The sequence below is a fragment of the Dromiciops gliroides genome, chromosome 2 (genome assembly GCF_019393635.1).
Source record: "Dromiciops gliroides isolate mDroGli1 chromosome 2, mDroGli1.pri, whole genome shotgun sequence".
NCBI classification, from domain to species: Eukaryota; Metazoa; Chordata; class Mammalia; order Microbiotheria; family Microbiotheriidae; genus Dromiciops; species Dromiciops gliroides.
The window spans coordinates 210,783,549-210,927,727 of record NC_057862.1 but is presented as its reverse complement, the minus strand read 5'-3'; the positions used below and the strand labels follow the sequence as shown (position 1 = coordinate 210,927,727).

General features: G+C 37.1%; 3 protein-coding genes across 6 annotated transcripts; 2 read left to right on the top strand and 1 right to left on the bottom strand.

The window, feature by feature from the left end:
* Positions 1–50,338: 50,338 nt before the first annotated feature.
* On the bottom strand, positions 50,339–81,347 carry CPSF2 (cleavage and polyadenylation specific factor 2). Its single transcript, XM_043983095.1, has 15 exons — positions 81,147–81,347; positions 75,867–76,049; positions 74,010–74,169; positions 73,817–73,922; positions 69,195–69,324; positions 68,383–68,498; positions 66,654–66,841; positions 65,394–65,684; positions 62,704–62,804; positions 60,529–60,729; positions 57,302–57,454; positions 56,749–56,974; positions 55,000–55,299; positions 52,437–52,571; positions 50,339–52,042 (listed from the first exon to the last, which is right to left on the bottom strand). The coding sequence occupies exons 2-15, from the start codon at positions 76,013–76,015 to the stop codon at positions 51,950–51,952; spliced, it is 2,349 nt and encodes a 782-aa protein (XP_043839030.1). The 5' UTR covers positions 76,016–76,049; positions 81,147–81,347; the 3' UTR covers positions 50,339–51,949.
* A 150-nt stretch (positions 81,348–81,497) lies between these two features.
* Positions 81,498–92,689, top strand: NDUFB1 (NADH:ubiquinone oxidoreductase subunit B1). The gene is made up of 3 exons (XM_043983096.1): positions 81,498–81,656; positions 90,811–90,955; positions 92,600–92,689. Exons 2-3 carry the CDS (start codon positions 90,816–90,818, stop codon positions 92,634–92,636), a joined length of 177 nt encoding a protein of 58 aa, XP_043839031.1. The 5' UTR covers positions 81,498–81,656; positions 90,811–90,815; the 3' UTR covers positions 92,637–92,689.
* A 3,262-nt stretch (positions 92,690–95,951) lies between these two features.
* Positions 95,952–133,641, top strand: ATXN3 (ataxin 3). 4 transcript variants are annotated; one of them, XM_043982231.1, is made up of 11 exons: positions 95,952–96,026; positions 107,870–108,034; positions 108,307–108,351; positions 109,814–109,899; positions 110,383–110,449; positions 115,421–115,508; positions 116,235–116,367; positions 117,806–117,981; positions 119,429–119,540; positions 128,912–128,988; positions 130,581–133,641. In XM_043982231.1, exons 1-11 carry the CDS (start codon positions 96,003–96,005, stop codon positions 130,673–130,675), a joined length of 1,068 nt encoding a protein of 355 aa, XP_043838166.1. In that variant the 5' UTR covers positions 95,952–96,002; the 3' UTR covers positions 130,676–133,641. The 4 variants fall into 4 exon arrangements, with proteins under 4 accessions (XP_043838166.1, XP_043838167.1, XP_043838169.1 ...); XM_043982232.1 differs by lacking the exon at positions 119,429–119,540; XM_043982233.1 differs by lacking the exons at positions 95,952–96,026; positions 107,870–108,034 and adding an exon at positions 108,992–109,048 and having other exon boundaries at positions 108,316–108,351.
* Positions 133,642–144,179: the final 10,538 nt, after the last annotated feature.

Sequence of the window (144,179 nt, the reverse complement as noted above, 5' to 3'; positions counted from 1 at the left end):
GCATGAATTACCCAGAAAGTCTTGACACCAACGAAGTGAGATGGAGAAGCCTCCAGGAATGATATCATATGGACAAGACATGTCTGGATAGAATCTGGTCCAAACAACCACGGAATTTTTCAAGGAGATAAAACCTATAACAGACTATGGCAACAGAAACTAGTAATGCATCACCAATCCCTCCATCTCCCTCCAGATTCATCGATCCTACCAATACATAAAGCCTGATGGCATTCATGAATTTATTTCAGTAATGACAAGAAAAAAAATCAGGGAATAAGAACAGCAAAGGAGCAACAAAATTATCACTTTTAGAGATATGATCATTTCTTTAGAGAATCCTAGAGAGCCATCTAAAAATTAATAGAAACAACAACTTCAATAAAGTAGCAAGATATAAAATCAACTCATGAATGCCATCAGCCTTTATGTATATTGCCAACAAAATCCATCAGGAAGTTAAAGAAAAATAAATTACATTCAGAGTAACTACAGATTTTTATAAGATATCTGAATATGCATTGACTAAGACATACATAAGATTAGAAGGAAAGCAGAAAAGCAAGGGGAATTTTCATAGAACAACCTCTCAGAAAAAGGGGTCTCATCTCTCAAATATAAGGAGAACTTTGTCAAAGTTATAAGAATACAGTAATACCCCATTTGATGAATTGTCAAAGGATATGAACAGGCAGTTTTTCAATAAAGAAATTCAATACCAATAATTATATGAAAAATGTTCTAACTTATTGATTAGTAGAGAAATAAAGTTAAAATTGAGATATCATTTTACACCTATCAGATTGGCTAAAAAAGAAAATGCTCTTTAATTGGGGGGGGAATGGCCAAATAGCTGTGGTATGATTGTGATTGGATACTGCGTGATATAAAAATGATAAGCTGTTGATTTAGAAAAACAAGGAAAGACTTGGACCTGTGAAGGAAGATGCTACCACCACCAGGAAAGAACTGACAAAAATATGCATAGTATGGTGTTTATATGTGTGTGTGTATGTTTACGGATACATTATGGATACATATATATATTCACATTTAATGGTAGCTTTCCTGGCAGGGAGGGAGAGAAAGGGGGAAAGGTGGTAGGGATGGAGAAAAAAAACAAGCAGAGAACAAAATAAAACCTGAAGGAAGCTCAGGAAAACCAGTTTGCTTTGAAAACAACATGTAGGATTTATTACATAGGTTTTTCCTGAAATGGAAGTTTCTTGTTTTATATAGAACCCTCTCATGTTCTGTTCTGTATGTGGAAAAGTTCTTTTTTTTTCTTTTTTCATTTCGTATTTAAGTTTAAAATGAATAAAAAATGAAAACAAAAATAAAGATGAGGAAACAGAGGTTCAGAAAGGTTAATCAACTTGCCCAGGGGTCTTATAAGTGACAGAGGTAGGACTTGAAACCCATTTTTTTCTGTTTCAAATCTAACATTCTTTCCATTGTACCACGTGTTCTTTTTAAAATCTAAGTTCTCGAAGTCTCTAGATGCTTCCCCCATTTCTTCCTCTGTAGGATCTATCACACCAGAATTTTGCTTTTGAAAGCATCCCATCTCTCTGGAGATGATTTCCCATATAGAATCTCAAGAATGGGGATCCTACTTTAGTTTACTTTGAGATCGTTCCCATAAAGACTAGGATAAATGTTAGGCAAGAACTGGTATTTCCTTATTTATCACTCACTAACTCTAAGACGGCATGACCACTGGCCTCCAAAGATTGCTGTCATCCACCAACTCGTTTACTCTTTATTGACCACGATTAAGCCCAGAATTAATTGACTACATGTCACTTATCCCCACCTTCTGAGAGGCAGCAGAAGAAAGAAAATAAAGAAAAAGGTGAGTGATGTTATTTTTTTTTCCTGACGAGGCTCTTCTAAGATAACTAGTAATTGAAGCTATTGTGAATCTTGTAATTGAGTGTTGGCAGAAAATCTTCTAATCAGTGATTATTCACACCTGGGAAAACTAGATTAGGAGAGGAAATTTAAGAGATAGGGGACTTTGGCAGCCTAAAAAATCTGAGGCTTCTAAGCCCGGCCTGACACAGCTGTAATATAGAAAAAACAAATCCAACAAACAGGGAAGTATTTATTGTCAGTAGTAGCAAGGATTGCTAGAGGAGCCCAAAATGACAAAAAGGTCTCAATTCCAGCAGATGTGGGAAGGGAAAGAGAAAATGTTCAAGTGACCTACGGAAATGATGCTGTGTTTATCTTTGCCATAGGCAAACAATAAATATAAGTGTACTATGAGAATTGGGCTCTGTCCTAGAAGGGAAGATAAAAGGATAATGGACTGTCCTCTCTGCTTTACAGCTTATTAGTGAAAGATAAAGGGTTCCCTCAGTAACATGGACATAAAAGACTCCAAAAGAAGAAAAAAATTAAGAAAAGAAGAGGGGAATCCAAAATAGGGATGTGAGGATCAAGAGGTGAAAGGGTAGAAGAGGGGGCACAGTGGATAAAGCACCAGCCCTGGATTCAGGAGAACCTGAGTTCAAATCTGGCCTCAGACACTTGACACTAGCTGTGTGACCCTGGGCAAATCACTTAACGCTCATTGCCCTGGGGAGGGGGGGAGAAGAAAGTGATGCAAAGAAAGAATGTGAGATGTATACCTGAGAACTTGGAGTTCCCAAATGAGCAAGAGGTTCTTTACATTTTAACAGAGGTTTGAGAACTACCTGGCATCCCAGGATTCATAGCTCAAGGGGACAAAGTATTCCCTCACTATTTTAAGGACAATTTAGTGTCTCACCCTCTTTGAGCCAGAAGAAAGACGAGTCATTCCTAGAAGTTTTAAAAGGAAATAGAGCCTTTAAAGAGAGCAGACTAATTAAAAAAAATGGAAACTGCAAGAGCTATGGGGAGTCTCAATTATGACTTAAGGAGCTATGCTGAAAGAATCAGTGGAACAGGGGGCAGCAGATGAAAAGAGAAACTGAAAAGGAAGAACTGAGAAACAACAAAGGGAGGAATCCAGAGGCATCATGGAACAGAAGACTTGGACTAAAGTAACGAGTTGTACTAACCTCTTCAAAGTCTGAAGGAAATTTGTCCTCCCCCCAAAAAAGTCTATTCTTTTCCCCAACTCTTTCTCCCCATGCCTATCAAATAACAGACACTGTAGTATATTCTGCTCATTTCGTCTTACCTAAATTTTTCCTGTGGTGTGAAAATTGTCTAAACTTTAGAGAAGTCGTCAGTCAATACACACACACACACACACACACACACACACACACACACACACACACACGTTTTAATTAGGGCCAAGAACAACCTTCTGCCTAAATTTTCCTAACTGGGGCTCTGAGCAATTGCGATTATATAATGAATTTCTTTCTGATGTAAACTCCATAAAACAACAGAGAAAGGGACCACAGAGATCTGAAGGCTGTTATATTGTCCTAGGCTGATTGTTGCAATAGAATATGGCTGATTAAATCCTCATGTGAGAAAATAAAATAGTTAGGGTAAAGACAGGTGAGGTTTGGGTGAAGTTGAAATTCAGCTCTACTTTCTTCTAGAAAGGAAGTTGGAGCTGATAGATCAAATGCCATCTACAATGCCACCCACTGATGTTATGTCGAAAGGATGGGTCAGGGCCTTCTGAGGAGAAAGGCGTTTTCTCATGCTCCATAGAAGTTGATTCCGTCAGGAACAAAGGGATCTGTTTACTGGATTCAGAAAGAAAAAACATGTCGTGATAGTAGGGATTCCTGTGCTAATGAGCATGAAGATGGTGGCATATCACTGATATGAACAGTTAAGACATTCACAAAGGATGTGACAGAGAGCCTCCAGAGACGCATTAAGTCATTAAGACTATTACTTACTGGGGGCAGCTAGGTGGGCGCAGTGGATAAAACACCAGTCTTGGATTCAGGAGAACCTGAGTTCAAATCTGGCCTCAGACACTTGACGCTTACTAGCTGTGTGACCCTGTGCAAGTCACTTAACCCTTATTGCCCCGCAAAAAAAAAATAATAATAATAATAGCTCCTGAGTCCATACAAATGTAAGAAAGACTGCCCTCCCCCTTCCCAGGTACACAAAGAGGATGCTGTCCCCTCAGGTTACTATATCACCAATAGGGAAAAGTCCATGTATGTAGAATATGGCATGATCAGAGAAAACTCATGTAGAACACATGCATAGTGGACACATATGGTCAAGGAAACAGGTCAAGAACCCATGTGGCCAAGACACATACATGGAGGGGCATGTATATCATTTACTCTGGGAGGGGTATACACATGTGTGCCCAGGGTACACCTATGACTAGGGTAAATTTGTTTTTCTGACATCCTCTGATGGTTGCTTCTTGTTGTTCTCTGCTGCTCGCTGATAGGCATCATCACACTGTCTAAGCTGGACATCTCTGCTTGTCTCTTGGATGCCAAACCATTTTCTGCCACTAGTTTGCTGGACTTCAGCCCTTTAAAACCTTCTGCTGAGATCTCTGCTCCCATCATCTGACATGCAATGACTAGAAAGTCTTTCCTTGACTGAGGCAAGCATTCTTTTAGGTGAATAGCCTTGCCTATGAGTTATAAAGCATCGCACCCAACCCCCGCCCCCCCAGAATAATCCTGTGTTTTTAAAATTATTTGTGCTAACTGTATTTTCTAAAATTATTGTTATTTATATATTAACGGCTATTGCACCCGTTTTGGCAGTAAGCATTTATTATTAATTAATATCACATATACCAGTAAAGAATTGACCCTGTGTCTCCCTAACTTCCCTACTAGGTGTCAGGTCCTTCAGGCCTACATACACACATAGCCCTAAGATGGAGAACGCACATCAAGAAACAGCATTCCGAGCCAAGGGAGCAGGTCCAGGAAACTAAGAGAGAGGCCAATAGCCAAGAGAGGGGCAAAAAGCATGACCCCTGCATGGTCAAGGGGTTTTTATCTCTTTTTTTTCTCTTTTTTTTCTTTTTTAAAGCAATTGGAGTCAAGTGACTTGCCCAGGGTCACACAGCTATTAAGTGTCAAGTGTCTGAGGTCAGATTTGAACTCAGGTCCTCCTGATTCCAGTGCCAGTGCACTATCCAGCACACCACCTAGCTGCCCCTGGTTTTATCCTCTTTTGATAGATGTGGGTCATTATACATAGACACAAGCTAATTGGTTAGCATCATTCAATTCCACTGGTTGACATGACTTGGGGGTGGTCCAAATTAAAATGAACTCTACCGGATGACAAAAATGGAAGACATTCTCCTTGAGGGCAAAGGAAGTTAGGGTACCTAGATGTGATTTAATCCTATCAGATCAATTTAGCTAAACAAAAAGAATCAATCTCCATTCCTTTTGTTCCCTTGGGCTTGCCCCCAAAAAGATTAGAACTTCCTCAAGAATTGGACTTTTAGGGCAGCTAGGTGGCCCAGTGGATAAAGCACCAACCCTGGATTCAGGAGAGCCTGAGTTCAAATCCAGCCTCAGACACTTGACACTTACTAGCTGTGTGACCTTGGGGCAAGTCACTTAACTCTCATTGCCCTGCAAAAAAAAAAAAAGGAATAAAAAGTGGTTTAAAAATAGGATTTTCTGGAGTGGGGAAAGAGGGAAGAGAACAGGATTAAAACTGAGTTCCCCCAAGAAACTCATTAATAATTATTTTCTCACAATCCCCAGGCAAATATTAAATCTTTTTAGCTTGTGGTCTGATGAAGCATATTCAAAAGACTCTAAATTCATAGTAATTCTGCCTTTAGAAGTGTAGTCATGAAACATACAAATGGCTCATGCTGATTCCCCAAGTTGAGAAAGGCCACTCTCCCTGTGTATTTATCAGAGGCTGTCCCATAGCATCCCCCATGCCAGGAACAAAGGAGTATAAGGAAATGTGAAAAATAAAGTTAACCACAGGTATGACACTGAAAAATAATATTATATCCATCAGATTCAGTCTGTAACATACTAAAAAATACACCTAGAGGGGGCAGCTAGGTGGCGCAGTGGATAAAGCACTGGCCTTGGATTCAGGAGGACCTGAGTTCAAATCCAGCCTGACACTTGACACTTAACTAGCTGTGTGACCCTGGGCAAATCACTTAACCCTCATTGCCCTGCAAAAACAAAAACAAAACAAAAACAAAACAAACAAACAAAAATACACCTAGAAAGGGATGCATGCCTAAGGTGAGGGAAGGCAATAAGAATGCCCAGTTCCTGCATACCTGTTTTGTTTTGTTTTTGATTTCAGCACTCTAGTCTCTTAAGCAAACACCCAGAAATTTTATTTAAGATACTTTCTTAGGCAGCTAGGTGGTGCAGTGGATAAAGCACCGGCTCTGGATTCGGAGGACCTGAGTTCAAATCCAGCCTCAGACATTTGACACTTACTAGCTGTGTGACCCTGGGTAAGACACTTAACCCTCATTGCCCTGCAATAACATAAAATAAAATACCTTCTCATTGTAGCTTTTGCCTTTCCAGTTTCCTAGAGTAGGTGTGGGAAATGTGGCCCAGGGCTGCTCCCTGGGTCAGAGAAACCAAGCCACCACCCTCCTTTCACAACTAAGCAATTAAAAAATACTTAAAGCATGAAACAATAATCCATCACCTTTATTAATACAGATATATGGTCCTCTAGATCATAGCTAGATGGTGCAGTGGATAGAGTGCCTGGTCTGGAGTCAGGAGAACTCATCATCTTGAATACAGATCTGTGCCGCCAGGACACTTACTAGCTGTGTGACCTTGACTGTCACTTCACCATGTTTGCCTCAGTTTACCTGACATGTAAAATGACTGGAAAAGGAAATGGCAAACCACTCCAGTATCTTTGCCAGGAAAACCCAAATGAGGGTCACAAAAAGTCAGACAACTAAAACAACTAACAATGTGGTCCTCTGATCCTTAAAAGATTATTGAATAGATGTTCATATTCACCCTGAAACTATACTACCCAAGAAACTCACAATATCCTGATCTTCTATCCAGCCAGTTGTGACATGGGTTTCATTGTCCTTTTAGCTGTAACATTCTCCTACAAGTGGTTATCCTTTTCCACAAACAGTGCAATTACAGGAAGCACCTACCATAGGGCAATTTAGGGACTCCAGACCTCTCCAAACTTATAAGGTAGCTACTAGAAATGCCCACATCTTCAGCATGTCTGTTCAATGACCTATGTTCAGGTACAGAAACCACACATCAGAAACAGTAGCCTAGGATGTGAGCTCCTACCTCAGGCTCACCTCAGGTGAGCTTGTTCAGCAAGCATATTTTTAGCATCATTGTCAGATACGCACTTCAGGCTAGCATGGCTATACTGAAAAAGTGAGAGAAGAGATGGTTTTGGATTGTCACAAGAGAGTACCCGGCTTACCAATGAGAGAATAAGCTTTTCCACAATTCTTATACAATTCTGCTGGGGCAGTTTATCCTAGCACAGTCTCCAATCATCTCTGACACAAGCACCCAAACCTGGGGACCTACAAGAACCGAACAAGGGTCAACCATTATCCCATATGCCTGTTAACAAAGGCCCAAAGCAAATTTCCATTCCCATGGACCCACAACAGATGCTCTATGGGCATATCCCCTGTACCATTTAGTTAGTCATCTTCCCATCAACAGGCATCAACCTTTGTTTCTAGTCTTTTGTTATTACAAAAAGTGCCGCTATGCATATTTTTGTTATTATTTGGGGACTTTAAAAAAAAAAAAAAAACTTGTGACATCCTGAGGACAAATACATTCTTACATTCAGAGCCCTGGTTTAGGTGCACCTTATCCCTGGCCAGAGCCAGGGATTTCCTATATATCTGGCTGTGGGTCCAGGAATTCAAATCTCTTTCTCAGAAACCATTGTTAACAGTTTTCCCTTCCCATATCTGCTTTTCTCTTTTGCATCATAGGGCAGCATTCATTTCAAAATTACCTGTGCCAGGGCAAGCTTCAATTGCTTGTTTAAGACTTTGTAATCTTTGACAATGCAGTCTTTCATTAGTGCTCAAGTGAGTCACCACAAATGAGCAGTATTCATCTTTCCTGACAAGTCCTTGGGTTTCTCTTTCTCATGACTTGGATATGAAAAGGGAATCGGCTTTTTGATGACTTCGACTTATTTTTAGTTTGATTGGAGGATTAGGCTCCCTTCTTTAGCAAGAGCTAACCCAAAACTAAGCCAGACTACAAAGATAGTCTCTTAAAGTCTAGTTTACTTATAGATTAGTGAATAGATAGATTGAGAAGACTTTATCATTTAGTAGCAGATAATTTAGAAGAATAAAATAACCGATTAGAAGATTTTTCAAAAGGCTAAGTCCTCCCTTTCTAGCAAAAAACGGGGTTGACCAGAAGCCAATTTCCCCTTTTCAGCAGCTGGAGAAAGGTTAGTCAGAGGTTAAGCCCCTATTTCTTTTTCTTTAGCTGAGTCCAAGTGAGTAATGGACTCTGTTAAGGAAGATGGGGGGGGTGACGCTAACCACTGACCACAAGGTTCCCTCTTTCCTGATAATACTTCCTGTTTAAAAAGGTACCACCTGGAGGAAAGGATGTCTGCCTTAGGATTAAGAAGGTCTGGGAGTAAGCTAACTAGTCGGATGACCTGCTTTGTCCAATTGAATTATGTTCAAAACAAGTTTCTGTCATTTTTGTATTCTTCTTTATTGTTACAAAAATCATCTCTGTAAATCACTCCTTGTTTCTGACCTCTGAGGAGTTAGGTGACCTGGTTAATATGCAAAAGCTAGTTCTGCAAATGAAATCATAGATGGCTCGGTAAACTTTTCCTCAGTCACCCCTTTTAGTTCAGCTAATCAATTTTAGTAAGATCCATTCTCCAGGAAGACAATGGCCCTTTTCCATCATTGCTTTCAGGTCAATAAATAGCTGTCTCAGCATCCTTCTGCAGGAAATCATCAACTACCTCTATTCCTTTTTCTTCCTCTGAAACTGAATGGATGATTTCTCACTTGACAACAGATGTGGATCATCTTTGAGTACTAGCAACTACTTCTTCCTCAAAGCATCTATTGCTCTTCTCTGTGGGAAGGTCCTCAAATTTGCTTCTTAGCCCTAAATGTTCATTTGTCCTTCATCTTTTCCTTCTCCACATGGCATTTTTTCACTCCCCGACCTCCTGAAAGGTCGGGATTCCTGTCTGCCTCTTCAGACCCTTTTCATTCTTTCTTTTCTGGCTTTTAAAAAGAATATCTCAGGCAGCTAGATAGCACAGTGGATAGAGCACTGGCCCTGGATTCAGGAGTACCTGAGTTCAAATCTGGCCTCGGACACTTGACACTTACTAGCTGTGTGACCTTGGGCAAGTCACTTAACCCTCATTGCCCCGCAAAAAAAAAAAAAAAAAGAAAGAAAAGAATATCTCAGGGCAGCTAGGTAGCTCAGTGGATAAAGAATTGGCCCTGGATTCAGGAGTACCTGAGTTCAAATTCAGCAGCTCAGACACTTGACACGTACTAGCTGTGGACCCTGGGCAAGTCACTTTAACCCCAATTGCCTCACTATATATATATATGTGTGTGTGTGTGTGTGTGTGTGTATTGCATTGGGGCAGCTAGGTAGCACAGTGGATAAAGCACCAGCCCTGGATTCAGAAGGACCTGAGTTTAAACCGGCCTTATTCACCTGACACTTACTAGCTGTGTGAACCTGGGCAAGTCCTCTTAACCCTCATTGCCCAGAAAAATAAAAAATATATATATGTGTGTGTGTGTATGTATGCATTATATGTATGTTTGTATATCATACATTTACATATACACATACACATATACAATAACACATACACACACATATTCTATATATCTATATATCACCAGTTTGATGGCAATTGACTAACCTGGTCTTTCCAGTTACACTGTGGCAAAATTCGCCCCTCTCCAAAATTACTGAAAGTGAGATGCCGCCTCTCCCCCTACAGGCCAACTAAGACCTTTTGAAAGTGCCCAAGTTCTAACTAGAAAAGTTAATCATAAAAGGCTTCTCTTAACACATGGTCAGCAGACGCAAAACAGTTTATAAAATGTCTACTTTACTCCAACAATCTCTCTGAAGAACTTCATTAAATATCATCACAACTTGCTCAGAAGCAGGATCCGCAGCCTCACTGCTTAACAGAGGCACTTTGGATGTGTGCCAGTCCCTGTAACATTTGCAATAAACCTCACTTCAAACTACATCCATAAGTGAGTGTCTCAATTGTACTATGTAGCACAGTGGGATGGAACACTGGACCTGGATGTCAGTTCAAATCCCACCTCAGACACTTACTAGCTGGGTGACCATGAACAAGTCACTTAAACCTCTGCCTGCCTTGGTTTCCTTATCTGTAATAATACCACCTACTCAAAGGGTTGTTTATGAGGATTAAAATGAGATAATATTTGTAAAAGCACTTTGCAAACCTTAAGTGCAATGTAATGATAGCTATTATGCATTCATCTCTAGACTAGATATAATCCTTCACTGGATGAGACAGTACAGTCCTCAAGTGACAGAATGTCTTCTATGTCTTTAATTTCTGCCAAAAATGTATATAAGTCAAATTTTCAAAGTGATGATTTTCAGGGTTAATATATGAGGTAGTGCAACAGCTTCTTTCTGTACTACTTCATAGCATGGATCTTGGACTAAGAGCACTAAACTTTTTCTGTGCCTTCAATTTCCTCATCAGTAAAAAGAAGCCTAAGGGTATCAACCTCACAACCTAAAGGGTTGTGAGAAACAAATTTAGATAGTGGATGAGAAAGTCCTTTTGTAACCTTATAAATAAATGTCTACTAATGTTATGATATTAACATGTTCAAAGTTTCTCTAGAGCTCCTCCTGGGCAAGGCATGATATATTCATTCATTATAACATCTCCATTTCTATATTTTCTGATCACAAAACAGATTGTTCCAGCTTGAATGGAAGTAATTCCATAAGTTTAATATGTTGAATCTGGTTTAGGGCTATTTGACTGAATAAAAATCGTTTAGTTCCTTTTAGGTGGGGTGGTGTTTTTTTTTCCTTTGGTGGTTGTTGTTGTTTTTAAAAAAATCTTCCCAAATGGAGTCATCTCTTAGCCTAGCTGCCTTGCCAATACAAAACCTCCCCTGACTTTTAAATTTTACTTTCTCTAGTTATATGTAACTATTTCAGTCTCCTAAAATTATAGTTCTGCTCCTTTTACTTATATCTTCTTCCCTGGGCTGAAAATACTGAGCAAGATATCTGTGGCATTAAAGATTTATCACTTCAAGCCCTTTTTATAAGACTACTCATTTCTAAATAGTATCTCATTTGCTGAGGTTATTATGCTGCAAAAAAAAAAAAAAAAAGTTTAAACAAGAATTAATGTTTCCTGGAGCTCTGCATGAGTTTTCAAAAATCTGTAGGAGGTGAGTTTTTAATAAATCCTACTAATTACCTTTTTAAAGATTAGATGTCAGGAGTGAATCCTTTAAATTTGCTGCTTATTTAAAACTAGCAATAAACCCAATTTGTTAAGAACTAAATGTAGTTTTGAATATGAAAATACCATCAGGATAGCAATTTCACAACAAGAAAGATTTTTCTCCCAGTTAAAGTGTATGGGGAGGATATATCAGTCCAACAAAGGTATATCAGTGGGGAGCAATGAATGAACACAAGCAATTTTTCCTCTTGGCTGGAACAATAGGATAAATTCATTAATATATAATCTAAATTGCGGTGCTACTATGTAACAGGAGAAAACAAGGAATAAAACCCTTACCTTCTGCTGGCATTTAGGGAATATATTCACTTGTCAGGTGTTTTCTTCCAAAACCATTTTTCCTCCAATATTTGGGCTCTGAAAAAATGATCATCAAAAGCCTTACAATTACATCTTGCTTTTCTATAAGTACTGCAAAACGTTTGACACTAAAAATTCTAGTCATCCTTTAAGATTTAGCACAAATACTGCATTTTCCATGAAGCCTTCTATCATTATCCCATCTCTTTCTACTACATGCCTCCCAACTCCATCATTTACTGTGATAATTGCCAAACCACTTAGCCTCTGGGCCACAGTGTACTTATCTACTGATCTATCTCATAGATTGAAAAGGTCCAATATATGAAGTATTGAACTAAAGTCCTGATCAAGTATAAATATATTATAAGACAATAATATTAACATTTAATAATATGGTATCATAATAAAATAATTATTTCTATATTATATTAATATGTATACACACAGAGGAACATATTCTCTACTTGCAACTCTATATGCTTTTGGCTCGGGAGAGTTCAAAGTGAGTCAGAAATTCAGGCTATGCACAAAATTTATTGGCATCTTTCCTCTTTTTTTTTTTTTTTGCTACTTCTGAGCCTTTCATTTTTATGAAGCACCTTATTCTACCCCTCAATGAGCTATCATTACATATATAGTGGCCATCTACGTAGAGTAGCGAGCCCCAGGTCTCAGGAAAAATGTTTGGTAGATTCCAGCCATGCTTTGAGAGTATGCCCCACCATAATTCAATGAACAATATATCTGCAAATTCAATCACAGGATAGGTCATATCATCTCTCTCTTTTCGGTCTCCCTGCTTCTTTATTTCTGTGATCAATTATCACGCTCAATAGATCCCAAAGCATCAGACTGGAAGCAGAGATAATATATAACACCAAATCCCATAAAAGGCACTATCCTAGAAACCTTTGGAAGTGAGAAAAATTTATGAAACATCATTGATAATCAGAAGAGGTAAGACTTTCCCCAAATGTTGGAAGAAAACTGAAAGATAATTTTTGTGCTGCTACCTCCCACAAATTGACCTGGTCAATAACTCCTGAAATAAAATGTAGGCTTCAAAGAAGCACCTGCAGTTTCCCACCCTCCCCAATCGCTGCGCATTTCTCCTGTCCTTGAGGTTTTCAGATAGCTATTTTTAAAAAATCTTTCAATTAATTTTGATAGATAAATGTGTTTCGTTCATGGACTGTTCTTCATTTCTTTTTATATGATGACCTTGCTTACGTCAAAAAAATCACAGAATTTAGAGAGCACTTACTGCTTAAATGGTAGATGACTGTGATGATAGGATTTTATAAATTTTAAAGGACAAGAGGCAGTTAGGTCGTGTAGTGGATAAGCACCAGCCCTGGATTCAGGAGGACCTGAGTTCAAATCCGACCTCAGATACTTGACGCTACATTGCTATGTGATCTTGAGCAAGTCACTTAACCCTCATTGCACCCCCCCCCCAAAAAAGCAGATTTAAAGGGCAATAAAAATGTGCTTGTTTGGGAGAAACCAGAGGGTTTAATATTAAGAGTCTTAGAGTAAGATGTCCTGATTTTGAGTCTACTCTATGACATTTTGTGTCTATGAAATTCTGCAGGGGCTGGTCTCTGAGCTATTAATTTTCTCATCTGTAAAGTGAAGAGAATAATGCATCACATGGGATTGTCATGAGGGAAGCTTTTCATAAAACATAAAGCATCAAAATTTTAAAAATACGAATGCTAAAAAGAAATAAATAATGAGGTTGTATTAAAATTAAACTTTAAACATTATAGAAATGTAAGTTATTATTTTATCTTATTCCTAACTCTAATATTCCTTTATATTTTATTTAAGTGATAGGTGTTTTCATGCATGTCTTTTATCTTTTACTAGATAATCACCTAAAATCGAATGGTTTGAAATTAGGGACAATTACGGACAATATCACATAAAATCTAACACTTTGAAATCAGGAAGTTTTTAACTTCCCAATGTCAGTGCATAAAGTAGACACTTAATAAATGTTTGGTTGAATAAATGTCAGATTATGAAGGAATTTTAAAGATTATCTAATCTAACACCTTCATTTTACACATTTATGTAAAAGAAAGCTGAATAGAGGAATTAGATGATTTGCCAAAGTCATACCTCACATTTTGTGTGGTACTGAGAAATCATAGAATCTTAAAGTTAGAAAAAATCTCAGAAGTCATAAAATCAGTGAGGTATTGGTAACTAGTTTAACAGCCAGCTCTTTGGTGGGGAGAAAATATATGTAGGACACACCTTTAGGATTAATCTGTATTAGAGCACTGGCCCTGGAGGGACCTGAGTTCAAATCCAGTCTCAGACATTTACTAGCTGTATGACCCTAGGCAAATCACTTAAACCCCGCCATTGTTTCCCCCACCAACACCAAAAAAGATTAATCTGCATTATTGACATTTTCCCCATTACTTTGTTAAGTCTAGACAATCAACAAAACAGTAAATCAAGCCCTGATTTATATCTTTTGCCAATTTCTGAGACGTAAATGCTCACACTGACAGTTAGTTTAACAATGATTCCCAAGAGCCAGTTGGAGCTGGCTTCAGGATACCCATACTTAATCAAAAACTACCTCTATTAATATTCCTCAAGAAGTCATCAGCCAGCTGTCACTTGAAGACCTCAGGCCTGTTGAGGTCCAACAACAGGCTTCAGTGTTGAGAAGCCAAAACTAAAATAGATAGGGAAGCAGCATGGTACAGTGGGAGAGTGCTAAATCTGGAGTCAGAGGAGACCTAAGTTCAAATCCTCTCTCTTCCATTCACTGACCATGTAACCTTGGGAAATTAATTTATCCTCTCTGGCCTCAGTTTCCTTGTGTGTAAAATAAAGGGTTTGGACTTATGACCTCTAAATCCTCTTTTATTTCTAAAACTATGATGCTAAATGCTTCATAATAACCTTTCCTATCCAGGGAATGCTATTTGGAAAATCTTCTCTAAAACTCTTATGACATCAGACTTTAAACCCTCTAGTTTTGAACTCATTACCCAAATATTCAAGTGAATATGAAATTTCATTGATCTGGATCTCCAATGATACAGCTTGCCCTTCATCCATCCTGCCCAGCTTTTGGTCTCCTTGTTGTAAATATTGATTTGCTTAGATTAAACTTCTATATGAAATTATTCTAATCAGTGTTAATATAGTCTCCAGAGCCCAATACCCACTTGTCATTATCAGTAACTTGTTTAAAAGGGCAGCTAGGTAGCACAGTAGATAGAACACTGGGCCTAGAGTCAGGAAGACTCATCTTCACGAGTTCAAATCTGGCCTCAGACACTAGCTGTGTGACCCTGGGCAAATCATTTAACCTGTTTGTCTCAGTTTCCTTATCTGTAAAGTGAGCTAGAGAAGGAAATGGCAAACCACTCCACTATCTTTGCCAAGAAAACCCCAATGGGATCATGAAAAGTCAGACACAACTGAAAATGACAGAACAAACTTGTTTAAAGAGATCAGAGCCAAGTTGTTACAGTTGAATGCCAAATATTTTTCCCTATTATTCTTTCTCCCATATTTATACTAGACTCTATACTTGACTAAACAGGTAGAGAACACAACATCCCCTTTGTCCTTTCTTTGATCTTTGCCCTAATGAATCAGTGATCTGATAATACACAGACAGCTTATTCGAGTATGATGTCCTATAAGAATGGCAGAGTAAAATTTTAGTCCAAGTTTTGAGAATCATTCAATTAGGAAAAAGCCCAAAATATAGTGCCAAATGGCTTTTGTCTTAATTACTCTTAGGTTTTCCCAGTAGGAAGAGAATGACCAAAGAACTAGGTTATGCATCTCCCGCCTTTTAATCATTATGTCAAGTATATCTCCTACTTGCTAGGTAGACAGATCTTACTTACTTGTTGAATTTATATTCAACTCTTTTACTTTCCCTGTCTTATTTGAAAGGCTGGGCCTCACTGAGTTGAGCTCAGTCTAGAGTGGCTATGTTAGCAGCATGAAAATAATGTACAAGATTGCAGGTGAAGTAGCATCATTATTTCTCCACTGCCAGAAATGTGGAAAGGGGAAATGTCATGCAGTCTGTGATTAAGCCCCAGTTAGAATAAATTGACTGTTGTATATAGTTTGAAGGGTTTGTGGGAGTCTGCATTCTTTATCAGAACTAATCCATGTTAGTTGCTTAGGGTCATTTTCTCCATTCTGCTCCAACAGGAACCAGTAGCCTTGTGGCATCTCCTCTGAGTACAGAGATATGTGTCCCAGGAATTGTGGTGCAAAGTAAAGAGGGCTAGATTTTGAACTCAGAGTTTGAATCCTGACTCTACTTACTACTTATGTAATTTTGTGCAAACCACCTAATGAAACTCCCTACAGCATCTCTTCCATCCAGTGACACTGGTTTCCTGGCTATTCCATGAACAACACCCTCCATCTCTGGGTACCAGGCATTCTCTCTGACTATTCCCCATTCCTGGGATGCTCTCCCTCCTCTGCTTTGACGATTGACCTCTCTGGCTTCCTTTCGGTCCCAACTAAAATCCTGCCTTCCTCAGGAAGCCTTCCCCAACCCTTCTCAATTCCAGTATCTTCCCTATCTTACCTATCTCCTTTTTATCCTGTATATAGCTTGTTTGTACATGTTTGTTTACATCTTGTCTCTCCCTTTAGATTGTAAACTCCTTGAAGGCAGGGACTGTCTTTTGCCTCTTTTTGTATCCCCAGAATTTAGCACAGTGCCTACCAATAGTAGGTGCTTAATAAATGTTTATTGATAGATTGGAAGATCCTCTTGCCCTTGTGGCCTTCTTCCTCCTCACTCTAGTACTCTATCAACTGTGCCACCTAGATGCCCCCATATATGAGAGAGGTAAATAACAAAGGTGGAAATGACAGGATTTGGCAACTGGTTGGACATGGGGGCCAGGTAAGGAATGAGGAGTTGAACCCAGGCTGCAAGCCTGAATGAATAGGATGATTTGTGATCTACATTAGGAATACCCACACTGGAGAAATCACAGATCCTTAAAATATTAAAGTAAAATGCAGTTTATTTAATTGTTTTTTTAAAAGATAGGTGTTTTTCCCCATTAGTGTTAAACTGTCATAAAAGTAAATTCAGAGACAAATTAAATGATTCTTTCTTCAATTATAGACTGATTGCAAAATTCAGCGCCATATTTTAGAAATTCTAGTGAAACACTTTGCAGACTTGACAATGTCCTATTGAATATTTGGAGAGCTGTCACAAAAAAATTCAGGTAGGGCAACCTGAATTCATAACAAAGTTGGAATGATGTACAAATATCACCTATTCATGTTTTCTCACAATTTCCTTCTAAGCTTTCTAGCCATTACCTCAAGGATGTGTGGCTACCTAAGCACTCCTTCAGCCAACACATTACAGAATCATACCTTCATGAATTCCCAGTATCATGCATGTGGCTACCCCCTCCTGAAGTGCTAATTGTAATCTATACATGCCTCTTATCCTGTATAATTCTCATTCTTGTTTTGTTTAAAAAAAACAACACTACATAATGGGGGAAAGCTAGATGGCACAGTGGATAAAATACCGGCCCTGGATTCAGGAGGACCTGAGTTCAAATTCAGCTTCAGACACTTTACACTTACTAGCTGTGTGACCTTGGGTAAGTCACTTAACCCTCATTGCCCTGTTTTTAAAAAAAACCTACATAATGTATGTCCACCATTACTCTGGTTTTGAAAATATTTCATGAACACTAATGCATCAATCAAGCTGTCCATCCCCAGTTCTTGTGATGGTTCCTCCAAAGGCATAGTTTTCAGATGACCTCATTATCCTGGTCCATTCTCCTTCACATACTTTCTAAGTTATCAACATCCATCCAAGTACAGTGCCCAGAACTGAACATAATATATTAGATGTCTATCTTTGAGTGCACTTGATATGGGCAGTCTACTTCTCTTGATAAGAGTCTAAGATCTCATTAACTAATATCAGCAGCTGAATTACATTACTGGTGCATATTGAGCCTATAGGTCAACAAAAACACTCACTTAAATTGCTCTAAGTACAATGTTCTTTTTACTATATCATGTTGCCTGCCAAGATAATGTATATGAAAGTGTTTTGTAATTATAAAGTGCTACATAATTTTGTGCTGTTATCATTTGAAATAATATGCTATTATTAATATTTTTAATATTGTTCTATAATTGTAACATCCAATATATTACGTTCAGTTCTGGGCACCATCTACATGAATATGCTTGTAGGCAGTGGTGAAGCAGCCAGTTGATAGAAATTGATTGAAAATAAGTGAGAGGGTGGAGATGACAGAGGGGACCTTTGCAATGACTGTCTCCTGTTCCTAAAATACTCCACCTCTTCACTTTTTTCAAATCCTTGGATTCCTTCAGAACTCAGCCCATGTGCTACCACCTACATGAATTCCTTATGACCTCAGTTACTAGTATCCTCCCTCTAAAAAATACCCTATATTCATTTTATATATATTCTGCCTGTGTGTGCGCACACACACAGAGAGACAGAGCCTCCCATGTTAGAATATGGCTGTCCCCTATTCCTGGAGCACTCTCCCTCCTCTATTCCAACCATTGACCTTCTTTTAAGTCCCAACTAAAATCCCACCTTCTACAAAAAGTCTTCCCCAACCCCTCTTAATTCCATTGTCTTCCCTCTGTTAACTGTTTCCTATTTATCCTGTATATAGATTGCTTTGTATATATTTATTTGTTTGTTGCCTCCCCCATTAGACTGTAAGTTCCTTGAAGGCAGGGACTGTCTTTTGCCTCTTTTTGTACCCCTAGTGCTTAGCACAGTGCCTGGAATATAACAAGTGCTTAATAAATGTTTATTGATTGGTTGATTGATAAGCTTCTGGGGCAGCTAAGTGGCACAGTGGATAAAGCACCGGTCCTGGATTCAGGAGGACCTGAATTTAAATCCAGCCTCAGATACTTGACACTTACTAGCTGTGTGACCCTGGGCAAGTCACTTAACGCTCATTGCCCTGCTCCCCCCCCCCCAGTGGTAGAGATTAATAAATTCCTTATGTGTAGGCACTTTTTCACTTCCTGGTATCCCCAGTTCTTAACACAGTGCCTATATAGTATAGTATAGTATAGTATAGTATAGTATAGTATAGTATAGTATAGTATAGTATAGTATAGTATAGTATAGTATAGTATAGTATAGTATAGTATAGTATAGTATAGTAGGCACTTAATAAAAGCTGATTAATTCTTGTTAGGTACAAATCCAGATTAGAACAAAACCTGGCAGTTTTTAACTCAGTGAATTTTGGATCCTTTATGCCCAAATCCTTCCTTTCTGATATTAGCAGCAGCAGCAGCAAGAGCATTGTTATTGATAGTTTGATGAGATTTTTTTGGACATCGTTTCCCAAGGAAAAATGTTGCCATAACTTGCTTTTTCTTATTTGGATAAAAACCACCCTTTATGTTGTTTAGTAATTTTCAATTGTATCCAACATGTCATGACCACTTCTGTGGTTCTCTTGGCAAAGATGCTAGAGTGGTTTGCCATTTCCTTCTCCCTCATTTTACAGATTGGGAAACTGAGACAACCAGAGTTAAGTGACTTGACTCAGATCACACAACTAGTGTCTGAATATGGATTTGAACTCAGGTCTTCCTGACTCCAGACCTGGCACTCTATCCACTGTGCCACCTAGCTGCTCAAAAACCTATCCAGCATTTACATATGTTTTAAAATTCAAAGGGAACCTCCAATTTCCCTCAATTTCTCAGGCTAATAGGAGGAATCTGTACCTAATAACCACCACAACGAATGTTCACAATTCCAATTTTGGCTGTCTGGCAAAGGGACACAAGATGGAGTAGGATACAGGCCAGAAGTTCTATTTTAAATTGTGCTGCTCTACATGCCCCTTAAAAATTATGCTACATAAGATGCCAGACTTGATACTATAAAAACCACACTTCACCATTGGATTGATCTTAAGAACTTGCCAGGTATACTCAGAGATGAGATATCCATTTATAAAGTGCCTTCGTCCTACCCTAAATTGTACTACATAGAAATCTGTGTCAAACTAGAGCTTTTAATCTTAGTGTAGAGTTTGATCTGGAACACTGTTAAAGTTTTGGATTATTTCTCAGTAACAAATGAAAAAAGTAAACCTTTTATTTTTTTTAGAAAAAGCAAGGTTTTTTTTAATGTTCTGGGACTATTCCCAATGGTAATTTTTAAAAAAACATTTTATTTGTTTTAATCATCAGCCAAGATCTGCTTTCTCACCCTCCCACCCCAATCTTCTCCTTCAATTGAGAACACAAGAAAAACAAAACCAATTAAAAACCATATAGTCAAAGAAAACAAATGTCCACATTGTCCATGTCCAAAAAAAATTTGTCTTATTTTGCATTCTGAGGCCTTCCCCTCTCTATCAGGACATGGGTAACATGTTTCTTCAATAGGCTTCTGGAATTCTGGTTGATCATTATGCTGATAAGCCTTCAGGACAATAGTCTACTATCACATTTATATACTATAACTTGTTAATCTATTCCTATTTTATGGGCACCCCTCCCCCTCCCTGAGGTGTTAAGTAATCAGATATAAGTTACACATGTGCAACTATGTAAAACATTTCCATATTAGTCATTTTATACTCGAATAAAAGGGAAAAAATGAAAGAAAGTGAAAAATAGCGTGCTTCAGTCTCTATTCAATCAATATCAGTTTTTTCTCTGGAGGTGAATAATATGCTTCATCATTAGTCCTTTGGGATTGGCTTGGATCATCGTATTGCTGAGAATGGCTAAATCATAAACAGTTCTCCATCAGACAATATTGCTGTTAGTGTACAATGTTCTACTGGTTCTGTTCACTTTATGATATATCAGTTCATGTAAATCTTTCCAGGCTTTTCTAAAATCATCTGACTTGTCATTTCTTATAACACAATGATAATCCATTATAATCATGCACCACAACTTGTTTAGCCATTCCCCAATTGATAGGCATCCCTTTGATTTCCAATAAAGAGCTATATTTTTGTGCAACCTTAAGAGTTTGTTTTGCTTAGCATGACTTCTTTCCTTCCTTCCTTAATCTCTCCTCCTTCTGACTCCCCCTCCTTCTCCCCTTTTCCTATTTTTTCCTGTTGAGAAAAACGAATTTCTGTACCCAACTCTGTGTGTGTATATATGTATTCTTCCTTCTTTTGACCAACTCAGAGGGGAATGAGGTTCAAGTATTAGCTACTTCCCCCACCCCTTCCTCATTTTGTATAGAGTTGTCTATTTGTGATTATGTGAGAAAAATTTCCTTAACTTTCCTTTCCCTCCCCTCTTCCCCCCAATGTATTCCTCTTTCCCTTTCTTTCCATTCTTTTCTTAAGATCATTAAGACATGACAGAATCATTCCCAGGCTTTGTCTAACTAGACTCCCTCTGTGAAAAATGATGATGTTAAGGTTCAGAGGGGGCACAGGTCTCATCTCCCATATTGAATGTAAAGAGTTTATCTTTGTTTAGTCTTTTATCATTGTCCATTTATGCTTACGTTTTTATATTTCTCTTCTGTTTTTGAACTTCAACATTTCTCTGTAGCTTTTATCAGGGATGCTTGGAAGTCCTCTATGTCATTAAAAATCAGTTTTTCCCCTGGAACTTTAAGCTAAGTTTCTCTGGGCAAGTTGTTTTTAGTTGTAAGCCCATATTCTTTGCCTTCTGGAATATTTGATTCTAAATTCTCCACTTCTTTATAGTGGTGGCTACTAAATTGTGTGTGAGCCCCAGAGTTCCACCCTTCTCTTCAATACTATTTCTTTCAGTGATCTCATGAGCTCCGATTGATTTAATTACCATCTCTATGCTGATGATTCTCAGATCTTCCTATCCTGCTACAAGTTCTCAGCTCACCTTCAATCTTGTGTCTCCTTTCAAATATCTTGTACTCAATGTCCAGGAGATATTTTAAATTATCTTTCCCCCTAAACCTTCTATTTAACCCCCTCCGTGGTACTTTAGAAGGCAACACCATCCTTTGAATACCTTAAGCTCAGAAACTAGGTGCCATCCTCAACTCTTCACTATCTCTTACCATCCATATCCAATCTGTTGTCAAGGCCTATTGATTTTACCTTTGCAACATCTCTCAACATCACTCTGACATTGCCACCATTCTGGTGTAGGTGCTTGTCACCTCATGCCTGGACTATTTTTTTTTTTTTGCAGGGCAATGAGGGTTAAGTGACTTGCCCAGGGTCACACAACTAGTAAGTGTCAAGTGTCTGAAGTCAGATTTGAACTCAAGTCCTCCTGAATCCAAGGCCAGTGCTTTATCCACTGCACTATCTAGCTGCCCCCTACCTGGACTATTGTAATAGCCTCCTGGTAAGTCTGCCTGCCTCAAGTCTCTCCCCACTTCAATTCATTCTCTATTCATCCAACAGAGTGATTTCCCTAAAGCACTGGCTCAATCACATCATTCCCTCACCCCCTTTACTCAATAAACACCAGCAGCTCTCTATCACCTCCAGGATTAAATACAAAACATTCTGTTTTGTATTCAAAGCCCCTCATAGCCTAGCCCTGCCTAACTTTCATGTCTTTTTTTTTGGGGGGGGGTGAGGCAATTGGGGTTAAGTGACTTGCCCAGGGTCACACAGCTAGTAAGTGTTAAGTGTCTGAGGCTGGATTTGAACTCAGGTCCTCCTGAATCCAGGGCTGGTGCTCTATCCACTGCGCCACCTAGCTGCCCCTCATGTCTTTTTACACCCGACTTTTTTGTTGTTCAGAGGTGTCCAACTCTTCGTGACCCCATGGACCATAGCAAGCCAGGCCCTTGTATTCTCCACCATCATTCAAAGTCTGTACAAGTTCATGTTTGTTGTTACCATGACACTATCTATCCATCTTATCTGATGCCATCCCCCTTTCCTCTGATCTTCAATCAATTTTCCAACATCAGGGACTTTACCAATGACTTCTGTCTTCTCATTACGTGGCCAAAGTGTTTAAGTTTCAGCCTCAGGATTTGACCTTCCAGTGAATAGTCTGAACTAATTTCTTTAAAAAAAATTTTTTTCCATAAAAGTATTTTATTATTTTCTAGTTACATGTAGAGATAGTTTGCAACATTTGTTCTTATAAGATTTCTAGTTTCAATTTTTTCTCCCTCTCTCTCCTCCCTCCCCCCTCCCCAAGACAGCAAGCAATCCAATATAGGTTATATATGTACAATCACATTAAACATATTTTTGCATTAGTCATGCTGTGCAAGAAGAATCAGAGCAGGGGGCAACTAGGTGGCGCAGTGGATAAAACATGTGGATTCAGGAGGAACTGAGTTCAAATCTGACCTCAAATGCTTGACACTTACTATAGCTGTATGACCCTGGACAAGTCATTTAACCCCCATTCCCCCCCCCTCCCAAAAAGAATCAGAGCAAAAAGTAAAAACCTCAAAAAAGAAAAACAAAAAAAAATAGAGATAATATTTTTCAATCTGCATCTAGATTCCATAGTTCTTTTTTTTCTAGATTTGGAGAGCATTTTCCATCAAGAGTTCTTTGGAACTATCTTGGATCATTGTATTACTGAGAAGAGTCAAGTCTATCACAGTTGATCAACACATAATGTTATTGATACTGTGTACAATTGAACTAATTTCTTTAAGTATTTAATAATTTGATCTCCTTGCTGTCCAAGGGACTCTTGATAGTCTTCTCCAGCACTACAATTCAAAAGGATCAATTCTGCTGTGCTCAGCTTTGCTTATACTCATGCTCTCCCAGCTATACATTGCTACTGGAAAAAAAAAAAACCATAGCTTTGACTATATAGACCTTTGTCAACAAGGTAATGTCTCTGCCTTTTAGTATGTTGTTCAGATTTTCCATAGATTTCTTTCCTTTTTTTTTTTTTTTGGTGAGGCAATTGGGGTTAAGTGACTTGCCCAGGGTCACACAGCTTGTAAGTGTTAAGTGTCTGAGGCCGGATTTGAACTCAGGTCCTCCTGACTCCAGGGCCAGTGCTCTATCCACTATATTGGGGGGGGGGGTGTTTGTTTGTTTGTTTTTTGCAAGGCAATGAGGGTTAATTGACTTGCCCAGGGTCACACAGCTAGTAAGTGTCAAGTGTCTGAGGCTGGATTTGAACTCAGGTCCTCCTGTATCCAGGGCCAGGTGCTTTATCCACTGGGCCACCTAGCTGCCCCATAGATTTCTTTTCAAGGAACAAGTGTCTTTTAATTTCATGGCTGTAGTTGCCATCTGCAGTGATATTTGAGCCCAAGAATATAAAAATATGATGCTACTTCCATTTCTTCTCCCTCTATTTGCCAGAAAGTGATGGGACTTGTTGCCAAGAAATTAGGCTTTTTTGATGTTAATCTTCAATACAGTTTTTGTACTCTCTTCTTTTCCCCTCATCAAAAGACTTCTTAATTCCTCTTTACTTTCTTCCATCAGAGTGGTACCATCTGCATCTCTGAGATTGTTGATATTTCTCCCACAAATCTTAAAACCAGCTTTTGATTCATCCAGGATAGCATTTTGCATGATGTAGTCTGCATATAAGTTAAATAAATAAGGCAATAATATATATATATATAACCTTGTTGTACTCCTTTTCTAATCTCAAATCAATCGGTTGTTCCATGCTCAATTCTAACTGTTGCTTTTTGGCTAACATACTGGTTTCTCAGGAGAGAACTGGTACTCTCTTTGAGGACTTGCCACATTTTGTTGTGATCCACATAGTCAAAGGTTTTAGTGTAGTCAATGAAGCAAAAGTAAATATTTTTCTGGAACTTCCTTGTTTTCTCCATAATCCAGTGAATGTTAGCAATTTGGTCTCTAGTTTGTTTGCCTCTTAAAAAACCAACCTGCTTTTCTGGTAATTCTTGGTTCACATATTGCTGAAGCCTAGCATGTTAAGCATAATGTTGAAATAAATAATGGGAAATAAGCACAATTGTTGAGTAATTTGAACATTCCATGACATTGCCCTTCATTAGGATTAGGATATAAACTGATTTTTTCCAATCCAGTGGCCACTTTGAGTTTTCCAAATGTGTTGGCATATTGAGTACAGCACTTTAACAACACCATCTTTTAGGATTTAAAAAAAAATTGGGGGGTGGGGCAATGAGAGTTAAGTGACTTGCCCGAGGTCACACAGCTAGTAAGTATCAAATGTCTGAGGCCAGATCTGAACTCAGGTCCTCCTGACTCCAGGGCTGGTGCTCCATCCACTGTGCCACCTAGCTGTACCCCAACTTTTAGGATTTTAAATAGCTCAGCTGGAATTCCATCGGCTCCATTAGTCTTATTGTTAGCAATTCTTCCTAAGGCCCACTTGACTTCATTCTCTAGGATGTCTGGCTCTAGTAAGCTTACCTTACTTACCATTTGGTACTATTTGATCCAGTGACTGTAATCTCCTTGCTCTCCCAGGAATAATACACTCCATCTCTTGACTTTGGACATGTTCTCTGGTTATTCCCATGTCTAGAAGGCTCTCCCTCCTCACCTCTGCCTACTGCATCCCTGACTTCTTTTAAACTCCCCCCTAAAAAACTTCTCAAGTCTTAACTCTGGTGCCTTCCTACTCAATTATTTCCTATTTATCTTGTATATAGTTTATTCACATATGTGTGTGTGTGTGTGTGTGTGTGTGTGTGTGTGTATATATATATACATATACATACACATACACACACACACACACACACACATATTTGTTTGCTTGTTGTCTCTCCTATTAGGTTGTGAGCTCCCTGAGGGCAGAGATTTCCTTTTGCTTCTTTTTGTATCCCTAGCACTTAGCACAGTGCCTAGCACATGGTAGGTGCTTTAAAAATGTTTATTGATTTTATGACTGCTTGACTGCTACTCTTTCTTTCACCTGAAAGCTGTAGGTTCTGATGTTCCTGGGAGTTTTCATTTTAGGGTTTCTTTTAGGAGATGACTGGTGGATTCTTTCTATGTCCACTTTGTCCTCTCATTTTAAGAGATCTGGGCAGATTTCTTTTATAATTTTCCAAACTATAATATCTAGGCTTTTGGCAGGGGGGACAGCCATGATGTTCATATAGTCCAATGATTTTAATTTTTTTTCCTTCTTAAATTTTGTTCCAGGTCAGTTGTTTTTGCTTTGAGATACTTTACTTTTTTTCTATTTTTCCAGCCTTTTGACTTTGTCTTAATATTTCATCTTACCTCATGGAGTCATTGGCTTCTATTTGTCCAATTCTAATTTTCATCGTTTGTTGCTTTGGCAAGGTTTTATACCTGTGGCGTCAACCTGTTAATTCCCTTTCCAATTTTGTCCTCCATCATTCTCTTTTCCTACTTTTTCTCTTGAGAGTGCTTATTTCATTTATAAAAACATTATACAATTAAAAACAAACAAACCTTGTACTTCACTTCTTCTGAAAATTCTATTTAAGTTTGTGTCCAAGCTATGTTTTTCTTTGAGGTTGTTAAGGGCTAAAATTCTAGCTATTCTGTCTAAAATCTCTAATGAGTGGTCGCCAATAAATTATAAGCTTTAGCAAGAGTTAGACTTTTAAGCATTTATTAAGGAGAATAAGAATTTGGTAAAGAGAGAGAGAAAGGCCTACATTCATCTATCTATTAAAGGGAGAGTGCATTTCTAGCTCCCTTCTCCACTGGAGTCCTCAGGAAAGAGAGCGAGACAGAGCACCAGTCTCTTCCTTCTTCCTCCCACTAGCCAACGTCACTTCCTGATGCCAAAGAAAAGACTCCTGGTCTTGCCCTCAAAGACCTTCGCTTCATGGGCGGAACTCTTCTACAGTAAGTCTCCAGCAGGTGGCATCATTCCAGTCGTTACAAGGTTCTGCTTGTAAATTTCTTAGAGTCATTTTCTTTGTATTTGTATTTGTATTTGTGTATTGAGTGGCCCTAACACCATAATAGTGTCTTTTGTTTGTTTGCTGTGAAGACTTGGTTATTTTCAGCAATGCAATGATCCAAGACAACTCTGAAAGTCTTATGAAAAATGCAATCCATCTACAGAGAGAGAACTGATGGTGTCTGAATACAGATTGAAGCATAATTTTTTCTTGTTAGTTCCTTTATCTGAAGTTTTGTTTTTGTCTGTTTTCTTTCACAACTTGGCTAACGTGGAAATGTTTTGCATGACTGCTCATGTATAGCTTATATTGAATTGCTTGAGTTCTTGGGGAAGGGGAGGGAGGGAGGAAGAGAATTTGGAACACAAAGTTTTTTTAAAAAATGATGTCAAAATTTTTATTTACATGTAATTTGGGAAAAATAAAATTCTAAATAAATTTTTAAAAAAAGAATCAACTTCTTCTGGATTCAGTTCCCATGAGCCAAATGGAAAACTTGTTGGCTCAGAGTGGCAGAATTGTAGGCTCCCCTTTGATCGGGGATTCCTGCCTTGATTAAAAATAATCTGAGGACCTGGCAAGATGTTAAGTGTGACCCTACTCTGAGTCTGGGGTCTGAGTCAAATTATTGCTGAGATTGACTTCTGGACTTCTTCCTTTCTCAGTGCATCATCCAAGGCCTACCACTCCCCTCACTGGTCCCTTTCTCAGGCTGTCTTAGGTCTGTGACCCTGAACTGGGTGTTGGGTGACACAGCTAGTGGCACTTGTCCCCATCACAGTGCCTGATATGGGTCTGCAGGTGGCTCTGTCTGTGCCTGAGCCTCCTCTTGCCCTGATGCATAGCTTTTCCCTGGGTGCCAAAGTGTTCTGCCCAGGGTACTACTGTCTCTAATGCCAAGTTGGGCTATACAAATGTGTCACTGTAACTTCTTCTAGATTTTTTTATCAGGATTTGGTTTGGTCCATTTTCTAGATCCATTTGGAAAAGTTTGTGAAACAGCTCACTGAACTGCTTACTATCTTGGCTGCACCCTTTGTCATATATTATTTTAAACATGAGCAGTAAGGCTCCTGGATTTTAATTGGTCCTTCTTCAATTTTTTCAAAATGCCTCGATTATATTGGCTGCTAGTATTTTAAGGATTTTAAGATACAGTGCTGGAAGAGGCCTTTAAAGGCCATGTAGTTCAACACTCCTCATTTTACAACTGAAGAAACTGAGGTCCACAGAGATTAAATGATTTATTGAATGTTGCACAGGTGAGTGGCAGAGCCAGGATTTGAACCCAGGTCTTTAGAGCCCAAGGACCAAATCAATCTATTATTTTCTGGTCATAAAAGTTGGGACCTAAAATGACATTATGACTAACTTATTCAGTGTACTTGACTCCAGATGATTTTTGATATTTTCTAAATAAAATCTAGCTTGAAGAGATAAAAGTTTGCAAATCCAATTTTCTGAACTTGGTAGCACATTTTCTAACATAAATCCATTTTTATTACTAGACAGAAATAAGATAATTGAATATCAGAACATTCCATAGAAGTGATTTTGAGCAACAGCTTCCAATATATGAACAAAAATCTCCAACATGTAAATTATCAGGGATATAGTAGGCTATTTTCTCACTGGAAGGGATCCACGCTAACAATAATTGCACCAAAATAATCCATATTTGTTACATAATGGGGCACTAGTCTCTGATTATCTAGGAACCATTTATCAACAGGCACAGTATTTGTCCTCCCACCTGAGACTATTCATAAGGAATTGAGGAATAACTGACTGCTTAGTAAAAGAAAGTCCCAGTGTTCATTTTAATGAGCTTGGGTCTGATGCTCTAAAAACTTGAAGAGGTTACTCATACAAGTGATCTTTTAGAGGGGGTGGAAGATCCAACTGATACAAAATGACAGCCAAAGTTAAGTCTTTGTTTTTCAGTGACAGCTATAAAATAGCATTAACACGGAACTGAAGATATTAAACTGCTAATGTGTTTTCATTTCAAGATGAGAGGCAGCTGTTTTGCAAAGTCAGAAGACTAGAACTAGGATCAGAAGAACATGGAACTTATTACCTATCAGATTTATGGATAGGAGAAGAATTTATGAACACACAAGAGATAGGAAGCATTGTGAGATGTAAAATGGATAATTTTGATTACATTAAATGAAAAAGGGTTTGTATAAATAAAACCAATGTAGCCAAGACTAAAAAGAAAGCATAAAATTGGTGGGGGGGATTTGGAGACAGTTTCTCGGATAAAGGTCTCATATCTCAAATATATTGACAACTTTGTTAAATTTATAAGGATATGTCATTCCCCAATTGATAAATGGTCAAAGGATATGAATAGGCAGTTTTTGAAAGATTAAACCAAAGCTACACATATAGTCATATTAAAATAATGCTCTAAATCATTATTGATTAGAGAAATGCAAATTGAAACAACTTTGAGATACCATCTCACACCTATGAAATTGGCTAAAATGATAGAAGGGAAAATGAAAAAATGTTGGGAAAATTGGAACACTAATACACTATTGGTGGAACTGTGAACTGATCCAACAATTTCGGAGAGTACTCTGGAATTATTCCCAAAAAGTTATAAAACTATGTATATCCTTTGACTCAGTTATATCTCTATTAAGTTTATTTCTCAATGTGATCAGAGAAAAAGGAAAAGAACCTATATGTTCTAAAATATTTATAGCAGCTTTCTTTGTGGTGGCAAAGAACTGGAAATTGAGGGGATGCCCATCAATTGGGAAATGGCTAAACAAGTTGTGGTATATTGTTGTGATGGAATACAACTATGCTGTGTAATGAGCAAGTTGATTTTAGAAAAACATGGATAGAGTTTCATGAAATAAGGAAGAGTGAAATGAGAAGCAAGAGAATGTTGTATGCAATAAGAACAATATTATTTGAAGAATAACTGTGAATGACTAAATTATTCTGAGCAATATGAATATTCAAATAAACTACAAAAGACCTATTAAGGAAAATGCCCACCTGCAGAGAAAGAACTAATATATGCAACTATGTATTGTATAGTTTCATATATATATATATATATATATATATATATATATATATATATATATATATATATATATATATATATCTGTGTCAAATGTTGGCCTTCCATAGTGCTGGATTGGGAGGGAGGGAGAAAGACAGCTTGGAACTAAAAATGTAACAAATAAACAGATAGATAGATAGATAGATAGATAGATAGATAGATAGATAGATAGATAGATAGATAGATGGATGGATGGATAGATAAATGAATGAATGGATAAATAAATTAACAAATAGATGAATGGATAAATGAATGAATGAATAAAAAGCCAGAATGCAAAAGCAGCAAACTATAATGGGGAAAAAAAGAAAATTCCCTAACCATTTTCTTAAATCATTGTTGTGCTCATCTTGATTTTTGTGTCTGGAACATGCTCCCTCCTCACTCTTTACTAAAGACTTACTAAAAACTCACTTCCTTCAAGTCATTCCTGAACAGACCTTTTCCACATTGTTTATTCTCTTGATATGAAGGGTGAGCCAAAAATAGTCTGCCTTTAAAAAACACACACCTCATAAATTGTACATCTAAACTAATGCTGTATCACAAAGCAGTCACTTTGGGAGGCTACATGCTTCTTCTATTTATATTGCTACTATTCATAATATTCTTAACAAATCCTCTTCTGGAATTGTTTTTAGAGCCCATGGCCCATTGTTTCAAAGCTTCTCCCAGAGGCAAACCTTTATCTTTTCTGGCACATTTTCTTTGGAAATGATCAAAAGTCAGTGTTGGGGCGGCTAGGTGGCCCAGTGGATAGAGCACCGGCCCTGGATTCAGGAGTTCCTGAGTTCAAATCTGGCCTCAGACACTTGACACTTACAAGCTGTGTAACCTTGGGCAAGTCACTTAACCCCCATTGCCCCACAAACAAACAAACAAACAAACAAACAAAAACATAGGGGCAGCTAGATGGTGCAGTGGATAGAGCACTGGCCCTGGAGTCAGGAGTACCTGAGTTCAAATCCGGCCTCAGACACTTAATACTTACTAGCTGTGTAACCCTGGGCAAGTCACTTAACCCCAATTGCCTCACTAAAAAAAAAAAAAAAGTCAGTGTCAAGTGAAATAAATAAACCTGTTATAATGACCATTTTGAGTCCCAAGATGATCATAATCAAGGACCATTGATTGAGTCAGTCAATAAGCATTTATTAATCACTTACTATGTTCCAGGCACTGTACTAAGCACTAGAGATTTTAAAAAAGGGCAAAACCAAGATCTTGTCTTCAAGGAACTCATATTCTAATGGGACAAACAACATGCGAACAACTATGTACATATACAACAGATAGATATTGTTCCTCCATACTTGATGAGGAATAAAAAGACATCACAATGTTGGGGTCAATGGACAGTATGTTCAACTGTGGCTGATCAGACTAATATGACCTTGGAAAACTCTACCACACATTGGACATAAATAGTTTACTTTGACAGATGTCTCTAAATCTTTGAGTCTCATGTTTTTTTTGAGATACTGCAATTCTGAGCAAAGGCTCATTGAGCGTACCACCTTCTTTGATGTGGGCCACCATGCTGGGCAGTCCTGTGGCAGTGCCTTCTATGTCTCACAATCAATTCCAACGTTCTTCATAAGGACCTTGAGAGTAGTCTTGTATCACTTCTTCTGCCCTCCATGACAGTGCTTGCTTTATGTGGTTTCTCTGTAAAACAGTCTTTTAGGTAAGCATACATTTGACAATCACACAAAGTGGCCAGCCCATTGGAATTGCGTTCTCTGCAGTAGTTTGAATACTTGACAGTTCAACTCAAAAGAGGACCTCAGTGTCCAGTACTTTATCTTGCCAATTAATATTTAGAATCCTCCTAAGACAATTCAAATGGAAGTGGTTCAACTTTCTGGCATGGCACTGGTAGACACACAACAATAACGTCAGTGCAATGACTGTAGACCTTTGTTCAGTTTGATAGGCGGCCTAATTCTTCTACTGTCCCACACACTTTTCCAGAGCCTCCCAAATTCTGGGTTAGCTCTGGCAATGCATGTGTCAACTTCAACATCTATGTGGACATCCTTGAAAAGTGTATTGCCGGGGCAGCTAGGTGGCGCAGTGGATCGAGCACCGGCTCTGGAGTCAGGAGTACCTGAGTTCAAATCCAGCCTCAGACACTTAACACTTACTAGCTGTGTGACCCTGGGCAAGTCACTTAACCCCAATTGCCTCACTAAAAAAAAAAAAAAGTATATTGCCAAGGTTAGTAAACTTATCCACAGCATTCAAAATTTCTCCTTTGGCTGTAACCAGTGTTTTCATGTATGGATGGTGGAGATCCTCTGTTTTCTTGGTATTAATTGTCAGGCCAAAATTAACACAGGAGGCAGAAAATCGATCCATACTTTGTTGCATTTCAGCCTCAGAGGCTGCACCGAATGCACAATCATCTATGAACCAAAAGTCAAGCACCAACTCTCCCTCCAGGTTAGCCTTTTCAGGTTAAATAATTTACCATCAGTGCAGTAGCTGACCTTGATGCGATTTTTTTGTCCTCACGGAAGGCCATCTGACATTGCAGAAAACATCATGTGAAAAAACATGGGAGCAAGCACACAACCATCTAGAAGCATGTCATCATGAAAACAGCACACCATACTGATGAACTTCTCTGTGCAACCACATTTTACCATATCTTCCACAATCCCTCATGCCTGACAGTATCAAAGACTGGTCAGGTCAACAACCATTGTATATAGACCTATTCTGCTCTTAACATTTCTCTTGGCAGCAAACACCATGATCATCATTCCTCAGGCCTTTCTGAAGCTACCCTAGGTCTCAGGTTTGTGTCCATCTGCCAGGTGAAGGATCAGTCAATTAAGGAGGACTCTGGCAAGAACTTTGCCTGCAACAACTAAGAGACCCTCTTGTGATTGTCTCAGGACAGCCTGTTTTCTTTGCTTTTATAGAGATGGACAGTGGAGGCATCCTTGATCTCCTGGGGGATATCTTTCTCATGCCATATAATCCAGATTTCAGTTAGTTTCTGTATGAGCAATGGATCCCCTGCCTTGTATATTTCTGCTGGGATGGAATCAGTACCAGGCACTTTGCCACATGAGAGGAGCCTAATGGCACTCAATACCTCTTCTTCAATTGAAAATTCAGCTGGAGAGGGATTGACTTCAACCTGAGGTATATAGTCAATGGCTTCAGCATTAGTTGATAAGTCTGTTGAGAACATGATTGAATTATTCATCCAAGGATACTCGATTGTCCTTATCACTGATCATTGTGGCTTCCTCAGTACTGAGTAGATGAGATGCACCAGAAATCTTTGGCCTATAAACAGCCTTTGGGGAATCATAGAAGTACTTTCAATTTTTGCTATCTACTTAAAACTAAATCTCATCTGCCTTCTTACTGAGCCAAGAATCTCACATCTCTCTAAGCTTCATTTGCACCTTACTTTTGATGGAGTTAAACACTACCTTTTTAGAGAAAGATGTACTATCTTGTTGGTAAAACCTATAGAATTCTCATTTTTCATTTAGTAGCTTCTGAATTTCCCCACCATTTTCATCAAACCAACCCTAATGTTTGCAAGTGTTCTGGCCCAAATGAGTAAATGCAGTGCTGTACACTAAATCTTCGAAAGCTGCCCACTCCTTTTCTGCTCCACTCCTGATATGTGTTGACTCAGCTTTCACTCCTGGTCAGCAATAAACTGTTTACATGTAGAGAAGTGCTCTAATATGTTGAGTCTCCTTAATAGTTGTTTTGCCTTAAGGCTGCCGCTTTTGTTGAAGGAAAATGTTTAGCTTGGAAAGGCTGTCTATGATGGGACCAGCACTCTGTGTCACACATCACTTTTGACATTCTTACATCCTGTCCATCTCTTCTGATATTGATGTAATCTTTTAAATACCAGTGTTTGCTGCAAAGCTGCATCCATGACATTTTGTAGCATTTAGGTAAACAGAAGGCAGTGTTGATGATGAGAAGATCATGAGATGTATGTATGTCTTCAGTAGTAAGTGGTCATTGCTATTGCTGTTTCCAATGTTATTACCTTCCAAGGAGTCCTTGTTTTTTCTGTTAGTCTGTGCCTACTCTGGCATTAAAGTCACCTAGAATTACAAGCTTGTCCTCTTTTGGCACATCGATAATAAGGATCTCTAGGTCTTTATAAAATTTTTCTTTGACTTCATCAGGGTTCATCATGGTGGGAGAATATAGTGGCATGGTGCTTTCCTGCAAGTGGCAGTCACATTGTCATGACCCTGTCATTCACTCCTTTGGGGAAGGCATATGAGCTTGCTGACCAGGTTAGATTTCATTGTGAAACCTACATTAGCTTCACTGCATTCCTCATCGCAGTGGCCACTCCAGAAAAACATGTATCCAGCTATGAGTTAGGTAAGTTGGCCTTCATTTGCCAGCCTTGCTTCACTCAGGACTGCTATTTGAATGTGGTACAGATTGAGTTCTCTCACAACAAAAGCTGTTCATCTTTCAGATCTATTGGATTTCATGCTGTCCATGAGTGCATGCACATTTCCTGTACCAATGGTGAATGGAATCATTTCCACAAAAAAGTTTGCACACTTTCTTTTTATTTTGTCCACAGGGTGGGATCCTTACCTGCTGTAGTAAGCAGGCCAGAGTTGGATAAAGCAGACAATTTTGGGGGCATCTTTTCTAGCTCCTTCCTCATGCCAGGAGGTGAACAATGTGGTCCTTTAAAAAAGCTGCTCTAGGGCAGCTAGGTAGTGTAGTGGATAAAGCACCGGCCCTGGATTCAGGAGGACCTGAGTTCAAATCCAGCCTTAAACACTTGACACTTCCTAGCTGTGTGACCCTGGGCAAATCACTTAACCCTCATTGCCGCCCCCACCCACCCAAAAAAAGCTGCTCTGATACCCAGGCAGCTGCCAAATCCCACTGCTGCTTCAGTCTAGTGAAAAGATGACCCTGTGGCCCAGGACACATGTGGGGGGGAGGGTTATGACCAAAGCTCCCAATGTATCTGTACCCACTCCTTGCCTTTCAAGGTAGGCAAAATAGTAAAATTATAGCATAGTAAAATAATAAAATAGTAAAATAGTATGAGTGATTTCTTAACTCACATTAAGTTGAATTTAAATGAGGCAGAGTTGTGTAAAGTTGTCAGCCTCACTCTCTTTTCCAGAGTCACTGAAGTCCAGTGGCAAGACAAAAGTCAAGATGACTGGTAATTACGGCCTGGAATGCAGTGGATGACCTTGGCATTTCAATGTCTGACCAAGCTCTAAGCACTCCACTGTGCCTATTTACTGCTCTCATCCATCCATTCTGAAGGGAGAAGTCTTCACACGCTTGGGGTAGACAACCCCCTAAAAATAGGTTTGAGGCCCATCAGTTACCTTCATCTGCCAAGATGGTTTTACTGGGGTATAGCTACTGCATATGGTATAGCTTCTTGAAGCCGTGGGTGAGAATTGGGTGGGAGGGGGACCCCAAAAGTGGATGAGCAGCCCTGAAAAAGGTCTCAGCAACCTTTGCACTAGAGGTGCTAGTCCTCCCTGAAAAGCCCATAAAACCCGCTGTGTGAAGTTTTTCAGAGTCAAGTGAAATGAATAAACCAGTCACAATAACCATTTGGGGTCCTAAAATGACCATAAAACAGATTCAGTCAGTCAATAAGCATTTATTAATCACTTACTGTGTGCCAGGCACTGTCCCAAGCAATGAAACTGTGAATCCATTAATCATCCTTAATGTGATGTCAGTTGACCAAATACTCAAGGCATATACATATATTATATACATGAAATCTCCCTTTTACACTATCTCTGTATCTAGCTAGCTAGAAAACCCTCTCATTTACATTATATGTAATTACCACTCATTTATATTATATATATAACCTCCTATTTATACCATATACACATAGATCATGTTATCTACTATTTATACCATATACATATATGTATGCATATATACATACACAAATCTGTCTATCCATGCATCTATCCATCATCCATCTATCATTTATCTATCTATCTATCTATCTATCTCAGAGAAAAGGTACTGGGTGAGGGAGAGCGGATGGAAAAGACCAGGAAATTCCTCTTGTAGAAAGTGGGATTTGAACTAATTCTTGAAGGAAGCCAAGTGGCAGAGGTGATGGGGGGAAGGGTTCTAAGTAGGGGAGGGGCTCGAAGTTAAAAGAGAGAGTTTCAAGTGCTGGGAATAGCAAGAAGTCATGTTGCTGGGCTAGGCTATAGAATACATAATAGGGAGTAGAATGTGAGAAGGCTGGAAAGGTAGGAAAGGGCTTTTGATTATTTGTGGCTTTGTAAACCTGATCTGAACACATCCAAAAGGAGATTTATTGTAGGTGTGCCAAAAAAAAAAAAACACACCAAAAAAACAGGTTAACAATGTTTAAAAGAAAAGGCTTTTGTTCTGGCATAAACATGCTTATTGACACTACATTTGACACTTTGTTTTGTCATTGTTTCCTTGATAGGTTATGAATCCCTATTGCCTTGAGTATTTGGTCCACTGACATCACATTAAGGATGATTAATGAATGGATTCAGTTTCAGTGCACCTAGGCACTGAAATACCCCTTTAAAAAGGGAAATTGCCATAAAATTGAAAAGGTTTTGCACAAACAAAATAAATGTAGTAAGAATTAGAAAGGAAATAGTCAAATGGGGGAAATTGTTGCAGCAGATTTCTCTGAAAAAGATCTGATACTCAGGATATATAGACTGCGTAATGTATAGCACACTGAGCCTGCAATCAGAGAGACCTGAGTTCAAATCCTGTCTTAGATACCTACTAGCCATGTGACCCTGGGCAAGTCACAATCTCCCTCTCGGCCTTGGTTTCCTCACCCCAAAAAAAGGGGGTAATAATAACACATCAAAAAATTGTTTTGAGATTTAAACAAGAGTATATATAGATAGATCTGGATATATTGATATGTGTACACACATATGTATGTGGATATATTTTTGTATGTGTACATATGTATGTGTGTTTGTGTGTATATATGGAAACCTTAAAATGGTATATAGAGAAGTGATACAAATATATGAGTCATTTTGCAATAGACAAATGGTCAAAGAATATGGATAGGCAGTTGTCAAAAGAAGGCAAAGCAATGAATTGCCATATGTAAAAACAAAACAAAACACACACACTTCCAGATGACTAATAAGAAGAGAATTACTCATTAAAACAACTCTGGGGGGCGGCTAGGTGGCGCAGTGGATAAAGCACCGGCCCTGGATTCAGGAGTTCCTGAGTTCAAATCCGGCCTCAGACACTTGACACTTACTAGCTGTGTGACCTTGGGCAAGTCACTTAACCCCCACTGCCCCGCAAAAACAAACAAACAAACAAAAAAAAAAACAACTCTGAGGGGGGCAGCTAGGTGGCACAGTGGATAAAGCACCGGCCCTGGATTCAGGAGTACCTGAGTTCAAATCCGGCCTCAGACACTTGACACTTACTAGCTGTGTGACCCTGGGCAAGTCACTTAACCCCAATTGCCTCACTAAAAAAAAAAAAACAACAACTCTGAGGTCCTATCTCACACCTATCAGATTGGCAAAGATACCCCTCCCCAAAGGAAAATGACAATTATTGGAGGTGTTGTTAGAGGACTGGCACACTAATGAATATTGATGGAGTTGTGAATTAGTTTAATCATTCTGGAAGGCAATTTGAATCTATAGCCTCAAATGGGAACAGTTAAACAAATTATAATATGTAAATGGAATGGAATATTATTGTGCCATAAAAATGATGAAAGGGACAGATTCATAGTAATCTGAGAGGATCTGAGTGAAATTAAATAGATCAAAGTGAATAAAAACAGGCAAAAAAATTTATATGGGGCTTATGATATTATAAAGGAAAACTGTAAACAAACTGTAATCAATGCATTGACCAATCATGACTCAAGCAGACCTTTTGGCAGGGAGGTGCTGAATGAGATTAATTATGGGATGTGGTCAATGTGTGACTGAATTTTGCTTGACTGTTACAAGGAAGGACTTTATTTGGGTGGAAGGGGATGGAAAAGTCATGGCAGGCAAGAGGAAGGGATGACAATAAAAATGGAGGAGGAGGAGAGTAGATGGAGGAAATGAGTAGATAGAGGAGGTAGAGAAAAAAAGTGTCAATAAAACATTTTTTTAAGTAAACAGAAAAGCACAAGGAAATTCAGGTGAACCACAAGCACTGTAGAGTTGAAATCATATTAAATTCAGCACACACACACACACACACATACACATACATATACACGTATATATACATATACATATACATACATGTAGGTATATATGAGAAAGAGTGAGAGAGAAAGAAAGAAAGAGACAGTATGACAAAGAGAACCAGAGATGAGAAACAGAGATAGGTAAAGGGCTTCACACAGAATCAGATTCAGTTTCCTGTACAAAAATAGTGTATCTATGGAGTCCCTCAGTGGGAACCTGGGAAATCAGCTCCACAGAGAGGGAGTTGGAGCCAGGAGCTAGAGCCAAAAGGAATCAGAAAGGCATTGTGTCATGGTGAAAAGAATATTGGACTTGCAATGAGCAGACACTAGTTGGCATTCTGTCACCTTGGTGACCTTGGGTTAGTCACTTAAATTTTATGGGCCTTGGTTTCTTCACTTCTGAATGGAGAGGGATAGACTTGATAACATCTGAGGTTCATTCCACTTCTCCAGCTATGATCCTACAAATACAGTCCCCAAGCTCCTTCAGACCTCATATTGTACAGAGAGGATGCTAAGAGAGACCCAGACATCTAGTGCAGTGGTTAGAGTGCTGGGCCTGAAAGACCTGTGTTCAAATTTGAATTCAGACACTTATTAGCTGTGGGACCCTGGGAAAGTCACTTAATCTATCTGCCTCAGTTTCCTCAACTCTAAGTTAGGAATAATAACAGTATCTACCTTTTAGGGTTGCTGTGAGGATCAAATGAAATATAAAGCACCTGGTATATAATAGGTGCTATATAAATGTTTATTCTCCTCCTTACTTTCTCCATTCACACTCAGAGGAATAGATCCCTGACCCTGAAGTAAGTTTTTCTGATGGGGAGGTTTCCTCCCTTCTGCCATCTTGGGAGATTACAAAGATTGCATGTTAAAAGGGAAAATAGGCTTGTGGTAAAAAGTTTTAACAGTCGGTTAGATAATGGAGAGACGCCAGTTTTTTTTTAGGACCACCCTTTTGGGGAGGAGACCAACAGCATGAGCTACACACACCAGTCCGCCTGTGACGCATGCCAGATTGCCTGCTGAGCACTCGACTTCCAGGGTGCGAGCTTAAAAGGCAAGGAGAGAACGGAAGTGGGGCCTTTTTTCCTGCTCTGCTGGTCTCCTGGCTGCGCTGCACAGACAGACGCTGACTGGAGTTTGACTTGGCCCGGCTCTCAGTTAACAGCACTCACTTGACTCAGTCTCTCTCCCCAAAGGTGGCCTTGGGTTTTGGTGAGTTTTATACGGAATATAGACTAAGCCTAGACTTAAGACGATTTGTATTGTATTTCTACTTTCCTATCCTTCTAATCAACATCACCTTGTGACTACCATACAATAAATGCTCTAACTAGAAAACCAGAAGCTTCTTCCATTTACTAGTCTGGGATATAAATTAAGGGAAAGGTTAAGTAGGGGAGATTTATGATCTAATATCCAATTTTAATCTCACAGGCTGAAGATTTAATTCCCCCATATTATTAACATTGTGTTTATGTCTTCATTACCTATTTTGCTATTAGGTTTGCAGATCTTCCACAGTTGACAAAGAATATTGCATTAGTGGGGCATGAGGCGAAAAGATTTGTATAAGAAACTTCCAGATTGAAATTGGTCCATATAAATCCAGTTTCAATTCTTCACCATGGAGTTCTGCCATGAGTCTGGGGACTTTATTCTACAGTCTCTGCAGACCAAACACACCAAGTGTCTGTTCTGCAGCACTAGGATCTCCTGGTCAGTAAATCACACCCCATCACTGCAGGCAGCTCCAGTTCAGTTCTGTTCACAGAAGCTCAGAAGTATCCTTTGACCACCTTTTCCAGCTGCACCCCACCAATGAGTAGAAAACTAGAGCTACATGTAGCAGATGACAGTGAGTGGTTGGAGGACACAGCTAAATATAAAGATAGGTTTCCAGTGTCCATAGGCTTTCCAGGGATAGGTCATGAATATGGATAGAGTCAAAAGCAGGAGGGGCAGCTAGGTGGTGCAGTGGATAGAGTGCCAGGCCTAAAGTCAGAAAGACTCATCTTTCTGAGTTCAAGTCTGGCCTCAAACATTTACCAGCTATATGACCCTGGTCAAGTTACTTTGTTCTGTTTGCCTCAGTTTCCTCATCTGTAAAATGAGCTGGAGAAGGAAATAACTACTCCAGTATCTCTGCCAAGAAAACCCCAAATAGGGTCACAGAGAATCAGACATGACTGAAAAAACAACTGAACAACAGAAGTAGGAATAGAACATAGTAGAAGGTATAATGAAAAGGGCCTTGGAAGACCCTGCTTAGGGGAGGTAGTTACACTCTCATGAGTCCAGGCCACAAAACAAAAATGCCAGTCTAGAGTTCTAGGTACTGCCCCATGAATAGCAGAACAAGATTATGGCTTAAGCAGACCTAAATGGGGAATTTTTGCTTGTTTAAATCCAGGGAGGCAAGAGGTAAGGACACTTCTTTGCCAGATGTCACCAATGCATGTGGTTAGATTCTGCAAACTCAGAGCAGAATGTCTTAAAAACCTATAAAAGGATTAAGAAAGAAGAATTTAGGATATGAGCAACTGATAAAGATTTGGGTTCCTGGAATACAAGTGGAATTGTAGAAAAAATCCAGAATGCCAGTACATCAAATGGCCTGAGTGAACTGATTGGCCAAAAATGATGAAATGTTAAATGATGTTACATAATTGGGATCTATACTGTGGTTCCCTTAGTAATCATTAATCCATAGGCATAGTATTCATCCTTCCACAATAGACTGTTAGGTACTGAGGGATATTTTATTGGTTAATAAAAAATAAGACTTTAGGTTTGATGTTTCTTTCAAAAGGGGGACGGAGTTAGTCAGCCAGGAAGGGAAATACAGACAGACAGACAGACAGACAGACAGACAGACAGACAGACAGACAGACAGACAGATAGATAGATAGATAGATAGATAGATAGATAGATAGATAGATAGATGATAAATGGATGAATAAATGAATGAATAAATAAATGGGCGAATGAATAAACAGAGACAGATTCTTAGATAAACAAAATTATAAGAGCTATTTTCCTATAGTTGTCAAGAAGGACATCTGTAACTTTTGTTGTTGTTGTTGTTCAACAAACATTTATTTTATTTTCCATTTACATGTAAGGGTAGTTTTCAACATTCATTTTCATAAGATTTAGAGTTCCAAATTTTTCTCCCTCCCTCCCTCCCTTTCCTCCCCCCCCCCACAAGATCGCAATCAGGTTATATATGTACAATCCACAAGTGTTCTTTTTATCAGTTCTTTCTATAGGGGTACCTAGTAAGCTTCCTCATTAGTTCCTTGGGATTGTCTTGGATCATTGCACTGCTGAGAGTAGTTAAGTCATTCACAATTACTCATTGAACAATACTGCTGTCACTACTCACAATGTCCTCCCAGCTCTGCTCACTTCACTATACATGGATGTTCATTAGTCTTTCCAGGTTTTTCTGGGATCATCCTGTTTGTCATTTCCTATAGCACAAGACCATTCCACTACAATCATATAACACAGCTTTTTCCATCATTCCTCAATTGATGGACATTCCCTTGATTCTCAATTCTTAGCCTCCACCAAGAGTTGCTATAAATATTTTTTGTACAATTTTTCCCCCTTTTCTCTTTTTCATGATTACTATTGTTAACTGTTTCCTTTCAATCCTATTCCCTTCCCCATGATATTTATTCTATTATCCATCTTCTTTCATCCTATCACTCTTCAATAGGGATTTGCTTCTGTCTATCCCCTCCCCCACTCTGCCCTTCCTTCTTTTGCCCCTCTCTCTTTATCCCCTTCCCCTCCTATTTTCCTGCAGGGTTAGAGAGATTACTCCACCCAATTGAATGTGTACATTATTCCCTCCTTGAGCCAATTCTAATGAGATTGAGGTCTTTGAGCCAATTCTGATGGGTGTTAGGCTCATTTACTACCCAGATTAAATAGATTACTCCACCCAGTTGGGTGTGTCTATTAGTCCCTCCTTGAGGCAACTCTGATGAGTTTAAGATCTTTGAGCCTTTTCTGATGAGTGTAAAATTAATTTACTGCTCTGCTCCTCTCCCATCTTTCCCCCCACTCCATAAGCCTTTTCCTGTTACTTTCATGTGGGATTTCACTTCTGCCCTTCCCCCTCTCCCAATGAATTCCCTTCACTCCTCAATTTAACCCTAAAGATGTTATCATCTAGCTAAGTGACACAGTGGACCCCTAGACCCAGGGGGATCCCAGTCAAAACCCGGCCTCAGACACAAGACAGTCGCCCACTGTACAACCCCAGGTATGTCCCCCAGCTCCATTTTTTTTTTTATGGTTCTCTAGGGTCTTGTATTTGAAAGTCAAATTTGCCATTCAGTTCAGGTCTTTTCATCACAAATATCTGAAAGCCTTCTTTTTCATTAAAGTCCCATTTTTTCTGCCGAAAGATAATGCTGAGTTTTGCTGGGTAGGTGATTCTTGGTTGTAATCCCATTTCCTTTGCCCTTTGGAATATCATATTCCATGCCCTCCGGTCCTTTAATATAGAAGCTGCTAGATCTTGTGCTATCCTGACTGGGGCTCCACAGTACTTGAATTCTTTCTTTTTGGCAGCTTGTAATCTTTTCTCCTTGACCTGAGAGCTCTGGAATTTGACTATAATATTCCTGGGAGTTTTCTTTTGGGGATCTCTTTCTGGAGGTGATCAATGGATTCTTTCAATTTCTATTTTAGCTTCTGCGTCTAGAATATCAGGGCAATTTTCCCTGAGAATATCTTGGAAGATGGTGTCTAAGCTCTTTCCTTGATCATGGTTTTCAGGTAGACCAATAATTTTCAAGTTATCTCTCCTGGACCTATTTTCCAGGTCAGCAGTTTTTCCCCGAAGATATTTCACATTGCCCTCTATTTTTTTTATTCATTTGGATTTGCTTTATTGTGTCTTGGTTTCTCATAAAGTCACTGGCTTCCATTTGTTGAATCCTCATTCTCAGGCAATTATTTTCATCAGAGAGCTTTTGTACCTCTTTTTCCATTTGACTTTTCAAGCTGTTGACTTTTTTCTCATGTCTTTCCTGCCTCCCCCTCATTTCTCTTTCCATTTTTTCCTCTCCCTCTCTAATTTTATCTTCAAAGTCCTTTTTGAGCACCTCTATGGCCTGAGACCAATTCATATTTTTCTTGGAAGCTTTAGATATAGGGGCCCTGATGTTGACATCTTCCTCTGAGGGTGCCCCTTGGTCTTCCTTGTTACTGAAGAAACTTTCTATGGTCCTCACCTTTCTCTGTCAGCTCATCTTGCCTTTCTTTTACTAGACTTTTAGCTCCTTAAAGTGGGGCACTGTTTTGAGGCTGCAGTATCCCAAGCTTAAGAAGTCCCAGGTGGGGGGCGGCTAGGTGGCACAGTGGATAAAGCACCAGCCCTGGATTCAGGAGTACCTGAGTTCAAATCCAGCCTCAGACACTTTACACTTACTAGCTGTGTGACCCATGGCAAGTCACTTAACCCCCATTGCCCCGCAAAAAAAAAAAAGAAGTTCCAGGTGGTATGATTTAAGGAGAATCAGGTTCTTCCCTCTCCCGGCCTGTTTCCTGGTCCTAGATGACCCCAGACCAACTTGCCAATCAACCACCTTTGTGTATTGTGGTTGTTAGCTCTGATGAGCCTGTGCTCCTCCCCCACCTGGGCCACTTCTACTCGAGCCTACCACCTGGTTCTCAGTAGGGGTGTAAAATCCAAGTTCTGCCTTAGCACCAGCATAGACCCCTGTAGTCTCTCCCCTGCCCAGGGCTCAGCCCACTCACCAGACTGTGAGCTTAGTTCCAGATGACACTGGTGCTTCAGCTGATTCAGAGGCTCTGGGGGGTCTCCTTCTCTGGTGAGGACTTCCTGAGACTGGATCTGTGTTAGGGTGACTGTGGGGTTGGGCCTGACTCCTGTATCAGCACAGCAGCTCCCTCCTTCTGACCTTCCAAGCCGTTCTTGGTTAGATGATTTCAGCACATTCTTCTGTGAGTTTTGCTGTTCCGGGCATTTTCCTATGACCTTATTTGTATGTTTTTTTGGAACAATCGTGTCATGAGTTCAGGAGCTCACTGCCTTTCCCATCTGTAACTTTTAAACTATCTTTCCCTATTATATGAAAGTAATTTTTAAAAAGCTGCTTTAAGGAAGGATTACCTATTTTCTTTTTTTCTGAAGAAATGAGGGTTAAATGACTTGCCCAGGGTCACACAGATAGTATCTGAAGCCAGATTTGAACTTAGATCCTTCTGACTCCAGGGCCCGTGCTCTATCCACAGCACCACCTATGATTATTTATTGTCAGGGAGCAGTCAAGAGAGAAGGGAAGAGGCCTCCTAATCTTAGAGGAAAAATGAAAGGAGTGAAAAAGCCTTGTGTGAAAATGAGTGAAAGCCTTGAATCAAGCCTTGGAGCTTGTTGGCAGGAATATTCTGTGAGCTCCCCATGGACCCCTTCCTCTCTGACCCTAGGCCCAGGGAACTCGTATATTTGACAATATCAGATGAAACTCATTAATAGAATAGCTTTAAATCACTGGAATAGAATCAGTAAGGTTTTTTGAATCAAAACAGTATTCCTTGGGGGCAGCTAGGTGGCGCAGTGGATAGAGCACCAGCCCTGGAGTCAGGAGTACCCCAGTTCAAATCCGGCCTCAGACACATAAACACTTACTAGCTGTGTGACCCTGGGCAAGTCACTTAACCCCAATTGCCTCACTAAAAAAAAAAAACAACAACAACCAGTATTCCTTTCATGTCCCAGCTCCGTCTGACACATAGTTGTGTGACCCTCGGCAAATATTCAGTGCTTTTGCTAATTCTTAAGATTGTGAGGTACAGAGAAGGTGCCAACCTTCATTTGTTAAAGGGAGTTTCTTCACTCTATAACAATAAAACCACAAGTCCAATTTGTATCCCTCTTTCCTAATAAAAAATTATATTTGATAATATCAAAAATTGATTTGATAATGCACTATCCTGAACCTAGAGTAAATGCATCTCCTCAATAAATAGTGTGAGATACAGTAACAACCTGTTAAAGTAGTGGACTCTTAAACAAAAAAAAGGGCAGCTAGGTGGCGCAGTGGATAGAGTACTGGCCCTGGATTCAGGAGGACCTAAATTAAAATACGGCCTCAGACACTTGACACTTACTAGCTGTGTGACTCTGAGCAAGTCACTTAACCCCAATTGCCTCACCAAAAAAAAGAAAAAGTAGTGGACTCTTCTCAGTTAGAGAATAACATGCCCATATAAGAAACAGCAAGGCAATATTATCTAGTAAACTAAGTCAACTCAAGAATTTGAGAAAAGTTTTTCTGCATTAGAGGGAGAACTGATAAAACCCAGTTTTAGCTGACTCTCACTGGTGTTCTAGTAAAAATAGGTAAAAGTTCAGCCCTAGTCACTACTGCGCCTGCTTAAGACTTATGAATATTAATCTCTCCTCCCATGCCTAAAATCTCCACCGCATTTTCGATCATGGGTTGCATGAAGGTGTATGTGGATGGGAGGGGTAACATATCAAGAATTTAGTTAGAGCTCTTCTGGGAAGTTCGTGAACCTGAGCCTAGCAACCTATAGTGATTCAGAGATGATTTACTAAGTCAGGGGTTAGGATAAATAGGGGCTGCATAGTCTTAGCACAGGCACTCAATGATTGTTTTTACGGTGGGTGCCCATTCTCATGAGAATGCAGTAAAGGCTTTTGTTATACTAAAGTGGCCTCTGAAAGAACTCATTTTGAGAAGATGGTCTGCACCTGTTTCTCACATTAAGCACCTAATATGGGCCAGGCATTGTGCTCACTTACATGCTTCTTCCAGTACTAAGAAAAACCCATGGCAGCCCATTTTCGTGAAACGTGTATCTTGTCCTTATGTGTTCATAATGGATAATGGGTTTCTCCAGTGTTGTGCCAGACTTTGGATATCATTACTAAAAATCACATTCTCAGTCTGCAAAAATTAGTACAAAGAGGCAGCCCTTTATTTACAGAATTAGAAAATGAACAAGACTCTGACACTAAATTCCTGAGTATTTTATTTTTTAAACCCTTTGGGGAGGGGGCAGTTTTGATAGGCTTTTTCCAGAAGAGGGGTGGTTAAAATAGGAGAGAAGTGAGAACTGAAGGGTAATTTCTGCTTGCTGGTAGAAAACAAAATGGAAAGTAGTTCAAGCCAGTACCTGGACAGAAGTCTGCAAAAGTTTTTCAATACAGGTTTTTTCACTGCAACCAGATCAATCAATTTGTTGGGCTTAGAACTGGAAGAGACTTAAGGGAGCACCTAGTCCAACCCCTTCATTTTATAGATGAGGAAAATGAGGCCAAACAATTTTAAGCGACTTCTCCAAGGTCACACAAGTAGTAAGTAGCACAGCTGGGACATCTGCCCTGGTCATGTGACTACAAACTGCGGGCTCCTCCTACCAAATGCTGGAAAGAGGAAACATTTGATCTGGCATTCGGTTCTATCCTAGCGATGATAATTTGGGTTGATCCATTCATTTCATTAAGAACTTTCCAAAGACTTAAGAATTTAAATCACTAAAATTATAAAACAGTTAATCTACAGGTCAATAATTAAGTGATAAAACTATTAAATCACAGAACCCCAAAACAGAAAACTAAGCCATTCCTCATACACACATTGTAGGTATTTATTTAATAAATGTGTACTTGTTGGGAAGTGAGCAGAACCAAGAGAACACTGTACACAGAGACAGCAATATTGTTTGAAGAACTGTGAATAACTTGATTATTTTCAACAATAATCCAAGACAATCCCAAAAGAATATTGATGAAACATACTATCCACTTCCAAAAATAAAAAAAGAACTGATATTGATGGAACAGACTGAAGCATGCTATTTTTCTTATTCTTTCATTAAGTGACAACTATGCTTTGCATGATCATATATGTATAATCCATATTGGATTGTTTGCTGCCTCAGGAAGGGGCGAGGGGAGGGGGAGGGAAGGGGATTGGAACAGAAAAATATAAATAAAAATGTTTAACCTGAAAAAAATGTGTACTTGAACTTTTTTTTGAGGGTCAACCTACTCCTTTTCCTCCATTCTCTCTTCTGCCTTCTGCATATTTATAAGGCTTAATATTGAATTTAAAGTATTTCTTAGAATTTAATTTGTTGCATAGTTTTGTTCCCTGCATTTAATTAAAAAAAAGATATTTTCCTCTAGGCAAAATGCTGACTTAAGCAGAATAGCCATGAAATTCAGATAGTGAAGGAACTATGGGTCAAGAAGTCCAGGTACTAGTCCTGCCTATCTTATCACTAAATGGAATCATAGTTATTGTGGAATAGTCAGGCAAGAGACCCAGGAAAGGTGTTACAAAAACCCAGAGAAGATAGACATAAACAGGTGATCAATAGTTTCAAATGCAAATAGGCCAAAAAGGACAAAGACTGAGAAAAGTCCATTAGATTTGGCCATTAAGAAATCGTCGGCAGGGTAGCTAGGTGGCGCAGTGGAAAGAGCACTGGCCCTGGAGTTAGCAAGACCTGAGCTCAAATTTTGACCTCACATAGTGGCTGGCTATGTGACCCTGGGCAAACTACAACCCTGACTACCTAAAAAAAAAAATTAAACTGCGTCATTGTCATATTCTTCATCATTTTATTAAGTCTAAACAATGGTAACTTGGGAGAGGGGGGTGGGAATTTCAGTCAGGTGATTAAGTTGGAAACCAGATTAGAAAGGGTTCTCATTTAATTCAACTGAGGAAAGCTACCGTACCTTAACATGGTGTATTGAAATCCTGAGGATTTAGTTTCTACTCTGCTGCTAAAATGCTGTATAGACAAATTATTTTGGATTTTAGGACCCGTTTACTTAAAAAAATTAATGGGCTGGATTAGAGTCACTAGATGATCTCTAAGAGACCAGCGTTAGGTTCCCCCCACTTCTTTGGTAGCTCCTTTACAACTAAATCTATTTCCTTTTCTGAGATTGAGTTAATGTTTATCTGTTCTCTTGATAATTTGGGTACTTTATATTTTTCAAAGTATTTATTTCTTTTGTGTTTAGTTTTGTTAACACATAACTGCATAATATATTGATTATTCATTTCTTTTGGTTTTGTTGTGATTTCACTTTGCTCATTTGCTATTTTGTTTTTTCTTCCCTTTTAAACCCGATTAGTTATCAATTTTATTAATCTCTTCAAAGAACTGGCTTCTACTTTTGTCCTATTTTTGTTTCCAATTTACCTCTCCTCTAATTTTAATAAATTTTATTGTGCATAATTCAGCTTTATTTGTTGATTTTCTAATTTTAAAAAATGCATGTTCAGTTCATTATTCCTTTTTTTCTATTTGTTAATGGGTGTTAGTAGGAGTACTGTTTTTCCTGACAACTGCTTTAGCTGCATCCAGAATTTTTATGTTGCTTCAGCATCATTTTCTTTCACATAATTATTGTTCCTATGATTTGTCCTTTGATCCTCCTCCAAACCAGCTATCAAAAGGACCTTTAAAGCACAAGTCTGACAACATCACTGCTGCCATTCAGTAGACTTCAGTGGCTTCCCCTTTCCTCTAGGAATAAATAGAAAACTGTTTGGCTTTTAAAGCTCTTCCTATCTTCCTACCTTTCCACTCTTCTTAAATCTTTTCTTTACCACATACTTACTATCGAGTGTCACTTGTCTGCATGCTGTTCACACATATTGAGTGTCACTTGTCTCTATGCTGTTCACACATATCTTCTCTTAATGATGTATTTTCAAATTCTATCCCCCATGCCCGGAATCCTCTTTCTACATGTTGTATCCCCATTAGATTGTGTGCTCTCTCTGAGGGAAGGGGCTATCTTTTGACTTTGTTTGTATCCCTAGTATTTGACAAAGTACTTTAGTACAGAGTAGGTGCTTAATAAAATGCTTGTTGATTTGACACTGCTACCAAAGTGATTTTACTTAAGTGTAGATCTGATCATGTGATTCTCTATTGCTTCTAGAATAAAAGATACACTGCTTCACTTTTAAAGACATTTCAACCAGACCCTAAACTATCTTTCTGACCTCCCTGGGCATTATTTCCCCTCCAGCACTGTGATCCAGCCAAACTTACCTTCTGTTCCATCTCCCATTTCTATGCCTGACTGCCCCACAAGCCTAGAATGCACTCCTGCCTTACATCTACCTTACAATTTTCTGAATGAAAGCCTTTCCTGACCCACCCAATTGCTAGTATTCTCACTCCCAAACAACTTTATATATGGGGAGTATGTGTTTGCCTGTGAGCACATGCACATATATATATGTGCTCACAGGCAAATACACACTCCCCATTAGAAAACAAGCTCTTTGATTATAGGGACAGTTGGCTTCTTTGTATTTGTATTCCATGTCTAGCACATAATAGGCATTTGATAAATTCTTGATTGATTGGCAAGTCAATAAATTTTCTTAGCTTCAGTATCTTCAGTCTCTAAAATGAGAGAATTAGGCTAGATTATTTCTAAAATCCTTTCTCATTGTAAAGTTCGATGACTTAAGTTGCTTTTTTTTTACATAACCTGCTGATTGTTTTCTCTGTGAAGTAGCTGCAAGGAAAAATAAAGATTGGCTTTGGAATCAGAGGATCTGGGTTCATATCCTGACTGCTACTTATTGCCTGAGCAAATCAATTGCCTTTTCTGAGCCTCTGGTTCCTCATTTCTAAAATGAGAGGGTTGTATTAGTATATCTGTAAAATGAGAAAGTTGAATTAGATGATCCCTAAGGTCATGCTCTAGAAACCTGGTTATTACAGGCTATCCACTAAAACATGGAAATAACTTTATTATACAGAAATTTTCTTTATAATGTATTCAATCTAATAAAAGTGAAACCCCCTTTACAACAAATATCATAATCACCACCTCTGTGCAACAAAATAAAACCAGTCTTGGCCCACTTCTTTCAAAAGTACAATGAATATAACCAAGAATTGTATATATAGCACAATAATTTAAACAGTTCTCTGAGTTTACTAAGTACAATTTGAGCTGCCTCAAAATATTTATATTTTTTTTTAATTTAAAAAAATATTTATATTTTTGGTTTTAGAGACAACATACCATAGTGGGTAGACTTGATTGTAGCATTAGGAAAACCTGAGTTTGATTTCAGCCTCTGAGACATACTGTGTGACTGCAGGCAAGTAACCTCTGGGTGTCCCAGCCAACATCAAAGACCACAACTGGTAGAATTTAGTGGAGAAAGTTTTCACACAGGGAGTTCTCTACATCAAATGAAATTACAGGTCTAGACCATATATATAAGTCTAGATATGTGTATGTTTTACAGCCACAATTTATTTGAGTAACAATTAAGAATAAAGTTCCATGGAAATGCGAATAAAACCTTTTTAGAAATTTTATTAACCTTGCCAGCCAAAAAGAGGTAAAAAATACTAATCTTGCACTGATATTTGTTTGCACAACAGCTTCTAGCAGCATTTTAAATGAAATTTGTACTCACGGAATGTGTCAGATAAAAAAAAAATTAGGCAAGAAACAAAGAAACAATAAGTTTTCATTATTACAATGAAAGATGAAATTATCAGCTGCTTTAACCAAGACAAATAGTCCGAATATTACTCTGTACTGTAATAAAATCTCAGAAAATTTTTGTTTAAAGTACTAATAGTGTTCATTTATGTGCTTATCCACATTAACACTAATAATACAATAAATATCACAGTTGCCTTTATGTTAGCAGAATCTTCAGAGTGGCTCTATAAATACTTGAAAATGAAATTGATCAGTTTTGTTTAAAGAAAAACCCTTCAATCTAAAGTGCTAAGTATAAGGGATAGGATCTGGATCTTGAACTTATGAAATAAATGCCAGTCTGTCACAATTATGTCACTTCCTATGAAAACTCCCTAGATTATGTGGTTTTTCTTTAATGAGATGATTTGAATTCAATGTAAACTATGTACAGTGCATTTCCTTTTGGCTATCTTGTGGTTAACACAAGGTAGTTATAAAACACAAAAAAAAATCAAGATTTTGGGAGGAGTTACTCAGCCTCCTATTTAGCATTTTAGTGCTGACACATGTAGTCTACATGCTGCTTAGGGGTCTTAGAAGCATGCAGACCCAAGAGATAAAAACACTTATTTTTTTTTTAACTGTAATATTACTTTGTAAAAAAAATGGCATTCAATGTTTGTTTCTTTCATATAACATTAAAATCAGAACTTCTACACACCACACACCAAATAACTCTTTTGAGCTATTTGTATTCAAATGACAAAACTGTATTTTAGACTTTAAAAAAAAAGGACTGACAACAGGAAAAGATAAAAACTGATTTCTGTGTCAATAAAAATAATTATCACTTCGAAACAGAGGCATTGAGCAAGTATGATGTGAAAATGACTGCAGAGGAAAAGTTCTAGTGTATGTACAAGTATATTTGTTGCTGCTGTTTATTCAAACAATCTATAAAAGGCCATTTTATCAAAACAGTTGCTTTTGCACCTTGAGTAGCAGTTCTTTCTTAATTTCAAAATCCTCCATTTTTTTTCCCATTCCTAAAAATTAAAAAAACAACAAACAACTGATTTTGCACAAACTTGGTAAAAAAGAGTTTTTATGAACATACCCTCAGAGGCCAAGAACTTGTTTGCCTAGTTTTACTGTTCAAATCAAATAATCCCAGCTTAGAAAAGAGGGCTTGTCTACAAAGAAAACCAACAACATCAATTACTGGGCCTGTATTGCCACAGTTATGGTATTTATCAATTTTGAAGTCAAAAAGGTGGAATGTTCAAGATTTACTAAGCAAAATGCTCTGCATTATTCACTTCTTTAGTATAATTTCTTGGGCTTAAAATATTATCTTCCTGACTAGTTCTCTCTGTATAAATTATAGAACAACAAAGGAAAACAACAAAATAAGGTAAATGCCCTTCCTTTTTTTTTCCTTAGAAAGGGGTAACAATCATCTAGACAACAGATCCTTTATACAATAGCATACTGTTCATATAAAAGGTCTCTTATCCTATAAAAATCCTGACAAAGGCAGCCTTCAAGTCCAATGCGTCCGGTTTCAGTCTAAGAAAGAGGGGAAAAAGGAGTTAGTTTTATAAGACATAAAAAAACAACACCACACCACCCTCAACTTAACTTACATCAAGGTTATTTTTGAATCTCACATTTCCTGATAATGCTTCTGAAATCTATGATAGGGCCAAACACATAGCAGGCACTTGTTTAACATTTGCTGTACTGAAATATTTCTACAGCATCTCTATAAACATCAAGTATCAATTAACTTGACATGTTTGGAAGACAGTTATGAAGAATTCCAATTTGCAAAGATTGAGTAACAGCATATAGCCTTTGTTCAATTTATACCCTTCTAAATTTTCAAATCTTAAAGACATACTCACTTTATTTATTCAATGTATACCCTCCTAAATTTTCAAATCTTAAAAGAAATACTCACTCTACGGACAGCTACTAGATTGTTGCAAACAAGTACACCTCCTACAAACTCAGCCTGGATTCCCTCTCGCAACAGAACTTGTTTAAAATCAGACAGTCTTGGCTCATTCATAAACACTGACTGGTGTCCAGGAACCTTTAAAAAGATGAGATGGGGGAAAAGAGTAAATCAAAATCAAAATACCAGGTGTACAATTCCAGATTATTTTCTATTAATCCCTCAAGTCATTTAAGAGATGATTTCAAAAAAGTAATTCATGTTCTCTATGGTATTCTGAATTTTACTTCATTTTTAACATTACAAACGACTTCACATTTTTAATGGCTTTACAATAAGTTTTATTAGTCATGTTTGATTACTAATACACCTATCAGGGTTCTATTATGCTCAACTTCACTCACTTCCCTACGGTCAATGAGAGTATCAGTATTAGAGCTGGAGTCAGAACTCAAAGCCTCTCAAGTTCCCTGTACTTTCATTAGTTCAAAGGATATTTGCTGTTGCTTTCTCCAAACTCCTGTCCCATTTCCACAATGAAGCTAACAGTACTTTTGCACTTTTCAAAGGACTATACCCTAGATGATCAGTGTATGGATGCCCTGGTTATCAGAAAGAATCAGGATGCTCCAAACCTGTGGCTACTCCTCTATGACTGCTGCTGAGGGAGTTGGGAAGGGGGAGGAGGAATTAACCTGAAAGTGGTAAAAAGGGGAAAGAGATTCTCCAATTTCTCCTCCCAATCCCAAAGGAAAAGTACCTGAGATCCATACAGGAACAAAGGCTATTGTCTAATCATGATGCTAGCTAAAAATGTCCCATGATTAAGTCATCCAGAGTGTTCACATAAAACAAACAACAGTTTTACAAGACAGTAAGTGGAAGATAAGAACAGTAGAGCCAACTCATTCTTTAATACCCAACTCAAATGCCTGGGAAGCCTTCTCTGATCCTGCTAGTCTGGGAATTCTTAACGTGTGTGTGTGTGTGTGTGTGTGTGTGTGTGTGTGTGTGTGTGTGTGTGTGTGTAAGTGAGAGAGAGAGAGAGAGAGAGAGAGAGAGAGAGAGAGAGAGACTCCACAGCATGATATTTTGAATCCATAAAATATATCGAATTACCAAGGAAACAAAGTTTATTGAAATAGTTATCAAAATGTATATTTTAAAGTTTATGTCCCAAGTTAAGAATCCCTGCTCTAGTCGATAATGACCTTCCCTTTTAGATTTTCCATAGCATTGTTTCACAATGACCTAAAGTACCTATAATATCATATATAATTATAATCTATGTATCTTATCTCCATTCTAGACTGCCTCACAAAGGCATGGATAATGTCCTATGTAAACTTTACATGTCTTTTAACATCTGGGACCATGCTTAGGATGTAGGATACTTATAAAGGTCTCTTGAATGATTAAAAAACTAACATTTAGAAGTTTGCAGAGCATTTTAAATGCATTCTCATTTTATCCCCATATCAGCAAAGCAAATATTAAAGACATTATTCCCGTTTTGCAACTGAGGTAACAACTAAAGAGGCTCAGAGAGGTCAATCAATAATTTGTCCATGGACTCCCAAATAATTTGTGTTAGAGGGAGGATAAGAATCAGGTCTCTTGACTCTAAGTTCAATGTTCTTTATTATTATGGAGATGTCTCTTTACTCAATGGAAACAAATAAATATGTGCTAATCTTTCTTAGTGATGCATTTCGGGCCATGTAAAATTCAAGGGTAACATACCGTAAGGGATGTTAGCAAGTTCAGATGGTAAATTAAAGTTTGCAAATGACCAAAAGCTTCCCTATTAACTTATATATTTTGGCAATTCTCCATTTTAAACAAACTCTAAGCAAACCAGTACTGTAAAACTTCAACTTAAAAACAAATTAGATTGGGCAGCTAGGTGGTGCAGTGGATAAAGCACTGGCCCTAGATTCGGGAGGACCTGAGTTCAAATCCAGCCTTAGACATTTGACACTTACTAGCTGTGTGACCCTGGGCAGGTCACTTAACCTTCATTGCCCCGCAAAAACAAACAAAAAAACAAAATTAGATGATTAGCTGCATTATAAAAAAGTGTTTACCACAGAGTTTCTTTAAATATTGATAATTTAGCTTCAAAAGCAATGATTTTAACAGGATGGATTCTCCCTCTATCTCTTAATAGTGTTATGAGTTGCCCCACCAAAAACATTCATCAGCTAATATCTAAACTGAGCAAGGAGCTTCTCTGAACTTCGTGAGGCTGAACTTCACATGACTGAAGGCTTTCTAGAACTCTGGGTATCTATCTGTGCCGTGGTGAGATTTGCAGTGGATAAATGAAGAGCAGAGCTGTCCCAGTACATTTAAAATGATCAGATTTTTTAAATGACTCAACTTACAAACAAAACTTAACAGGAATATGTCTTGAGCATTTTTTAAAACTCCCCACATATTTACTAGTTTATACATTTGACACAAAATTTTACAAACATTATCATTAGAATTGTCCCTACAATGGAAATAAAGTTGAAAAACTGAAAGGATTTTTAAGAAGAGAGACAATACAAACTTTTCTTACCTCATGAGGTGGCAAGGGTTCCAAAGTGGGAATAATTTCACTCTCTTCACCTGTTTCTTTGTCATCATCTCCAAACAGACTCTTCATGGCTTTTTGTTGTGCTATGACACTAGCATCTGAAGGAGTATCCACTTGCATCTCTGAGTCTTCTCCATCATCTTTCAGTTCTCCTTCTTCTAAAATAACGCCTGTATCTACTTTGGAAACTCGCATGTCTAGGACACCATCTATCCAAGCTAGTTCAGCATCTTTTGCTTTACAGAACTGAAGAGAGCTGACAAGTGAATCTTTTAATCTCACCTAAGTATGGATCATACATAGGACAATTTGAAAAAATTAATGTTGGAAAAGAGAGAAACAATGAACATGTTAATATTAGCAAATCAAACATAGCATTCTATAAGATATTCAATGTTTATAAACATTATACTTGTGAAAAAATATATTAAAAATTTATGTGAAAATTTTATCAATGAAGAAATATATAAATATACCCCTAGACCTCAAGATGGTAAGATTAAATACAGGAATTTACTAAGTAGAAGTCTGAGTGGTGACTATAAGGGCCTATGGTAAACTGATAACTTTGTTACCCTTAAGAAGTGGACCTACTAGCCTTGTTAGACATGAAGTAACAATAATGGTTCAGTACAATTAGATCATTTCTTTTTATCTAGAAAAGGGATATGCAGCTCCTGATCCCCTCAAGTCTACAAACCCCTTGTTTAGCTAAGCTGCTCATGGTTGGTGTCAGCGGGCAGGGTTCTGCTTCCTCTGGCCTGGAGGATCCAGCTCCCTTTGTGTACCTCAGTATAAAACCTCACAGCCCCAAGTAACTTCAGCTAGTAGTCAGTCCATGTGCCTGGATAGGTATGATTTCCATGGGGCAGTTATTTGTACTGCTCTGCTTCCTTAGGCCAAAGATAGGGTCCCAGCAGATGATAGTGAAGCAGATGTGATTCTTTTGTACTTTGTATATTACTCAATAAACCTGCAGTTTAATCAACTGAGTACTAAATTTTATTTTCTTTGAAATTCTGAACCTAGCAAGTAATATGTCCATTTGTGTCTTTGTTCATTTTGACACGTAATGTATGCTAAACACTAGCATTTTCTTCTCATTTGGGGGACAATATAGAGAAGAAATGAAGAGACATATATACCTTAAAATATGAAAGAAAAAAGTTAAAGGATTTTGTTAAAAGTAGATAGGTAAGAGAATTAAGAGAAGCAATTTTAAATATACTGTTATACAATGAGTTACATAATTATTATAAATATGTTCCAAAATCTAAACCTAAAAAATAAAAAAATTTCACATACATGCCAATTATACAAACACAAAAATTCAAAGGCTAAACTATTTAAAAATCTGGAGATTTTTATCAAGGAGAACTGTGTTGTATAGAATATAGAACATCAAATACAATGACACTCAGGAGATATGTTGGTTAATTCTTCTGAACTACTTGTCTTCCCAACCCTTCCTCTTTTTTTATTCTTTGTTATAAAATATGGCTCTTTGGCTAGGGGAGGAGAAAGAGTATAGATATAGCCAGAAATGAAACTAAAGCAAAAACAAAAGATATCAGTAATCTTTTAAAAATCTGGCTTGATATACAGATATTACTGTCAAACTCTCCTTTGATGAGAATCTATATTATTTCATTCAGATCAAGATAGTGGTCCTTTTTCTCCCTATCAAAAAAGCATTACTTCTACATAGCTCAAACTCTAGTATATTATTACCTGATAAATATGAGTTTCACTGGTGGCATCTACTGTTTCATGTAGCTTTGGCATATACACTTTAATATCTTTTCCACCAAAAGCTCGGCAACATTCTGCTAGATCTTGACTGGCCTCTGGTGGTCCATGGACGATAATCAACTGCCGTGGTTTCATCTGATTAATTATTTTTTTAATGGAGTCACCATCTGAACGTCCTTCATAGTCTATATAAGTAACTCTGGCTCTGTAAGAAAGTACATGGTAATAAATGCTAATTTTCCTCAAGTTAATTTTTACTTGATTTAGTACAGATTCATGGTATTTCTTCAAAATGTCCACTTACAAACAGAACAAAGCATTCATTCCAATTTAGAAAACAAAAGCATCTATTCTTGTATTATAGAAAAAAAGAGAACGCAAGACAAATAAGTTAAGTAATAAAACTTAATAATAGAATACAATTCTTTTAATGTTAATGTATATTTTACACTTAATTTCTTAAATTTTCTTGCTTTCTCTTTCATAACTTTTTCCCCACCCCAACTTCCTTAAAGACAACTGAGGCACTTACTTGATTTCAATTGATTCTGTTGCAGAAATGCACTTGGTAGGAACATCTGATAAATCCTGGTCCATGGGTTCATCTCCATTTGTCAAGCCAGATTCTAGTTTGCTTTTTTCTTCTTCAGTGGCTTGAAGCTCAGGCACTAAGAAATCTTCTGGTCTAAGTAATAAATTCTCACTATTAATAGTTCAATAAAATATAAGATAACATTACATTACTATCTAGTGGCACCATTAGTAACATCTGTTCAAGTATCTTAATCTATATCTTAATCTAATGCAAAATGGAACTGAAAAAAGTTGCATCTTTTACTATTAAGATTTCTGAGTTATAAGATACTTATAATGACAAATCACAAGATACTCATGTACATTTTCCTTAAACCTATCTAAACTCACCATGCCCAACATCACTTTTAAGTTCAAATTATATAAAGCATGCTAGTTTAATTAGGAGACCTAGATTCAAATGGCAGCTCTGCCAGTAACTACCTGTATGATCTTGGGCAAGTCATTTGCCCTCAACAATCCTGTTTTTTCACCTGCAAAATAAGGAGGTTGGACTAGAAACCTGTAAAATTCTTTCAAGCCCTGAATTTATCACCTCTTCCTCCTCCCCAACTCTGAGCACATGAGCTTTCCAACTTTCATTTTCCTTCATGTCACCTGTTATTACCTTTGTATTTGTCTCACCTTCTGTTAACCCCTTCTGCCTATGTCCTAGACTGCCATATCTTCCCACCTTTTCCAGGAACTTTATTCCCACAAAACAAAATTAAAACATAGGAAAAGACACATTAAAAAAACTTTTGTTTTATATCTTTGCTGTAATCCCTTTCTTTTAACTGCCATCTAACTTCTCTCCTTATTTTTTGCTACTAAATCTCGAAAACATTTTCTACCTCACTGACTCTACTTACACTCACTTCTATTTAAGTGTCTATCTGCAAGACCTAAATTTCATCAAACTGACTTTTTCAGGCCTCATTCTCCTCTACTTCTCTATAGAATGACTCAATCTCCTGAAACTTCTCCCCTATTTTCCTTTCTTTGTCCCTATAACATGACCCTTCTTTTTCCTTTTCCTGCCCTTTTAGTCCTAAAACTACGTGTGTCCCCACAGGATGTTTCTCCCATCCTCAGTTTTTTCTCAACATCCATATCCTTGGAAAATGACTTTTTTGGGCTTCCTTCTCTAATTCTATATTGATGACTCACCAATCTAAAAAGCTGTCAGGAGCCCTGACCTCTCACCTTTCCTCTCATATATTCCAATCATTTTTGAGAGAGATTTACAGTATCCTGGGATAAATATTTTGAATCATTGACATTTACCTTTCCCTCAATCTCTATATCAAATCTGCCACCAAATTCTATCATTTCTTCCTTCCAAATGTCTTAGAATCATCTCCATTCCAACTGTTACTCCTTCATCCAAGTCTTAACTGTCTCAAACCTGAATTATTTATAACAGATTTCTGGCTAGTCTCATTGACTAGCTTCTCCACTCACCCCATATTGTTTACTGCCATTTCCATTATGTAACTCCTTTCACAATGATCAAAAGTTCTCTAATACATTAGTCTAAGTACTTATGCATGGCTTTCAAAGCCCTTTAAAATTTGACCCTATTCTATCTATTCAACCTGATTTTCATTTACTCCACAAAAACTTATCTCCAGTCAGACTAGTATTTTCTCACACACAATGTATATAGTCCCACTTCTGTGACTTTATCTGGGGGTGTTCTCATCATCATCCAGAAGACATTCTGCCTATCTAAATTCCATCTGGCCTTCAAATCCCATTTGAATTTCCACCTTCTCACAGGTATACTCTGAAGATGAGAAATGAGAAGCAGAAAAGGTACACCAGACCAAAAGTGAGGAGCCTCGGGTTCTAGTTCTAGCTCTGTCATTAGCAAACAGTATGACCTCTAGCAATTCACTGACCTCTCTGGATCCCATCTGTACATCTCTAAATAGCCTATAAAAGAGTTTTTTGGAATCCTATAATATTGAACCCTTAGAAGATTTAATGATGCATTATGCTCTATTTATAAAATGGCTGGGAAACCTTTCCAGCAACACCAGCCCTTATCAATCTCTTGCTTCTCTGAACTACTATTTAAAGTTAATACTTTAGGGGCAGCTTGGTGGTGCAGGGCATAGAGCACCGGCCCTGGAGTCAGGAGTACCTGAGTTCAAATACTGTCTCAGACACTTGACACTTACTAGCTGTGTGACCCTAGGAAAGTCACTTAACCCTCATTGTCCTGCCCTGCCCTCCAAAAAAAGAATAAAGTTAATACTCTGAACTTAGCACCATGGTCCAGACGCCTGACCGCCCCCTAAGTTGCTGTTTCTTCTATATAAAATCAGCTATGTGTTGGTCTTATCCTCCAAATCAGACAGTCTCTGTCCTAAAGGATTTCACAACATCTTGTATTTATTTTGAAGACTAATTATCAATTTTAAATATAAATCATAAGAAAGGAAAATTAGCATTGCATAGTCCTGGATGTGCAGTCATAAACCTTGGGTCTAAATCCTGGCTGTGTTACTTACTGCCTACACGCCTTTCAGCAAATCACTTAGTTTCTACATTCCTCACTTTACTTACCTGTAAAAGGAGGGTGGGGGAGGATGGAGCAGGGCAAAGGAATGAATGAAATGATCTCTAAGGTCCTTCCCAATTCTAAATCTATGATTCTCAGTCATCATTTCATGTTTAACAATCTTCCCTACAGGGAATGCTTCCTGAGCTAAGTTTATCTTCCCCTAATAATGATCATAATCATTCCCACGTCCTATCTTTAGTGTTTACGGAAACTGAATGTCATCTTTTAGATGAGACTTAACGCACCTGAAGCCTACAATATCACTTATCACTTTTTTCTAATATTTTTTTTATCTGTTCTATTTTCAGAGCTTTATTTATCTTCTTTGAATTCTTTCCCAAACTTCTATTTCAGAGGCATCCTGGTGTGACTGGAATCTGTGTAATGCTGGACAGATCATTTAACTTCTGGAATTAGTTCTCTCATCTGTCCAACAAGGAGGTTAGACCTAGGGGACCTTCTAGATCTAAATCTTATGATCTCAAAAATTAATACAGTACACAGAAAATAGGAAATTAAGTTCATTAAGTTCAGATAATTCTTTCAGACTTACAGTCCAGTATACTTAATACTTTCATAGCTAAGTAAAAGAAATGTTTGTTTCAATCACATACTTGATAATCTCTCCATACTCATCCCATTTAATTCTTTCTTCTGGAGCAGGAAACATAGGATAAGACTTTTTAGCCTGTTTGAAGAAACTTCCTTTTCGGCTACCTTCACCTTTCATCATCAAATCATGCTTGGTTTTGTGTGCTGATGGTTGGTCAATATCTTCTTCAACATCACTCTCATCACTAGAATCTATATCTGCCCTGAGATGATATTGAAAAATAGACTATAAGGTTTTAAAAATACAATCGCTTCCAAATTCTGGTTTTTTAATCAAAAATACTATATTTAACAAAACATGGAATTGGTTGTCAGTAATGAAATCATAGAAATACCATTGCTGGCTCAGCTATATAAGCTTCAACTGTGTGAAAGATAAATCTTCCTTCTAAGATACCAATAACAAAATCAAAAGAAAAATTTAAGCCTTAAATTAGTACTCCTCTGAAGTAAGATCTTTATCCAATGTGATCTAGGCTAGGACTGTTCTTTTAATAACCAGTATTGAAAGTGACATTTCATCTTGGTAAAAATATTCCATTCATATACTGAAAAAGTTATTCACAGTAATTAAGTTGGATTTATACTAACAGTGAAAAGATGCTTCAATGTTAGAAAATAACATAATTAATCATATTAAAAACAAAAACACCCAAAACCACATACCAAAAAATGCAGAAAAATCCTTTGCTAAAATACAATACTCATTCATGCTTAAAAACTCTGCAAAACATAGGTATAGAGAGATCTTTTATACTATGATGAAAGGTATCCTTCTAAAATAAGACTAAAAGTTAGAAATAAATCGAATGGGGGAAAACTAGTTTTCCCAATTAATGTGGAAGTAAATCAAGGATATCCCGTCTCTTCTGTTATTTGAAATGATCTTATCTCTGACCCATCTATCTATCTATCCATCTATCTATCTATCCATCTATCCATCTATCCATCCATCTATCTATCTATCTATCTATCTATCTATCTATCTATCTATCTATCTATCTATCTATCTATCTATCTCTTGATATTGGTTGTATAAATAAGCAAAACACTTAACCTCTTAGGGCCCCTGGCCACTCTCTAAAACCCTAAGTTGCAGAGATGGTATTGGCACTGAACTAGTACAGGGAGTTTCCTCCTCTGGGAGTTACTTAGACCAATGATATCACAGCTCCACTTCTAGCTGATATAGTTATAGAAATACCAGTAATAGTAATAAGACAAGAAAAGTAATTAAGGGTAAAGAGAAGATGAAACTACTCCTATTTCTTTATGGTATGACAGTTTATTTTAAAAATGCTAAGGAATCAGCAAAAAAAAAAGGAAGAAGAAAGTTAACAGCTTCAGTCAAGTTGCAGGTTGTAAAAGAAACACAAAAATAAAAAGCATTTTCTATAGAGCAAAACCAAAATTCAGAAGGGAATGATAGAAAAGGAAGTCAGTGCCACATAAAATATCTGCAAGGCAATTTATCAAAGCTTAATTCAATACCTTAGAATCATATTTTTAACAACCTTAAAGAAATAAAAAACTTAAAGAATTGGAGGAATATTCATTGCTCATGTGTGCCAGTACAATAAAAATGACCACCATTCACTCACAATCTCCTCACCTATCCCATTGGTTACTAAGTCTGGTTGTTTTTGCTTCTACAAACAACACCTCTCACATCTATTGCCCTCTTTCCACTCACAGAGCCACTACCTTATTTCAGGCCTAATTAATTCACCTAAACTAATGAAATAGTCTCCCAATTGATCTCTCTGCTCACATCTCTTCCTTCACCAATCTAGCCATTACATAATTGTCAAAGTGATTTTCCCCAACCACAAGACTGGCCATGCCACTACCCTAACTCAAATCCCAGTAATACCCTAGGAACTGAAGAATCAGTTAGTATTCTGTCATCTTATGCTTTTATAATTTCTATTTTTGTGTGAGTTTTATAGTATACATGTTTGTTAATACAGTGGTACATGTATGTAATTTATCTTAAAAAAGTAAATGTACACACATTAGGGTGCATGATCAAAAAAAGTTTAGAGTACACTATTATAGGGAACCATTCTTTAAATGGGGAACATATAGGGATGTGTGTGTATTTGAAAATGAAAGTGATTTATGAGCAAAAGATATTAATAACAATCTAAAAGTTTAAAAAATTTTAAGTAACTTACTCCTTTGATTGTTCTAGCTTTTTAGCAGCTTCCTTCTTCAGTTTCTCTTTCTCTAGATACTCTTCAAGTTCTTTTCCTTCAAGTTTCACACGTTTTCTCAACTAAAGCAGAATGGTTGAAGAAAGTATCAAAGGAACTATTATTGATTTTGAGGAAAAGAATGGGAGAGGAGTGATCTTTAAATTTAAATTTTTTTCTCCTGAAATTATTCAATGGTGCATTATCTGGTATTGTTTACATTAACAATAAAACGATTATGGCACCAAAGTGGATTTAACTAATTGAACTGCTTATCAATTTTCTTCTGCAATGAGCACACCTATTTGTTATTTAATATAACAGCTGAAATTTACATAATCTTTTAACATATATACATCTCTTATCAAACCTCCCTTAATCTGAATAATCATGTGTGGTAGGAATTGCAGGTATTGTGATCCCCATAATACAAATGAACAAAGTATTAACCAGAGAAGTTAAATGACTTGCCCATGATTACATAGCTCCTAAGTATTCTAAGGTGAGACTTGAACTCAGCTGCCTGATTCTAAATCCATCACTGTATCATGTTGCCTAACTTTTGTAATCTTAAAACTCACTTAAAATTTCTGATGTCTTGTTTTAACGACCACTGACAGATAAGAAATTTAATTATATTTTCTTAAAATAATTTTACAATTCAGATGATTTAATACTTAAACATGCTCAGATATTCATTGATAAGATTCAGAAGGTTGTAATGGGCCATAAAAATCATGAAGTCTACTAGCAGTTAGACAAATTAGGTAAATGACCCCAGAAAGATTAAGTGATTTGTCCAAGATGACAGGGGCAAAACCCCAAGACTCCCAATTTCTAAGACCAGTAATTTTTTTTAAAAATTATATCTTACTGCCTCTCCCTGAAAAGGCATTCCTTTCATTTTACTTTATTTTAAGCAACAAGTCTCTGTATTCTTTATTTTACTTTTAGCAATTTTCACAAAAGCCTCACCATAACAAGAACTTCACTAAAGTAGTTCCCCCAAAGGGTCTCTTTTTAAAATACTATATGAGGGGCAGCTAGGTGGCGCAGTGGATAGAGCATCGGCCCTGGATTCAGGAGGACCTAAGTTCAAATCTGGCCTCAGACACTTGATGCTTACTAGCTGTGTGACCCTGGGCAAGTCACTTAAAAAAAATACTATATGAATCTTATCTCAATCCAGTGCCTTGCACACAGCAAAAGCTCTGTAATGAAATAGTAAACATATTAAATTCCCTTATCTGATAAGATCAAGGACTGAGGCAGTCTAATTGATGATATATCCTAGTTACTATAAACAAGCATACCCTAATGTCACATTTCTAGAAAACTGGATGATACTAAATGAAACGTTATAAAGGGCAAGTTGCTCCATGAGAATTATCTTACAACCTAGAGATAGGTTCCTGGGGAGAGGTCCAAAATTTGACTATAAAAGTCTAAAATTAGCTTTTTCAAAAATTCAAGAAGACAACAGGGAATTGAAGCATTACATCTGAACTAAGCACTAAATGCACTGAAAAACCAGGGGCTAGGTTGAGCACTGGAGATAAATAGATGCCTACAAATTTGGGAACCGTTAAATTCTGGTGTGTAAATGTAATGGGATATTACTGTGCTTTAAGAAACAACAAACATGATGAATACAGAGAAATATGGAGACTTAAATGAACAGAGTGAAGTAAGCAGAGACAAGAAAACTATTCATAATGATTACAACAATGTAAAAGGAAAAAACAACAAAATAATTGAAAACGACACTGTAAAAAACAACAACAACAACCAATAATGGGCCCAAAGAAGAGATAAGAGAAGATACCTCCTGCCAGTCCTTTGAAGGTAGGGGAAAGGAGAGGGTTCAGAAGTATCAAAGACTGCATAAAATTTCTGACTTTTTAGTATACTTATCAGTTTTGCTGATTTTTTTTCTCCTTCCTTTAAAAAAAAATCTTTGATATAAGGGGTAGCCCTCTAAGGGAGAGGAAAGGAAGAATAGGAAATATAAAAACAAAAGACATCAATACACACATTTTTTTTACAACAACTTCTTTTGTAAAGTAAGCATCCAATATTAACCTCATGTGATCAACTCAACAATAACATGGCAACATTTTGTAACATTATAGTAAGGTTTGTCTAAAAACATATTAATGACATTGCTATGACAGTGCTATTAGCTAGGATACCGTTTGTGCAGCTCATGATTCTATACCATAAATGCATTAACAATTTTGAAAGAACTGAAATACAAATACAATATCCTAAGCACTAAAACTATACTAAGCATAATTTAATGTGTTGATTTAAAGAGTACTTTGGATTCTAGAAGTACCTCAGAGTCATTATTATAAACATAAACATTGTTCTGTATGTGTGAAAATGTTCAAAATTTTTTAAAAAAATGATTAATAGGATCCAGCTTATGAGAATATACTAGAATTGGAAGTTACAAGATCTATTCCACAGTGATAATAGGTGAGCTTTAACACTTCATACATGGAAATTAGTTTATATGCATGGTTTTTTTTTAACCAAAAGTATTTAGCAAAAAAGATTAAAATTGTACTTTAATGTCAATAATTATTTTAAAATAATATTTGTTTGTATTCCATCTGTATGACATAGTTCACAAATCTTTAGGTAAAACTTTTAAGTGTGTTTCTTACCTCTATTTCAGTGATTTTCTCAGAAGGGTTATCTATTAGAAAACGTGCTAATGTTCCAGGTGTAGTTCTATAAGTTAGGATGATAGAATTTTTAGAGTCCTGGCACCACTGAATAAAGAGATCTCTGGAAAACCCACATTCCAAATCAGGTTGGCTGGCAAGGACAACTTTGGGGCTAGGCACACGAGCCAGATCAGAAAGACCATGACATAAAGAAAGATGGCGAAACTGAAATGGATTATTTCTCTTGTCTTCAAAACATCTCATCAATTTATCACTCATCCATTCTACCTAATAGGGGGAGAAAAAGTAACTCATTCAAAAATTGCTAGTTACTATGCTATCTAGTTTTTGCAGAAATTAAGTGTACACAAACTATTTCCAAATATACATATACATATATATATGCACACATATACATATACATACACAGATATATATACACACACAGATATATATATACACACACAGAGATATATATACACACACAGAGATATATACACACACACACTATACTCCAAGCTCCCCAAAGCTACATTACAACCCTCAATGTAAAATCATTACAAACATGCCACTAAGTTTAAATTTTAATATTTTACTATGAAAACTACATAATAAAATGCTTCTTTTTGTCCTTATGACTAAGAAATCTAAAGCCAAATTCAATTAATTATAGACTGGAAAGTTACCTTAGAGGTCATCTAGTCCAACTCCCCTCCTTTTACATATGAGGAAATTGAGGCCAGAGAACCTGTGTTGGCCAATGCCACACAATAAGCAGGAGAACTAATTCCAGAACCTAAATTTAATTTTAACTTTAGTGTCTTTCCACCATATCACATTTATCACAGCAGTAATCAAGCTTTTTCAGATGCTTAATAGCATGTCTTCCATATAATTTCTTTGGATATTCTTTGTTCTGTTTGTATCCCTCACTGTACAATTTACATCCTGTTTAACTAGAAAGGCAATAAACCCTAAATATATAAAATATCTTCTTATTGACTAAAACTTATCACAAGTGATATCCCTTCCCCAAAAGAAAATGACCTCCAACAATGAAGAAATCTGACTGATGAGTGAACATACCCAATAAAATAAACAAAAATACCATTCAGCAGAATTTGAAACTAAGAAGTAGACCAATATCATTTTCTATACACACTAGCACAAAACTGATTGTTAAAAAACAAAACAAAACCCAAAAGCTTGAATTGCTGTCTCAAACCCATTTTTTACATATAATCATATAAAACAAACCTGGGATTTAGAAAACTCCACTACATTGTAGCTGACATTATTCAGGAGTGCTAATGAGTATACACCCAGTCCTGCATCTTTAGTTCTCCAAATCTGATCAAGAAGTTGGGCAAGCTCCAAAACTCTGCCTGCTGTGTCCACAGCTATTAACACATTTCCATCACCTCGAAGTGTTTCCAGGACATTGGCTAGAAAAATATGAACATAAAATTTGGAATAACAATACTTTGATCCAGTATTAAAGATAATTTTTTCTTTCCCTTTATCCTCATGACCATGAACAATTTGCTTCTGATGTGGCATAGTAACTGAGGCCAAAATGAGACTAGGATGAGGACATCATGACATACTGACTTTTGTTTTTGTAAATGCAACATGGAAAAAGTAAATAACTGAACTATCTGCATTAATAGAGGGGAACAGGATAGAATACAATAAAAAATGTGTTGGCCTTTGAAATATGGTATAAAAAAAATTGCAACAGAAAAAATCTATACAATAAGGAGACTTGCAGTGTCCACCTGATGGTTCGTTTCAAACAATATTTAATACAACAAAATCCTAGTACAATAAAAGAATTTAAACATACATCAGATGTGTATGGGATTGTATGTGTATTTAGCTAATGGTCCTATAAAAATATGATTTAGAAAAATATCAAAATTTTCTGGGCATTATAACAACTGATGAGAGAATAAAAAATGTGCAAGGTGATAGATGAAAAGTCAACCTAGGATGAAAAATTTTCTGAGGATAATCCAAAGACGGTAGAATCAGCACCAACTTTAATGTATTCTTGTGTTAAATGTTACCATGATTACAGAAGATGATATCATGATTACAGAGATTTAAAATAGAACACTGGAAAAGAAGAACACATATAAACCTTATTTCCTTTAACATGATCAACTCAACTATCACCATGAAGAATGGCAGTGTGTTTTTTAAAATTATTGGTGCTAAACTGGGTTTTTATAATTATTTCTCTCTCTCTCTCTCTCTCTCTCTCTCTCTCTATATATATATATATATATACATATACATATATATATATATATGGCTATTGCACCTGTTTTGGCAGTAATCATTTATTAATTAATATTAAAAATTAGTAAAGAATTGACCACTTGGCTGTTAGCACAAACAGGAGAATAGCCCCAGAAGACTCGTGCTATCTCTCAGAGAGACAGCATGTGGTCTCAAAGAGAGTTCAGAAGCCCTACATTACCTACATTGTTCTAAGAGAAGAATGTGCACCAAGGGACAGCATTCTGAGCCAAGAAGGAGAACCTTGAATTGGCCAAGGCTTTTTATCCTCTTTTGATAGAGGCAGGTCATATACATTGATCAAAGCTGTTAGCATCATTCAATTCTATTGGTTGACATGACTTGAGGGTACTCCAAATTAAAATGAGCTCTACCTGATGACCTAATGGAAGAGATGGTCAGGCAAAGGGTGAAGTCCAGTCTTTAGGTGTGGTTTAATCACATCAGCTCAACTTAGCTAGACCAGAGTCTATCTCCATTTCTTTTGTTCACCTGGGTTCATCCCAGGCAGGGGCTCAACTTTCTGGGGTGAGGGAGAGAATGCAACTAAAACTGGGTCTCTGGGTCCCCAAGAAATTATTAATAATTATTTTCTCACAGCAGGTACATGGAAAAGTATATAACAATTTATTATGTAATATGCTTACTTCTAATGTTGATTTAAATATAAGAAAATACATACTGAGAAGCTGTTCATCCCTTTGTTTTCGTCTGGGCTGCACATAAGTAGCATTAAAGGAATCTGTGATAAGCAATGAAGGTCTGCTTAACATTTCCAGGGAACATCCATTTAAGTGACTGTAAATAGAGTTTAATTCTTAATATTATAGGAGATCTCAATGAAAAACTGTAATCCAATATAAAATTTATAACTTTTATGCTCACAGAGAAAAAACAATTTTTAATACCAAATTAACACCAAAATATATTTATAATGATGATATAAATGCAATATCTATATGCTCTACTTAAGAAAACTCAGTTTTGAACATCAAGACTTACACGACAACTAAAATGGAGCTTTCTAAGTCAATACGTGGCCTTCAAGGGTACTTATGTACTGTTTAGTACATGTTTCTATTTTAGTTTGATGGTATATAGATATAGCTATATAGTGTATGTGAGTGATATAGAGGATATATGTGTCACACACATACTAAAAATAACTTGCCATGCCAACTTTCACAGCCCCCTCCTCTCTTTTCCCACAATCAAAAACCAAATTATGTTTATTTTTAGAAAGCTAAGAGTGTATTTGGGGGGGGGGGAATCAACTAATTAAGAGTCACTTTGAAAACAGGAAAAGCCCTTCTTTAGTTAAGGTTCTTGACATCTGATGCTTTTGAGTTAAATAAAAATCAGACATTTGGGCAAAAGAATTGAATCTAGTTTAAATAGGCCCTTTAACTTTCCAATTTTGCCTTCATGAAAATGAATTTATAAAGCACATCCAATTGCATTTCTCATAACAATTTTTTGTTTTGATATACATACATCTCCCTCTTGTGGTTGAAGTCAACAGCATAAACGATTTCTTCTTCTCCATCTTTCACTATTTTCCATATTGTTCCTCCTATCATGTGACCAGCTGGCAGAGGTGTGATGGACAAACCATGTCCTTTGCCTGTATCAACATAAAAATAGTAACACTCAGATTTCATTAACAACACACTTCTTATAATCCACACAGGATTACAAGAAGGTGACTCAGGTGTCGGCTGGCACAGACCGCAACCTTTTTCTAAATTCCCTACACGGTGGCTGCTCAAGATTGAAAGTAGACAGCAGGGGCAGCTAGGTGGCACAGTGGATAGAGCACCAGCCCTGGATTCAGGAGGACCAGAGTTCAAATCCGGCCTCAGACACTTAACACTTACTAGCTATGTGACCCTGGGCAAGTCACTTAACCCCAATTGCCCTAGAAAAAAAAAAAAAAAAAAAGAAAGTAGACAGCAAAGAAAGGGAAATTTCCCTCAGATAACAAACAGGCCACTAGCAACAACACCCTATCAAAAGGGACTAGCTTTCTTTTGAGTACAGTAGAATATATTCCCTGATGCTGGCATTGTTCTTCTCAAGCTAAAACTTCACAATCATTTGCTAAAAGGGAAATAGGAACAGCAGTGAACCAGAGAAGGAATAGAAAAAAAACAAAAAAATGCCTCTCATAACAAATAATATGCACTTCTATATAATACTAATGAAAACCAGGAACTATATTCAAAATAACTACAATCTGGGTAGAGCTACAAAAATATTCTTTAAAGAAACAGAGATCTATGTTGGTGGAGTTGTAAACTGATCCAAAAATTCTGGAGAGCAATTTGGAACTATGCCCAAAGGGTGCTATGCATACCCTCTGATCCAGTAATACCACTATTAGGTCTTTATCCCAAAGAGATCATAAAAAAAGGAAATGGACCCACATATATAAAACTATTTATAGAAGCTCTTTGTGGTGGCAAAGAACTAGAAATTGAGGGGATGCCTGGCAATCGGGGAATGCCTGAACAAGCTGTGGTATATGAATGTAATGGAATACTATTGTGCTATAAGAAATGACGAGCAGGCAGATTTCAGAAAAACTTAGGAAGATTTAAGTGGGCTGATGCTGAGTGAAGCAAGTAGAATCAGGAGAATACTGTACACAGTAACAGCAACATTGTGCAATGATCTGTGATAGACTTGGCTCTTCTCAGCAATACAATGATACAAGACAATTCCAAGGGACTCATGATGGAAAATGCTCTCCATATCCAAAGAAAAGAACTGTGGAGGGGTAGCTAGGTGGCGCAGTGGATAAAGCACTGGCCCTGGATTCAGGAGTACCTGAGTTCAAATCTGGCCTCAGACACTTGATACTTACTAGCTGTGTGACCCTGGGCAAGTCACTTAACCCCCCCATTGCCCTGCAAAAAAAAAAAGAAAAGAAAAGAAAAGAACTGTGGAATCCAAATGCAGATTGAACCATACTATTCTTACTTTTTTTTTTTTGAGGTTTTCTCCTTTTGATGTAATTCTTTTTTACAACATGACTAATGCAGAAGTATGTTTAATGTGACTGTACATATATAACCTATATATCTGATTGCTTTCTGTCTTGGGGAGGGGGGAGGAAAAGGAGGGAGGGAGAAAAATTTGGAACTCAAAATCTTATAAAAACAAATGTTGAAAACTATCTTTACATGTAACTGGAAAAAAAAATACTATTAATATTGGGGGGAAAAAAAGAAGACTAGTTTGGCACCTGTGGAGGATGTATTGTAGAGGTGAGAAATGAGAAGCATGGAGACCAATTGTAGCATTATTGCAGTAATGTAGTTTGCAATGTTAATCAATTACTACAATGAGAAAATGAAGAAAAGTTAAATGGAAACAAAAAAAAAAAAAAGGAAGGAAGATCGATGGCTAGGCAATGTGAATATTTTTTAAAAATGACAATAACCTAATGTGCAGATTTAGAGGTTTACCAAATTAAAGAGGAGATACTTTTCAGATCTAGATAAAATAGCAACAAAATTAATTTAGAATATCAAAAGTTCTAGACTATTAAGAGAAAAAGAAAAAAATATGCATGAAAGGGCATAGCATTACCAAACCTCAAACCCTATTATAAAGAAGTAACCATATAAACAATTTGGTAATTATTTTTAAAAAGTAGATCAATGAAGCTGACTTGATTAAACAAGACATAAAAGCAATTGAGAACATGAGCCCAATGTTTAATAAACTCCAGAACATAACTTATTTTAGGAAAGACTACCTGTTTTCCATGAACTGCCGGGAAAAGTGTAAAGCAGTTTAACAGAAATTACGGTTAGAACAACATCTATTTTGAGGGGGGAGAGGGGGCGGCACCAGGGGTTAAGTGACTTGCCCAGGGTCACACAACTAGTAAGTGTCAAGTGTCTGAGGCCGGATTTGAACTCAGGTCTTCCTGAATCCAGGCCCAGTGCTTTATCTACTGCGCCACCTAGCTGCCCCCCTAGAACAACATCTTACATCAAATCCTGTAAGTTCAAAACATGCAGACAAAGTGAATATATAAGGTTACATCATAAAAAATAAATGACACCATCCACATCTTTCACAACTATGGCTACAGGAGGAATTCTTAACCAAACAAGGAATGTTAGAGATCATAACAGATAACACAATTTTTTGCTACATCAAATTAAAAAGGTTTTGCACAAATAAAATCAATAAAAACAAAATTAAGAGAAATAGTAGCAATAAAAGTCTGATATCACACACACACACACACACAAAACGGGTGCATGTGCCCCTGCACATATGTAATAGACAGAAATATGTAACACCAAAAGCCATTCCTCAATATATATGAACAGTTCTCAACAGAATAAATTCCAAGTACTTGAAAGTATGTTCCAAACCCAGTTTCCAGCTGAGCTGAAAAGGCTAAGACACGACTAGGCTCTCTCAGCCTAATAATAAGAGAAATGTAAATCAAAACAACTGACATCTCACCTCTCATCCACTAAAGTGACAAAAAAGAAAAGAGAAGGGGATAATCAACGTTGGGGAATTATGTGATGAAAGATGCTGATTCTGTAGGTAGAACTACTAGGTCCTGGATTCTGGACCACCATTCTGGATTTCAATTTGCATTATGCAAAAAAGGGAAATTAAATGTCCACACCAGCAATCCTACTACTGGAAATATACTTGAAGGAAGTCAAAGACAGAAACAAAGGTTTAAAATATACCAAATATACCAAAAGTCATAATAAGAATTAGTAGTGAAGAAAAAAAAAGATGAGTGCCCATTAATTAGGGATTGGCTGGGGAAAAAAACAACCCATGGTAGGTGAATAGAATGGAAAATTATAATGTACTATGAAAGGATGAATATGAGAGTTTCAGAGAAACATGGAAAGATTTATATAATCTGATATAGCAAAATAAGGAGAACCAAGAGGGCTGACAAACTAACAAAGGTCCTAGAGGACAGATAATGAAACATAAATTCTCCCTCACAGCTGAGAGCGGAAGGGCTACCAGGACACCCATACTATTATTATATACATCATCAGATATGGTCTCTGCATCAGATGTTTTGGCTTAAGTGTTTTCCTTTGTCACAAGGGAGGGTTAAATCTGGAAGGACAGTAGGAAATAGCTGTGATATGAAAACAAAAAGCACTAAAAAAATCTTATCACCTCTCAGACCCTCACCCCTCTCCAGTGTCCTTGTTGGGTACAGTTGCTAACTGAACTTTTCCCAGAATCGGTCTCTCTCTCTTTTTTTTTTAGTGAGGCAATTGGGGTTAAGTGACTTGCTCAGGGTCACACAGCTAGTAACTGTTAAGTGTCTGAGGCCGGATTTGAACTCAGGTCCTCCTGACTCTAGGGCCGGTACTCTATCCACTGTGCCACCTAGCTGCCCCCCAGAACCGGTCTCTAACCTATGTATGGCCGAGCTGCACAAAATAGGCCAGAGACAGGTGCCAGGAATTAGAGGGAAAGTTTATTTTCTAAGTGAGGAAAAAGGTTTGTAAGCAAGGTGGAGCTATAGACACATGTGCCAAGGCCCCACCCCTATGTGGGGAGGGAGAAACCCGAGGTAGTGTGGGGAGATCTCAATACTTTTACTAGTGACTGCTCAATGAATTGTAGCCCTAACAACGAGGGAGCAGCAAGTATGTGACAAGTTTGATTCAATGCAGGACGTTCTGACTTTGTCCAGTGTTTGTCTGACTAGAGAACACCTGGTGAATTGTGTGAATAGCCCAGAGGGTTAGGTGAGATCATCCATAGGGTGATCGCAAAGGATTGTTGTCCTGCTTAGCTCAGGGTACAGCTTTCTTACTGGGCCTTAGCTCTGGAAACAGAGAAAAATTTTACCTTTTCACAGTAAAGACTTATTTTATAACTACCTGGCTTCATTAATTAAACTTAAACCTTTTAAAGACCATATCATAAAGTCTGATGTGATAATTACATTTTGTTGGTATTTAATTTGGGATATTTTGGTGTGTAAACTGGGAGAAACTTTTTCTAGTTCCCAGAAGCAATACAAATTTTAGTGTTTTCAGAAAATATGAAAGTTTTATTATGAAACCTGGGTTTTCCCCCTTAATTCTAACAATTGTTACCTTTCAAATTCACAATTTGAGAGAACTTGAGCTGCTGTATTTTATCAAAGGCTGCATCCACATCATCCAGTGTAAAGAGTGTAAAATCTTCTGTGTTATGACGAGACTAAAAGAATCGCACACAGGGAAACAAAAGGTTAGTACAAAAAATTATTGTCAGGCTAAAAATTTAAAAATATAAAACAAAATGTACCTGATAAAGATCGTACATGAACATTTGTCCCATTTTATAGACAGGAATGGTTGCATAGATAGCACAATTCAAACCCAATTTTCCAACAGCATATGGGAGGGCACCAAGATGGAGAGGATCAGGATGAGAGAGCAGTACTGCATCCACCTGGTGAACATGTCTAGAAGAACACAATCAAAATGATTAGTTTATGGCATCTGTTAGGGATAGTATAGTGTACTGGAAAGAGTAAATTTGTGGTAAGAAAATTTGGATTCAAATCCAAGTACTGACACTTACCAGAGGAGTGGTATCATGGGGAGGTCACTTAGCCTCAGCTTTCTAATCTGTAACACAGGGATAATACTTGCCCTAGATATCTTATAGGACTGTTGTGAAGAAAGCTCTCTGTAAACTTTAAAGCACTTTAGAAATTTGAGTGTTAACTATCTTATTCCCAAGGGAGAAATAAGATCACAAATACACATTAGCCAATTCTAATGCTTGTTAGCAATCCCAAATCAACATTTTGTGATAAGTTGAAATTAAAAGCAAAAATTGGATTATGGATGCCAATCATAATATTACCCTGTTCTCTTTTACCAGTAATAAAAGAGTAATCTATAGCTATAAACATAACCTAAAAATACAAGGTTCAGAAACACTGCTTTAAAAAAGGGGATATCTGGAAAGTAAATTTCATTGTGATTGAGCTATGTACTCCTGCTTAAGATTCATGTGTTGAAGATAGAACTTCAGCAGGTTCTCAGGGAATGATGTTACTTCTACCTACCTTTCTCCAATGGATTTTATTTTATTTTTTTGTGGGGCAATGAGGGTTAAATGACTTGCCCAGGGTCATATAGCTAGTAAGTGTCAAGTGTCTGAGACTAAATTTGAACTCAGGTCCTCCTGAATCCAGGGCCAGTGCTTTATCCACTGAGACACCTAGCTGCCTTGTAAATAATCTTCTGAGTTTAGGACTGCGCCACCTAGCTGCCCCCTCTGCTATGAATTTTAATTCAGTTTTCTGGATGGTGACTGACAAACCCAGTTACAGTAAAACCTCAAATTAACCATGATACTTGGGAAAATGTGGTGCCTTGGCTGATTAAGAGTCAAACCAGAAAATATATTTGTTTTTTACAACTTCTGTTTGTCAAACATCTTTTTTTACATGTATTGTTGCGCTAATGAGGAGTGAAAAGAATTTGGTCTTTCTCTGATAAACTAGAATTCTATAGTATCTTAAAGTCAACAAACCACTCCAGCATCTTTGCCAAAAAAACAACAACCCCAAATGGGGTCACAAAGAGTCAAACAACTGAACAACAAAATAAAGTATAGGATATTGTGCTGATGTATCTTGATCCTAGAACACTCCCTTGAAGTTTTTGAATCCTTGCTAAATCTCTGACATGAACTTCTTTCTTGTGATTTTGCTCTCTCCTAAAAGCAGGATATAGAAATACTCTGGTAGGGGGTAGCTAGGTGGCACAGTGGATAAAGCACCAGCCCTGGATTCAGGAGGACCTGAGTTCAAATCTGACCTCAGACAAGACATTTGACACTTACTAGCTGTGTGACCCTGAGCAAGTCACTTAACCCTCATTGCCCACCAAAAAAAAGAAAGAAAGAAATACTCTGGTAAATTAAAAGTTTGTTGTACTTTGACACATCTTATAAAGGCAAGCAGATGATATAAAATGAAGTTACTTAACTCTTTAACCACTATATGAAATAAAAAATTTAAATACCTAATTTATCTTTTACTATGAGCGCAATCAAAAAGAACATTAAACATTTCTTGGTTATGCTGAAAACGCACTAAAGTATAGCCCAAAAAAAGTATTAAAGTATATACTGGCAATTACTTACTTCCTAAGAGAATCTATGATATCCATTGAAAAGTGCTCATCCCAGCCACAGTCCAATAAAAATCGAAACTCATCAACCTGAAGTAGATAGCAAAGTGCAGACTCTTCTTGTACCCCTGAGAGGGTAGTTAGTTTGATGATAGATGTCATTTTTTCGTCCTGAGGTCAGCAAACAGAATGGTTCCTTCAAAAGAAAGAAAAATACCATTACTAATTTATCTGACAATGAAACTGAAGTCTTTGCCAAACTGGTAAATACATGTAAATTAATGGTAATTAAATGAGATAATATAGTAAAATTGCTGTGCAAAAGCACAAATGTCAGTCATCATCATCATCATTATAAGCATCATCACAATTAAACCACCAAGGACAGATAGTTGTCTTCTCAAAAGTCTTTCAGAAAAGTAGATTTTTGGCCTTCTATTTGGCTAAAAATTTGTCTTTTCCAGTATTGTTTTAACTTTTTCAATCTAACCAAAATCTTACCTTTTTAAAGCATTTTTTCTCATTTAGACAATAAATGCCTGTTATTTTCCTCACAAAATATATAACTACAGTGATAAATTATGATTTAACAATGAGTCCTATGGTCAATCATGACTGCCATTATTCAAAACATTTTTGGATTTCCTTTTGTAGAATTCCTCTCAGAACCACTGAGTATCAGAGCTAGAAGGGATCTCAGAGACCATTTTCCAACCCCTTTATTTTACAGATTAGGAAGCAGAGTGCTAAAGTGACTTGCCTGCCTTAAGTCACAGTTAGCAGTCTATCCTTTTAAATGTCTTCAGTTGTAGTAAATAATCTTTTTTTTTGTTTTGTTTTGCGAGGCAATGAGGATTAAGTGACTTGCCCAGGGTCACACAGCTAGTAAGTGTCAAGTGTCTGAGGCCGGATTTGAACTCAGGTCCTCCTGAATACAGGGCCAGTGCTTTATCCACTGAGACACCTAGCTGCCCTGTAAATAATCTTCTGAGTTTAGGACTAATTTTTTGAAATAACCAAAAGTCACTTGAAGCCTAAGCATAAGCATATGGTGGGTAAATTGAACCTGGAAAATACCATTTTTGTCACCCCTGCTCCCCAAAATATGAGGTAACTATTGCTTATAATCTGGCTCAAATAATTCCAAAGTGACATCAAAGGATAAAATCATTCTGATAACATCATATACATACTTAAAATATTTAATCAGTTGCATTATATTGTAGTCATACCATATATAAATCCTTTCAAATAGGGTCACAGAATTCAAGGCAACAAGCATTTATTAACTATCATGTGTCATACTGTCCAACTGCCCATCATACTATTGAAATCAGAATTCTTCATTTTCTTGTTTTTTCCTACGTTAATGGTTAGCCTAAACCCTACTGAATAACTGAGAGATTTAACATAAGAGGCTTTGCAATGTTTTGACGTTTGATGCAATCAGCAAGTCATCCACAAAAAAAGAGTCCTAAAATGGTTCCTAACAGTGTATTGCAAATGATTAAATACAACTACTACCAAATGCCTACCTTTTGGTTAAATACTATCAGAATTAGAGAGTTTACAATCTTCTGGTGGGGGATTGGGGGTATGAGGTGGAAACAAGACTAACATAAGCAAAAAAAAAGTAGACATAAAATGAACTAAGACCACAAAACAGTACTCAATAAGGTGCTGAACTGTATATAATGTATAATGAAACAATAAGATATGAGGAATCAAAAAATATTTCCTTAAAACTGTCAATTATTATCCCTATACAGATGATATCCAACTCTCTACTTGTGTAGAGACACACACACACACACACACACACATATCTTTCCTCACCTTCTCTAGAACCTTAATCTCTTTCCTAAACTCCAATCCTGCAAAACTTCTACATTAAGATGTCTCTTCCATATCTCAAATCAGTATGTCCAAAACAGAAATCACTATTGTCCTCACAAATCCACTCTTCCTGTAGCCTTTCCAATTTCTGTACCACCACTGTTTCATTCACAAATTCTTCCCTTTATCCATACTTCTCCTGCAATCCAGTTGCCAATTCCATAAATATTTCACTAATGTGTCCTACTCTTTCCACTCATACAGTCGATATTCTAATTCAGGCCCTCATCACAGATCACCTGGATTACTACGAACAGTCTTCTAATTTGTCTCTTTACTCCTGATCTCTTTAATCACCAATCAAGGTCACATACAGTTGGTAAAATAATCTTCAAGTCTAACCTCATCACTATCCTCAGAAATCTTCAGTTTCCCTTTGTCTCTAGAATAAAATACAAACTTCTTAGGCAGTCAGGGAAGTCCATGAAAAGCTTCTGGCTCACATGACCAACAAGATGGCAGATTAGATATCTTTTTCAATTGTCATAAACTTTCAAAACTCCCCAATATAAAAATTATATGCAAGAAGCTAAAATAATTGCAGCTGTCTTCACAGGCCAAAACACCAAGAAGTCTAAAGAGGTAACAATCCTATAAATTAACGGTAAAGAAGGCTAATCCATAACATATTTACCAAACCCTACCTCCCCCATCAGTTCCCATACTCTGGCAGGGTTATAACCTGATTCAGATTGTGCTGGGGGTGCCACTCTACCTAAGGCAGCAATGGGCTGTAATAGCAGCACTCAGTCAGAGAATAAGGAACAGAGGGAACTGGGGGCACTATGCCAGGGTCAGCTCCTTGGGAATGGGACTGAGACCAGTGAAAAGTGAATTCCCCAATTCACTTTTGAGAAGACTGAGTGAACTTTGATGCCCAATCCCAGCAAATGAATCTGCCATCAAAAGGAAAAGAGTTAGAAAGTATGCAATAGGGGAAAATGAGGGGAAAAAAATTACTAAAGATCTCAAGAGGAAGAAAATTCAGTTTAAAAACCTTTAACTCAGAAGCAGCTAGGTGGCACAGTGGATAAAGCACTGTCCCTTGATTCAGGAGGACCTGAGTTCAAATCCAGCCTCAGACACTTGACACATACAAGCTGTGTGACCCTGGGCGAGTCACTTAACTAAACCTCACTGCCCCACAACCCCCACCAACCCCCCAAAAAACACCAAAAAAAAAAGAGAGAGAGAGAGAAAACATGATCTTAAAAATGTGACCTCCATACAAGCAAAACATATTGATCTCAAAGACAAGATGCACAACAGGAACTTAAGGATTATAAGTCTCCCAGAAGAACAAAACAAAATTTTTAAAAATTGATGATAGTATTTATTAAAGCTGTGGTCCTTTTTACCCAATCTAGGGGGGGAAAACTGTTAAATTAAAAAAAACAAACTACTTGGAACTTCTGAATACAGAAAACAAAGTGCCAATACAAAGTATGGAGTGGAGGAGGGCAGAGAGTGGAAATGGACCATGAGATCAGGGATATGGGGAAATTTTTACCATGAAGCAATACTCTTGCAGGAATTTAAACTTCTAAGAATTAAACACAATAAAAAAAGGGGGGGGGGAGAAGAAATGAGGGTTTGTAATATTTACAAAGCAATAGCATAGAAATTGTTAAGAAAAAGAATTCAGCATCAGATAAGTTCTTTAGGGAGCAGAGTATTCAGTATGTCTTTGGAATTCATATCTTTAATTTTTGTTGATGTACAGCCATTTTTTTTCTAATCTTTGTCTGACTCTATGATGCCATTTGGGATTTTCTTGGCAAAGATACTGGAGTGATTTGTCATTTCCTTCTCCAGCTCATTTTATAGATGAGTGAACTAAGGCAAACAGGGTTAATGACTTACCTAGTGTTACACAGCTAGTAAGTGTCTGCCCTGCTTTGAATTTACTAGGCACTTAAATTTTGGCTGAACAGAATTGCCTCTTTCATGAAAGTCACTGGGATGTAATAGGAAAAAAACGACATTGGACAAGGAGTCAGAGAACTGGATTTCATACGGTCCCAGAGCTGTTACTAGCTGTGCTGTTACTTAACCTCTCTGAGATTTAATTTCCTTATCTGTAAAATGAGCACAATATTTGCTCTACCCCTTATAGAGAGGAAAGATGATATAATCCTTGAAAGAGACTTAAGGATGAGAGATATTATTTCATTCCCCTAATCCAACATATATTGATCACTTATGAAACTAAATAAATGCCTTTTGTGGGTCTCAATGACAAGCGCATAAATATAAAGAGGGGGAAAGAAATATAAATTCTAAGATCTAATAGATACTGGAAAGGTGGTGGTTATCTATTTATGACAGGGGTTCTTAACCGGGCTTGTGTCACGGACCCTTTGGCATAAGCCTGCATACTGTTCTCTGAATAATGTGTTGTTTTTTTAAATAATTGAAGAAAATGCTAAATTTCAATTAGTAGATTAGTGAAAATAAGGATGACATTTTCTTCCCCATTCGAGTTCATAAACCTTGGCTGAAATCTATCCAATAACCAACCGGTTTGGACCTCGGGCTAAGAACTGCTGATTAATGATATATGATGAAGTGGGGAGGGAAATATGACAGGCAGCAGCTTCTGTAATGTCTTTTCATTGAGTTAGCCTCATGCAAGAAGGGTAACAACAAAAAAAAGCATCAATTTAAAACATGTATTTATTAAATGCATATTATAAACGAGGTTGAAAGCCAGGCAATGGAGCCACAAAGATAACAAAACGAGCGAATAAGTGCCGAGGGTCCATGGGACACAGGAGGCTCAAACTTTCTCTTGCTCCCAGCCTAACTTGTTGCTTTCTATATAACGGTGGGGGGCAAAGCCTCAAAACCGAGGCATCTTAAGAAACAGTCAAGATGATGAAAACATTGAGCCTACCGAGGTAGTCACCCTGCTAATAAATGGCTGTCGATAATAATAGTAATGGACAGATGCAGTTGAACTAGTGAACATTTAAGGGGAAAGAGTCAGGCTGGAGACCCTCTTGAAGAAAGCTGCAGGAATATTCTCTAAGTAAGGAGTTGAGGCCAAGCAGAAGCAGGCGTCAAATAAAGTCCCAGGGAGGCTTTACTCCTCCCGGAAGGGGGAAGGGGCGTTTTGGGGAAGGGGGAGTTGCAAAAGGAGAGAAGCGAAGTGTGGGAGCGATGAGGCATCTAAGCAGACTCCCATCAGCCTGAAGGGAGGATGCGAGGAGATGAACTTTGTAACCTCGGGGCCTAGAACCAGAGGCAGGCTGCCGCGGGGGCATCAGGAAGGAGACGCCCGGGGGTGCCTGCCTACGGACGCCGAGGCCAGATTCTCGCCCGTCCCCTCAGAGGCCCAGGAGACCCACCACTCTCCTAGCCGACTTCTTTCCTCTACTCTTGCACCATCACTTACCTCCTCGGCCCTCCCTCAGCACTCCTTCGTCTTTCCTTTCTACCTCCCTCCCTTTCCAATTCTTCTCTAAGTCGGAGCCGGGATGAAAAAAGCAGCTGCCTCTTCTGTATCAGCGGCAGTCACGGCCCGCCAACAGCAAGCACTTACTGGCGGCCGCCATGTTGGGGGAGGGGCGAAAGAGAGGCGGAGCGAATTGGGCGCTACCACTTTTTCCCGGGGGGGGGGAAAGAGGTACAGCGCGGGGCACTAGAGAGAATCAACACAGCCTATGGAAGTTCCGCACAAGCCACTCTAGTGTATGAGTCTCGAAATTTGAAACCTCCCATGAAGTCAAGAACAAACAAAAAAAGGAGGGATAGTGTGACTTTCCGGCACCCGTGGCCCTTCCCCCAGCGTAAGGAATGGTGGCGTCCCGCAGGACGTGACGACGCCAAGAGGCTTCGTCCGGAGTCCTCGGAGGGAGCTGCTGTCCTTGGCCAAGTTCTCAGTGCCCGGGATCCCGGTCTGCAGGTGAGTCGATGATTCGAGAGGGGAGCAAAGGCCGGGGAGGCTCCGGGTGTGGGCCTCAGTTTCTTTCGTGCAGCTCCTCACTCGCCCCCTCCCCCCCGGGAGAACGGGCGTTCTTCTGGGGGGTCAGGGTCTCCAGGAGGGCGGAGGACATTCACGGCCCCTCATGGTGGCAGCACCTTATGATGGCTGCACCTCGGACAACCCTGAGGAGTAGGGATGGGAACTTCTTCTCAGGGGAGAAATCAAGGGACAGTTAGGAACGACAGTGACCTCCATGAGAACAGGAGCCATGTCCTTCCAAAGCTCTGTCTTCTCCCAGTGCCTCCTGTCGCGCTTCGTGTGTTGACAGCAGAGCCAGTCTGTCAATAATCAGTCAATTAGTAAACGTATATTAAGCGCCTACTACATGCCAACTACTGTGCTGTGGTTTTGGAAAATTGGTACATTGGGAGTGAGTTCCTGGGCTACATGCCTCGTAGATTACAGGCTAGACCAGTATTTAGGACAGGTGATGGTTTCCCCTTAAATCGTTTCTAAATCTCTGACTTCGGTGCGACCACAAAATTGAATTCAATTTCACCTGTATTTAGCGATCATTTGCTATTTGAAAGATATTGGTTCGTATTTTTATTCCCAGTGCCTAGGCACAATACCTTTCTGCCCTATGGGAAACGGCATTCTTAAATACACTGATACCAATAGTATTCACGTGTTAAAAAATAAATACAAATTTAAAATCAGTACAGGTGACAGCCTGCTGCAGTGGAAAATGCACTGGAAATAGAAAACTGTTTAGTTTGAGGCTATGCTATAAACTTAAACTTCTGAGCCTTAGTTCTCTGATTTTTTTTTCTTAAATTGGCATTTATATAGATGGTACAGTGGGTGAGACCACTGGACTTGCAGTCAGGAAAGACCTGAATTAGTCTACTCACACAATACTTGTGTGACTAGGGGAAAATCCGTTAACCCCTGCCTCAGTTTCCTCGTGTTAGCCAATCAATAAGCATTTATTAATTGCCTGTTATGTGCCATGCACTGTGCTAAGTGCTGGGTTACCCCTCCCCCCAAGACAACAGACTGTGATGTACAAAAAAGATACACACACACACACACACACACACACACACACACACGATAAATTGGAGATAATCAGTGGAGGGTAGGCACTATCATTAAGGCTTCATAAGTAAGGGTTCCTTTGTAGAAGATAGAATTTTGACTGGGACTTCAGGGAAGCCAGGAAGCAGAGAATGAGGGAAGGCATTCCAGACACAGTGGGGACAGCAAATGTCAAGTCTGGAGATGTGTGTTTCTTGAGGAATAGCAAGGAAGCCAACGTTAACTGATGGGAGAGTACATGGAGGAGTTACATGGAAGTTCTAAGAAAACTGGAAAGGTAGGAGAGGCCCAGGTCATGAAGGGCTTCTTTTAATGCCACACAAAGAATTTTGTATGTGATCCTGGAGGTGATAGGGAACCAGTGGAGTTTATTGAATACAAGGTTGCCATGATCAGATTTATGCTTTTGAAATCTGACAGCTGAATGGAGGATAGACTGAAAGTGGGGAGAGATTTGAGGCAGGGAGTCCAACCAAAAGGTTATTAGAGATAATAATAGCACCTAGCTCACAAGGTTATTCTAAGGATAAGATGAGAAAACTTACCTATGGGGCTTGCAAAGTTAGCTATTATTCATATAGTACTGTTTTTCACTGCACTTTACATACATTATCTTTTTGATTTTCATAGTATTCCTGTGAAATAGGTACTACAGATACTATTAAAATAAAGGGCTTAGTTTAAATCATCTTTATGGTTCCTTTCTACTCTGATTTCCTACAAATTTATGAAGATTGAGAACTCTTGAGCTGTTTGACTGTAAGCTCATATTAATAACTAACATTTATAAAGCAATTTTAAATAGAATAGAGATTGGACTTTTGATGTCATTAGTTGAGAGGACTCTCAAATGATTAAACTCCTTCTACCAATGCAGCTTAGTACTTTCTCTGTACTTTATAGTGTTAAAAAGCTGCCTGGGGCACTTCGAGGTGAAATGACTTGCTACCTCTAAATTTACCCGTGCTGCCTCTGGAACTTCACATAATTATCTGATTGTGTCCTCACAACAACCCTGGAGGTTTGTTCAAAATTATAGCCATTTTGCAGATGAGTAATTGAGACCAAGAAAGCTGAAATGACTTCATCATAGACAGAGCTAGAGTCAGGAATGGGCTTTGAACCTTGATATCTCCTAACTCCAAGTCCAGTGTTTTTACACCAAACTGCTTCTCATAGAATAATAATATTTAGAACACAGATGGTAACTTGTGGTTTTTCAAAACTTCTAACGCTGATGTAGATATTATGTTCTATAAGGTATATTGTATGGATTTTTTTTTGTAAATGATGATTAGGAGTTTGACATTCTAGCAGGTAAAGGCTTTACAGCAGGGCTGTAAAGTTACTCAGTTTACATAAAAGTATTATAGATAAGTTAGGAGTATTTTTTTTTTTGGTGAGGCAATTGGGGGTTAAGTGACTTGCCCAGGGTCACACAGCTAGTAAGTGTTAAGTGTCTGAGGCCAGATTTGAACTCAGGTTCTCCTGAATCCAGGGCTGGTGCTCTATCCACTGCACCACCTAGCTGCCCCAGTTAGGAGTACTTTTGATAGTGATTATATTTCAAGAGTGTTGTCATAGAAATGAACAAATCATGCAGTCAGTCCAGTGTTTTTCAGTAACCATATTTTTAGCCAGTAAAGGGTGGTGATGAGGGTGCATGTTTCCTCCATACATGACAGCCCTTTCCTCCAAAGCTGACATAAGAACAGAGAACTTGAAATAAGGAGCTACAGTTGGAAGCAAAAAGATCTGAGAAGAGTTAAAAGTAGGAACTATTAGAAGTAAGTTTTGTGAATCAGTCAAAATTTGCAGAGAGGCAGGAGAAAGTTTTAACATTGGGAGTTTCCTATATGAAGGAAATCACATTTCTTGACAGCCCTACTGCCCCACAAATTTAATTAAAAAAAAAAAAAGCCTTGGTCCAGTGGTTGGGAAACAAGGATCAGGAAGGATCTGGCCATGGGCCTTTTGAATAGTGCCCACATTTTCACCCTTAAATCCTTCTGTTTCTTTGACCTTCTGCCATTACAGCACTGCAAACTCTTAACCCTGGGTCTTAGCATATAGGAAAATACCTCTCTCTTTCTATTTCTGACCGGCCAAACATGGAGGAAATCACGAAGTCTTCCTGACCTGGATTCATCTGAACAGAAATCCTACTGTCCTTAGGAATTCTTTTATTGATCTCTTGTTGCCCATTCCATTTCCCACAAAGGCTATTCAAAACTATCCGTAAGTGCCCAAATACATCCCATCTCACCTTATTCTCATCATTTGATTTTGCCTTAAACTTTTCAGGGAAGATTGAAGTCATCCAATATGAAATCCCTCGTCTTGGTGTAATGTATGGATCACAGTGTTTGGAGTCAGATAATCTGTGTTTTAATTCTGACTTGGCTACTTAATACCTGACAATATTACTTAAAATCTTAGTCTTAGTTTCCTCATCCATAAAATGAAGTAGTTTGACTATCTGGAATTTATGGTCCATTCCAGCTTTGAACCTTATGATTCTATAAATGCCCCTCTATTTCAGAGGTGTCAAACATGCCTGACAATCCTGAGTGCTGCTTGAATCAGATTAAAATAATTGGGAACTATGTAACAAAAAAAATAAAAATACAATAGAATATAGATAATATTAACATGTGTTTTTCTAAGTCAGTATGCTGCCCCACAGGAATCATGCGCCCATTTTTTAGTTTTATACCACTGTTCTAAATCTACTGTCTTCAACTATTTACCCCTTTCTTTATCTATAATCTCAGAGGAAGAAGTGGCCCTCCTTACTAAAGCTAACTCCTCCACTTGTACCCTTAATACCATCAGGAGTCTTCGATATGACCATGCTCAAATTAATCTGGCCTTCCCTTTTGTTACCAATCTTTCCTTTGGATGCCTTCTTTCCCTCAGTGTACGTATCTTAGATTTCTATATCCTAAAAAAATTTTTTTTTTAATTTAAATTCCTTAGAAGTAGCTAGGAGGCACCATAGATAGAATGCTGGGACTGGAGTTAAGAAGACCTGACTTCAAATTTGGCCTCACACAATTTGCAAGCTGTGTGACCCTGGACAAGTCATGCTGTCTGTTTTCTTCCAATTCCTAAACTATAAAATGAGGATAAAAACAGCATTTACCTTGAAGGGTTATTGTGAGGATCAGATGAGATACATGTAAAGCACTTAGCAGTGTGACTGGCACATACTAGGTGCCTTATAAATGCTTATTCTGGGCAGCTAGGTGGTGCAATGGATAAAGCACCGGCCCTGGATTCAGGAGTTCCTGAGTTCAAATCCGGCCTCGGACACTTGACACTTACTAGCTGTGTGACCCTGGGCAAGTCACTTAACCCCCAATGCCCCACAAAAACAAAACAAAACAATAAATGCTTATTCCCCTGGGACAGCTAGGTGGCAAAGTGGATAAAGCAATGGCCCTGGATTCAGGAGGACCTGAGTTCAAATCCGACCATAGACACTTACAAGCTGTGTGACCCTGGGCAAGTCATTTGACCCCAATTGCCTCAAAAATAAGTAAATAAACAAGCAAATGAATGAGTGAACAAATAAATAGATAAATGAACAAGGGAACAAGCAAATAAATAAATAAATAAATGGATAAAAAGATAAATAGATAAATGTTTATTCCCTTCTCTTCCCCTACTGACACATACTAGGTGCCTTATAAATGCTTATTCCCATCTCTTCCCCTTCAACCTGCTTAACCCTTCAAGCTATCATCTTCCCTCTCTTCCCCTTTACTGCCAAACTTGTACCAAGAATGAAGAGGATTTATTGCTTTACCCCACTGGCTTAATCACTGCCCCTATGACTATACTGAAGCACCACTCTCTAAAGTCACTGATGATTTCATTGCTAAATGCAGTGGCTTTTCCCCTCACATTGAACCCCCTTTCCCTTTTACCCTGTGTCACACCACTCCAGACACTGAAAGTACATTTCCTATAATTTGTTTACAAAGGAAAAAAGAAGATACACATCCAGAAAAACTATACCAAAGTAAGAAAACTATAGCAAAGTAAGATAACTAGAGCTGTAAATAAAAGAAAACTACTTGGTTCCCATATAGTTCATGCATACATTTTCTGAGCTATTCTGTCTAGTCACAGTTTCTTGACCCTACTAGCTTGGATCTTTATGATTCCCTTTAGATTGAATAATTTATTCTTCCTCATAACCCTAAGATAACCATATCTCCTATACTAGAACACTCCAAAGATGATTTTGACATTCATCCACTGAGAAATAATAAGTAATACTTATGTAGTGCTTTGTATTTATAAAGCACTTTGCATGTATTATTTCATTTGAGCCTCACAAAATAATTCTTTGAATTATTTTTATTCTCATTTTACATTTGAGGAAAGCCAGAAAGCATCAGAAGGAGAATTTGAGCCCAAGTCTTACTAAGTCTCATACTATTTCCACCATATCATATGATGGGTTAAACTTATTTGTCTGTTTTATAACATTTGTTTCACATTCAGTGAATCAAAAAGCTTCCTGAATGAGTAGTAGGTTTTTGGTATTTCTTCCGCCCCCCCCCCCCCCCCTTTTAAAAGGGAACTCCTAATAAGAAATTCCCTCTACCCGTCCAGATCTTAAGTCTTAGAATATCTCCCAGGTCACTGTGAGGTTAAATGACTTGCCCAGGAGCATACTACTACAATGTGTTAACAGTTAGGGCTTGAAACTCAGAATTTAAAAAAGAAAAATACAATCAATTGTTTAGAACAAACCATAGGAAATCTCACTAAAGCAGTGGACAGTGAAAAGGGTTGGTCTTTCAGAAAAAAAAGGTGAAACAAACGACCAATTCTGATTGCATCACTCCATTCCAACATCATAATTCAAACAAAACTACTCTCTCCAGTGATCTGTAACTGCCAAATCTAATGGCCTTTTTCCATTTTTCATCCTTCTTGAGCTCTCCACACTCCCTGGCACTGTCAGTCACTCTCATCTCCTTGATAGTCTCCCTAAATTGTATTATTTGTGCAAATTTTATATCCTCATCTAGATCATAAGTTCCTTGAAGGCAAGGACAATTTTCTTAATCATCTTTGTATTCCATTGACAACCTTGCAGGGTGTTCTTCACATAGCAGTTACTCAGTAAATGTTTGCTGAATTCATTCATTCCAGAAAATTTTTAAATGATTTGCTCAAAGGATTTAAGGATTTAGAGATGGAAATGGCCTTCCTTATAGATGATCTTTACCCACCAGCCTCATTTTACCAAGAGTGGAAATTGGCCTCACAATTTAAATCGCTCACCTAGGCCATACAACTAGTTCAGTGAATCATAGAATTTAGAGCTGGGAGGAACCTCAGAAATCCTTTAGTCTAACTAACCCCATCATTTTATAGATGTGGAAACTGAGACACAGATAGATGAACTGATTGACCTAAGGCCATAGAGATGATATATAGCAAAGTTAGGATTCTCACCCAGGTCTTCTGACTCCAACCCATTCCTCTTTATTATTACACACTGCCTTCTGCATATTCCTTCTTAGACACTGTATATAATTAAGTATAATTTGGTTTCTTCCTTAAAAAAGCATTTTTAAAACTCCAATAATTAGTTTTTGAACTAATGAACTGTTTGTTCATTTTAGGGGCAATTGTTTTCTGATAGCTCTGCTAGTTAAGATAGAATGGAAAGATTATTGGCTCTGGGGACTGAGTATCTGGATTCATTTCCTACCTTTGTCACTATCTATATAACCTTGAGCAAGTCACTTGACCTTCCTGGTTCTCAGTTTCCACCTCTATAAAAAGAGGGAGTTCTACAAGGGAGCTTCTGAGGCCCCTTCCAGCTCTAAATCTGATCTTCCTCTCTGAAATTCTTCACAATGAAATCTGAATTTAGGACATAATTGTAGTCTTTCTATTGTATTAACTTGTAAATATCTATTGAGAAACCCTACATTGCAGATTTCATTTTTCTAGAAATACTTTTAAAGTTTTGAGTTCCAAATTCTGTCCCTCCCTCCTTTCCTCCCTGATATGGTAAGCAATCAGATATAGGTTATACATGTACAATTATGTAAAACATTTCCATATTAGTCATTTTGTACAAGAAGACTTGAATAAAAATAAAAAATGAAAAAAAGTGAAAACTAGCATGTTTGGTCTATATTTAATCAATATCAGTTCTTTCTCTGGAGGCAGATAGTATTCTTTGTCATTAATTCTTTGGGATTGTCTTCGATCTTTGTATTGCTGAGAATAGCTAAGTCATTCACAGTTCTTCATCAAAGAATATTGCTGTTACTGTGTACAACATTCTCCTGGTTCTCTGTTCACTTCACTATTCATCAGTTCATGTAAATGTCTTTCCAGGTTTTTCTGAAAACATCCTGCTTGTCATTTAGCACAAAATAATATTCCGTTACAATCATTTACCACAGCTTGTTTAGCCCTTCCCCAATTGAGGGGCACCCTTTGGATTTCCAATTCTTAGCCACTCAAGAAAAGGTATAAAAATTTTTGTACAAATAGGTTCTTTTCATTTTTTTTATCCAAAAAATATATCTTTGGGATATAGACCTAACAGTGGTATTGTGGGATTAAAGAGTATGCAGTTTTATAGCCCTTTAGGCATGGTTCCATATTGTTCTCCAAAATGGTTGGACCAATTAACAACTCCACCAACAGTGCATTAGTTGTCCCGGTTTTAGGCATGTTCTAGCATTAGCATTGGTATGAATATTGGAAATATTCATCCATCTTCTTGTCTAGTACTGCCATTAGCACCTATTCTAAGATACTAAGATCAACTATTCTGACCTCCTTGCTAACAAGTTTTTCTATTATGTTTATACTTTTCCTTTCAGTAGTCAGTTAATAATATTTTTTTAGATTTACTGAGAAGTTACTATTTTAGTAGATATAGTCATAGGGTTTTTGACCTTGGAGCTAAAAATAACTTATAAAACCTAAAATAATTCTAAATGAGTATTATGAAGTGGATTACATTTGCCAATAATGGCTTCCATTTTAAAGATAGGAAAGGGGAAAAAGAGTTATAAAGACCTTTTATCTTAACTTGCAAATGAATGGGGAGACTGGAAACAAAACTCAAGAAACCAACTCCCAGACAGGTTCACAGTTGCATTGTTGGTGAGGCATGAAAATGAGTACAACCATTCTGGAAAACAATGTAGAGTTATGCAAATAAAATATGTAAATGTCCATATCTTTTGACTCAGGAGATTCTACTGCTAGACATATACCCCCAAAGACACAGCAGATAAAGAAGAAAGGTTCCCAATACACCAAAATAGTTCTCAAAGTACTTTTTGTGATTGTAAAGAACTAGAAACCAACTGGATGTTCATTGATTGGTGAATGGCTAAACAAATTGTGGTTCATGAATATCAGGGAATAATACAAAGAAGCATAGAAAGATTTGCATGAATAGTGAATTAAGCTGAGCCAGGAGTATAATATACACAATGACTAGAACAATGTGTATGGAAACAGCTACCACCACAAAAGTTAAAACGGATTGCTGCAAAAACAAGACTGTTAGAGCCTTGTGGTTAAGAGTTTTTCTTTATGTTATGTATTATATTCCTATCACCAGTGCCTAGGATAGTGCTTGGGACATAATATGCACTTAAATGTTTTTTAATCGATAAAAAAATCGATTTCTTAAATTTTCACACTACTCCATACTGCTGCTACCCTACATCTTCATCATATAAATTTTAGACATTGTGTCATATAATGTTGAGGAATTTGTATTCCCCTCAGTTCCTAACAGATTCCTTACCCATAAATAAATTCAGCACTAACTACTGAATCAATTAATGAAGCCAAAACATTGAAGCAAGTTAGCAGCTTAAAGGGAACTTCAGTATTCCTATTTACCCCTTCTCTTCCACTAAATACTTTCTTCCTATTTGGGGTGAGGTTTTAGAGAGTTCTCAAAAAATAGTTTATATTCAAATGTCTCAACTTTTTTTTGTCCTTTTCTTTTTTTTTTCTTTTAAAGCAATCATGGTGAATTTAATTCAGGCTGTGCGTGACCACTGGGTTCATATCCTGGTACCAGTGGGATTTGTTGTTGGCTATTATCTAGACAAGAGGAGTGATGAAAAACTAACTGCTTTTCGGAATAAGAGCATGTTATTTAAAAGGTTAGTTTATGTATTTGTTTTCTAAACCTTCTGTTAACTGACTGATTTAATTTTTACAGTACAGAGTTAGGCAACAGTGTCCTGAAGGCAGCATAAAATAAACAGAAGTTATTACATCCCCTTTGGAATCTCATTAAAATGCTCTCACAATAAATTTGGTAAGGCATATCAATAGGAGGACAGTAGTACTTGTGTTTCAAAAGTTCATTTATTATTAAGTTATTTGGAACTTGAAACATTTTCCCATAAGAACATTGTTATTTGGGTTTTTCCACCATTTCAGAAAAATTGATTTTGCCCATACTTCAAAGATCTATGACTTTACCAGTGTGGCTACTTCTTCGGGTAATGCATCTCAAAACCCTGTATGAAGGAGGAGACAATGTAAGAGTTGCTCTGGCTAAAAAATTCATCACTATATTATCAACTTAGTGATGAGTCTTAGATGAACTTCATACTGAAAGCCCTTCCAATCTTATAGGACCCAAGGTCACTTCCATGTCATGGTGACGTATCAGTAGAATAATTAACCCACAGTAATAACAGTACTTTTGTGGCATTTTTTCTATTTTTCAAACCAGTATGGAGTAAGGCACATCAGGTGCATAGGTTAGGGCTGGCAGGAGGAGTGGCTCAGGAAGGGTATAGAATGACATTTGTAGGTCAAACAGTGTAGGCTGGTAGGCTAATAGTAACAGAAGGTTCCAGCAGAAAGCTACTCATATGGTTGTTTACATGTGTTTCACAAGTTACATTCATAAGTCAAAAACTGCCTATACTTTGTGTAGATCTGGTTACTGTACCTCAAAAAATATATAATGGAGCTGGAGAAGGTCCAAAGAAGCACATCCAAAAAGATCGAGGTGATAAGGCTTCCATATGAAGTTAGACTAAAAAAGGAATTGAGACCTTGTAGTCTGGGGGAGAAGGCTAAGAATTTGAGAGAAATTAATAAAATTATGAAAGATAAGGATGAAATGTATACATTTCAGACTACTGGACAAAACATCTTGAATGAGAACTTATATTTATGTAGCATTTTACTTGTAAATCTTTGAAGGACAAAAGATATAGTTTGAGGGTACTGAGAAAGAATATGACCTGGCATTATCATAATTACCCAAGATGTGGGCTACTCCAGTATGGGATTGAGGGACAAGAATAAGTATGAAAAATAAAGACCATAGTCTAATTTGAATAGGTTTTTTTTCCCCTTTCCATGGCCACTTTTAGGTAAAAGATTGTACATCATTTACATTGGTTGATATGCCTTTAGTTTTAACTGAGAAGGCATCATAAAAACAAGGTTTATCATATTTTGAATAAGATCACAATTTGGAGCTAAAGAAATCTTAGAGGTTATCTAGTCCAGTCCTCTCATTTTAGACATGAAGAAATTGAGGCCCACACATGTTAAGGGACTTGCTAGGGCTCACATAAAATCTAGCAAATAACAAGAGTCAGGATTTGAACTAGGTCCCTAAGTACCAATCTACTCTTTCTATTACACTAGTGCCCCATAAAATAGTCAAATTAACAAAATAAAGAATTGTAAGTTAATCTTCCTTTAACTTTCTCTTTTTTACTTTCACAAAAATTGTTTCTTAATGTTTGTCTTTTACTTCTCTTTTTCTTTCTACACAGAGAACTAAAACCTAATGAAGAAGTTACCTGGAAATAAAGGCTTTAGCTGAATTGAGAGATTTTCATGTTGAATAAAAATATTTAATTAAATAAAAAGTGCTTTCATCGTTTTTACTTAAGAAATTTTGTTGTCCAAATTATGATGAGCTCCTATTTCAAACTGAAAAAAATGAATTCATTTCTTCAGATAGTTGGGAGTTTGGAGGTGTGTGTGGGGGCAGGGGGGAGTTCCTCTGGAGGACACAGGACTTGATTTGCACTTGGGATTTAACTTCCTAGTGTTTTTATATTTTAAAAACAAATGTTGGGGCAGCTAGGTGGCGCAGTGAATGGAGCGCTGGCCCTGGATTCAGGAGGACCTGAGTTCAGGTCCGGCCTCAGACACTTGACACTTACTGGCTGTGTGACCCTGGGCAAGTCACTTAACCCCCATTGCCCCGCAAAAAAAAAAAAAATGTTGTTCACAAATTTTAATGAAACTTTTCATTTAAAAAATAATTAATTTTAAAAACACCACATGGTTAATCCTTTAAAAAAATGATACTATACTTTAGGAGATAAACTTTAAATTATCATTATATGGTTTTAACTTAAAATAGGAGAATATGGAGCCTTTAAGAATTTTCCTTTGTTCTGACTTTTATGAACTGATGTATAGTGAAGTGAACAGAACCAGGAGAAGCAATATTGTTTGATGAAGAACTGTGAATGACTTAACTATTCTCAGTAATATAATGATCCAACACAATCCCAAAGGACTAATGATGAAGCATACTATCTACCTCCAAAGAACCGATATTGATTGAACACAGACTAAAGCATGCTATTTTTCACTTTATTTCTTTCATTTTTCTCTTGTATTCTACTTGTGCAAAATGACTAATATGGTTATGTTTTACATAATTGAACATGTATAACCTATATCTGATTTCTTACTGCCTCAGGGAAGGGAGGGAGGGAAGAAGGGATAGAATTTGGAACTCATAACTTTAAATAAAAATGTTTATTAAAAAAAATTTTTCCTTTCCTCTAATTGATGGGGGAGGGGGTGTTGAATAATATGTAACCAAATAGTGCAAAACTAATATCTGAAACGAAACAAATAGGAAAAGGAAAAGAAAGCTACTGTTTTGGTGACATTGAAATTAGGGCATAAATTTGCTATTGGGGTATATTTTCTAGAAATATAATACTAAATGCCAGGGCATATGAAATTTGTTTCTCTTCTGACTCAGTTATTCGTCTTATCATATAATGTACAGCTCAGCTCCTTGCTAGAAGCAAAGCAATGTGATTTACTTGAGTAAAGTCATTAATGAAAAACATGACTAATTAAAACAATACTTGAAATCATATTCCCTAATTATTTCTGTAATAAAGTATCAGATCTCTAATCAGATCATTATAGGGATATTGAAATTGCTAGAGTAAAGGGCAGCTCAGTGGTTCAGTGGATATGGTGCCAGGCCCAAAGTCAAAAATACTCATCTTCCTGAGTTCAAATCTTGCCTTAGACACTAGTTATATGACTGGACAAGTCATTTAACCCTGTTTGCCTCAGCTTCCTCATCTGTAAAATAAGCTGGAGAAGGAAATGGCAAACCACTGGTATCTCTGCCAAGAAAAACTTAAAAAGGAAGTGATGAAGAGTCCAACATGACTGAAACAACTGAACAGAGTAAAAAATACACACTAATGCAGACATATGTTTAATGTGATTGTACACATATAACCTGTATCAGATTGCTTGCTGTCTTGGGGAAGGGGGAGGGAGAAAAATTTGGAACTAGAAATCTTATAAAAACAAATGTTGAAAACTGTCTCTACACCTAACTAGAAAATAATAAAATACTTTTGTGGAAAAAACCACACACAACAAAAACAAGTTCAAGGACCCCAGGTTATGAACTCCTGCAGCTAGAACCTTCAGAGCTCTGCCTCTTTTGCTGTCCCATCCCACACCTTTCTGTTTTCCTCCCTTTAGCAATCTCATTTACACCATTCCTCTGAAAATGACTCCCCAAACCTATTATGCCTATATTGGTTATGTTATTGCATTATAGCTCAGTGGTTCCCAAGTATAAGTCAATCCCTTAGCTAAGGAATTCAATGTCCACGATCCAGGGCTACTCATTTCAGTATTTCCTCTTTATTCCAGTATTATCTCATTACTCCCTTCCACAGGCTATTCCAGCCAAAGTAGTCTATTTTCTATTTCCCAAATATGCTCTGTATGTTCATATTTTGGGGGGGGGAGTTATCCATGCTTTTCTCTCTACCTGGATGCTGTGTCCTTTAAGACAGAAATATAGTAGGTGCTTAATAAATTTTTACTGAAGTAAATTTGCAGTAAATTAAAATAAATATACATTTCATTTATCTGGGACAAAACAATGAAAATGGTTGTTTCTAGGTTTGGCCTATGATAACTTATTATGTATTTCTTCTGGTTTATGTTGTGTGATGCCACTCAAACTGAGAAGTCTTAAAACTTAAAAGAAGTAGTGTACATTTGTGTAATGTGTGTATACACATATTTGTATATGTAAGTGTTCCAAAAGTTCTAAGTTTCTTGGGACCCCCGGTTTAGTACATATTATGAAGTTAGCACAAAAAATCCTATATGTGTACATATGTATAGAACTATCACCTATCTATGCAATAAAATAATTATTTATGTTATAGTTAGTTCCTTGCCAACACAAGCAAGAATTTCTCATCACATCCTCTGAGTTTTAAGTCTTCTGACTCCAAACCCAGTCTTTCTTCCTCTACGCCACGCTTGCTCCCCATCTTTCCCAGGCTACCACTGTGAAGATGGCAGGGGAAGAAATGCTCAGAACCCCATGATTCGGGCCTCGGTTTCCTCCTCTGTAAAACGAAAGGTTTGAGACCAAGGGATTTCTACGGCCCCTCCCCTGCAGGTTCTTAAATCCTAAAATCCTGAAAGGTTAAGGACCCACCTTGGCCTACCCGGACCCAGCTCAGTCAAACCATAGAAAAGAGCCCGAGGCGCCAGACCCGATCCAGAAGGTCCTCCCGTCCGCCTGAGGGTGCTATGAGCGGAAGAATCGCGATGGCGATCTTCAGGATCCCGGAAGTGCCGTGTGGGCGGGGCGGGGCAGCTCCGCGACGGTCACGTGGGAAATTACACCGCGGGAAAGGGCTCTCCGTGGACCTGCTCCCTCCTTCCCCCCTACGCCCCCTCCCGTCTTCATCTCACGTGACTCAGATCCCCTGCGTTTGATTGGTCAATGTCTGGGGCACGTGGGCAGGGCATAGCGGAGCGGGTTGGGCTTAGGCGTGGGGGTGGGGATGGGGACAGAGCTGGGGCGGGGGGCGGGGGGAGGGGTTGGAGGGGGGGGTGGTTCGACGCGGGGCCGTTGGCTCCAGACAAATAAACATGGAGTCCATCTTCCACGAGAAAGTAAGTGTCCGAGGTTCGGTAGGGTGCTCTTCCCACCTTGGGCGGTGCGGGAGGAGAAAGGTGTCCTGGGTTCTTCAGGGAAGCCGAGGCGGCCTCTCTTGCTACCTCCACCCTCCCACCGGGGCCTATCTATCCTGGGGAGGGGGCACCCTGCTTGGGCAGCGGCTTCCTTCCAAGGGCGCCTACCCATTTACCAGCCCGTGGACCCTCCTCATCGACCGCCGGCTACCGGCCACCGAGGAATCCGGGGAGGACCAGTGGGGCGGGGGTCAGAAGCCTCGGGGAGGGGCGGAAGAAGTGACTTTGAAGGGGATGGGGTCCTGTTAGTGATACCTTGGGCCCTGAACGTGAGAGGGTGCACTGGGTCAGTTCTTTCCTTGCTAGCTATTCTTCATGGTTACTGTAATCATTTTTACAGTTCCACTTTTTCTCCCCTCCCCCCCCCCAAGCTTCCGTGTCTGCTGCAGTCAGGATGGGAGACCCCCAACCACCTCCTCCACTTCCACCTTATAGCGTGGGTAGCTGGGTCGGGAAACGTAGTCTAGAAAGCCCTCCCTCTTCACTGAAGTGATTCTTTAATTAGTTCGATATTTGAAGTCCTCCCTATCTTTGAACTGGCAGAGCGATGTAGCAAAAAGACTACCGGACTTCGAATTAGGAGCCTTGGATTGAAGTACGGGCTGCATGGGCCTTCCAAGTCTAGTCACACCCCACTCCAACTCTAGTGTCTTTGGGGACTTGCCATCCCTACCTTTCAAGGTGGTTTTTGAGAAAGGCATTTTTTAAAACCTAGTAGGCACCATAACACCCAATTCAAATGCCACCTTTTCTGGTCCCTCTCCTTCCCCTGCCCTTCCTCTCAGTCCTCACATAGCACTGGATTTTACCTATTTATCGTGTTATATTCTGAGTTATCCCTATTTGTATTGGTGTCTCTTATCTCCCTACTATATTGTAAGACTTTTAAGAGAAAAAAACCTAATCTTATTTTTAAAAATGTTGCCCCCTTCAGTGTCCTGTGCAGAGTAGATGTTTAGTCAATATTTGTATTATTATATGTCATTAAAAGCCCCCAAGCTAGAAATCTTTTCTCTTTCCCCCGTCCATTGAAACGATTAGCCCACAAGAGTTTGGGTGTTGAGTGTCTAGACTACACACATACTCTTCTTTATTGAAATTAAGCTCAGCTTCGGTTTTTCATTATATAAATGCTACTCCTTAGCTGACTTGGGACTGGACTGGTGCATCTCAAACCCTTAATTAGTTGCACAGGACTTTTGTACCTGTGTTTGTTCCTAATTGTTTCTTCTTTTTGATTCTTAAATGACCACTTGAAAATAAGGGCAATTAAATGGTTGTGGTATGTGGAGAAACTTGTCTTCTCTCTTTATAATTATCAGGCCCATTGGGTGTGGGTGAAACCTTCCATGAACAGCTTTGGCAAGTGTTGTTTTCTTATTTTATAGTAAATGCTGTCATCTGTATAAGGGAAACCTGGCAGGATTAGTTTGGAAGAGTGGAATCTTTTGTTATTCATTATATATTATTATGACATTTTTATGGCATAGGTGAAGGGTTTTTTGTACTTTAAATGAAGGTCAGTATTTCATTTAAAGTTTGACAGCAACCAAATAAAAATCTACCAAAACAGTATTATAATGGATTTGTCATAATAAATCTGAACTAGTTCATTTTTTTAAAATAGAAAATTTTAGTTTCTGGAAGAATTTTCAGAAATGTTTTAAAAGGTAATAAATTTTTTATTTTGATGGTGATATCAGTGGTATAGATATCCCTTGGTTGATATTATTGATTATTTATTTTACTTGAGAAGGAAATTTAGTTGCCTGAAAGACACATATAATGAGGCTTTACTTTTTATTTCTATTTCAATACTTAAAAAGGTATATAATTGTATCATCACATATTCTCCTTCCACAATATGGTTTGTAACCTTTCTACACAATGATAGTCCGTTTCCTGAATTTCTAAGACTCCAAAATTCACCAACATTCAGGTGATGAATGAGTCTCCCCAAATAGATGAGCATTTCCTTGTTCAGTAGACGGTCTGTTTCTTCTGTTCAAAATCTTTCTAGTTTTGTTAGTACAATAGGAAGAACTGAAATTGGTGTCAGATGACTTGAGTTTGAATCTTGCTGCTGCTACTTATAATTTGTATGACCTTGAGAAAGCCATATAATTTCTTTGGGCCTCAATTTCCCTATTTGTAAAATTAACAGCTTGGACAAGTTTGCCTTCAAAGATTCTTCCAAAATAAATTATCATCCTCTGATCAGCCAGTGCTTCCATTCAACTAGTATAGCCTTCATGAATATAAGGTTACTTCCACATCATGAGGTATTCATTGCTAATAGGACTTTAGTGGCATTTGCTTCTGTATAATACATCAGATGTATCAAATTCACTTTGGAGTGCTGCAGAATCAGATTAAAATGTAGTTGAGAAATTTTAACAAAAATAAGTAAAAATACAAAACAGATAATGTAAATTTGTAGCCCCCCCATTGTATTTGAGTCCAACACTACTGTAATACATGTCTTTATGGTCTTTTATGTATTTCTGGTATTTTGTTTTAGAATTCATTAAAATAATCTTTTACATGCCACTTCATGAAATTATCCAATCATATTTGGGGGGAGAAGGATGGATCCTGTAATTTCATTACGTTGAACAGGCCTTCTTAAATGTTTTCCATTCCTGACCCCTTTTTTCCTGAGAAATTTTTACATGACCCTGTGTATTTGGGATATAAAATAGGTATACATAATCTTTTACTGTTGCCAGATTTTTTTTTTTGTGATCCCACATTCGGTTATATGATTCCATATGGGGTCCTGACCCTCAGTTTAAGGAGCTTTGGTATAGAAAACTTACTCTTGTGAGAGCCAAAATTTGATATACGGAGCGTTATTTGGGTGACTTGCCTTAATATTGGGGTCCCGAAAATATGAGGGACCTTTTAGGTTCTCCCTCTGCTCTGAACTGCCCTTAGATATTTCTCCCAGGCCAATAAGAAAGGAGCCTCTAAGCTTTAGTTCACAAAAGGATCAGATTTTATTACTTGGGAATTAAACAACAAAGGTGAAAGTAATAAAAATCAAAGATAAGGAAATAGGAAGATAGAAATACAGAGAAATGCTCTTAACTCTAAACTTAGCCTATTAGGGTTTTCCGTAAATAAACTCACCAAACACCTGAACAGCCTGCCAGTCTAAGGTTGCTCGCGTGCCACCCAGTATGCAGTCCTCACACCGAGAGCATGAACACCCGCCACCAGCGCAGTGGTCGCCCGAGACAGAGCACAAACATGTGCCACCAGGGCAAGGGCCCAGAAGGAAAAAGGCCCTAGTTCCGGAAGCCGCCTAGCCTTCCAGAAGCAACCTGCCTCCCTTCGGCGAGCGTTCAATCTCTCCTCCCCCAAAAGGGGAGGTCCTTCAAAAGCTGCCTTTCTGAGCCCAGTAGTATACGTAACCTCGGGGTGGGCCAGGTGTGGCACCTCCCAAATGAGTTAGCTAAAAAAGGGAATATTAATCTTTACCACGAATAATTTTTACCACATTCCCTGCCTTTGTTTCTTTGGAAAACCTGTATGGGTTTGCCGATGAAACAGCCAAAAATACCAAAATAAAATATCTAATGAGTGGTCACCAATAAATTATAAGCTTTAGCAAGAGTTTAGACTTTTAAGCATTTATTAAGGAGAATAAGAATTAGGTGAAGAGAAAGAGAAAGGCCTAGATTCCTTTGTCTATTAAAGGAAGAGCACATTTCTAGCTCCACTCTCCACCAGCATCCTGAGGGGGAAAAAAGCGAGAGAGCCACCCTGGCCCCTCCTTCCTCCCACCAGCAAACATCACTTCCTGACACCAAAGAAAAGCTGCATGGCATTGCCCTCAGAGGCCTTCTCCTCATGGTGGAGCTTTCCTACAGTAAGTCTCCAGCAGGTGGCATCATTCCAATTGTTACAGTTCCCCTTTTGTTTCTTCAAGAAACATGGGTTGTTTCCTTGATGAAACAGTCAAAAATAACAAAATATAATACCCTATGCTAGCAAACAATGTGTTAATAGCAATATAGAAAAGGGAGAAAGAAAAGTTTTGTTCAGAGGGGCGGTCCCTCATGAACTGATGCTTTGACATTGGCCTTGCAGAGGGAGGGCCTCTGCAGAAAATACATATTACCAATGGTGTACATAACAACAGAAAGGAATAAAAATAAAACAAAACTGTTCATTAAAAGGCTTTGAAAGTCTTTTCTCATATGGTTCTTGGGACTTCCTCTGGGTGTAGTCGTGGAATGGAAGTCTTTTAGGGGGTTGATGTGTAGATGCTGGTAATCAGACAGGAAATTTTCCTACAAAATTGAGCTTAATATAACTTTAAAATAGCTTTGTCAATAATCAAATCAAACAATGAGAGTTCTCAAAAACATGTCTAAGGGAATTCAGAATCTTAGTTGTTATACATGAAATATAACAAAACAAAAATTGAAACATTCTCCAAAACTTAATATTACTATAGTCCCCCCTTGTGGAGGGTAAATTGAGAAGATAATTGCTGAGATATTTTAAAAAATTAATTTTTATCTTTGTTTCATCACTTTTTGCATCATCTTCCTAATTATCCTCATGCCATTATGAGAAATTAAAGAATCTAATATAATTGGTAACAGATGTCAAGGCCAAATCCAACACTGTATTTATCATGACACCTGAGATAATTATGGGGGTTACCATAAAAGAACAGAGAAATGATGGGATATGAGCATTCCCAAACTTGAGCAATATATACTGCCCATGCAGTATGCCAGGCTTAAAATAGTTGGATGGGATATACATCCACACCACCAAACATATTGGAGGAAACTGAGTCAGACTTAATCAGATGCATGGGATTGAGATGTCCATGGTATCAGGCATATAGGAGGGGGCATAGAAGCCAGGTGTAGAATGAGATGGGTGGGATGAAAACTTCCAGCCATCTGTACAATATTGTGGGGGAAATTAAACCAAGAAAAACCAACCAATTTGTCAAAAGCCATTCCCTTGGCCGTACTTTGACTTCATGCACGTCTCCCCTCATCTGACAGTTCAATGTCTGCTCTTGCATGTATTCCTCTTGTGATTGGATGGCATCTTGGCCAACTGGCATCTGGTAACTCAGAATGAAGGCAATTAACGTCTTAAATGATAAGTTCCCATAATCCAGGTCTCATGGATTTAAAAATTGAGGATAAGGGGCAGCTAGGTGGCACAGTGGATAGAGCACCAGCCCAGGAGTCAGGAGGACCTGAGTTCAAATCCAGCCTCAGACACTTAACACTTACTAGCTGTGTGACCCTGGGCAAGTCACTTAACCCCAATTGCCTCACCAAAAAAAAAAAAAAGAAAAAAGAAAAAGAATTGAGGATAATTAATGATCGCAAAAAATGTGAATGTACCTTGACTCAGAATATAATATACAATTATGCAACAATTTCAAATAATACCTTTTTTTTACTAAGTATACAATTACTTTTGTGAAAAATCAGAACATTTAAATATAAGTTAAAACACAACACAATCTTAAAGAAAACTTTTTTTGAAAAAAGAATACTTTTACAAATGTTCCCCTCTCTTTTTGAATATGCTTATCAAAAATAATACTTCTAGAATCAATTTACACTTGCCATGGCAACCAGTTTGCCAGGGAAATGCTTTATAGAGTTTGATAAAATAATCAGTTGAGAAAAAAAACAAACAACTCAGAATATGGAAGCACGATACTCCCAGAATTAACATTGTATTATGAAATCAAACCATCTTGCATTGTTTCAAAATTAGATAAATGAATAGAAGAAAATACACATGGAAGAATAAAAGACAATAAAATTCAAACTAGGGAAATCAAATGAATGTAAATGACTGATAATATTAAACATTATTAAATGAATATGAACTTAACATTAATAAGAGCATTACAAAATATAAACGATCACATGACTATAAAAAGCTTTTACAAATTTTTGTTTGTTTTTGTTTTTTTTTTAGTGAGGCAGTTGGGGTTAAGTGACTTGCCCAGGGTCACACAGCTAGTAAGTGTTAAGTGTCTGAGGCCAGATTTGAACTCAGGTACTCCTGACTCCAGGGCTGGTCGGTGCTCTATCCACTGCGCCACCTAGCTGCCCCACAAATTTTTTAAAAGCTAAGTATGAAAAGCATGAACATCTCTATGAAAATAAACTCATAACATTAATTTCAAAATGTAGATGTAATAGCATAGAAATCCTATGTAACCTCTGAACTGACATTATTTCTCTGAATGAATTTAGAACACTTTTGATTCTGATATCTAAAATCCTCGATACTCATTAATACCTTGCTGCTTACTTCTACATTTCTGTAAAATATGTCTTCTTGAAATATGATGATGATTGTCATTTTTATTCAGCTTAAGGTTGTTTTCTTTAACCCCTCTATATTGTCTGTCGGTCCTTTCATAATACAAATGCTTTATAAGGTTACTAATTGAAGACAAAAGCAGACTAACAAAATTATGAACAAAATGAGCATATCTGGGATTTAAAGGGTTTTCTAAAGTTGGTTTGGGAGAACCACAGGAGTTCGAATCAGAATCACAGCCAGGCTGGGGAAGGGCTGAGCCTGACTGCTCTGGTAACTGAGTAGAAGCTGCAAATGCAGGTAGAGAGCTCTTAGAGCTCTGGACTTCCCTGGCAAGAGGATTAAGGGGCTTGGCCAGAGGAGGGGGAGGAGGTGGGGTCCCGAGGAGGGGACTGATTTCCCCTTCCCCCACTTCTAGGGGATTAAAGCCTCCTAGAGGCTGGGCTGTTGCCTTCAGGCATGCAAAATTACAGCAACAATTAGTGTTAGAATTTGGAAAAGCTGCAGGAGTCAGAGGTTTCTCTGAAAAGGCATGGTTGGGAGAGGGGGCATATCTGTATTCCCTTGCTGGCTCTTCTAACAAAAATTTTTTTAAAAGTAGAAAATCCACAAAAACAAAGCACTAATGTGATCTTATCCCCCATTTGTCTGTTTAAACAGACTAAAATCAGAAATAGAGTACTTAGGGAGTTGAAAAAAACCCATTTGAAAATTTAAATAGAGTACTTTAGCAGTACTTTGGATTTAATGGGACTGGGTAGGGGAAATTTCTTACCCAACCGGAAGATCAGAAGATGGAGGTTTCAGCTTTCCTCTTCGTGGTCAGCCATCTGTAAGGGCTAAAATTATAGCTAGTCTGTCTAAAATATCTAATGAGTGGTAGCCAATAAATTATAAGCTTTAGCAAGAGTTTAGATTTTTAAGCATTTATTAAGGAGAATAAGAATTTGGTGAAGAGAAAGAGAAAGGCCTAGATTCATCTATTAAAGGAAGAGCACATTTCTAGCTCCACTCTCCACCAGCATTCTGAGGGGGGAAAAAGTGAGAGAGCCATCCTCGCCCCTCCTCTTTCTCCCACCAGCAGACATCACTTCCTGACACTAAAGAAAAGCTGCGTGGCCTTGTCCTCAGAGGCCTTCTCCTCATGGTGGAGCTTTCCTACAGTAAGTCTCCAGCAGGTGGCATCATTCCAATCGTTAGACTCTACACCAGTTGGAATAGTCACCCGAGCTGCATTTTGTGGTCTTAGAACAAGAACATTGTCCTGGGGTACTGAGAGATTAAGTGACTTCCCCAGAATCACTAGTATTGTCAGAAGCAGAACTTGAGTCCAGGTATGAGTTGACAAGATTCTGTACCAGTGTGTTAGTTGTGTCAGAGGAGAGAAAGGAACATTTGTGAAAGACTGGAAGGCAAAATCAGCAGGAGTGGCAACAGGTTGGACATGGGGGTTGAAAGAGAGTGATGATTTGTGGATGACACCTAGATTTTGAACCTGGCTATCCAAAGGACTTCCAGTTTGAAACCATTCAGTAGGAGATGCAAGAGTCAAAAGTCAAAAGTCAGGAGAAAGGTTAGGGCTGGATAAGGAGATTCGAGAGAGAAAAGTGATCTGTGGTGTCAGAGATTACAAAGAGGTCAAGAAGGATGAGGGATAAGAAAAGTTCATTAGATTTGGTAGTTTAGGAATCATTCATAACTTTGAAGAGGAAAGTTTTGACAGTAGAGAGTTAAGAGAGTAAGAGCAAAGTGGAGGTATCCATTAAAGAAGTCCATCTCAAGAAGTTTAGCCACAAAAGGGAGGAGAGATATGGGGTGATAACTAATGGGATGGAGGGATCAAGTAAAAAATTTTTCTAAGATGGGGGAGACATGAGCTTATTTATAAACAGATTGAAGATAAGTAAGAAGGTGGGAATAATAGAAGATGCATAAAATGTCACTGAAAAGGTATATGTGTGTGTATGATCTCAGAAAAGTGTTTGATCTCAGATCATTTTGTTATTACTTAACACCTTTTACCTATCATAAACTAATATATATTCCGTGAACAAAAACTCCATCATAAGGCATATTTTAGAACTATGTAAGTACCTATGTGTTTGTCCATCATTTTGCTTTTCTTTGTCTTTCTTTATTGATGTTTGAACTTCTTGTTTCCAGCATTGACTTCATCTAAGGTTCATACTGAACAGAAATGTGTTCTCTGTATTTCCCAAACTGATTTCTAGCCCTATATCTGTTTTTACCCTTCTTGGCTAAGCTTCTGGAGAAAGCTGTCTACACTAGGTGCCTCTGCTTCATCTCCTTTCACTGTCTTCTAAACCCTCCACAACCTAGCTTCTGTTCATTATTCAACTGAAACTACTTCCTGAAGTCAGCAATAATCTCTTAACTGTCAAAGCCATTGGCCATTTCTAAGTCCCCACCTTCATCCTTCATTTTCTCTCTATAACTGTTGATCATCATATCCTCCTGGATATTCATTTCCTGGTATCTATACCTATTCTCTTTTCTTCCTACCTATCTGATTACTCTTCAGACTCTTTACTGGTTCTTTATTCACAGCATACCCAAGACTCTGTCCTGAACCCTTTTGTCTTCTCACTATATTAATTTGCTTGTTGATCTCATCAGTTCCCATCTGCTAAGTTATCTCTATGCAAATAATTCCCATATCTTTATATCCAGCTTGTCTCTTAAGCTTCATTTCTGCATCAACAATTGTCATTTAGATGTCTTAAATTTAATGTCATGTAGGTATGTCAAACTCAACATGTCCAAAAATAACTTCCTTTCCCCCCAAATTCATTCCTTTTTCAAACTTCCCTAGACAAGGGCATCACTATTTTTCCAGTCACCCAGATTCATGGCTTCAACTCTTGACATTTACTCACCCTTACAGATTTGGTCTGTGGGTGAATTATATGTCCTCTTCTCTATTTACATAGCAGTTAGCCTGGACCATTGCAATAATCAGTCATTTACCAAATGCCTACTATGTGCCAAGTAGTTTTCCTAAAGCCTTTCTCCTTCTACTTCAATCCATTCTCTTCTCAGCAACCAAAGTAATTTTCTTAAAGCACAGGGCTGACCTCCCCCCTCCAATAAATTCAAGTGGCTCTGTTAGCCACAAGATCAAATACAGAGACCTCTGTCATTTAAAGCCCTCCACAACCTGGCCCTTTTCTACCTATCCAGTCTTACCCTTTACACTCCTCCATGCATTATACACTCCAGCTTCACTGGGCTACTGACTGTTCCTTGAATACAATACAGCATTTCCTTATTCTGTGTCTTTGCACTGTACCTCTTGTCTGGAATGCAATTCCTCCTTAATTTCACTTGGAGAGAATAAGGAGTCAAAGATGTGAACCTGGGTGACTTGGAAGGATAGTGGTATGCTTGACAGTAATAGGAAAGTTCAGAATAGGAGTAGATTTTTAGGGAAAGACAGTTCTATTTTGGACTTGTTCAGTCCGAGATACCTGTGGGTGGGGGTTTGTAGGAAGAGCTGGAGCTTGGGAAAAAGGTTAGATACAAAAATATGGAAATCAGATGACTTTTGAGGTCCCTTCCATATCTAGATTTATGATCTTATATTTTCAGCCAAATTCCTATATTGGAGTCCAAACTCTAGAAAGCTTGCCATTCGTTTCAGTGAATGGTAGCCCTAAGAAGGAAGGCCAAATGGCATAATGGAAAGAGTTCTGGACAGAGAGTGAGGAAACTTGAATTTGGGGCCTGTTTTTATAATTTTGGCCCTCAATTTCTTCATTTGTAAAACTAATTTATTAGACTAAGTGATTTCCAGTCTGTTCTTGCTTTTCATTCTCTTTTGTATTTGTCTGAACTTGACATTGGACTGGGCCTGGGAACCATACTGAGATGGCATTAAACCAGTGGGGGGCCCAAACCCTAGGGTTAGCTTTTACCCAAACTTCTGGCTTATCACACTTGCCTATATCCCTATTGTGGAAATTTATTTTGATTTGGGGACCCTACCTTTAGGCTGAGATTAGAAAGCCTTAGGCCCTCAGGGTCTCTCCCCCTCCTCCTCAGCTTCCGCTGAGGAGAAAAGGCCCCGTGGGCTATACAAGATGCCAGGTCAGACAACTGGGGGAAAAAAAAAAGCCCCCAGCTCCCTCCGACCGGAGCTATTTGAAGGATAGCCTGTGCTGAGGCATGAGGCTCGAGAGCACACCCTCCCCCCCCCCCAGGTGCAGCTCTGGCTGGCGGATTAGCTTGGTCTTTGGGGGCGAAGGAAGCCCCAAGATTTGAGTGGAGAGAAGAAAAGGTATGTATAGACCTGGGAGTTAGATAGGAAAAAAAGAAAGGAGACTCGAGGACGGACTAGAGGAGAGAGGCTGACTAGAGGGGAGCGGGGACAAGGATGGAGGAGAGTTGGGTTCGGAAAAGGAGAGACTGGGCTGACAAGGTTACAGGCCTTAATACAAACCAGGGAAAGTGTAACGTGCCCTGAGGCTGGAGGCGGCTAAGGCCCTTATTGTATTCAAGAAGTTTGAGGCACAGCAGGTGGGAAAGAGACCGCAGGAAAGCAATCAGGTTGTACACTATGATGTACCATAGTTCTCAGCAGAAGTGTGATCTTAGAAATTTGATAAAGCTTAGGATCATAACTTTAGATCTCCCTGTAAGAGCTCTTTGGGACGTTTTAGAGGATAATGAACCAACCCTCTCATTTTATAGATGAGGAAACAGACTCAAAGAGATTCAGTGACTTGTCCAGGGTTACACAGCTTATATATGTCTGAAACAGGATTCAAATTCAGGTCTTTCTAACTCCTTATAAGTTAGTTAAGAAACTCCTCTTAAAATTAGGAACTTCAAAGTTTAACATAGCTAAAAGACTATTTGACATACCAAATTTGTCTCTGCTTCATTAATTCTTTGACAGTTAAAAATTGGTGTATAAAGTGACATGTTGGGAGATGGAATAAGAAAAGACATTGTACTTGACAAAACAAAATAATCAGAAAGTAGGATACCTGAAATTCAGATCCATGTGAATAGTGTATAATCTCTCAAATGAGGTTAATGCATGTTTATTAATTCTTCTGGGCCCTGAAAGTGAGTGAAACTAAATACTATAGTCATATAGTAGTTGTAAAGTCAGTAATGGAATACTCATATTAAGCTGTGTTGTGTTAGATAATACTGTAATGTTTATTTCATGACTTTGATATTTTTTTTACCTTGTAGCTAAATGGTTGATTGGACAATGATTACTTTGTTAACTGTTAGATTGTACCCTAGATGTAAAGAAATAAGTTTAAGTGTAGCATTTAAGCCATTCTTGTTTCAAAGCTAAAGAGGTTGTGGTTCAATGTATCAAAAAGAAAACTACTAGATTCCTCTTCAAAGAAAACTGCTATGCCAAGATAATTAGCAAATAATAATTAAATCTTTTCAATTATTAGCAAGAAGGCTCACTCTGTGCTCAACATTGCCTGAATAATCTATTGCAAGGGGAATATTTTAGCCCTGTGGAATTATCCTCTATTGCTCATCAGCTAGATGAAGAAGAGAGGATGAGGATGGCAGAGGGAGGAGTCACTAGTGAAGATTATCGAACATTTTTACAGGTAATAATGTTTAGGTCTCTAGAACATTTGTGCCCTTTCCCCGTGAAATCTAGTTTAAAAACACTTTTTAAAAAATTATCCATTTTCTAGGGAATGTTACGTTTAATGAATGATTTGTTGAGTAACTGATATTTTGCAAAGATGAACTCATTATTTCAGGAATTTGACCTGCTAATTATAACTATTAGCTGAACTTGTAAACTGGTGGTTTTTAATTATGTATCCTAATGATAGTTTCTCCTCTCATCCTCTCACCTGCCAAAACTGAACAGCAACCTTCAGGAAATATGGATGACAGTGGTTTCTTCTCTATTCAAGTAAGTATGATTAGTATCGTACATTGCTTTTAAAAGACTTCATTTTTTTAATCATTACAGTTATATGAATATTCCTAAAGTTCTTCCATTAGGTTGACCATAGGATTAGTCAGTGGTATTTAAAGGAAGTGACATAATTATCACAGAATTTTTCAGAATTTGAGCACTTTAAAATGCTTTTTAAAGTAGAGTTATTTCATTTTCAACTAACTTTTAATAACGGTTCTACTAATTCCAAAATGTTTCAAACTTATTACCTCGTGGGTTAATTTTTTTTCCAGTCACTGCAAAAATCAGCATTATAGCTATTATTTGTCTTTATAACTGTAAAAATCTGATCCCTTGGTGATGCTCTGTGGCTTTTGCTTTTCTTTACTTATGGCTCTCTCCAGGGTCCTTGGGATGGGTAGGTGTGTATGGGTGTGTGTACATGTGTTTGTGGGATGCTGTCTATTTTGTATGAGTTTTTTCTTTTGTTTCTCACAGGGTCCTTTATGTGGTGTGTACAAAGTTACCTCTCAGTTCCTTTGAGGGGTCAATTTCTCCCTTTATCTTTCTTCATATTCTCCCTTTGTGCACCTCCCTGGCCTCATCATTCAATTGCATTTCCTACCACTGCTTAATTGTGCTACTGTTGTAGGTAATGGCTACTGCTGGAGGCAGGATACGGGACTAGATGGATCAATGGTCTGATCCGGTATGGCAATTCCTATGTTCCTAATTGTGCTGCACTGCTCTTGATGCTAATTCAAGTTTGCCTGCTACATTGTGTCCCCTCCCTTTTTTTTTCCTATGCCACTGCTTGGCTCACTTGCTACTTTGTTAACTAGTTTGGTGGGGTGGAGGGTGAATATTCAGATTTAACTCCCTCTTCTTCCAAACAGCTTTAAATAATCAGCGTCAAGAGGTTTGAATCTTTCTATAAATCATAAACCCATGATCACATAAGTTTGAAATGCATAAGACCTTCATTTTATGTCCCTAGAGTAGAACCTTCTTTGAGAGACATTTAATTATATCTTTGCTAACTCTGGTAGTGAGCTTCATGTTAATTTTCTAAAGCAGCCCCAACAGCAGCCATATTCCAAACTTGGAAATTTAGATTTATATTGTAGACTAGTTCTAAGAATAGAGTAAGACTGTGATAGCATATGCATCTGAATATTTGAGGCTGTGTCTTATCTAGGGGTTGTGTGGTACTATGGGAACTTTTCAGTAAGAAAGCTAGTTTTGATATTCAATTCTTTTTTCAGTGCTCTGTTTGTTGTGTGCTGTATGTAGATTTGTGAAGGTTGGGTTTTGACTGTTGCCATCCTAAGGTTTCCAGTTAATAGCAGTTTAAACAAAAATAATAGCTTTGTGGGAAAATTCTGTGTAATTGTTCATAGAGGCTAAAGTGGCAGCATTGCTTAAATTTGGAGTTGAATGGCTTATCTCATGAAAAGTTGCTATTTTTTAACAGGTTATAAGCAATGCCTTGAAAGTTTGGGGTTTAGAGCTAATCCTCTTCAACAGCCCAGAGTATCAGAGGCTCGGGATCGATCCTATGTAAGACTTTCTTTTTAGCACCCTGCTTTCATTTTCACACATACAAAAGATACAAAAAATAACAATAACAATAATAACTTCTCCAAGTGTGTCTTAATTTTTAAGAGAAATATGCATTAAACTCTTTTGTTATGATGTTACCTTGTTTTGTTCCCTCAGCCTTTCCTTTTTCATCTTTTTGGGATTTATGTGAACATATGTCCTCTGAGCCTTCATGACATCTCAGTATCTGTGGCAGCACAGTGCTTATTCTTGAATGGTATGTGATGCCATACATTAGCATGACATCACTCACTTTTCTGCATATATACCACTAAAGTTTGTAAAACTTTTTAAAAAGTAATATTAACCACAAAAACCTGGACAGTGTAATAGATTGCCAGAGTTTTACAAAATATGGTAATTTTGAAAGTCACAGTAGAAAAGCTAAAATGAATATAAACTTAATCACTTTAACTTACATATTGTGTTTTATTTTTCTAGAAATGAAAGATCATTTATATGCAACTATAAGGAACATTGGTTTACAGTTCGAAAATTAGGAAAACAGGTGATTCCTTTTCTTTCCCTTGTCCCACACCTATTTCCTTATTTTAGCATCCCATTTAGAATGTAGAGAATAATTCCATTAGTGACATTGTGTTTATCTTTTGTATTCTATGGTATCGATTCAAAGTGGAGAAAGACATATGGTTGCATTAAGAATGTAATTATTGGGGCAGCTAGGTGGCGCAGTGGATAGAGCACTGGCCCTGGATTCAGGAGGACCTGAGTTCAAATCCGACCTCAGACACTTAACACTTACTAGCTGTGTGACCCTGGGCAAGTCACTTAACCCTAATTGCCTCACCAAAAAAAAAAGGGGAAAAAAAATATAGTAAGAATGTAATTATTGGGAGCAGGTAGGTGGTACAGTAGATAAAGCACCGGCCCTGGATTCAAGAGGACCTGAGTTCAAATCCGGCCTCAGATGCTTGACATGTACTCACTGTGTAACCCTGGGCAAGTCACTTAACCCCAATTGCCCCCCCACACACACACACACACATGCAAAGAATGTAATTATTGGAGGCAGCTAGGTGGGCACAATGGATAAAGCATTGGCCCTGGATTCAGGAGGACCTGAGTTCAGATTTGGTCTCAGACACTTATATGTACTAGCTCTGTGACCCTGGGCAAGTCACTTAACCCTCATTGCCCCACCAAAAAAAAAAGAAAAGAAAAGAAAAAAAACTGGCTACTTGTTTTGGGGAAGCCCATTTACCAGTAATCTCAGATTAAGGCATAGTTCTTAACATCCTAGTGACTCTGTGGAAAAATGAAGAGGAACAAGTAGTTATGGAGCTCATGTAGGAATTCTGGTTGACCAGTAGAATAAGACTTAGTTCTAAGGGATCTACAGAGCAGCAGAATTGAAGACAGAACCAAGTTATGACCACTATTGCCCACTTCTAGCAACCATGCAAGAGAATTGTTTCTTTCCTTTATTAGGAATGGAAAGCTTATATGAAGCCCAAGGGTGCAAGATAGTCACTAACTGTACATATCACTTCTATTTCTTCCTTTGATTATTTTTCTTAACCTGTTTTAGATAAGCCTGGTTACCTAGACATAGTGCGAGGAGCAAGAAAATGTGGAAAAATCAGCAGGCATACTGGAGAGTCAGCTGCTTCCCATTTCATTGGTTCATAGGATTATAGATTTAAAGCTGAAAGAGATTTTAGAGGCCTCTCTAGTCATTGAATTGTAGATTTAGAGCTGGAAGGGACCTTTAGAGGCCATTTAATCCAATGCCTCCATTTTATAAATGAGAAAACTAAGGCTCAGGCATGTTAAGCAACTTGCCCAGTGTATCCAAGAGGTGAGCAGAAAAGCTGGGGTTCAAGCCTCCCAAGGTCTCTGGTGCCAGATTTGGCATTCTTTCCATCGTACCATGCTGTGTCCCAATCTTGACGCCTTTTCTCTGCTAACTTAGCAGGCCCAACTATAGCACATAAAATGAGGTTTATATTCTGACAATCTCACAAGATGATATAGTCTAGGAAAGATCACCTACCCTGCCAGCTTTGGAATGTATACTCACTTGTTGGGACTCTTCTTGGGAAGAGGGTTTTTCAGTAACAATAGAAAATGTAAGTTATCTTGCTACTTAATAGAAGTTAATGTTTGTGGAATACCAATCATTATCCCTAACAGAACCCATTTGAATTCATCCTAAAAATGTGATCTCTTGATAGTCAATTTAGAAATCTTTCTTTCTAAAAACTATTTTATTATCTTTTACACACCTTTACTTTATTTTGTTATATAACATTTCAGCTAGAGGCTATGTGTTTTTAAAGCTATAAAGGTGGAAATAAAGCACAGGTACCAGTTATTGAAACTTTACTGGGAACAAGCCATGTTAGTACCTCAAACAAAGTCATGGAAACAAATCATTTTGATACATGAAAACAATCTACTTTTTGGTAGTAAGAGTTAGTGAATTATTTTCTGATATAAGCAGTAATTGGAAAGATAAATCTATGATTTAGCTCTAAGTTCATTGCAGTTGTAGCTATGTTTGACTACAAAAAAAATTTTTTTCAGCCTGCTTCATTGTTCAGCAAAACCCCACTTGTATTTTAGAAGGGATTTTTACAAAAAGTACATAAATGTCTTCATTTCTAGAAGTATCTCAGTTCTTAAAAAACAACACTTTAAAGACACAGAAAAGTTTTATTTTAATGTTCTTTAAGACCATTCTGATAGAGACTTTTCCTCCAGTAAGCTAGTCAATGAACTAACAAAAAAACTTATTTTATTGCTACATATGTTCTGAGATGCTTTATAAGTTTTATTCAACAAAACTGAGTTTTTTATACTTTGGATTATTCTGATCTTTGTCACATGGAAAATATAAGAAATATTCATTTATTGTTTTTGTATGATAACTTCAATTCCTGGCAAAATTCCAATGTATATAAGTTTGTAAGCACTTTTAGAAAAGAAAGCAATGATAGACTCCAGGTGAGTTCTTTTCAATTTCTTTTTTTGACAGAGTTACAAAATATATTCATAGAAGGGACCTTAAGAGACCTTTACCTTAATAAGAATCCCCTCTAAAACATCCTTGGCAAATACTCATATCCATCCCGTGCTTGAAAACCCATGGGAGCCCACCATTTTCTGAGACAGTCTATTCCACATTTTTAATTTTTTTTATTCCACTTTTTAATAGCTCTAATTATTAGGAAGTTTTTCCTTCATTGAGCCTAAATCTATTTCTCTTCAATATCTACCCATTGTTCCTAGTTCTTTCTACTCTCAGTGGCCAGATATAACAAGTCTAATCCTTTTAACACATGGCAGCCTCTCAAATACTTGAAGAGAGTTATTATGATCCCCTTCCTCCCCCAAGTATTCTCTTTTCCAAGTGGGACATCACAGTTCCTTCAACCAGGTCTCATAATGGAATTATCAAGGCCCTTCACTATCCTGTTTGCTGTCTTTTGGACCTTCTCACATTTATTAATGTCCTCTCTGAAGTATCAATCAATCAAGAAGCATTTATTAAGTATCTTCTATGTGCCAGGCACATATAATACATAGAACTAAAGGCCATATGCCAGATGTGGTCTTTCTGGACACTATACTTCCTTTAATGTAGCCTCACATCACAATAACTTTTTTAGCATCATTTTCACACTATTGATTCATACTGAACTCACAGTTTTTCAAAAACCCCTTGATCTTCTTTCAAATGGACTACTATTTAGTTATAATTGTCCCACCTTATACTTGTGAAATCAATCTTGATCTCACCTATAGGACCTTACACTTATCTGTGCTAAATTTCATTTTGTTAGCTTGGACACAACATTAAAACTTGTTGAAATCTTTTTGGATTCTGATTCTATCTTCTAGGATGTTAATTAGTCCTTAACTGTCACCTGCATATTTGATAAGCATACTATCTCTGCTTTTATACTAGTCTTTGATGTTAAGCAGCACAAGACTGAGGCATTCGTTACGTTGGAGACTTTCTTTCAAGTTGACAATCCATTAATAACTAATTTTTGTATCTGATCATACAATCAGTTCTGGATTCATACCACTATACATTTGTCTGTATACATTATCTTTCAGAGATCACTGAAAATGGCTCAGCAGTCACACAACTGCCAGTTCTTCATCTTTTCCACAATACTTGTGTTAGAGCATTTGTCAGATACCTTCCCAAAACCCTAGGCAGACTTCAGACTAATACTTTGATGTGGGGAAAATCATTTCCTATCTCTGGCTCTTGTTTGTTTCTTTTTTTTCCACTTTTAAAAGGGGTTCATAGACTTAGAGGTAGAAAAGGCCTTATAAATCATCAAGCCTCACCCTCTCATTTGGCATGTGGGAAAACTAAGGCCCCTAGAAGAGGCAACTTGTTTAAGGTCGTAAAAGTAGTAAATAAAGGAACCAGAATTTCAACTGACTTCTCTGATTTCAAGCCTACTCTTTTTACTATACCAGTGTAAAATTGAGTGATTGCTAATGTCCAGGTACAACATTCAAGGTAATGTGAAAGAATGTTGAATTTGGAATCATACACTTGTGTGCGAATCCCAGCTCTGCCAACTTACTATCTCTGTGAACCTGTGAATAAGTCATGTAACCTCTATGGAGCCTCATTTTTCTCAAAAGTAGAATAAGGGTATTAGACTCAGTGACCTTTAAGATCTCTTCATGTTCTAAATCTCCGATTCTGTGACACTCCGATTTGTGGCAGAGAGCCTTTCTAAAACATAATACTTAAGCTTCTAAGTATATAAAAGTTTGGGAAAACAACTAGACAAGAGAGGGAAAGTATAGTATGGAAGGGAAGAGAGAAAAATAAGGAAAGAATGAAAATTTGAGTTTTCTTTTTATAAGAAATACTTATAAGACTACATCATCCTGCATTGACAGAAAATGTATGTTCAGAGCAAGGGAGGTTGGCATGACTTCTAAGGTGCCTTCCAATTCTGAGACTCTGTGATTCAGTAGCACAATGGATCATGGGCAGTGGCATGTGGAAATTTTCATCCCATAATGATTCATTTATCCCACATCGATGGTGACTAAAAGTCATACCTATGTGATCATTGTTTAATTTCAGCCAGACTTACTATTTCTATCATTTTTGTCAAGGGGCCTAGGTTTTGGTGATTTTGTTCTGTTTATACCTTTGTATAATAGAAGTGTCAGTCCACATTCTTAAGTACTAAGTTCAAATTGGACTATTTTCTATCAAATTGTAGTGCAGTACATTTTATGAGGACCTTCCCCCAGCCCTTTTAAAAATTAAAGTAGTAACACAGAGGGATGGCATTTTTTTTCAGCCTCCTTTAATCATGGTTTTCTTCACTTTTTTGAAGTCTCCAATTGAAATGATTTTAGGCATTAAGAAATTCCTAATTGATTTCTAGATCACATGTGTTCTTTACAAATACAATATTCTTAATATCTTTATAGCATGCTAATGTAGGTATTCTCACTTTTTTTTCTCCAGTGGTTTAATCTAAACTCTCTCTTGACGGGTCCAGAATTAATATCAGATACTTACCTTGCACTTTTCTTGGCTCAGTTACAACAGGAAGGTAAGGAAAAACTGAGAATTTTTCAATGTCATAGTACTTACCAAATTTTATGCACCTGCTTTCAGATATTTAGGTTTGTGGGTAAAATTGTTGGTGCTGCAACAATTCAGAACCAGAACCAAAGCCATAGCTCATACTCAGTATCATGAATTTCAGAACTAACAAGGGTTTATTGAGTTCACCAGCAAGGGAGCTCCTTCCATGCAGAGATTCCCTGCAGGAAAGAGAGGACAAAGCTTATATAGATTTCAGTTTAGGCAGGAGATGATTTGAGAATGTGTTACCTCAGGGCTCTTGCTGGGGTGTTCAAAAGGTAGGAAAAGGGGAGATAGTATCCTTTGATTAGAATAGGACCTGTTGCTGGGGGGCTAGTATAGGAAAGATTCTTCTTCAAGTTAGCTAGCTCTTGTAACCCTGCCTTAATAGGACTGTTTTTCTGTTTCAGAAATAAGAAAAGTCAGAGATAGAATGGGGGTTGCAATACAGACAGAGTCAGGGCAAGATAGAGGAACTGCAGATAAAATGGAGTTGCTTTAGCTTTCTCTGCTACCCACAGGTTTCACCTATTAATGTTACTCTTTATGAGAAAGGTAGTAAAATGATATTTCATCTTCTGATCTTGACATTAAAATTAAGTATGACTTTCTTACTCAAGTTATTGCTCTTATTCTAAAATACTTTGGATATTTAGCTATCTACATTAGTTCTTATACTTTTTTTCTTCAGGTTATTCCATATTTGTTGTTAAGGGTGACCTACCAGACTGTGAAGCTGACCAGCTCCTTCAGATGATTCGGGTACAACAAATGCATAGACCAAAACTCATTGGAGAAGAATTAGCTCAACTAAAAGATCAAAGGTCAGGAGGCATGTTATTTAAATAAGAATTTTCCCATATTAAGTATATTTGGTTTTAGATAGATTAATTTGTAGTCTCCAGACATTTATGACCTATTATGGCAATTATAACAATTATAAACTATCCCTAGATAAACCTAGTGTAGCATTTGTGCTAGTATAATATCCTTATAAAAATTATGTCCAGTGACTTAGAAAAATGCATTTATTTTTGCTAATAGTGACATTTTTATTTTGGTAAAATGTATTTGTTAAAAATAGAGTGGTTTTTAGAGTTGCCAAATATTTTTATGGTTCCTGCTTTGTGGTATAGTTTGAGTTCTGTTACTGGTAGGGCCCCTTGTCACCTTTATTTTTTATTATTTCTCTTGAGGTTTTTTACTTTTTGCATTTCTCCAGATCATTATTATTTTTTCTAGCTTTCTATGGTAATCTTTTGATAATTTAATTTGTTCTGCACTAAATAAACAAAATGGCAGTATCGTTTTTATTATGTTGGCAACCATGAGCTATTAATATTTCTCTAATTATTGATTGGAGATAATTTCTTACTCTGTCTTTATTTCTGTAAAGAGTGTTTTGTAGTTGTATTCATATGGTTCCTGTATGTATTTTGGTAGATAGACTCCCAAATATTTCACATATTCTGTAGTCATTTTTGAATGGAATTTCTCTATCTTGTTCCAGGTTTTGTTAGAAATACGCAAAAAATGCTGATATATATGTATTTTATATTCTGCAACTAGCCTGAAATTAGTTTCAATTTTTTAGTCAGCTCTTTTGGATTCTCTAAATAGGTCATCATATGATGTACACCCAAAAAAAAAAAGGTTTTTTTTCTCCTTTTCTTATGCTTAGTACATTAATTTTCTCTTCTTGTTATATTTCTATAGATAGCATATTATCAAACTATATTGAATGATAGTGGTAAATAATGGACACTTTTTTTTTTTTGGTGAGGCAATTGGGGTTAAGTGACTTGCCCAGGGTCACACAGCTAGTAAGTGTGTAAAGTGTCTGAGGTTGGATTTGAACTCAGGTCCTCCTGAATCCAGGGCCGGTGCTCTATCCACTGTGCCACCTAGCTGCCCCCTGGACACTCTTGCTTTAGCCCTGATCTGATTGGAAATGATGACTATAATGTTTCTCCACTACATCTAATGTTGTCTTGGTTTTAGATAAATACTAATTTTATAAAGGAAAGATCCATTTACTCTTGTGCATCAGTGTTCATTAGAGATATTGGAGCTTGTCAAATTTTGTAGTTGTTGATATTTTGAACATGTTTCTCATTGTACAATTAGAACTTTCTAAGTAGAAAACTGAATTTCTTAAGTTTTTATTAAATATAAGCCTTTCAGAACATTTCTTCATTGCAAAACCTAAAGGGTAGTTTTTCAAAATTCAGAATTAGGTGACTGAATTTTTATGTTTTCCAGAGTACAGAAAACAGACCTAGAGCAGTCTTTAGAAGTAAGTCATTCATATGATGGAACAGGAATCTTAGATGAAGATGAAGAGAATCTACAAAGAGCTCTAGCACTAAGTCGACAGGAAATTGATATGGAAGATGAAGAAGCAGATCTGCGTAGAGCAATTCGACTTAGTATGCAAGGTACCGATCTGCATATACATTGTGTCTCTTTCAGAATTTTTCTGCTTAAGAACTGTAGCATGGGTTTAAGTTATTTGATTTTGATGCCAATGTGCATTATTTCCTGCCATTTCTGACTATTTAAAATATACTTTTTAAAAATATAATTTAAATTATGTGTATGTAGATCCTCCTCCACAGCTAATTTAATTATTCATGGTGGTTCAGATTAGTTTTATAGCTATCTGACTAGATTGGCAGGCCTCAAACTCAGCTTTTCCAGCTTGGTGGAAAGAGCTTATATACTCTGGTAGCATAATCTTCAAGAACCCAAGCTTACCTCTACGTTATGTTGAGGCATCAAAGTAGGATTTTTAATAGAATACTAGTGATAGACTGTCTGCGGTCCAGATACCAGCCAAACTAAGTTGGAAAAATACATTATAAGAAATTAGATCATCAGGTGATGAATTATTTTGGCCATAGTAATTCATGAAGGCAGTCTATTAAGGCATGTAAGGCTTGCAATCTAAATTGGTAGAAGAAGAATCCATACTGGTAGAGCTTTTGAAATACGTAAGTGATGATTTATACTCTGTTGGTTATAACACTTTATTTAATGGGATTGTTATAATAGATGCAGTCTCTAATGTTGGTCAGGGTGGGTCAGTCAGCTTTGATTAGTTCGATGGTTATAACTACAGTTAACTGTTTTCTAAATGTATGTGTTCATAAGGGAGACATTACACATATGTCCTACTAGCTTCCATTATTTGACACTATATCATAAACAATTGACTACTTCTATAGTTATCCAAATTGAGAGGCAAAAAAAAAAATAATTTGAACAGTCAAGAGTTTACTTTATGGGGATCTGCTTTGAATAGTTGCAAGGAAGACATTGAATCTTAAAGTTGGGGCTGCTTATAAATATACACACAAATACATACATATACACACTGCATACACATACATGCATGCATGCATAATACACATGCATATACATATGTGTGTGTATACATACATACAAGTATACACACACAAATACCTTTTTGTAACTGACCCCCTCTACTCTCCTAGTTTTTAGACTAAGAGTTCTATATCATGTATACAATTAGCTGTGTAATGGGGGTAAAAAAAGTTTGGTTCTTATTAAGATTAGTTGAATTTCAGGGCAGCTAGACGGTGCAGTGGATAGATTACTGGCCCTGGATTCAGGAGGACCTGAGTTCAAATCCAGCCTCAGACACTTGACACTTACTAGCTGTGTGACCTTGGGCAAATCACTTAACCCTCATTGCCCAACCAAAAAAAAGATTAGTTGGATTTTAAATTACTAATAGAGTTTGTTGACAATCAGACTATTTGTAAAAATAAACACTTTAAAAACTTGGCATAATATTTTTTATTTTAAATATAACTTTGTTTTTTTTATTAAATGAAAAAGTAAATTTAAAAAAAATTTTAGGTGGTTCCAGAAATAATATTTCAGAAGATATTCCACAGACATCAGGTACAAATTCACCAACATCTCTTACTGCAGAAGAACTACGAAAGAGAAGAGAAGCCTACTTTGAAAAGTAAAGTAGTTGATACTGAATTAAAACTGCATGTTTAAAATTTGTTTTGTGATTTTTGTAATGTGCTTATTTCTAAATGTTCCACTTTTGACATACAAACAAAAAGTAAAATTATTTTCACTTAAGAATTCCTTCAATTTGCATAGTAAAAACTGACATCGCAAAATGTAGCCATTCATGTATACATATATACATGCAACATGCTTGTGTATAGGTATATTTCCTTCTTTTTCTATATTTCATTCAGTTTTCTCATTGGCCTCTCATAAAATCAAATGTGTCCCTTTGGGGAAAAGTTTTTTTTTTTCTCCTCAAGCCAAAATAGAATTATAGAGATAAATAAAGAAAATCTTTTTAGATCACCATATTTAAAGGGAAAATGAAATCGTAAGATCAAGCATATTGCCTGCCTCTTTCTCTTAGAGCCTACCTCTTGTTGGCTGCCTAGCAATAATCAGACATCTAAAGTTTTTAGCTCTGAATAAGTCTTACCTTAAATGATAAAGCAGCAAAGGTGGCAATTCTAGCAGGGGACCAGGCACCATCCTGGTAGTACGGAATTATAAAATTTTTGTGGGTAAGAGACAGAACTTCTGGGGCAGGGTGGGGAAGGAAATATTTATAGAGGAGATAATTATTCAAAGTTCAATTCTAGACCCAGTTTACTTACTGTAGCCCTTCTTTCTAGCTTAACAGAATTTTGCATATCGATGCAGTTATTCCCTTCAGCTATTAATGGTCTTGTAAATTCCTTGCTTATAACTTCATTACTATATTTAAAGTAGACCTGCCATTTCACATATCTTAATTCCAAATAAGAAATCTCTGTTATCTTTGATTATTCTCTGACTTTCAAAAAAAAATAGTACTTCCTCAGTGATCACAGAGGACAATCCTTACTTCATGCTAGAGATTATTGCCCTACTTTGGAAAAGGCTAGCTATCAGCCATAAATAAGATGGTGGTATTGATCTGCTCCTCTGTCATTCTCCTTGAATTTAAATCATCATCTGTCTTACATCAAATTTTTTCTAAAATATATAACTTTGCTAAGTTTGAAATATTTCAGATATGGTTATAGTATATTGGGCAATGTTTGTATTACTCTCTAAATTGTTCCCCTCTTTGCCAACAGCCAGTTGCCATGTAAATTTGTTTAATATTCTAGCCTCATATCTTTAAAAGGTATAAAGTTTTTAATAGGTATCATCCAGAATTCTGTAATTCAGGATTCAGTGACTGAATCTATCCCATTTAATTTTTTCTAACCCATAATTTTGAAAACAAACATACATGATTTTAACTTTTTTAAAAATAGCATTACTCACATGCTATTGTTATAAAGTGAGTAGTATATTAATATTTTCATTGGCATGGCAACAGACAACTAATTCACTTATGTTTGACACTTGTGTTTTCCATTATTAATACATTTATGTAGGAAAATTGCCTGTAATAGAAAAGTTGTTCCCTGGTCCTGCATTAAATGTTAGATTTTTTTACTTGGGTACAGTGGTGAATACTCCTGTGGATAGATCTCTAACTTTCCATAACATTTCTCTTTCATATTATCTTTTTTGCCAAAATAAAACTAAGTGACCAATAAGATGTATTTGTATTGGGGGTAGGGAGCAGATGTAAAGGTTGGGGGGCATTGTCAGTGTATTCTAAGAAAAAGAAACATTCTTGAAGTACAAAAGGCTATTCTTTTAGTAAATGAGCTTTTAAAAACTTTTATAGTTAAAGTAAAAGCAAAAGCATTCCATTGAATAAAATACAGTAGCCAAATACTAAAATGTTTTTAACACCACAAATTATTTATTCAGCAGTGCTGGAGACTGAATAATACAAGGAGATATCAATTATTTGAGTCTATCCACTGGAACTTTCTCTGATTCTTCAGCCCCTTTGCAAAACTTACTAAGGGCAAGTGACTATCTGTGTGACCCATGTAGTGCTAATGTTACTGAGGATAGACTACGCTGACTAAATAATCATTTTGGTAAAAGTACTAACTAGAAGGCTATAAAAATGACATTTCTGATATCTTCCTACACAAATCTTGATTTTCATTGGAATTACTGTGGAAGTAATTTAGTGTAAAAAGTTTACTGTAGTGAATTTATCTTTGCTGTGTGAACCTCAAAGTTTAATAACATTTGTACATTTAAGCACTATATTTTCATATTTGGATAGTTCCTTTTAAAAGTGAAGAGCAGTTTGCTTTCTTTGAAAAATGTCTCCACCTTTTGCTATCAAAAGCCAACTGTCTACTTTCAGAACTACTGATTTGAAAACATTAGCTTGAAAAAGGAATACAGTACTCTCAAGAAATTTATAGCCTTATTATCAGAACTTACATTTAGCCAATTCTGTGAATGATATCCTTGAAGAAAATATATTAACTCTTTGGGTACTCTTAAATGGGATCTTTTTAAATGGAATTAAAATTGGGTGAATGCTGCTGGTGACCCAAAAGTTAATATATCTCTCAAAATATCTAAGTAACTTAACAATATTGTTCCAGTAGTTTCTGACGGAATAGGAAAAATTCCAAAATTTTTTAATCCCTAAAATCTAGAACATCATAAAGAAGCAAACAAAATCTAAAGAAAAAGTCAGAAATTATAACTTGGTAACAGGTAAGCCAAATCTGGATCCATATATCTATTATCTGAGTGTAAATATAGGATAGTCAAGTATAATTGCAACATTATGAAAATAACACACAAAGTGTGTTGAAGGTAGTTACTTAATACTCTTTGCCATTTGATTTACTTTGTGTATAACTAGTCAATAAAGAAGGCTTTAAGTGTATGTCTTGTTTCAGCCATCATTTACCCAAATGATTAAAAATGTCCTTAGATCAGTATTTAAACCACAGCCCTTTTCCCCTTTACTCTTTATAAATGTCTTTGAAAAGGATAGATGTCTTTTAAGTAACTCCCTCAAACTTTTATAATTTTTTAAGTTGCATTTAAAAAATCATACATTAAAAAGGCATGTAGTACTTGAAATTTCTTCATACTATAAATGAAATAATAGATCCAAAAGCCATCAAGCAAGAGTTCATTGTTTGAAGGTAGGTAATTTGATTGTGGAAGGAGGGAATATGTATAGAAATATGACTATTTCATTGTATGCTTAATAAGGCTTCTTTTTCTGGCATCTTAAGACACCCAATGGTCATTTTCATTAGAGAACATATTTGTCCCAAAGGCAGATATTTTTAGGGTTTCTCTTTGGCCATTTAAAAAACCAAATGTTAGAATACTTCTCTTACTCATTTTATGGGTAGACAAATTCACTTACACAAATTTTTTAGAGAAAGTGTATCCTTTTTATCAGTGGAAATTTTTTTAAAAAATTAGACATTTAGAAAAATTTCTAAAATATACTACCAACATCTACATCGCTTAAAATGGAATATAACAGGGGGCAGCTAGGTTGCGCAGTGGATAAAGCACCAGCCCTGGATTCAGGAGGACCTGAGTTCAAATCCAGCCTCAGACACTTGACACTTAGTAGCTGTGTGACACTGGGCAAGTCACTTAACCCTCATTGCCCCGCCCCCAAAAAAGGAATATAATGGGCATAATTTAGTCTTTTCTTGAAGAATTAGTGCCTTCATTGCTATGTTGATGCTCTTGAGGTGTGTAGATTTTTTTTTCTCCTACAATAATAGCTTTAGTATATGGATTTTGCAACATCTGTTTTGGCCAATGTATCAGGCTTTCCTCATTTGGGGAAGGGGAAGTTCAGATAATTAAGATTCCTCAATAAGTTATCTGTTGATAACTGAAGTATCAGTGTCACTGAACTAACTGTATTTTTATAAAATGTTATTTCTCCTTCATACCACTGCATGTCAGGGGCAGCTAGGTGGCACAGTGGATAGAGCACCAGCCCTGGATTCAGGAGGACCTGAGTTCAAATCTGAGCTCAGACACTTGACACTTATTAGCTGTGTGTCCCTGGGCAAGTCACTTAACCCCAATTGCCTCACAAAAACAAACAAACATACCATTGCATGTCAATTCCTATTTGAAGATTGCTTAGCAATAATTGAATAACTATATATTATAGAAACAAAAAATTTTTTTGCTTTGTCATCAGTTGAATCGAGATCTACTTTTGCAAATTTTGCATGTTGCTAATTATAAGCAACATAGCAACATATGCTCAGTTAATATATGTTAGCTTTTTACATTTTTCTTGTAAAAAATAAGCTTCCTGTTTTTTCATTTTAAAAACCACTACTTCTAAGATTTTATATCCTAAAAGTGCAGTTTGACTAGTTATAATGCATGTTGATGATCAGAAGATTTTCTTAACAATTTTTATTTTTTAAGTCCTTTAATTTGTTCTGTAAAATATAAAGATATGCTTTACTTTATGTATTAGATGGTCTGAAATTACTTTTTTTTTTATCATAATCTCCTGTCTTTCCATCTCTCCCTTACTCTATGGATCCATTATTTGTCTTCATTGTTAACATTCCTCTCATTTCTCCTAATCCATTATTCCTTATCTGACTTCAGTTTCTTCTTACCGTAGCCTTTACATTATTGTTAACCAGCTTAATTATATACTAATTTCCATTCTTAAATCCCTTATCTCCTTTTCTTACCATGGTCCTCAGCCATCATTCCTCACACACCCACCCCTGCCAAACATCTATCTCTACTTCTGAATACCTGTAGAAATAGCTATATAATAGTAATGATTAGGTCCTTATTGTTGCACTGAAATATTGTAAAATCCTTTTATTCTTCACTAATTGACTATCGTATACCCCAGATAACTGTTCCCAACCTTCTCTTGAAGCCCCTCAAGACAGCCCCATCCAAAAAGATGATATTAGGGCAGCTAGGTGGCACAGTGGATAAAGCACCTGTCCTGGATTCAGGAGGACCTGAGTTCAAATCCCGATTCAGAGACTTGACACTAGCTGTGTGACCCTGGGCAAGTCACTTAACCCTCATTGCTCTGCAAAAAAAACCAACAAAACCCAACAACAGAAAGGTGATATTATCTCCGATTTTCCTGAGAAAATTCAAGCCATCCATCTTGACCTTTATCCACAACTTAAAACCTGTTTTCACCACTTCTCCTTTCGTCTCTGAAGAAGTGACCTTTTTTATCAAGGCTATCTCTTCTATAGTTTCCTTGATCCCAGCCCCTCCTGTCTCTTCCAGTAGCTTACTTAATCAAATCATTCCCTCCATCTCTCTCATTTTCAGTCTGTTCTACTGACTTCTTCCCTTCTGTCTATAAACATAACCAGTTCTATCTAAACTCTTAAAACTTCATTCTTTTATCTCTCCATTTCTTCAAGTTGTTATCCCAGACATACCTTCCCTTATTAAAGGATTCATAAAGAGTCCTTGCTTCTGTTTCCTCACAACTCATTAATTTCTGGCTTTTAACCCTAATTATTCCAATGAAGCTTTCTTCTTTAGGATTTCAATTTTTTTTTTAAATTACTAAATCCAGTGACCTTTTCTTGGTCATACTTAACTTCTCTGCATCTTTTGACAGTGTTGATAACTATGTACTCTTGGATACTCTTCCCTTGATTCTAAGATACTGCTTTCTACTGGTACTCTTATCTGACTTCTGTTTTTCAGCCTTCCTTCCTGGTTGATCTATCTCCTATACCCTAAGTTTGGGTGTCTCAACAAAACTCTGTCCTAAGTGTTTTTTCTTCCCTTATATACTCTGTCCCTTCATGATCTCTTCAGTTTCCAAGGATGCCATTATTTGTACATCTGAATGTTGTACATCTATCTGGAAATCCAACCTTAATTTCTCTGCCAAACTCTAGTTTGGCACCTGCCTGCTAAACATCTACCTTTAAATGTCCCATTGGCATCTTAAGTGCACTTGTCTAAAATGGAATTCATCATCCCTCTGCCCCTTCCCAGAACTACTCCTCCAAACTTCCTTATTTCTGTCAAGATTACTATCATCCTCCAAGGTTCATTATATCAAAATAATCTTTGACTTCTTTTCCCTGACTCACTCCCTGTCCTCCTGTCCATTCAGTTGACAAATTTTATCAATTCATCTTCTACAACATATTTTATTATCCTTGTATGTCTACTCACATGACCACCACTCTAGTTCAAGTCCTTCCTTAATATCTCTGCTTCTAGCCTTTTCCCACTGTAATCTATCCTCTAGAGAGAGCCAACAAAATGAATTTTTCTGAAGGTATCTGACCTGTCATGCACTGTTGGAGAGGGAAGAACACAACAGCTTCATTTGTCTTTATCTTTTGTCTCTAGAGTAAAATACAAACTCCTCAATTTACTATTTAGGACCCTTTACTATCTGACTCCAGTGTATCCAGATTATTTCATATTCCTCCATTTAACATACTCTTTAGGTTCTAGCCAGTCAGTAGTCAAGATGAAGGTTAAATGTTGATTCTACAATCTTATAAAAGGTTTTGTCCTCCAGAAAAGTATAAAAACTATTTCTTCGTGTTTAAGTGTTTGTCAGTGCATACTTGTGCTTTGCTCCTAAAGTTGGGGGTAAAGTTCCAGGCAAACTGGACAGCCATGATAGCCCCAGTATTTGACATCCCAGCTTTCCTCTCTGTCTGGAATTCATTACCTCTTCATAGGATCATAGAGTTAGATCTAGAAGGGACTTTAGAAGCCATGAAGTCCAGTCCTTTCACATTTTATAGATGAGCAAACTAGGACACAGAGAAGTTGAGTAATTTGCCCATGGTCATACAGTCAGTAAGTGTCTGAGGTAGTATTTGAATATTTTATACCCTAACCACTACACTACTGCCAGTTTTCATCTCCACCCCAAAATCCTTATTTTTCTACAAGAACAGCCCTTGTCATATTCTTGGCTAAACTGTTCCTAATATTCCCACCACCACACCAGCTATTAATGCTCTATCTCTCTTTAAATTACCATGTCTTATACCTGTGTACATGCTGTTTACTCTGGTAGAATGGAAAATCCTTAAAGACAAGGACTATTTTAGTTTTGTCTTCAGTAGATACTTAATAAATGTTTGTTGGAGTCAGTTGAATTGAGATAGTCCTGAAAAGTCACTTCTTCATTAAGACAACAAACATTTATTGAATTTAATATTTTTAAGGTTTTGTGTTTGGTGATGGGCATACAAAGATGAAATAAGACTAAGTCCTTGTCTTGAGGAACTTACAGTTTAGTGGTAGAGATTAAACAAGAACATAAATCATCTTAACAAAAGTTAGGTTATGTAAGTATATGGGTTGGATACAAGGAACATGTTCTTTGAGATTTAGGGAGGAAATAATCATTTCCAGCTGGAATGGTCAGAAAAGGTTTCATGGAAAGAGGGGCAAGTGAGTTGGGCCTTGAAGGTCAGGATTTCAACAAGCAGAGATGGGAGTGGGTATCCAGCCCAGGCATGAGCCAAAGGACCAGAGAGGTAAGAGAGGGCAAAGTAATACTGGGAGAGAGTATGTAGTACAAATTTGCTGATTGTGGCATTCATGAAAAGAGAGTAGAGTGAGAAACAGCTGAGAAGGTAGATTGGAACCAGAATGTGGAGAGCTAAGGAGTTCTTTAAATGTAAAAAAAAGATTATTTTGGCCATGATAGGACAAAAAGATTGGAAGGAGAGAATGGGTATGGGTAATAATGAGGTTTCATACTTAAGTACTCATGGTGAATATAGAGAGGAAAAGACAGATTCAAAAGATACTATGGAAATGCAATAGAAAGTTCAGCAACTGTTTTGATTTGAGGAAAAGAGAAGAGCCAAAGATAAACCCATGACTATAAACATCAAGATCAGATGGTACCAGAAGTGAAATAATGAAGTCAGAAAGGGGAGCCCGTTTAGAAGGAATGAACTTGTTTTTGGACATGTTGAATTTAGTTACCAGTCAGACATCTGGGGGGAATGTCTTAGAATAGTGCACATATGGACCTGAAACTTGGAAGAGAAATTAGGAATATAGCTAGAAGTATGGGAGTTCTGTGAAATTGCCAAAGGAGAGTACATAGTAAGGGGGAAAAGAGGGCCAAAGACAGAACCTTGGAGAACATTCAAATTAAGGAATCAAGAGGACAAGGAGACAGAAAAAATGTTAAGGAGATAGGTGCAGAACCAGAAGAGCTTTGCTTGTGGATGGCAAAGGGGTGAAGGCTATTCAAAAGTGGCAAAAGCTCTTTAAAGCTTGGGGAGAACGCAGTTAAAAAAAATGGATTGGTCATTGGTGGTGTTTGAGGGAACATTTTCAGTAGAGCAATGGGGCCAGATGGTTTATTAAACAAAAAGTTGAGGGGGAAATTGGTAGTAAAGAACTTGAGGTTACTTTTCCCAAAATATAGCCGTGAAAGAGAAAAAGATAGGATGGTAGGTAGAGGGGCTAGAAGAGTCAAGAGAAAACTTTTTTTTTTAGGTTTAGAGACCTGAACCATGTATGTAGGCAAATGGAAGGAAACAGTGGCAATGAAGAAATGGAAGATGCATGAGAGAAGTTATGACTGCCAAAGCAAAGACCTGGAAAAAATGGGAGAGAATGAGAACAAGGATAAAGGTAGAGAAATTAGCCTTTGTGAGGAGTAGCAGTTCTATGAGCAGAGAAAAGGAAAGATAGAGGGCAAGTATGAGGATGAGAAATTCTGAAGAACTCAGGGAATTCATGGCAAATGGCCTCAATCTCCTTGAAATGTTTTTTTTTTTTTTTTTAAGTATAAACCTCCAGTTGTTAAGTATTAGGATACTGTGGGTTGGGGAGAGAGAAGAGATGAAAAGGTTGGGAAAAATTTCTGTGGGAAATGGGATGGGGGGGGAGGTGGTCAATAAGAGAAGAGTTGAAGAAATGTCAAACAGCTGGGAAACCCCAGCTCAAATTGTCTGCTGCAGTATTCAGCATCCCATCCCAAATATGGATAAAAACTTGTGGGATGGGGTGACTAAGAAAATGTAAAGTGGTAGTGAGACTTTAAAGGGACAGACCATGTGCTTGAGGTTGTTGATGGAATTTAGGAAAGGTGGTGTTTGGGAGAGAGAATTGAGATAAGGATGGGTCAGGGGAGCAGAGCTCATTATTAGGAGTTATTTTGGTGTGAACGAGGGGGCATGGGAGGTGGCATGACTACTTTCTAATTTACCTGTTTTATGAAACCAGCTTTTTTCATGTCCAGTTTTCTTAAAGATGGGGAGGGCACATCCATATCTTAAGTGTTATAAGTAATCAACTAAAAATGCTCTTTGCTTTCTGTTCCAGTGTTTGTACCAGTGAAGATTATAACTTCTGAAACAATTCTTTGTGAATAGTTTCTTTCATGGAGAATTCATTATTGGGGTGTATTTTTTTAAATTCACATTTGGTCTTTAAATGTTTCAGACAACAACAGCCAGAACAGATATCACATCTACGTGAAAAGCCAACTACAAGTGCCCATGCACTTGAAATTGATCCAGGTATTCCCTTTTTTTTTTTTAAATTACCTTCTCATCACAGTTGTCAGCTATTATCTTAGTCTACTCTAAAGTGTGTGTGTGTGTGTGTGTGTGTTGATCTCTGTAGATAGATGTTGATCAGTGGTGTCAAAAGAAATGATCACTACATGTTGACTCTGAAAACCACAGATTAACATTATGTTGTACTGCATTTTTAGATGTTTTGTTAAACATTTCCCAGTTACATTTTCATTAAATTAAAGTGTGACACTTTAATGTAGAGTTCCTTGTCATTTATTTTATTTGGAATTGAATAAAGAGACAAATATATATGTTGCTTTGTTTTACTTCTTTTATGGATCATAATAGCCAACAAATCTATTCCCTAGTGGACTGTGATTAAACTCCTGACTTAACTAGTCTGGTATTTAACATCAGTATTTGTCACCAGGCATATCCTTAAAGCTTTTCTACCTTGGTGCAGAACCTGTCATAGAGCTTATATACTTCACAGGCATAGCCTTTAAGAATTCAGGTTCACTTTATGCTACAATGAAGCATCTGAAGCATCTGTTTATTTTTTTTAATTGCTTTATCATCCCCCAGAAAATGTTCTTATTCCTTTTTTGTCCCTGGCATAAATTTGGAGTCTTCTCGTAATTCTCTGATTTTAGGAGGCAGGGAGAATCTAAATCATTCCCAATGATAGCAGTAGGAATTAAACTTTTTTTTTCTTTTTCTTTTCTTTTTTTTAAAAATTAAACTAAAAGAAACTGAATATTTAGCTGGTATTTTCACTTTATGTTCAAATGTTTGAAGATGCACCTGTAACTTTAAAAATTACCTTTTCTCGGGGGCAGCTAGGTGGCACAGTGGATAGAGGACCGGCCCTGGATTCAGGAGTTCCTGAGTTCAAATCCGGCCTCAGACACTTGACACTTACTAGCTGTGTGACCCTGGGCAAGTCACAACCCCCATTGCCCCACAAAAAAAAAAATTACCTTTTCTCTAGTATTTTATACTTGCAAGTTTTATTCTATTTCATTGCAAGTTTTGTTATAGTAATGAATTCATTTTTGCAACATTCCATAGAGGTAGTTGAGAGAACATTGATTCCATTTTACTATTGGGAAAACTGGGTGTCAAATAGGTGAGTTAAGGCAATACTCAATTTCAAAATTTAGATTTGATTATATAATAGCATTCCTTACTTTATTAATTGAACAAGCTTTGATTGGATTGGATATAATACTAAGCCATTTTTTGGCATTAAGATGTTAGAAAGGGAATAAAAAGAAAATTCACATAACTGAATATGAATTTGATCTCTAAAAGCGTGTCTTTTATTTTTTTCTATAAAAGTATTTTATTATTTTCCAGTTACATGTAGAGATAGTTTTTAGCATTTGTTTTTATAAGATTTCTAGTTTCACATTTTTCTCCCTCCCTCCCTCCCCCCTTCCCAAGACAGCAAGTAATCTGATATAGGTTATATATGTACAATCACATTAAACATATTTCTGCATTAGTCATAAAAGCATGTCTTTTAGAGTTTGCTGTTTAATTGATTATTATCTAGAAGTAACCAAGTATTGTGTTTGACTCCTTAATAGGTGATGATATGACTGAAGAAGATATGCTTCAAGCTGCTATGAATATGTCTTTGGAAACTGTTAGTAATAATTTGAAGACTGAAGGAAAAAAATAGCAAAGTGACTTTAAAAAAATCAGAATATTCATATTCCCTAACATTGACTCCTTGTGCAGATATCCTATACAGAGCTCATTTCAGAAATGTCAGAATAGCACAGCATTCAGAAAAAGTAGGAGGAGGTGGCTTGCAAAAAAAAACAAAACAAAACTGTAGAAAATGCATGAAGTTTAGAACTAAAGACCATATCTTCCAAATACTAGCCAAAGAGGCATTCAGCAATTAAGGAAATAGACAATAGTTTTCTAAATAATAATATTTACTCTCTTTTTGGGGGGTGGGCAGTAACCTCTTAAAATAAGAATTTTTTAAAAATCAATTTGTAGACCAACTGATAGGATCTCTAGCCACAAGTTTTTTCCAACTCTGTTGAACAATCTGATTTATTCCTCTTTCATCTTCTTATAGTTGCTTGTTTCTTAGTGCCCCAAATGGCCATACTGCAATTAGTGTCACTTGTCTGTAGTTACAACAGGTATGATATTTAATGGGGTAAATCATTCTAGCCACAACTGTGTTTTGTGTGCTCTAGTTTTTTTTTTCCTTTATTTTCCATTGTCTCTGACCTCAGTTTCTCCCCCCTGTAGTTTTCATTCCACCTTTTTAGAAGTTAGCCTTTGATAGGAATGATTTCTATCATTTCAATATGCCATAAAGGGATCAGTATCTATGATTGGTGCATTCCTGGATTTGAAGGGAAGCCTGCAAAAGGGAGGGGTTAAGACAGTATATTGAGTTTGGCAAGAACACAACTATTTTTCCAGGTGCTTTATGAATATCTCCCCTGTTATGTCAAAATGTTAAAGTTTTTAGATGAACATATCTAATCTACATTATGCACCTTAATGCCAAGTTGTTTCCTCTGTTGCTAAGGAAAATGAGAGAAATGAAGTATGCAAGCTAGCTTGTGTTAATTATGAGACTTAAGGTCCAAGATATATGTGTAATGGACTAAACTGGTCTGCCTGGTTTATCTCATCCTGCAGCCGTTTTTTTTGTTTTGTTTTGGTTTTTGTAAATGGTGCTTTCTGTTTTACACAAATTTGAAATGTATGGAAATGTAGATAAATGCTGCTTGACCTGTATTCCATTTAACAGAACTATTTTCACACATACAATAATCTTGGAACACATGGAAATAATTGCTTACTAAATTATATTTAGAATTATGTTGTGACTTGAAACACACTATTTAGCTATAACTACATTAATAATTGGATGATTCATTACCAAGTAAGGTTGTAAATAAAAAGGGTTTTGTCAGACATCTTTTTTATAAGGGTTCCCAAATGACTTTTTTTAAAAATTGGAGTAGAGTAGTGCTGATTTTGGTTGAGATTAATAGTGCCTTTTAAAAATAGGCATTTTGCTCCTGCCATCAGCCATTATTTGTTTTCATTTGCAAAAATTTGCATTTTTTTAGGGTTATTATATTAAATAGGAATATCCAAATTGCATCTCTGGAAATTAAAAATACAGTAGTATGTCACTTAAAAAATTATCACAGTACTGGGTGGCCATACTGATCAGGGAAAAATTTTTGCTGCAAAATGTAGCTGAAAACATAAGAAATGCCTTGTATTGATGAAGTAATTTTTACTTGAGTGTAAACTTTTTTTTGAATCTATCTTCGTGCCATATAAAGTTTTCCAAAGCGAACCTTATAGTAATAAGAAAAAAAATTGGCTACTAAGTCTTTTTAAAGCATTTTTAATTTGTAAAATAAAATTCTTGATTTTAGAATATAGTAATGAATAAATCTGGAAATATGCAGTTATCCCTACAGGTTTGTGTAATTTTCCATCGTTTTTTTTCTTTTTCCCTTTGAAAAAGTACATCCAACACTTTGTATATTTGAGTTAATACTTCCTCTATCATAGAAGCAATGCTAACTGTTAAGATTGAAATTTTTTTCTCCGATAGTTTCTTACATAATAAAAGCTCTTAATGGATAGTAAAACACAAGGCTTAACCTTGTCATGCCCAGGTGAAACAATTATTAAAATAACATGTCAGCCTTAATTCTTAATGCTTTTTATTGACTCAAGTTTGACCCTTAGGCCAGAAAGTTCAGGCCGAGTTCTGTCTACATTGACTATACCATACTAATTTTATTTAAAAAAAATAATTGATGTACTGCCATCTTATGGAATATAGACTTTTGACAGTTTAAATTCTAATCATTCAGGTTATACTCCTTAGTTGATGTAGCTTCAAAGATGGCTGCTCCATAATAATCCATTGCATAAAATAAATTAGCTGGAAGTCTTTCCCTGCCCTGCCCTACCTTCTTAATCCGGCATTTATTCAGTGCAGTGTAAAAATTTTAAATTGTATAAAAGTACACGAAATTCTACCACTTTCTAATAAGCATCTTGTGTAAAAGTCAGCTTCTATAGCTTTACAGTAGCCATCCTGCTGAGATAAAATTTAATTTGTGGCACTAATGTAGGGAACTTACTGTAAATGTTAAAAAAAGGATTTTTGTTCTGGGTCAACAATCAGGAGAATATAAATGTTTAATATTTAAACAATATGTATTCTTATATATAACTAGTATTAAACAGGATTAACAAGGTGCAGAAAAGTTTTGGTTGGGTCTCCATAATATTAGTAATAATTAATAACAGGCACCTAGGTGGCGCAGTGGATAAAGCACTGGCCCTGGATTCAGGAGGACCTGACTTCAAATTCGACCCTAAACACTTGACACTTCTTAGCTGTGTGTGTGACCCTGGGCAAGTTACTTAACCCTCATTGCCCCACCAAAAATAAAAAAAAAAGGTAATGACAAACTTGGAAATGCAATGAGTGTTTTCAGATAAGTGCATGACTTTTACATGGAAGGAGTACTGCTCAGTTTTTAAATTTCAGGGTAGTGAAATAACAACTGGTATTAAGATTTATGTATAAATAGTAGAAATATTTGGAGGCAAACTGTCTTAACATCAAAAATTCAAAAAGATAGATTTTACATTAAAAAAAAATATATATATATATGTATATATAGGGACAGCTAGGTGGCGCAGTGGATAGAGCACCAGCCCTGGAGTCAGGAGGACCTGAGTTCAAATCTAGCCTCAGACACTTGACACTAGCTGTGTGACCCTGGGCAAGTCACTTAACCCCAATTGCCTCATCAAAAAAAATATATATAAGGTAAATAGGTTTTTTAATTGTTTAAACAAATAAAATTTTGTTTTATTAGTGGAGATGCTTTTTTTTAAGTGAATTGTCACATCAAGATTTTCCTAAATTAAGGCGGTATATTGCTAACAGTCTAGTACATCAATAAAAGTAAAATCAAATATACACTTTAGTATCATAAAACAAAACTTCTCATAGTTAAAGGTTATACTGAAACAAGAAATAACAGCTTAACCTGTCACAGTATATTCAATGCCATTTAAAAAATCATGCTTGTGGGGGTAGCCAGGTGGCTCAGTGGATAAAACACTGGCCCTGAATCCAAGAGCACCTGAGTTCAAATCCAACCTCAGACACTTGACACTTGACACTTACTAGCCGTGTGACCCTGGGCAAGTCACTTAACCCTCACTGTCCTGGCCAAAAAAAAAAAAAATTATGCTCGTGCCAATTTCTGTAATATAAATATGTATTTATAGCTTTTGTATTGGCAGACAGGACCTGCCAGAATGCAGAGAAAAGCTTGGTTGAGTGCTTTAAAAAGCCATAAAGTTATTTTTTAATGTTTTCATTAGGTTGAAAAACAATACATTGAAATAAGTTGTCACTTTAAACAGAATTTTTAAAAATCTAAATAAAACCTCTTTGCATTTGAAAGATTCAGTTTATTAATTTGCTGCAAATACATCAATTACTGTGTTTGGGCCATAATATATGTGCTTTTATCTGTATATGCACATAAACACATTTTTTATTTTTATTTTTTGCCTTTACTTGGAACAGCATTTCCAAACACTTGCCTAATACATTTCCTAGAATAAATAACATGATTTTGAGGTGATAAACATTTCAATTCAAGACGATAAAAAAAGTCTAAATAAATGTAAAGGAAAAATAAATGAAAATGTGTTTGGCTTGTTTTTAGTTTTTTTCTTAGGTGAGTTTTTTCTTTTTAGAAAATTCATGCTTTGAAATATTTGCCATTGAGTTTTTCCAATCATGATTGCAAATGAAATTTTAAAGGCAATTAATAGTAATTTAAATTCTTTGAGATTTAGAAACATTCCTATAATTATTTTGGTAGGAAAAGGTGGACCTGAGGAAAGTGGAGTTGTTTTTATTAACTTCTTTAAAAGTTCTCATCCTAAAAGTGATAAGATTATATTACTTCTTGATAAATTTTTAATTCATTGTAATTACTGTTTCTATACTTTTAAAATGAAAGGTTTCTTTCATTCTTTTTTTTTTCTTTAAGCAAAAAGATGTAAAAAAAATGCAGATTTGGGTTTCTGCACACACAAAGCTTCATTCCTTTTTCAAGGTCTAAATGGATCGTATCATAATTAATCCAAAATTTGATCTGCCTTTTAAAATTTGCCTGTACAAAGCCCTCCTTATTTCTTAATCTCATTCTTCCATATATTTTGAATGTTAATAGGTTCCGTTCTCACATAGAAGTTGGCATGTTTAATTGGTGAAATAAAGGAAATATATCATGGTTTTAAAACTACCTGGGTCTTTTAGACAAAGCTATGGCAGGCATTAGCAAAATGCATATGAAAAATACCTTTTAGGCCTAATTGGTTAACAGTTATATCTTATTTTGAGAAACACCAAATATGTTTCTGTCATCTTACACAGATCAAAGATGAGTGTTTTGGGGTGGGATTTGTGTGTATGTTTGGGGGGTGGGGGGTGAGCGCATGTGCGCATTTGTAAAATAGCCTAATGTCTTATTTTTTGAAAGAGGAAAATATAAAAACTTGAAATGTGATTGATTTCTATACCACTGGATTACTAGGTAATAGCTTTTTGTAACTAACATTCTGTATAAATGGACATTTTAAATACAAAGAATTTATGGAAAACATCATAAAAGCAAAACATTTTGTTTTGACCATGGTAGAAGTGCACTGTGACAGTGCTGTTTTCTAAGGGCCCAACTCTGCAGCCCTTTAGTGTGTACAACTCTGTCTGGTTTCATTTAGAATTATTCACACACAAAGGTTTTCATGTCTGGTCCTTAGAAAAGTTAAATTTCCAAAGCACTGTTTGAACATTAAGGATTCTATCCTTTTTTTGGTGGATGAACAACTAAGTTGTATTTTAAATATCAAAAGTTACTAAATAAAGATTACTCTGCTTTTTTATTTCTGTCTGTAATCTTTTTAGTTTCACAATCTGTTTTGATAAGTCAGTTTTTAAAAACTTTTAGTTATTATGAACTATGATCATACCTTTAATAATAATTAATTTGTCCAAATAACTGGTACAGACTAGTTTAATAGAACAGATTTCAGAAAACTGTTTCTATCTGCAATTTAAATTCTATATAGTACCTTGACTGGCGTGTGAAGTTGATACAAAATGTTAAAGGAAAGCATAATATTGATAAGAAGTTCAAAGAAAAATTAAGGTCATTTGGAAATGAGTAGAAATGAGAGATGTTTTTCTCCATTAGTGATTCCTCCCATTTCTAAATCAAACCAAGAAAGATGGCCTGGGGTGAGTTAATGGTTAAGCTTTAGTACAAGAATTTGAGAGGTAGAAAGAGGGGAGGGAAAGGAGTTAGCATTTTTTTGAGCTGTGCTAGATGTGCTATTGGTAGGTTAATTATATTTCTACGTTTGATCATTTGCTATAGAGGAGATATTCTTAGCAGTTTTTTGTGTCATGGACCACTATGGCAGTCTGGTGAAGCCTGTGGACCCCTCAGAAAAATATTTTTAATGCTTAAAATACACAAAATTGCAAAAAGAAATCAATTATATTGAAATGCAGTTATCAGTATTTTAAGTATAGGTTCATAGACTGCAGGATAAAAACCCCTGCTATAGAGCATACACAGATTATAAAAGGTATGGTTTCAGCTGACAAAATAGACCGTTTCATTATGAGAAAGTGGTAGTAGTATCTACACAGATCCTTTATATATCCTGGTTCTTTTATTCTGCTTTTTACTGAAATTCTAAAATCCTTTTTTGCATTTTAGTGTATGATCTGGGTTAAGGGTAGGGACAACTTCTGATACACTGGCAAGTTTTATTTCCTCTTGTTTAAAGTTGTGATATGACCATTCAACATAACCCTCAGTGTGGGGATTAGATCACTTCTAGTTAATTGGGGAAGATACATTTCGGTAAAAACACATCACCTTGAGGAATTTAAATCTAACAAGGAATAAGACACCAACACTGATAGGTTGATGTCATAATGATTACATCATTTTGTGTAATTCCCCAAGACTCTAGGGGCCTTCCTCTCAGTCTGACATTCCACCAATAGTCAGTTGTCTTGACTTTTGTCTTGCCAGTGGACTCTGATAACTCCGGAGAACAGAATGTGGCTGGTTACTGCACATTTTTGCTTCACTGAAATCCAAATCACACACAGATCAAGACATCATCCTCAAGATGACATTAGTTCTCTTCAAGAACAAAGGACAAATAAAAACAACATTCCACGAATGCAGTACTTAGGGGCAGCTAGATGGCGCAGTGGATAGAGCACCAGCCCTGGATTCAGGAGGACCTGAGTTCAAATCCAGACTCAGACACTTAACACTAGCTGTGTGACCCTAGGCAAGTCACTTAACCCCAATTGCCCCGCAAAAAAAAAAAAAAAATGCAGTACTTAGACTGTATTATCTCACACTTCTGCTTTATGATAAGCAGTCCATCTACTTTTCCAATCATATGTTCCCTATATCTTTTGTCACTTCTTTCACATGCCATAATTAATACTATGATTCTCCATTAGATCACTCACCATTTTGATTCTTTAGAGACTGTAGAGTTCAATGATTTATAATCATAGCATCTTCACAAGAATATTAGTGTTTTTAAATGGTGAAGATTTTTTATTTATTTTGGGGGGTAGGAGGTGTCTGGAGGGGTGGGGAGAAGTTTACAGTCATTTCCTCCTACTATTTCTAGGCCCCTCCCTTGTAGCATAGGTACTGATAGACTAACTCAAAAGATTGCTGTTTGAGATTATGAGAGTCTAATTCACAGTACCTGAGCAATAGACAAACTCAAATTCACCCAAGGTGGGCCTGGTAATCTATCCCACCTGAGGCCTGAATCATAATGAGATACTGCATTCACCTTAACACTGATACATCTTTGAGTCTAAATTACTTCAGTGATACATGCCAAAATATACATTCCACATAGCCTGCCTTTCTTACTAAGGATAAGATATGGCCTTCTTTGGCCCCTTGTTTGTGCCAATTAGATTTCCCAGAAGCATCCACACATAGTATGCCTTTTTTCTTTTATATTTTTCTCAATTATGTGTAAAAACATTTTTTAATATTTGAGTTTTTTTGAGTTCCACATTCTCCTTCCCTCTCCCCATCCCCCCCCCACCTCCGCCTTGAAAAGACAAGCAGTTTTCTATAGGTTTTACATGTGTGGTCATGTGAAACATTTCCATATTAGTCATGTGGAAAAAAAAACACCCAAGGAAGATAAAGCATAAATAAATAAATATAAAGATATGCTTCAATAGGCATTCAGACTCCACTCGATTCTCTGGAGATGAAGAATATTTTTCTTCATAAGTCCTTCATAATTGTCTTGGATCATTGTATTACTAAGAATATAGCTAAGTCATTCACAGTTTAATGTCATACAATATTGCTGTTTGTGTGTACAGTGTTCCGGTCCTGTTCATTTCATTTGGCATCAGTTCTAAGTCCAGGTTTTTCTTTTTTTCTTTATTTTTTTACTGAATAATATTTCAAAAATATATTCTTGAAATAGCTACATTACAGTTCCTAGTGAACCTTGTTGACTTTTTTCCCATTGATTTAGAATTTTATTTTTCCTCAGTTACATGTAAAAACAATTTTTGATGTCCATTTTAAAAACTTTGTGCTCCGAATTCTCTCCCTCTCCCCCCCCTTTTTGAATGCAAGCAATTCAATATAGGTTATACATGTGTAGTCATACAAAACATTTCTATATCAGTCAGGTTGTGAAAGAAAACACACAAAAAAAATTCAAAAGATAAACTAAAAAAAATTATGCTTCAATCTGTATTCAGACACCATCAGTTCTTTCTCTGGAGATGGATCACATTTTTTATCATAAGTCCTTCAGAGTTGTCTTGGATCATTGTATTGCTGAGAATAACTTTCCTCATTTTTTAATTCTTTGCATCAGAAAAGGGCTACCATAAATATTTTTGTACATGTATGTCCTTTAACTTTTTGCTTTTTATCTCTTTTTGGATACTGACCTAGTAGTAGTATTACTGGGTCAAAGAGTATTCATGTTTTTATAGGACTTCAAAAAGGAAAAAAAATGCTTTAAATATTTTTTTACATATAAGTCCTTTTACTTTTTCCTTTTGATCTCTTTGAATGCAGATCTAGTAGTGATATTGCTGGGTCAGAGGTTTTCATGGTTTAGTAGCACTATGGGCATAGTTGCAAATTACTCTCCAGAATGGTTGAAGCTCCACCCGCAGTGCATTAGTTTCCCACATCCCCTCCAACATTTGTCATTTTCCTTTTATGTCATGTAAGCCAATCTGAGAGGTGTGGGATGGTACCTCAGAATTGTTTTAATTTGCATTTATTCAATCTATAGTGGTTGAGATCATTTTTTCATATGAGTATAAATAGCTTTGATTGCATTATCTGAAAACTGCCTGTTCATATCCTTTGACCATTTATCAATTGGGAATGACTCATATTTTTTATAAATTTGACTAAATTCTCTCTATATTTGAGAACCTTAACAGAAAAACTTGCTATAAACATTTTTTCAGCCATGATTACTTTGTATTTCCCATTTCCATCCTCAAAAGTGTTTTGCTTTTGACTGCCTCCTCCCCCATTCTGCCTTCCCCTCTATTAGCTCCTCCCTACTTATCTCCTTCTGCTCCTACTTTCCTGTAGGTTAAGATAGATTGCTAAACCCAAATGAGTGTGTATGTTATTCCTTAATGGAGCCAATTTCAATGAGAGTAAGGTTCAAGCACTCTTCTAGCCACCCACATCCCACATCTCCACTGTAAAAGCTCTTTTGTGCCTCTTTTATGTGAGATAATTTACCCCATTCCACCTTTCCCTTTCTCCCAGTTCATTTCTCTTTCTGACTCCTTAACTTCATTTGTTTAGATATCCCATCACATTCAGCTCATGCCTTCTATGTATACTCCTTCTAACTGCCATAATAATGTGAAAGTTATTAGGAATTACAAATATCTTTCCATGTAAGGAAGTAAGTAGTTTAACCTTATTGAATCCCTCATTATGTCTGTTTGCCTTCTCTTGAGTTCTGTATTTCAAAGTCAAATTTTCTATTCAGCTCTGGTCTCTTTATCAGGAATGCTTGGAATTCCTCTATTTCATTGAATATCCACTCCCCCCCCCCCAAAGGATTATACTTTTGTTGTGTAGGTGATTCTTGGTTGTAACCCAAGCCTTCTGGAATTTTACATTCCAAGCCCTCTGATCCTTTAATGTAGAAACTACTTAATCTTGTGTTATCCTGACTGTGACTCCATGATATCTGAATTATTTCCTTTTGACTGCTTGTGATATTTTCTCCCTGACCTGGGAGCTCTGAAATGTAGCTATAATATTACTGGGAGTTTTCATTTTAGAATCTTTCAGGAGGTGATGGATGGATTTATTCCATTTCTATTTTGCCCTCTGTTTCTAGAATATCAGGACAGTTTTCTTTGATAATTTCTTGAATGATGATGTTTAGGCTCTTTTTATTGTGACTTTCAGGCAGTCCAATAATTCTTAAATTCTCTTTCCCTGGATCTATTTTCTAGGTCTGTTGTTTTTCCAATGAGATGTTTCACATTTTCTTTTCTTTTTTCTTTTTTTTCTTTTTCGGGGCAATGAGGGTTAAGTGACTTGCCCAGGGTCACACATCTAGTAAGTGACAAGTGTCTGAGGATGGATTTGAACTCAGGTCCTCCTGAATCCAGGGCTGGTACTTTATCCACTGCGCCACCTAGCTTCCCCACATTTTCTTATATTGTTCGTTCTTTTGATTTGATTTTATTGTTTCTTGATGTGTCATGGAGACATCAGTTTCCACTTGCCCAATTCTAATTTTTAAGGAATTATTTTCTTCAGTGAGCTTTTTATATATCCTTTTCCACTTGGGTGATTCAACTTTTTAAAGAGTTCTTTTCTTCAATAATTTTGTTTATCTTTTCCATGTGGCCAATTCTGCTTGGCCTAAAGTTGCCTTTCTGGGATGTTGGCTGCTCTGTACTATGATCCACTCTCACCCTGGTGCAAGAGACCTTTCCTGCCAACATTCTAAATTGTCTTGGGCTAAAAAAGTGTTTCATCCTGTACTTTTGTGAGTTTTGCTGCTTCAGAATTCTCTTTTGGGGCATTATTTAAAATTGTTTGGAGTGGAATTTGGGAGAGTTCAGAGGAGTCCTTACCTTTTCTCTACCATAGTGGCTCTGTCTCATGTTGATTCACAAGGCCATCTTAAGGTATAGGGTAGAATAGAATGTTTATACATGCAAGTGTTTATAGGAATCTGGGAGAAATTTCTTTTAAAATTTTTTAAAATTCATTTTGAACTGCCATACAAAAAGACAACATTTTTTTTAAAATTCCATGTACACAGCACAATTTAAAAAGAAAATTCAGTATAAAACTATGAGTTTCCCTTTCACAGGGTTTTTTTTTTGTTTCTTTGGCAAGGAAATAAGAGTTAGGTGACTTGCCCAGAGTCACACAGCTAGTAAATATCAAGTGTTTGAGGCTGTGTTTGGACTTGGGTCCTCCTGACTCTAAGACCAGTGCTCTATCCACGGTGCCACTTAGCATATGTCTGTGATGTAGAGTTTGTCCTTAAGAGACACAAGAATCATTTTCAAAGCTACCCTTCTTTTCCATGCATCCTTCTAAGTTTTCTTTTACTCTTTGCCAAGCACTTTCCCCCTGCTCCATCCTACCCTAGAGAATGCTACCATTACACAAATATGTGTATATGTGTAAAACCATATTACACATACTTCTTATCAGTTCTTTTTCTGAATATGAATAGCATCTTCCTTCATAGGTCCTTTGTAGTTGATTTGAGTATGATACTCAGAATGACTTAGCTGTTCAAAGTTGTTCTTAAAACAAATATTACTGTTACTGTGTACAATGTTCTCTTGGTTCTACTCACTTCACTCTTCATTATTTCATGCAAGTCTTTTCATGTTTTTCTAAGATCGAGCTCATCATTTCTTATACCACAGTAGTATTCCATAACAATCATATACTATAACCTGTTTAGCTATTCCCAAATTGATGGGCATCCCTTCAGTTTCCAGTTCTTTGTCCCCAAAAAGAGAGCTGCTATAAATATTTTAGGACGTAAATTATTTTTCTTTTTCTCTAATCAAATTGGTAAACAGACCTAAAAGTGGTATTTCTCTGTCAAAGCGTTTTATAACTCTTTGGGCATAATTCTAGATTGTTCTTCAAAATGTTTGGATCAGTTTATAATTTCATCAACACTGAATTAGTGCCCCAATTTTTCTACATCCCTTCTATCCCCTTTGTCATTTTCCCTTTCTATCATTTTAGCCATTCTGATAGGTGTAAAATGATATCCCAAAGACATTTCAATTTACATTTCTCTAATCAATAGTGATTTAGAGCATTTTATATGTCTATATATAGTTTTGGTTTGTTAATTGAAAAATTGCCTGTTTATATCCTTTGACCATTTATCAATTGGAGAATGACTTGTAGTTTTATAAATTTGACAAAGTTCTTTAAATATTTGGTAAATGTGACCTTCACCTGAGAAACTATAAAATTTTTCTCCAAATTTTGTTTTCTTTCTGATCTTTACTACATTGGTTTTATGAGAATTTCTTGAAGAGGGATGCTCACCTTTAATTAAAGGCAAGCTATTGAAACTATTCATGAGATTTAAGTACACGTTTAGAGGATCTGGGACATCCAATTTAATTGAAACACAGTATGAAATGAAATGAAATGTTGAAAAAGTAGAGTGATTCCACATTGTGAACAACCTTGAACGCTAAATAGAAAAGTACATAGAAATCAATAAAGCATCCCTAAAAATTTTTGAACAGAGAAATGACATCACCAGACCTATTTATAAGAAAGATTATTTTGGCAGTGCTATAAATTGTGAATTCTTCCCCATTAGACTGTATGTTCCTTCAGGATAGGTTCTTGCCCCCCCCCCCTTTCTTTTTATCCACAGCACTTAGCACAATACCTTGAACACAGTAAGGACTTAATAAATAATTATGGTATTCAATGTGAAAAGAGTGGAGGATGTTATGTAAAGAAGTTACTGCAGTAGTCTAGGAAAGTGGTCATGAAGATTTATACTAGTTTGTTTGCTTTGGAAATAGATGGGAATTGGGACTCTGAATCGCACTAACTAAAAGGAACTAAAGGTCATGGGACACAAGAAGGGCTAGTTTTAAGGAAGAAGGCATACATATTCTTTCTGTCTGTAAGCCTATTCTCAAGATAGGTTATGGTTCCTTGAAATCTCATTCTTCACTCTATAAATGTCAGTCATATAGTCAACTGTCTCCCCCAATTAATAGCTGATAGCTGAGAGAAGAAAAGAACATGAGGTCACAGAGTTGTCCAGAGTCAGGGTAAAAACACACTTTATTTAATTTAGTGTACCAAACTAGTACACTGCCATTCTCTCATTGCCATGTCACATGTTACCCTGTGTTGTTTCCTTAATCCCCTTCCTTGGTCCCTGAAGTGGAGCTGCAGAGGACAGTTGGAAGCAAGGGGAAGAGAGTAAGAAATGGAAAAGGACAGTTTTTTATTGTTTTACAAACATACACACACACATTTTTACATGTATACATATATATGTGTGTGTGTATATATATATATATGTAAGATATAATGGGCTTTTTCTCAGTGCCCAAAGGACCCAACCAGAGGAGATTAATCTAGACTGATTGAATTAAGTGAGACTGATTGACTCTGCTGATTAACTCACTTAAAGTTGACTTGATTAAAACCACACCTGCCTGACTCCCAAGAGGGAATGTTCTCAGAGGCTGTGGACCATGACATCAACACAAGACCACCCTCAAGTCCAGTGAACCAATGAATTTGGATGATGCTAACCAATCAGCTTGAAGCAGTTTGTAAGGCTCACCGCTCCTCCGGGCCTATAAAAATCTTACACATGCAGTTTTCTCTAGCAGTTCATGGTTGAAGCCGACTTGTGGTGGAGGACTTGAGGAAGAACCAGACCAGGCTGGAGCTCTAGGATAGATAGGCCTTTTCTTAATTTTCTGAACTCCATGTGTTCTCTTTTGACTAATACCCGGTATGCTTTAATAAATGCTCAATGCC

Excerpts from the sequence above, each read along its gene's own strand:
- CPSF2 (XM_043983095.1), bottom strand. The coding sequence starts at position 76,015 with ATGACATCTATCATCAAACTAACTACCCTCTCAGGGGTACAAGAAGAG. Across the intron at positions 66,842-68,382 it reads AAGGGATGAACAGCTTCTCA|CCAATGTCCTGGAAACACTT; the intron begins GTATGTATTTTC and ends ATATTTTTCTAG. Across the intron at positions 57,455-60,528 it reads GAGTATGGAGAGATTATCAA|ACCAGAAGATTTCTTAGTGC; the intron begins GTATGTGATTGA and ends TTTATTACTTAG.
- NDUFB1 (XM_043983096.1), top strand. The coding sequence starts at position 90,816 with ATGGTGAATTTAATTCAGGCTGTGCGTGACCACTGGGTTCATATCCTG. Across the intron at positions 90,956-92,599 it reads AAGAGCATGTTATTTAAAAG|AGAACTAAAACCTAATGAAG; the intron begins GTTAGTTTATGT and ends CTTTCTACACAG.
- ATXN3 (XM_043982231.1), top strand. The coding sequence starts at position 96,003 with ATGGAGTCCATCTTCCACGAGAAA. Across the intron at positions 110,450-115,420 it reads TTCGAAAATTAGGAAAACAG|TGGTTTAATCTAAACTCTCT; the intron begins GTGATTCCTTTT and ends TTTTTTCTCCAG. Across the intron at positions 128,989-130,580 it reads TGCACTTGAAATTGATCCAG|GTGATGATATGACTGAAGAA; the intron begins GTATTCCCTTTT and ends ACTCCTTAATAG.